At 45.2% G+C, this 118,493-nt stretch overlaps 13 protein-coding genes across 19 annotated transcripts; 9 read left to right on the top strand and 4 right to left on the bottom strand.

Moving 5' to 3' along the window:
• Positions 1 to 6,061: 6,061 nt before the first annotated feature.
• Positions 6,062 to 14,048, bottom strand: cstpp1 (centriolar satellite-associated tubulin polyglutamylase complex regulator 1). The gene is made up of 9 exons (XM_018765447.1): positions 13,828 to 14,048; positions 13,224 to 13,326; positions 11,699 to 11,829; positions 11,207 to 11,291; positions 10,117 to 10,202; positions 9,644 to 9,839; positions 8,340 to 8,449; positions 7,751 to 7,814; positions 6,062 to 7,661 (listed from the first exon to the last, which is right to left on the bottom strand). The coding sequence occupies exons 1-9, from the start codon at positions 13,868 to 13,870 to the stop codon at positions 7,502 to 7,504; spliced, it is 978 nt and encodes a 325-aa protein (XP_018620963.1). The 5' UTR covers positions 13,871 to 14,048; the 3' UTR covers positions 6,062 to 7,501.
• A 300-nt stretch (positions 14,049 to 14,348) lies between these two features.
• Positions 14,349 to 26,688, top strand: ift140 (intraflagellar transport 140 homolog (Chlamydomonas)). The gene is made up of 30 exons (XM_018765434.2): positions 14,349 to 14,452; positions 14,933 to 15,094; positions 15,469 to 15,690; positions 15,772 to 15,893; positions 16,615 to 16,751; positions 16,843 to 17,018; positions 17,117 to 17,208; positions 17,423 to 17,529; positions 17,996 to 18,141; positions 18,292 to 18,495; positions 18,579 to 18,651; positions 18,735 to 18,826; positions 19,717 to 19,844; positions 19,934 to 20,051; positions 20,858 to 20,982; positions 21,183 to 21,327; positions 21,465 to 21,596; positions 22,206 to 22,408; positions 22,706 to 22,883; positions 22,999 to 23,189; positions 23,361 to 23,456; positions 23,677 to 23,809; positions 23,950 to 24,093; positions 24,177 to 24,305; positions 24,922 to 25,104; positions 25,178 to 25,384; positions 25,495 to 25,707; positions 25,789 to 25,955; positions 26,069 to 26,210; positions 26,289 to 26,688. The coding sequence occupies exons 2-30, from the start codon at positions 14,948 to 14,950 to the stop codon at positions 26,490 to 26,492; spliced, it is 4,356 nt and encodes a 1,451-aa protein (XP_018620950.2). The 5' UTR covers positions 14,349 to 14,452; positions 14,933 to 14,947; the 3' UTR covers positions 26,493 to 26,688.
• A 583-nt stretch (positions 26,689 to 27,271) lies between these two features.
• On the bottom strand, positions 27,272 to 29,097 carry antkmt (adenine nucleotide translocase lysine methyltransferase). 3 transcript variants are annotated; one of them, XM_018765451.2, is made up of 7 exons: positions 29,086 to 29,097; positions 28,829 to 28,863; positions 28,503 to 28,666; positions 28,302 to 28,406; positions 27,987 to 28,127; positions 27,854 to 27,904; positions 27,272 to 27,758 (listed from the first exon to the last, which is right to left on the bottom strand). In XM_018765451.2, exons 3-7 carry the CDS (start codon positions 28,662 to 28,664, stop codon positions 27,564 to 27,566), a joined length of 654 nt encoding a protein of 217 aa, XP_018620967.1. In that variant the 5' UTR covers positions 28,665 to 28,666; positions 28,829 to 28,863; positions 29,086 to 29,097; the 3' UTR covers positions 27,272 to 27,563. The 3 variants fall into 3 exon arrangements, with proteins under 3 accessions (XP_018620967.1, XP_018620966.1, XP_018620968.1); XM_018765450.2 differs by having other exon boundaries at positions 29,000 to 29,096; XM_018765452.2 differs by lacking the exon at positions 29,086 to 29,097 and having other exon boundaries at positions 28,813 to 28,867.
• A 695-nt stretch (positions 29,098 to 29,792) lies between these two features.
• Positions 29,793 to 39,231, top strand: cdhr5b (cadherin-related family member 5b). 2 transcript variants are annotated; one of them, XM_018765437.2, is made up of 15 exons: positions 29,793 to 30,466; positions 31,397 to 31,499; positions 32,529 to 32,698; positions 33,966 to 34,028; positions 34,551 to 34,640; positions 34,730 to 34,816; positions 35,067 to 35,171; positions 35,343 to 35,519; positions 35,607 to 35,697; positions 35,829 to 35,926; positions 36,204 to 36,407; positions 36,514 to 36,627; positions 36,942 to 37,008; positions 38,015 to 38,190; positions 38,366 to 39,231. In XM_018765437.2, the coding sequence occupies exons 2-15, from the start codon at positions 31,487 to 31,489 to the stop codon at positions 38,897 to 38,899; spliced, it is 1,989 nt and encodes a 662-aa protein (XP_018620953.1). In that variant the 5' UTR covers positions 29,793 to 30,466; positions 31,397 to 31,486; the 3' UTR covers positions 38,900 to 39,231. The 2 variants fall into 2 exon arrangements, with proteins under 2 accessions (XP_018620953.1, XP_018620951.1); XM_018765435.2 differs by lacking the exons at positions 29,793 to 30,466; positions 31,397 to 31,499 and adding an exon at positions 31,794 to 32,144.
• A 458-nt stretch (positions 39,232 to 39,689) lies between these two features.
• On the bottom strand, positions 39,690 to 47,000 carry LOC108942262 (cathepsin D-like). Its single transcript, XM_018765446.2, has 9 exons — positions 46,749 to 47,000; positions 44,854 to 45,010; positions 43,473 to 43,596; positions 43,142 to 43,260; positions 42,855 to 43,054; positions 41,644 to 41,766; positions 40,877 to 41,021; positions 40,679 to 40,777; positions 39,690 to 40,243 (listed from the first exon to the last, which is right to left on the bottom strand). The coding sequence occupies exons 1-9, from the start codon at positions 46,808 to 46,810 to the stop codon at positions 40,082 to 40,084; spliced, it is 1,191 nt and encodes a 396-aa protein (XP_018620962.1). The 5' UTR covers positions 46,811 to 47,000; the 3' UTR covers positions 39,690 to 40,081.
• Positions 47,001 to 47,755: 755 nt separating this feature from the next.
• Positions 47,756 to 51,639, bottom strand: LOC108942264 (cytosolic 5'-nucleotidase 1A). The gene is made up of 6 exons (XM_018765449.2): positions 51,198 to 51,639; positions 50,457 to 50,591; positions 49,636 to 49,768; positions 49,403 to 49,525; positions 49,146 to 49,309; positions 47,756 to 49,063 (listed from the first exon to the last, which is right to left on the bottom strand). Exons 1-6 carry the CDS (start codon positions 51,222 to 51,224, stop codon positions 48,791 to 48,793), a joined length of 855 nt encoding a protein of 284 aa, XP_018620965.2. The 5' UTR covers positions 51,225 to 51,639; the 3' UTR covers positions 47,756 to 48,790.
• Positions 51,640 to 52,628: 989 nt separating this feature from the next.
• On the top strand, positions 52,629 to 60,274 carry syt8 (synaptotagmin VIII). Its single transcript, XM_018765444.2, has 9 exons — positions 52,629 to 52,840; positions 55,860 to 56,018; positions 56,294 to 56,463; positions 57,536 to 57,631; positions 57,926 to 58,093; positions 58,349 to 58,516; positions 58,654 to 58,771; positions 58,982 to 59,115; positions 59,450 to 60,274. The coding sequence occupies exons 2-9, from the start codon at positions 55,886 to 55,888 to the stop codon at positions 59,687 to 59,689; spliced, it is 1,227 nt and encodes a 408-aa protein (XP_018620960.1). The 5' UTR covers positions 52,629 to 52,840; positions 55,860 to 55,885; the 3' UTR covers positions 59,690 to 60,274.
• Positions 60,275 to 64,259: 3,985 nt separating this feature from the next.
• LOC108942221 (uncharacterized) lies at positions 64,260 to 71,120 on the top strand. Its single transcript, XM_018765375.2, has 4 exons — positions 64,260 to 64,577; positions 64,794 to 64,892; positions 68,035 to 68,219; positions 68,475 to 71,120. Exons 2-4 carry the CDS (start codon positions 64,805 to 64,807, stop codon positions 69,324 to 69,326), a joined length of 1,125 nt encoding a protein of 374 aa, XP_018620891.1. The 5' UTR covers positions 64,260 to 64,577; positions 64,794 to 64,804; the 3' UTR covers positions 69,327 to 71,120.
• Positions 71,121 to 73,004: 1,884 nt separating this feature from the next.
• Positions 73,005 to 76,522, top strand: LOC108942283 (troponin I, fast skeletal muscle-like). Its single transcript, XM_018765492.2, has 7 exons — positions 73,005 to 73,075; positions 74,851 to 74,882; positions 75,233 to 75,269; positions 75,455 to 75,583; positions 75,741 to 75,830; positions 75,920 to 76,096; positions 76,278 to 76,522. Exons 2-7 carry the CDS (start codon positions 74,875 to 74,877, stop codon positions 76,368 to 76,370), a joined length of 534 nt encoding a protein of 177 aa, XP_018621008.2. The 5' UTR covers positions 73,005 to 73,075; positions 74,851 to 74,874; the 3' UTR covers positions 76,371 to 76,522.
• Positions 76,523 to 81,938: 5,416 nt separating this feature from the next.
• On the top strand, positions 81,939 to 83,542 carry LOC108942286 (troponin I, fast skeletal muscle-like). The gene is made up of 6 exons (XM_018765494.1): positions 81,939 to 81,946; positions 82,134 to 82,170; positions 82,271 to 82,399; positions 82,615 to 82,704; positions 82,810 to 82,986; positions 83,305 to 83,542. The coding sequence occupies exons 1-6, from the start codon at positions 81,939 to 81,941 to the stop codon at positions 83,389 to 83,391; spliced, it is 528 nt and encodes a 175-aa protein (XP_018621010.1). The 3' UTR covers positions 83,392 to 83,542.
• An 8,295-nt stretch (positions 83,543 to 91,837) lies between these two features.
• On the top strand, positions 91,838 to 95,465 carry LOC108942284 (troponin I, fast skeletal muscle-like). Its single transcript, XM_018765493.2, has 7 exons — positions 91,838 to 91,918; positions 93,564 to 93,596; positions 93,870 to 93,906; positions 94,059 to 94,187; positions 94,525 to 94,614; positions 94,699 to 94,875; positions 95,040 to 95,465. Exons 2-7 carry the CDS (start codon positions 93,589 to 93,591, stop codon positions 95,127 to 95,129), a joined length of 531 nt encoding a protein of 176 aa, XP_018621009.2. The 5' UTR covers positions 91,838 to 91,918; positions 93,564 to 93,588; the 3' UTR covers positions 95,130 to 95,465.
• A 1,299-nt stretch (positions 95,466 to 96,764) lies between these two features.
• LOC108942282 (troponin I, fast skeletal muscle-like) lies at positions 96,765 to 101,158 on the top strand. 2 transcript variants are annotated; one of them, XM_018765487.2, is made up of 7 exons: positions 96,765 to 96,828; positions 98,849 to 98,881; positions 98,985 to 99,024; positions 99,764 to 99,892; positions 100,064 to 100,153; positions 100,247 to 100,423; positions 100,837 to 101,158. In XM_018765487.2, the coding sequence occupies exons 2-7, from the start codon at positions 98,874 to 98,876 to the stop codon at positions 100,924 to 100,926; spliced, it is 534 nt and encodes a 177-aa protein (XP_018621003.2). In that variant the 5' UTR covers positions 96,765 to 96,828; positions 98,849 to 98,873; the 3' UTR covers positions 100,927 to 101,158. The 2 variants fall into 2 exon arrangements, with proteins under 2 accessions (XP_018621003.2, XP_018621004.2); XM_018765488.2 differs by lacking the exon at positions 96,765 to 96,828 and adding an exon at positions 96,924 to 96,947.
• Positions 101,159 to 102,152: 994 nt separating this feature from the next.
• LOC114909044 (troponin I, fast skeletal muscle-like) lies at positions 102,153 to 105,410 on the top strand. 3 transcript variants are annotated; one of them, XM_018765491.2, is made up of 6 exons: positions 102,176 to 103,572; positions 103,874 to 103,910; positions 104,101 to 104,229; positions 104,366 to 104,455; positions 104,540 to 104,716; positions 105,089 to 105,410. In XM_018765491.2, exons 1-6 carry the CDS (start codon positions 103,565 to 103,567, stop codon positions 105,176 to 105,178), a joined length of 531 nt encoding a protein of 176 aa, XP_018621007.2. In that variant the 5' UTR covers positions 102,176 to 103,564; the 3' UTR covers positions 105,179 to 105,410. The 3 variants fall into 3 exon arrangements, with proteins under 3 accessions (XP_029108351.1, XP_018621007.2, XP_029108350.1); XM_029252518.1 differs by lacking the exon at positions 103,874 to 103,910 and having other exon boundaries at positions 102,153 to 102,229; XM_029252517.1 differs by having other exon boundaries at positions 102,176 to 103,910.
• The last annotated feature ends 13,083 nt before the right edge of the window (positions 105,411 to 118,493 follow it).

The raw sequence follows: 118,493 nt of genomic DNA, 5'->3' as shown, positions 1-118,493 counted from the left end.
TTGCTTCAAAGAGTTTGATCTTCCTGCCCATTCGGATTGAAAAAAAGGACAATATAAATGTAATAGTTTGCACATGCTGGGTTGGCATCCCCCTTGAGCCTAGGTCTGGCATGGATGGTATTTACTTGTGCACTTCATTATCAGCCCATGACTTCATGCAACTATACGGTACAAAGGGTAGTGAGAGCACTCAATTTATTTAGCTATTCATTTTTTTGTTGATGTGCAATTTTGCTCAAATGCTTTAAGGTGGACTCGCTGGTGCCCGGTCGAAAAATAAAGGCGGCTTTACATATTGGTGGTTGGATTGGAAGGAAAGGTCACAAGAAGGGTCGCGCGGTCTCCTTCACGGTCCCGGAGATGCTCCAGCGTGCCACACTGCACCTTCACGTGACCCTTCGGTACCGGGAAGTCAGTTTGGTTCCAAAGCCTACTCAGTGGACCATTATCATAAAAAAATACTGTCATCTTGGTTTTACAAGACACTTTGTTCCGGAATATTCTCCATGTGCGCCTTCGCCCTTCTGGAGAGCGCCACCGATGCACTTCTGCAGGGGACCCGCGCCTAGGCGGCCAATGAAATGTCTTCACTTCAGTAATGAGTGGAAAATGTGACTTGGGGGAACGCGGCCTCTTGGCTGGCGGACAGCAGCAGCCCTGCTCAGCGCTTCCAAAAGGGGGCTGCGAGAATTACTTTTTAATTCCGCCGTTTGCTACGTCGCCTTCCAGAAGAGCTGAAAATTGCTGCTTGAATTTGCTTCCAAATGTGTGTCAGCACCACGCAGTTTCTGGAAAGCAATGGTTTTGGCCATTACGATTTTCCATTATTTCTAAAGAATCTTAACAAAGGGAGGGCAGCGCCGTCGCCGCGGTTTCGATTTTACAATAAAATGTGTTTTGTACGTTTTCCGCACGACGCCGCAGCGACCGGAGGTGTTCTGTGGTGGCGCTGGAGCCACGTAAAAGTGTCATCGCAACAATACCGCAAATTACTCAGATTCTGTTCTTGATTAAAAACACTGTTCAGAAATACGATCGGCATCTTTCTGATGTCCGTGGGCATTTGTGTGGCTCAGTATGAATAAAAGACGTGCAAAAGGTTGGGTCTAAATGTCAACTGGTAGATGGGTTTGAGGTGACACTACTTACATTGACATTTGTTCATTTAGCAGACGCTTTTCTCCAAAGTGACGAACATCTCAGCGAAAATACAATTTGCGCATTACATTAGGAGAAAGAGAGACGTAGTTGCAGACGTGTGATTCTGAAGTAGACTTCGTTTTTTTCCCTTTTATGCACCGATGTTCATGACACGAGTAGGCGCATAAAACTCAGAATAGACGATTCCTGATCACCTTCCTACAAAATTTTTTAAAAATTTTATTTTAAAAGGTGCACAAACATTTACGTACAGTGCAGGAGTAGCGGCTGGGTAAAGGCTTATCTGGGCATGATCATTAAGTCACGGTGCACATTTACACCATACATGAGCTTGAGAGATCTTGGGTGAAGTGGGTCTGGAAGAGGTGAGTTTTCAGATCCCTCTTAAATGTGGACAGAGTTTCAGCAGTTCAACGGAGCCAGAACTGAGAACCTCCGTGCTTTTCCTTTCGTGCGCGGGACCACCAACCAAGTGGAAGTAGATGAGCGAAGGGGTCTGCCTGGGGTGTAGCGGTTGATCAAGTCTTGTAAATAGCTGGGCGCAGTTCTGGTGATGCATTTGTAGGCAATTACCAGGGTCTTAAATTTGATCCGGGCAGCTACGGGAAGCCACTGCAGAGAAACAAGTAGGGGAGATACATGCGAACCTTTCGGCAAGTCAAAAACAACTCGGGCAGCAGCGTTCTGTATCGGCTGTAGAGGTTTGATGGCAGTAGCGGGAAGGCCAGACGCGAGAGAGTTGCAGTAGTCCGGACGGGATGTCACCGTGGCCTGAGAAAGTAGTTGGGTAGAGTCTGTTGTGAGGTAAGGATGGATTCTGGGGATGTTATGCAGGATCTATCTGCAGGTCTGGGTTGTGGCTTCGATGTGCTGAGAGAAAGATAGACTTCGGTCAGTCATCACTCCCAGACTCTTAGCCGAGAAGGTAAGCAAAATGAGTGAGTTGTGCAGTTTGATCGAGAGATCATGACAGGAAGACGGGCCAGCTGGAAGGTGTACCATCTCTGTTTTGGAGAGGTTGAGTTGGAGGTAGTGATCACAGAGGGGGGTTGCGGTGGTGCAGCAGGTTTGGCCTGTGCCTGCTCTCTGGTTGATCTGGGGTTTGAATCCCGCTTGGGGTGCCTTGCGACGGACTGGCGTCCTGTCCCGGGTGTGTCCCCTCGCCCCTCCAGCCCTGTGCCCTGTGTTGCTGCGTTAGGCTCCAGCTCACTGCCACCATGCTCGGGACAAGTGGTTTCAGTCAGTGTGTGTGTGTGTGTGTGTGTGTGGTGATCAGACATCTATGCAGAGATGTCTGACAGGCAGGCAGCAACGCACACAGAAATGTCTGATGCTCCAGGTAGAACGTGTATACTTGTCAACTCGTGTTCAGTTACTACACACATGAGGTTGTGGGGCCCCATCCTGGACTTGAGCACTTGACCCACTTTTAACCCCAGTGACTTATGGTATTGAACCCATTTACATAGACGGATATTTTGAATGTAGAAAAGTGGGACTTGGAGCTGCAGCACTTATATTACATTAATTTATTTATTTATCTGACACTTTTCTCCAAAGCAACTTACAGTGTTGCAATATTTACACTGATTTACTCACTTATACAGCAGGATAACTTTTATTGCTCCAGTTCAGGGAAAGTGCCTTTCTTAAGGGAACAAGAGCAGGAGGTGGGATTTGAACCTGGGTCCTTCCAGCACATGGTGGCATCCTTAACCACTACACCGCCCAGGTTGACACTTTGATCCATTTTCAAACATGGTAACTGTGAGTCACAATACAGTGAGACGCATGGAAATAATCTGCAGACAGCTTGACGTCTGAATGCGAACCACGTGCTCAGCCTCCGAGCTGCTGTCAAACACATTTTGGAATTATGAACAGAAGCAAGACATTAATACCGTATTAATGACTCGGAGCTGAACTCTGAGGAATTGAGCTCAAGAGGATGGAAAACAAAAACATCTGAACGGAAAGATGATGCGTCGAGCCCCATCCGTAAGTGATTTCCACAAAGCGCCCGCTTGGCTGAGGCACATTGGCGGAATCTATATTCGTCACAGTACGTCGAAAAACTATCTGTGGCAAATGGTGATGTAGCATTTCAGAGTGCAAACTGTGAAATGTCCCGATGTTATTGCCAAACGGAACATTCAATTTTAACATGATGATGAAAATACATTTGTACCATGGTACACGACCCAGGTCTTGGTATATATCAGTGTCTTAATTCCGACGTATTCGGTTTAACTGACACTTTTCTCCCAAGCAACTTACCATGTGAGGTTTGTTCACCACGCTACGTAGAGTTCAGGGTAAATACCTTGTCAAGGGCACTACAGTAGGAAGGGGGATTCAAACCTGGGCCTTTTGAGTGCAAAGCAGTAGCACTAACTTTACACCAGTCTTCAATGGCTTCTTCTGCTTTAACTTAACAATGTGAATTGTTCTGGATGAAACCAGTGGAAAAAGAATAAATGCAAATACTGGTGTCTGCACTGTACAGTTCTAAATATCCTTCTCCGGAACCCCGATGTTGCAGTATATTGCTTGTTGCCATAGCAACCCAATACAAACCCCAACCTCCTCGTGTCCAAGCCAGTTCAGTTAAAGCACAGAGTTTGTACAAGGGCTGAATACAAACTGCATTCCCACCCTGGTGTCCATTCCGCTCCCTGCGAGCGATCCTCGTGACACGTTCAGACTTCACGAGAAGGAAACAGTCAGCGTGGGAGTTAGGTTCAGCTAATGCGCTAACCTGTCCTAGTGCTAAGAGGGAGAAGCTCAGAACAAGGCCTTTGGCGCAGTCCTCACCCATAGACTGCGGAGGGCTGTGCCGTGGGCTGCGAAGCTGCGGGGTCCTGGATTATGTACGTTTGTGGCCCGTCTCCTCTGAAGGGTGCCGACGCACCTCGAATATGCCTTTAAAAAGGTCACGTGAGCCAAACGTTGGGATTTCTGCAGATGCGCGTGAATTTTCAGCGAGCAGAAACACCGCGCTGTCGCTGGATCGACTGCTTTTCATAACACTAATGACCACGCGTTGCGGTCAGTGTAGATTCAGGGGTGTGAGAATCTACGCATTTGTCAAGTGAGAAGTCAAGTCGCCGTTTTTCCGCCGCATGCTCCAAAAAACCTGTTTAAATTTCGTATGAATAATTCCAGCGACCCAGTTTCCCAGCACTCTTCAAACTTCTCCATTCTAATTCAAAGCCTCCTTTCGACTTCCAGCTCCCCGCTGCTGCCCTTCCAGGCCGGGAAAAACCATGCGATGTCGTCACTAACACAACATTAAGGGTTCTGGACAAAGGTGCGAGCGCATAAAAGGGCCTTTTTTGAAGCGGCAGAAGAGAGGAAATGATGAATGTGCCGCGGCGAGGCTCATGGGTAGGGTGTGTTCTGACCCAAAGTGTGAAAGACAGAAGAAGAAAGGTTATAAACTGTTACTGAAGGACACTAAGTGCGTAATTTAAATTTGGCAGGAATTAGATCTCCCTCCTCCAGCCTTCGTTCTACTATCCAGCCCAGCTGTTCAGCAGCTGCAGCGACAAACTGAAAGCTCGCAAAGGAGCAAAATTAGCCTTTAACCTGATCTCTGTATCACTTTCTCTAATGCAGCCTTCATCTGGATCTGTTCAAAACACTCCAGCACTGTGCTTGCGTTCACATTTCTTCATTTGCACTTGAGTCGCTCCCCTGTGACTCCCAGGCTCTTGAGCGACGAAGCAGATGAGATGGGAAAAGTTGCCCAGTTTGGGTAGATGGAGCTGTTGAGAGATGAAGGACCTCAGTGCTGGAGAGACCGAGTCATAGATCGGTCAGTCAGTCCAAAGGGAGATGTCTGAGATGGCTGCAGGGCAGATCGGAACTGTGCAACCCTGAAAAACAAAGGACAAATGGAGGCACCACCAGAAGGTGTCTCCGCCGCATCCCTCAACCGCTGCCTGGTGTTTAGTCCTGCTACCCTGGCAAGATCTGGCAACACAAATATCGCTTCTAGAAACCGATCTTCAAACGCAAATGGAGCATCAATCCAGAGATGACCGAAAACACCTGCGATCCCACGACAGCAGCGAGAAAAGTTTGGAGCTTCGGGCCATGAAATCATTTTACAGCCTTTACTCTGTATTTAATCTTTTTTTTTCGTCCTACAATACAGCCCCTTTTAGAGGAATCGTCAACATTTCCACACTTGACTAAACTCTTAGATTGTTAGGGTTCGGTTACGGGCGCCGTTCATATTTCCGCTTGGACGAAACCAAACACAGGTCCTCCGTGTCTCCCACAACTTGTAGTAAATAACACAAACAAAATTAATTCAATTCCAGAGAACTTCTGGTTTCGTTCCAGCACACAACACAGTAAATATTTAGAATTCTCCTTTTACTCAAACATAAACCCGAAGCAAACAGGCACAGAAAAGAGCAGCAGTCCCTTCATCTGCATCTGAGCCGCAAAAACCTCATTTGAGCCGTGAGGCCAAGCTGCGGTGGAACGTTGTAAACAAAGACCCACTGCACCGAGCGTTAACCAAACAACCGCCTTCGGTCCCCTGCGTTCCATCACTCGACTCTCGCCGCGCTCTGCCGAAATCCCTTAAACACAAGAAATGTGCGTTACGGGAAATCGTCAATTAAACAAAGCTCGCATGGTGTCAAGTACATCAAACACATCATTTCCTGAAATTTTTTCACGCGAAACAATTAATAAATCAACCCTCTTACTGCTAACTTGGCTTTTTGAGCTGGAAAATATAACCAGTCTCTACGTCTCTTCTTTAACACATATCACTAACAGCTCATCTTCCCTGGATTTGAATGCAAATGGAAAAAAGAAAGTGCTGCTTGCTGTTAGTAAATTAGAAATATTATTATAAACAAATTGAGGTCCCCACAGTAAATATTGTTTACAGCTCACTTTGTTTATATGGATCACATTGTACACTAAATACGACGACACAAAAATGAAGGAAACAACGGAAAATACATTGGAAAGCAGCTGGATTCAATCCCTAGCAGCTGGAATATCGCTTCTAACCAACCCTACTACTGACCCTGCGTGACCCCAAATGATTTCATCATTATTAATTTCAAATATTTTTCCGAAGCTACTCACAATGTTAGATTTGTACACTAAGCGAGTTCCACTGGCTTACCCATTTACAAAGCAGGGTAATTTTTACCGCATCATTGCAGGGCAATTACCTTGACCAAGTGTACAAGAGCAGGAGGTGAGATTCAAAGGGGCAACCTTCAAGTGGAAAGTGACGCTCCGTGCTGACCATGATCGCCAACGAACATGATCTTATTTACAATTCTGCTCTTATGAACAGATCATTTTGGTCGACGGCGTCACTTCTCGTGATTTTAATTTCAATAAAATTGCCAGCTGCAGACCATTCTTCATTTTTCCGTCCTCATGTGCTTTGCTTGCTTCTGCAGTATTTAACTGTCTTTTACCACATCTTCCCCGCCTACTGTTTCCTGTCATTGCCTTGTCACAGTTGTCTGCGCATAAAATGTCATTTTGGAAATTAAGGCTCACAAGGGCAGTAGCTGGTATAAATAATCAATCAGTCAAATAATCAACCAATCAGGAACTGGTAAGCAATGGGGCTCAGAGTGACACCTGGTGGCCCTCAGCAGTACTACAGGGGTCCAAAGGTCCCAAATGCTGTGCAACCGAATGGTTTTAAAGATGAAAAGCTGCTTAAAGATACGAATAAGTACGAACTTCACGTTTATAAGTCATACAGTGTAAATATGTGGGATCTGTTACTGCTCGAAATGACTGGAACATATGGAAATCATATTTAATGATGACTGTCAGTGTTCTGTTAGGGGCACTAGCAGTAGTAGTGCTCTGCTCCTACAACAGGTTGGTAGGGTTGTTGTCCATGCAGGACGAGGCATGGCAGAGCTTGTGGAATGAGCCTGGAAGACCAGACTCCCCTAGTCCACACTGCTTGTTCAGAGCTTTTCCCAACTCCCTCTCCCTGCACTGCAATACAATATTGACCACAGGCTGTAACAACCGCATAAAAAATAAATATGCACTAGCTGGGCTCAGCTGAACCTACTGCACTCTGCACAAGAGGAATTTCAAACTCATGTTTCACCTGCACAACACCAAGACTTCAACCTGAAACTAACAAAAAAAGGAAGTTGATTTAAACTCTGAATATCTGCCGGTAGAGAGTCAACAGTCCACTTTTCATAAAACCCAAAGAACAAATCTGGAGTGGATATTAAGCTCTGATCGCATTCCACATCAGAGATAGAAAACATCCAGGAAGAAGCTTTGCGCTCAAATTTTAGAGGACGGTGTCTCTGTTGGAGTCCTAGTTCTCCGAGGAGTCCGTCTCCTCATTAGAGCCGTCGCTCTCCATCTCGATCCTCTTGCGGTGGTGCAGCGACTTGCGGGGCGACGCCTTCTTTGCGGGCTCCCTGTGGGCGGCGTTGCCACCGCTGGACGTGGGACTCAAGGAAACCTGAGCAACACTGCAGGAGAAAGCGTGGCATCAGCACTGTTGGCAGGACTGGCACAGGATGCAAACATCACTAAACACGCTTTAATGGAACATTCTTACAGTCTCTCCAGCTCCCGGTCCATTTCGGGATCTATCAGCACGGCTGCTTTGCTTGGCAAAGAACCTGGAAGGGACCGGTCAAGCAAAAAGTTCAGTTAACGGACTTCATGAGTCCCACAGTAATAATCGCAGTCTAATTTGCATATTTAAACACACAAGGTCATTTGCTAATTTACATAATGCATATATGCCTGAAAACAGGCTTCACATTTTGTCCAAAAATCAGGGCTGGTTACCCTAAATACCCTGATCCTGACCACACCTGTTCACGTGTCGCTTCCATTCTAGCACTAAAATAGCCGGTGGTGGAAATAGATATGAAGTTCAATTAAACCAGAGTAAGAAAGCCCATTACATATGTGTCAAAAAGAATTACAGTTCAGTTGACTGTCATTTTTCTTATTATTAATTTTATTTTCAAAGATTTTGAAGGTCATTTGATTTCAGATATCAATTTCAAGTGTCACTGCGTCAATGTATTGTGATTATTTTTATGATTTGTTTACCCTGTGGGTCCTCAATCAATACGACACGCTTTGTGCCGCATGCCGAGCTGCAGAGTGACAGCAGCTGGATGGCAGGAACTCACCGATGTCCTCGTTGACCCCCTCATGTCTCGCCAGGGCCGTGAGAAAGCTGTAGAGGGACACTCTCTCCACCTGTCCCAGGATCTCTTTAACGGCAGATGCGGGGGGGTGGCTGTTGGAGGCATGACAACACAGCTCAGTCCACAACCCAACAAGTCCCAGTGCTCCCACTGGAGGTTCAGGGAGCCCTTGAGAGCATTTGAGGATGGATGTGGGGGGGGCTCATGTCTGCCGTTCATTAGTGTTGGTGATCAATAATATGTATAATATGGTAATATTCTTATTTTTACTGTAATTTCAAGTGAAAAATGTTTTACAAAACTTTCACAGGATGTAATTTATAAATAAATTTGTCTTATTAACCTTTAGAATGCGCAGATAGTAAAGGAAGCTGAAAGCGGCGAGAGGCTGACAAACGCTGTGCGCCTTATGGGACGAAACGGTTAAGAGTCGAAAATGCTGCAGAAATGACACGTTTTTCAAAATTATTTTTCAATATTCAAAAATATTAGCTTTAATGTTATTTGAATTTTTTTAAAAATAAATGTCTTACACAGATTTTTAATGATTTATTACAGCAAATGATATATTTTTATAGCATCAGCCAAATACATTAATGCAAAGGTCAATGTAAATAATAAAGCAGCACAACGGCAGTTTGTAAGATAAGGAGCCGGTGTACATCTATCTTCAGCCGTTAAATATAATATCTAGGTGCTACAGATTAATCTGTGACTTTCAGATGTTTTCAGAGTTTAAACAGGGAATATGGACACAATGGAGAGTTTTCTGCTCTTTTAAATTACATTACATTTATTTATTTAGCAGATTCTTTTCTCCGAAGCGACTTCCAACGAACTCTATGTAGTGTTATCAGCCCACACACCTTATTCACCGCGGTGACTTACACTGCTAGGTACACTACTTACACTGGGTCACTCATCCATACATCAGTGGAACACACTCTCTCCGTCACTCACACACTATGGGGGAACCTGAACAGCAAGTCTTTGGACTGTGGGAGGAAAACAGAGCACCTGGAGGAAACCCACACAGACACAGGGAGAACATGCAAACTCCACACAGACTGAGCGGGGATTGAACCCATGTTGTCTCATACCACCTGTGAGAAAGGGCATCATTAGGATATCATTAATTATCAAAATTATCATACTGTACTTACCCAAAAGCATTCAGTGAATGAATAAATATGGGGTGTCTCTCTCTCTCTCTCTTACACACACACACATATATGCACAGAGCAGAGGTTTCTCCTCACACAGGTAATTTTTTTTTTGCTCCTTACTTGTGCCTGTATCTCTCGCAGAGCGCCTCCACGCAGTCGCCAAACGCCGATGTCTCGACCCCCTCCTGCAGCTCACCGTCACCGGTGGAATGCTGGGGGAGCTGCTCCACCGAGGTGGACGTCGGGACGATCACTGTGTTCGGACTCTTCCCAGAAAGCAGGTCCTGATAGATCGCTGCAACGTTCTCGATAAACTCTACACAGTAGAAACACATCGCGGTGCACCACATTTTGGCTTTACTGCCAAACTGCACCCCAGAGTGGACATACTCGTCCTTGTGCGCCGTGTGCCACAGGCCGCCCGTCCCACATGTGCTGCACGCTTAAAAACTAAATCTGCATATATGACTCACATCAGAATTTATTGTGCCTGTTTAAATTTACTTTTCCAAATAATACAAAATTTTCTAAAAATATTTCTTTATTTAAATAAATAAAATGAACAGTTCCATCTATGGACAGTGAGCACTTACCTTCATAATAGAACTGAATCTGAAAGGCGTAGAGGAAGTCAGCGAAGGACATGAGACAGTCCATGGCGTCATCCACAAGCACAATTCTGCATTCAGACAGACAGCTGTGAGCGCAGCACCGCAGCACCGTAACAAACGAATTAAGAATTTTCAAAAATACAAACATATTTTCGGTTATTTTAAATTGCATTTTTGTCACCTAACACAACCTGCGCTTCTGCATCCCACAGTTAGATGGCAGTAGATCCCACTCATGCAGAATAGGAGCATGAGGCCGAGTTCTTTCAACTCGCTTCCACAGTGTTTACACCTCGTGTCTCCTGTTCCTGAGTGCCGGCCATCGGTAATAAGACGTGGAACGCTGCACGTGTTTATGGGATGAATAAGTTTGCAATGAGCACTGAGCAAGACTTTGCGCAGAAAATGCATTTTTATTCTGAGACGTTTTTTTTTTCATTTTTAACGTGGTTCAGAGTTAACTGAAATGTTAAAACGGAAAGTCTTAAAAAATATTTTTGTGATATAGCTATATCCAAGACTTTTACATACCCCTACAAGGGACTTGGTTTTATAAACTTTTAGTGATTGCGCAGGAAGTTGAAAGTGGCCCGAAGCTGATGAACATGGGACACGCTGATGTGAGAAATCTATCGACGTCACTGAATGGGATTGTGGGAAAATTTACGCATTTTGATTTTCAGTTTTTTTCAATGAGCATTCATTTTTTGGCAGTTTGAAATTGGTTTAAAAAAATAAGAAAAGTGTTGCACTGCAACGGACAGGCATACTGCCCAGAGTGCATCCTGCCTATCACCGTAGGCTTCCAGGGTAGGCACCGGACCACGGCAACCCCAGACTGGATAAGCGGTAACTAATAATGAATGGATCAGAATGTTTCAATATTTTCATTGTTACAGCCATGTCTGACCGGCAAACAAATGGATGTGTGTATTATTTTGCTTTTAATGGACTCCAACGCAGAAGTAAAAGTGACTTTGAAGTTACAAACAAATCGAGTTACGAACAGACATCTCGTCACAATTGTGATACTAATCTGAGGACCCGGTGTACATATGTTTTTATTACTGACCTTGCGGCACCATGCGCCACATCTGCGGGAAAGTCCGGGCAAAGCAGCTGCAGCAGAGAGCTGTACTCCACTGCAGCTAAAAGATCTGTGGCACAAACGAGCACAAGAAATGAACGAGTCACCGTATGGCACCGTGTTTACCAATTAACCGTTACCAGATGGTTTGTCCAAAAGTGATGCTGAGTGTCGGCTATGAAAGTTAATGACTAAGGTGGCAAGTGTTTCTTAAGTTCTGCAGTATTAATGTTAATCTGTTTTTTACAGTCGTTTTAAAGGTGTATTTTGGATTTGCCGATTCAGTTTTAAAAAAAGGTGATGAGAGTATTTTGCAGATCAATGCAATGGGGGTAAATTGTAATACAGTTTGTAATGTGCAAATACTTTTATACGTATTAATGTGAGATTATTTTTTTGTATCTGTGATGAATAGGAAATTATAACAGAAACTGCACAACACACACACCCTTCAAGCTGCACATCGAAGATGTTTACCTCCATTCTTCCCAATCTGCCGGAAACACTTCCAGAAGAGGCGCGTGAAGGACCTGCGGTTGTGCGCCGTGGCCTTGACGTAGCTGAACTCTCTAAAAAGGATGTGGTTCCCGCGGCGCACGCTCTCAAAACTGCAAACGATCGGCAACTGTAAATACTATCATTTGGCACCGGTGTGAAAAATGTGCCGCTGATATTACAATGAATTGTGACACAACCTTTCTGACTCCAGGAATATTGTCATATTAGGAATATAACTTGATCTCAAAGTGCACCTGTAGAGATTCTCTCAATCAATCAACTCCAATAATAGCATCATTACTATATTCTTAGCAACTGGAACAAAATAAATTTGCCAAATATTACTAATAATTCTGTAGATCAGATTTTGATGTCTTGTTACAGTTAGAAATTGAAATGTAACAAAAAATATAAGAAACACAAACATCTGCAGGCAGACCTGTCGAACACTGGTTATGGGGATGGTCTTGTGACCAAAATTCTGCAGTTTGAACCCTTGGAGGATGAGGAGTGTAAGGATACTTCATTTCTTTCTCACTGCATCATTGAAATAGATGAATCTCCCAGCAAAATTAAAAACAGTAATAACAGTATATATATACTATATATATATATTATATATATATATATATATATATATATATATATATATATAAAATATATATTGTGTATAATATATATATATATATCATCCCAAATCACCATCAGTAGAAGAATAAACAAGTAAACAGATATCACTAGCTGCTCGTATTGGAGCATCTCAAGTCCATGGTAAAGCGTACACCTGATTCATATGGTACACCTGGGTCACACGGTCAAACCTTGCGTGTCAACAGGTGGCGCAGTGGTTACGGGTTTGAATCCCACCTCCTGCTCGAGTGCCCTTGATTAAGCTTATTACCCTGAACTAACACAGTAAAAGTGACTCAGCTTAATAAATGGGTAAGTATTTGCAGGTAAACAAGTTGCTTCGAAGGAAAGTGTCAGGTAAAGAGGGTAAATGTCCACCTGGCGCACAGCTACCAGCAGTCGAGGACACCTACACCGCACGCTGCCTCAGAAAGACGATGCGCATCATGAGAGACCATAGTCACCCCGCACGGGCACTTTTCTCTTCCCTGCCACAGGTCTATTCGAACCCGCACAGCTAGGTACGGGAACAGCTTTTACCCCACTGCTATAAGACTATACAACACTAACCAATGTGCTACCTTTAGTAACTAGAGTTGGACTGCTCCACCCAAGCGCATTGGTAAATTACACTGTCACTTCAAGCATTTTCATTCTCTCGTTCTGAGTTCTCTGACTGTTACCATTATTGTTACTACTGTTACCATTATTTATTGCTATTGCTGTTGCACTACTCACTGTCATTGTTTTGTTTGCGCAGTATTTCTATTGTCTTTGTCCATAGTCTGTGGAGAAGCGTTCAGGAAGATTTTCATGATACATGTACATGGCACTTGTATCTATGACAATAAACTTGAAACTTTTTGAAACTTACTACTCGGCGAAGTAGCGGGGAACCCCAAACTGGACGTACTCGTCCTTGTGCTCCAGGAGCTGATGAACGGCGTCCTCCAGGTAGAAAAGCACGTCCTTCTCCGCTTGTAGGGGAAAACAAAGACAGAGTGAGAAATCAATGAAGGCAGCAGGTGGCGTAGTGTTTAGAGCCTTCCGTCTCCTTCCCTTCACAGAGCCGGGATTCAACCTCATCATCACCTCCTGTATATTTCCTCTGAGAGCAAAGTACTGATACTAAAAATTACCCTGCTGTATACAAGTGGGTAAAACATTGCTGCAATGATTGCACAGTCAGTGACAGTGTCTGAAATGAATAAACACTCTGAATTTTTTATATAATGGAAACAAAGTGAAAATTCAAATATATTATACATTAATTAGCTTTCAATAAAAAATAAAGCCAGAAGAAAACCACCGACGACATCGATCGTCCAGAAATACACTCCTATACAAAAAAAAACAAAAAAAAAACGGCTCCATCGTTTTATTCTAACTGAGTATAACTGTTAGACTGATTATCAAAATAATCAGTGATTAAATTAGACCGACGACGTCGGTCGGTCCGTTTGTTCTGCTGCCGTTACCCAAATATTCGTCGATTGATAAGACGAAACGATCCGGGTTCATTCTGTGTACACAAGTGGACGCTTTATTGAGAGAATAATAATAATGATGATAATAATTATAAGGTATTGACTTGAAAAGTCACTGGAAACGACACTTCCGGGTCCGTTTCCATAACAACGGGAAGATGACAGCGGTATCCCGTATAAAGAGTCCCCTGCTGCAACAAGGAGCTCCAACTTCAGTTCCAAATACACCGTCGCAGTATTATAATCTGAAATGTTAATGCGAATGCGGCCTTGACTTCAAATTCCAAAATCAAAAGGTTCAGTTTGCTGAACGACTGATACTAGCAATGACTTAAAAGAACGTTGTTAGTTTTTGCAGGATATTAATCTGTAGATGCAGTTAAATATTCCAGGTGTTGTAGTCTCTCGGATGTTGTCGGCGTTTTCCGGAACTCCTCCCACTCGACCCCTCGCTATTAAAGTAACCGGAAGTACACTAACACGATTGGCCAATCGGCAACGTCGGTATTTTCCGGAACTCCTCCCACCCGACCCCTCCGTGTTGTTAAGGTAACGGGAGCGACGCCGCTCCTTCGAGCTGTGAGCTTATTACTATTCTGGCGTTCATCAGCTATCCGTAAGTACCTCATGGTCTAAATAATACTTAGACTAAATGTATAGAAGCCACTATGGCAAAGGCGTGCTGTCCGTGTGTCGCTGCTTTGCTCAGACGGAGCTCTTAGCAGTGTGTTGCTAACCCAGCCAGCCAGGGCCGCGCGCTCGGGACGGCCACTGTGGATTTTTTTTTAGTCAGTAAGTAATGATGCAGTGTAGTTGTGTTTAAAATACATAAAAGTGCCTAAACGGCATATGCACGGTTAACCAGCGCTGGTTCTTTCTGTCAACTGTTTTTTTTTTTTTTTACACATCTACGAACCTCACCTTGTCAGCTGTTCCACACCCTCTCATCCTGGCACTCCTTTACACAGCCTCACATCTTTTTTTCTCTCACTTTCTGTGTGTGTGTGTGTGTGTGTGTGTGTGTGTGTGTGTGTGTGTGTGTGTGGAGCATACCGGCTGCCTTGCTAAGACTAACGATTCCCCCTCCACCCCCCAGGCAGACCCCCCAACGATGGCGGTGTACTTCGACCACCGCATCGAGCCCCCAGAGTCCAACGGGGACCCGACTCACATGACCTGGCACTCCACACAGCCCGTGTTGGCGGTATCCTCCATGAGCCCTGAAACGGGGGGTGCCGTCGATCTCTACCTGCAGCAGGTGACCCGCACGCGCTCAGAGACACCACTTGGAGCTTGCATTCTGCGACACTGACCTCTGACCCCCGATCCCTCTGTACCACCGTCCGCAGTGGTACAGGTCAGGTGGTCCAAACTCTGTTGCTCACATGGGGGGGGGGTCTCCTTCCTGCCCGACCTCTCAAAAGTGTGGAACACCAGCTCTTCCAGGATCTGTCCTGCTGTTTTTCATGTTTCTGGTCTTGCTGAACTGTTTCTGGTTCCTCCTTGAACCCGTCGTTGTTTGTCCCCCGTTTAAAAGTGAAACGAGTGCCCCCGCCGGGGTGTGTTTCCTCGCTGGGGGGTTTCTGCTCTGGGTTCTCACTCGTCTGCCTTTTTGCCGTGTTTGTGCCGCAGGGGGAGCATGTGGCCAGCTGCCACGTGCAGCGCTCCTCCCCAGCCTCGGTGCTGCGCTGGCACCCCAGCAAGGCGGTGCTGGCGGTGGGCTGGCACGCTGGGGAGGTCCTGCTGCTGTCCCACCCGTCTGGAGAGCAGGGCAGCCTGCCTGCCGCTCACACCTCGGGCATCGCTGTACTGGAGTGGAACGGTGCAGGGAGTCGCCTCCTCACTGGCGATCAGGTCTGTGTTTTTGCGTTCGGGGCTGGTTCCTCCGTCACGTGTCCTTCCCACGAGAACTCGCTAAAACGGGTGTGTTTGCAGACGGGTGTGCTGGCGCTCTGGAAGGTGGATGCTCGAGGTCGGGTTCAGGGGCCGCCCCTGGCGAAGCACAGTTATGGGAAAGCGCTGACCTGCTGCGTCTTTCGACCCGTCGCTCCTGCGGAGTGAGTAACGCTGTCGCCACCTTTCCACTCCCGTTTCTGCTTTTCTAGAACAGGCCTGCGGACAGGTTTCGGGAGGGCACTGTGAGGTTCAGTGGCGGTTTTCAGAATAGCGCTGTCCAACAAATAGAAGTTGAAAACAGAATAAAAAAATATTTCTGTGCTGCAACATAATTCTGTGTGAAGGTGAATAATTATCAGTGCAATAAAGTGATTGTTGTATTTTTGCTGAATTAATATCTGTACATTTTTCGAGGAGGGGGTCCTCAGTTTTAATTAAGTTTCTAAAAGGGGTTCAGGGCCTAGAAACAGTCGAGGACCACTGCTGCAGCTCTCAGGTGTTGAAGTAATTAGTGAACTAGTGCGGGTTAACTAGTTTGTTACCACTGTTTTACCCCCTAAAACAAGGTGGACTCTACTACACTCTTCGGTCACAGTCATTTATTTATTTGACACTTTTCTCCGATCCACCATCAGTTACTGACCCTGATTTATTCTGGTTTACTTAGCTGGGTAATTTTTACTATATCAATTCAGAGTAAGCACCTTGATCAAGGGAATTACTTGGCATTCGAACCCACTTCCTTAGAGTGCAATGCAACTGTTGTAATCACTATGCCACCTGGTGGCCTTTACCACACCCAGATGGTCCCAAGAGTCCTTGTGCTGTAAAATCAGTGTAAACGGTTGCTTGATGGTGATGCTGCTGCCTTCGTTCTCTCAGGGACGTGGCTCAGTTGGCCCGGGCAGCTGTGAGCGGCGACGAGAGCGCCCTCGACATGTTTAACTGGAGAACTCCGGGGACAGGCCCATCACCGAAGACTCAGGAGGGAACGGTCTTCTTCGTGAGCACTGATGATGGTGAGGAGCAGCTTCCGCTCAGTCCCTGCGGGCGGACACATTCCAAGTCCCGCTGTCCGAACCGTGATAAATTCATGTGGACGCTCTGCAGGGTGTGTCCACTGCGGAGACGACAAAGGCAGGAGCAGCCCCGTGTTGACCGTGGACGGCCACGTACAGAGGCTCCTGTATTTGGAGAGGCGAGGAGTGCTGGCCGTCATCACCGAGAACCTCCTCCTGTCCCAGTACCGGCTGGGACCAGAAGGGGGCGCTCAAGAAATCATGAAGGTCCCTTTCATCATACACACACAAAATTAATGATGTTGCTTCGTTGTCTACAAGTGTTCACAGTGCCCCTCCGTGGTGGTGGGTGTGTCTGCCCGCAGGTGAAGCTGAGTGGGCGGAGCGGGCAGATAGCGGACATAGCATGGGCAGAACGGGGTCTCCTGGTCACGGCCACAGGGGAGCAGGTCATCAGGTGGGTCGAGGCTTTACTGCTTTTACCACTTAAAGGCAATTTGCTAATTTATTGGATAAGTACAAAGTGCACTGTATATTTAAATATTGCTTGAATAGACCTTTTGCCTGTTGCCTTAAACTCATTTAAGTTATTTCCAGCTCATTCTCGTGTGAAGCCAACAGCTTCAACAGAGTACAGGTCATTTACCCAATGAATGGTTTCTGGTTTTTAGGCTTTGGGACCTCGAGAGAGATGACAACAGTGTTCTTGCGCTTGATGAGAGTCTGGGCTTCGAAAAGGGCGAGACGCTGCACTGCGTGGCACACTGTGCTGCCAAAGGTGCCATCGCATTTTAAAATTGCACATCGAGCTGTGTATTGCGTCTGTCATTGAGATGAAAGCCAACACTTTTTTTCTATATTAACAAAAAGAAAATGTATAAAACACGACCATCCATGTTTAGCGCCTCAATATAAAATAGCTGTTGAGATCGGTGTTTTCCATTTAAGGTTCAGACACCATTAAACTGCGGAAACATATTATTTAGGTACAAAGTAGTACACCTTCAGTTCAAAGCACTTTGTATAAAATCTGTACAAACCATTAAGATGTTTAGTTATGGTTACAGTGAGTGCAGATCCATAGTTCTTCCATATAAAACAAAGCTATTGCAGTAAAAATTCTGATAGTCATTAACAACATCCATTAAAATAACAAAGAAAATAAAATGGTAAAATTGTGATTTACATCAAAGTATTTTGGGAACCCAGGTGACCACATTTCTCTGCTCTCTGGTTCGTTGCAGAGCTGCTGGCTGCAGGAACCAGCAGGGGGCGCATCGCCATGTGGCGTAGCGTGCCTTCGGCGTCCGGTCACGGCGAGGTGGAGTCCGGCTGTCAGTGGAAGCTGCAAACTCCCACTGAAGTGGAAGGAAACGTCTCACAGCTCCAGGTGAGGTGTCCTATGAAGGTCTGGGTCCTCTGGATGTGAGTGGAGTCTCTCTCTCTCTCTCTCACACACACACACACACACACACACACACACACACAGTATCTGTTTCTTTCACAATTCCACTGTGTCTCCTTCCCCCGGCTGCTGCAGTGGGGCTCGGGTTTGAACTTGCTGGCGGCCCGCAGCATCAGCACCGTCCTCATCCTCTCGGAGCATGTGATGTCCACCCACTTCAGCCAGCAGGTGGCAGCGGTGCAGCTGACCCCCAACCAGCTGAGCGTCACGTACTTCAGCGCCGGGAAGCAGCTGAGGCTGTGCTCGGACACGCACATAAAGGGCGTGTGCATCACCAAGGTACGGGAGGTACGATGTGTGAACCGCAGCTGGAGTGTGACCGCTGGCTCTCGTGATGACCGCTTGTGCCTCCCTTGCTGCAGGACACAGTGACCGTGTGGAACGGGCGACGAGTCGCAGTGTACGAGCCTTCGCAAGGTGTCCTGCGCAGCACAGGTACGAGCTCCGCGCGGTGCCCTCACCTGGAAAAGTCTGGTTGAACCGTTCCAGTTTCACTTCCTTCTGGTCCTGGTTTTCAGGCTCCTTCCTGTGCGAGTCGAGCGCCCTGGCTGTGCATGGCGGAGACATCTACACCGTGGAGCCCCAGCGGGTGCAGGTTCGCACCATGCAGGTGAGTGGGGCCTCGTGCCGCTCCCTTTCTATCCGTCCCAGGTGGACGGTGTGTCCAGGATCTTCGTCTCTTTGGGTTCTTTTATAGCTCTTTATTGCAAGGATTTATTAGATTTGATCAATTATTTGTCACAATGTTTCATCAGGTTTCCCGTTTTGTATTATATTTATCATTGCTTTTATTATGGTACGTTGTCGATTATTACACTGTTTATTGAAGTATTGAACCATTTAACTTTCTCCATGTTCTAATTGTATTTTTAACTTTATCATTATGTCTCTTGTGAACGTGTGTTATATGTGGAGGTTTGTCATTTGTTTAATCTGTAACGCAGTGAATTTTGGAGAGCTGGGCATTGCGTGTGAGGCTTCTGCTCCGCAGAAATGTGCACGAGCATTGAGTTTCTCAGAAAGGTCTGGAAGATATTGGTGCAGAATTATAATGTCATAATTTTTTACTCCTTTCAGTTACATTTTATGAATGATTTTATGGGTGTAAGTTTATGCCAGTTGCTGAGATTTCTATTGTCAGAAGAGGTACTTAAATCTTAGGGCACAGCTACAGCTCAGGAGACCGGATATTGGAATGACCAGAGTGCAAGATGGGAAACAATGAAAACGCAATTTATTCAACTCCTGTAAAAAAAAAAATGTCAAAATTATTTTAATTTTAACAGATTAACTAACATCGCTTATGTGATACATTATCTGACCCGTGTGAGTCATGTAAGGATGAACTGTACAGTGTTTCTTATTGATTTTTCTTTGAAAGGTGTCTTTTTACCTGTTTCACTTTAAATAAATGTCTGTGAGTTTCAGGGCTAACGACTGGTAAAAGGGTGTTTTCGCATGTTTAATAAACGCACTTATGGGACTGTGTCGCGTCTGAAGGGTACCGTGAAGCAGCTGCTGCCCTTCTCGGAGGCCGAGGGAAACCCTGTGCTGCTCAGTGTCTGCCAGTCCTTCCTGGCCGTGGGGACAGACTCGGCTCACGTCAAGGTCTACGACCTGTCACGCAGGTGTGCCTCCAGCCCCTACCCCACCTGTCTGTGTCGGATCACCTGCTCCGCGGTGTTACATGCCATTTTTCCATGTGTGTAACTGGCAGGGAGGCGAAGCCACACTGCGCCGCCAAGAACCTGAGGGACCAGATCCCCAACCTGGGGGCTCTCGTGTCAGTCAAGTGTAACTCCACTGGCAGCCAAATCAGCATCCTTGTGACTCAGGTGTGTCCGGCACACGGTACTCTGGCTCTTGGACGGCAGAAGGGTGCAAACTACTTGAAAAATAATTACCATGAGACCAAACGTTTAATACCAACCGATGATGGAGAGAATATGGAATATTCTGGTTCAAAGCCCAGATGCCTGCAATGTGTTGACACCGACTGTTCTCTATGAAGCGTTTAGCGAGGAGAGCAGGAGGCATAGTGGTTAAAGTGACTGCTTTTGGACTAGAAGGACTCGGGTTAGAATTCTGTCTCAGATTATCAAGAAATTAGGAAATGACTCAATTTTGCCGCTGGTCTTGAAGGGCAAGATAGAAGGAAAAAGGGGAAAGGCTAGGAGGCGAATACAACACATGGACAACATCTCACGGTGGACTGGCTGCAGGGAACGAGGGAAACTTCTTGGAGCATACACAAGATCAAAAGGCGTGGAAGAAAGTGATGGACAGCCTTGATATTGAAGAAGTTGGATGGATGTTTATGTGTGAGATCTGAGCCTTGTATTAGATGATGCAAAGCGATGGACTCTCAAACCCAAAGGGATTTCATTAGGGGCTGGCTCAGGACTGACTGCCTGTGTTCAGGTGACAGCTCAACTGTCTGCTACATGACCTGCTCCCTCATTTAAATAGTCAGTTTTCTAAATTTTACCTTGAAAAAGTTGGTTGACCTTTCAGCTGGAACAAGAGGTTGATGTTACGCACTTAAATGGACTTTGTGCGTTTAGCCAAATATGCAGTAAGATGAAGAATTTACCGAAACTGACTCTGCAGATGTTCCCTGATTGTTCTCTTCTCCTCCCAGGTCAACGGGAGACCGGACCACAGAGTGTACTTCTACGACGTTGAGATGGATACTCTGTCGTACTTTGACTTCTTCACTGGACGTCCAGCGACTGCGGGTTTGCAGCCAGACGACCCTGAGAGGAGGTACTTAAGTGAAACCAAAGGGGTATTATGGCTAAAATGTTTAAGGTGTAAACCTCTCCTGTAGGCGTGAAGCTACTGTATTGTAGATCTCTAGGAGCTGAGATGACTAGCGGTGACTGACCTAAAAGAATGAGTTGATCCTCAGTAGAGTGTTTTTTTTTTTTTTTTTTTTTCCCCTCCTCCTCCTCCCCCTGTTCCAGGAACCTGGACCGCATGGCAGAGCTCCACGGCCGTTTCCCCATCTCCCAGTTCTGGGACGAGAGCGAGCCACGCCTCTTTGTGTGCGAGACATTGCTGAAGGCCACGAGTTCACAGCAGCCAGCACCACCTGGCAGCCTGGAGGGGGTAAAATTGAAGCATCTGAGGCTCCACTTCAGTGCTTTCCAGTTGAATATCTAATAGAACGAACTTGATGCATCTGATCTTCCTCTGATGAGCAGATGTTTCAGTGTACTGGTTGTGATGCCATATTCCTCTTGTAGGCAGATGTGATTGTGGTCTCCTTCTTCTGCACCCAAGAGCATGGGCTGCTGCTGCAAGACTGCTATCCCAGACCAGCAGGTGTGGAGGCCTTGCTTGCAATGGATGTGCCATTCTACTACTTCACCTGCAAGGTTGGTGCAGGTTACTTACTGCAGTCACCCTCCCCAGGGGCTGAACTCAGATCCTTCACTCCTCTCGCTAACCTCGGCCTCTCTTGCATGAAGTTGGTTTTCATCTAAGTTGAGTTTCTTCTCCATTGTTGCTCACCTCCACATCTCTGTCCCTGGCCATGCTTTCGGGGTCTTCTTTTCTTACCAGCTGATGTTTCGAAGGGGTTCTGTCTTTCTCCCAGATGTAAGTACCAACACTTGGCTTCTCATCACCGTGTCTTCCTCCAGCCCTTTGAGATGGGTTATCTCCGTTTCCCCCTCCTTAGGACCATCAGCAGTGAAAGGAGAATGAGGAAGTCGGCTGATTTTCGTTTACAACCTTCAATTTGCTTTCTTCTCATCTTGTCCCCAAATCATATTCGCCAAACTTTTCAACCCTTATTAACCCAATCCTGTCTAAATAGTTCAAGCTAGTTGACCAGTAGCACCAGTGGAGAGCTCAGTTTCCATGTGAAATGCGGGAATTGTTGGGTTCCTGATAGAGATTCCAGTGAGTAAACTATCTAGGCATGATGACAACTCTGAACCTGAGATATGTGATAAAGATGCCTGTATTTTTTACTCCTCTAGCCTGGTGAAGCACTAGCTGAAGGTGAGCAGCCCTCAGCGCAGCCCAACTCTACTCCTCACATGGTTTCCAGAAGAGTTCTCAGGGACTTTACTGGCCTGGAGGATTGTGACAAGCCCACCCGTGATGCCATGCTGAACTTCAGCTTCTATCTGACCATTGGAGACATGGATGAAGCCTTCAAGTCCATCAGGCTCATAAAGAGGTGAAGATTACCGACCTTCTCATGTGCCACATCTTCAAAGCCACTTTGTTTAAATTTTACTAGGCATCATTGGGCTTTCACCCCATCAATGAACTTCTGGTGTTTCTACTGGGGACTTGATGTGACTGGACCATTTCTAGATGAAGGCAGGTCTGCTTTCAACTTCTCACCCAAGCTTTGGGTCAAAATGTAAGCCCATCAGCATAGGGAAACATTTTCTTCTAGCTATAAATTTTAAGAACCTGTTATCCTGCATACACTGTTGATTGTTTGGGTTTTCTTTTACCCCTGAAATAGCAAAACTGTGTGGGAGAACATGGCACGCATGTGTGTGAAGAGCCGGCGGCTGGATGTGGCGCGCGTTTGCCTGGGGAACATGGGTCATGCGCAGGGAGCCCGGGCACTCAGGGAGGCAGAGGTCCATCCCGAGCTGGAGGCACGTGTGGCTGTTCTGGCCATACAGCTTGGCATGCTGGTATGGGTGTTATATAATATCTGTGTTTCTAATTTGTAAGTGCAACCCTAAACATGCAGTATGACAATTGACAAGGTCCTTCAAAGTTGACCCCCTGGCCTCTCTCTTTCTGTAGGATGACGCTGAAAGGCTGTACAAGAGCTGCAAGCGTTACGACCTCTTAAACAAGTTTTACCAGGCAACGGGGCAGTGGCAGCAGGCACTGGAGACGGCAGAAACTAACGACCGTGTCCATCTTCGTACCACCTATTACAGCTACGCCAAACATCTGGAAGCCATGGGTGACCGCTCGCTGGCGCTTGTGCAGTAAGGAGCAGGGCCTTAAGGAGTGGTCGCCCCTTGGTGCTTAGTACAATGGAGTATGGTGGGGCAAGCTGGGCAGTTTGGCTTTTCCTATTCATAATAATTTACATACATTTGAATACAATTTATAATTCTAAGAAAAACTCTTCCTTTGTGTGTCTCTTCATTCTCCAGCTATGAGAAATCAGACACTTACAGATTTGAGGTTCCCAGGATGCTCCTGGAGGATGTGGTGTCTTTGGAACTTTACATCAACAAAACAAAGGAAAAGTGGGTGCTGGATGACACCAATTCACCTAGGAGACATGTTCTTGGAATATTAATGTTGAAATTAATGAACACGGTTTCACTTTAAGTAGTATGCAAAGGTTCAGCAATTTCCTTAAAATGCTTGTACATTTTTTTTTTTTTCCCCCAGGATTTTAAAAACCACTTGTGTCATTGTCTCCATCATCATGTACATGTGTTTATAACCATTGTCTGGTAACAGGAGCCTGTACAAGTGGTGGGGTCAGTACCTGGAGAGCCAGTCAGACCTGGAGTCAGCGCTGCGCTATTATGAGTATGCTCAGGACTACCTGTCTCTAGTACGTGTCTACTGCTACCTGGGCAACCTGCAGAAGGTAAGCAGGTCAGGTGGTGGTCTAGGTGAGCTGTTACTGTGAACAGGACTTGTCTGTGGTGCAGTTAGGGGGACTTATTTTCATAGTGAGCACCGTGAGGAACTCCAAATGCTTTTTGTCGGCTTGTGTTTTGGACGCAGGCAGCAGAGATCGCCAACGAAACAGGCAACCGCGCAGCCTCCTACCACCTGGCGAGGCAGTACGAGAGCCAAGAGGACATCAAGCAGTCGGTGCACTTCTACACGCGCGCCCAGGCGTACAACAACGCCATTCGCCTCTGCAAGGTGGGCAAACGTCTTTACTGAGACCCGCCCCCATTTCCCCCCTGACTGTGAAGGAGTATCCAAGTAACTTCCTGCTTCTACAGGAGAACGGGCTGGATGACCAGCTGATGAACCTGGCTTTGCTGAGTAACCCAGAGGACATGATGGAAGCAGCCTGTTATTATGAAGAGAAGGGGGATCACATGGACCGAGCTGTCATGCTCTATCACAAGGTACACCCAGTGCAGAGCTAAGTGCACTAATGAGTCTTAACAAATGGCTTAGAGTATGCACACTGATGACTTTTAATGAGTGTTTTAACAAGCATGCACACAAATGTGTCCAAACACATATGTTAATGAGTGGCTTAATAAGCATGCATGCTAATGAGTCTTAAACATGCGTTAACAAGTGGTTTGGAGTGTGTTTTTTGGGTATACACACTAACAAGTCTTAAGTGTGTGTGCTAACAAGAGGTTTGAGTATGGACATTGAGCCTTAACGACATGAACACTGATGAGTGTCAGCAAGTAGTTTAATAGGGATGCACATTATCGAGTCTTAACAAGCACATGGGTTAACAACTGGTTGAATGAGTGTTGAGTGTGAATGAGTATGCACACTAATGAGTGTTTAAAAAGTGGTTTAATAGGCATGCAGATTAACAAGTGGTTTAGCGTATGCACAATAATGAGTGTTAATGTTTTACTGGGTATAGAACTCATTAGTGTGTAATGGGTTTGTGTACTAATGAGTCCTAAAGAGGATGTGCACTGAGTGTTAATGATGGTTCAATAGGCATACACAGTAAGGAGTGTTTGACAGATGTGTGTCCATTTGCACATCCAGGCAGGCCACTTCTCCAAAGCGCTGGAACTGGCTTTCTCCACCCAGCAGTTTGGTGCTCTGCAGCTCATTGCCGAGGACCTCGATGAGAACTCGGACCCCACTCTGTTGTCACGTTGCTCTGACTTCTTCATCAAACACTCCCAGTACGAGAAAGCTGTGGAGCTGCTGGTTGTGGCCAAGAAGGTACGTGGAATCAGCTGCCTGTCTGGGGCTCTTAGTTCCTTGGTGTGTGTCTACAGCTCCTTTGTCTCCTCAGTACCATGAGGCGCTGCAGCTGTGTCTGGACCAAAACCTGACCATCAGCGAGGAGTTTGCTGAGAGCATGACCGTGTCGCGTGACTCCAAAGAAATATCCGAGGAAGCCCGTCGTGACCTCCTGGAGAGGATCGCTGACTGCTGCATGCGCCAGGGCAATTACCACCTGGCCACAAAGAAGTACACCCAGGCGGGGAGTAAAGTGAAGGTCGGTACTGCTGAGGTGGTGTGTTTTCTCAAAGAGCTGTGTTAAATGTCCTGTTTGATGTGAAGGTGATCATCTGATCAAGGTATGACCTGAGGTTCTTCATCTGACAGGCCATGAAGGCGCTACTCAAGTCTGGAGACACCGAGAAGATTGTCTTCTTTGCCGGCGTCTCCAGACAAAAAGAGATCTACATCATGGCTGCCAACTATCTGCAGTCCCTGGACTGGCGGAGTGATCCTGAGATCATGAAGAACATCATTGGATTCTATACGAAAGGCCGTGCCCCCGACCTTCTTGCAGGCTTCTATGAGGCATGTGCCCAGGTTTGTGACAGACTTTCTTTTCAGGACAAGGGCTGACAAGTGTTACTTGTCAACATTGCTAAGGCTGCTTTGGCTCGCCAGGTGGAGATCGACGAGTACCAGAACTACGAGAAGGCTCTGGGTGCCCTGAGCGAGGCCTACAAGTGCTTGTCCAAGGCCAAGGCGCTGAGTGCTGAGGAGCAGGACCGCCGTCTGGCCAGGATGCAGCACAGGATCTCCCTGGTGAAGCGCTTTGTCCAAGCGCGCAGGTAATCTCAAGCTCCTGGGTCTTGCTTCTCATCCGGGGCACTTCTTGTAGGGGTGGCCTGCTAACTGTATTCGCATCCCCGATACGGGGGTTTGTGGTGGCGGTCCCCCTCAGGCTGTTTGAAGAGGACCCTGCAGAGGCCGTGCTGCTCTGTAAGAGTCTGCTGGAGGAGGCTGAGCTGGACCCTGCAGTGCGCATTGGTGATGCCTATGGCTTCCTGGTGGAGCACTACTGCCGCCAGGGTAGCTTCCAGGAGGTGAGCATCTTGTAGAGTGCAGGCCCCTTCCTGACACCTCCTGCAGATCTGTGTTCCTCATGCTACTGTGATCCATAGGCCTACCACACCCTGGAAGAGATGACCAAGCGAGTGCCCTCCCTGAATGTGGCCTTCTATGTGAGCCAGCGGAGCCTGGAGGCCCTGCAGCGGGCAGTGGGGCTGCCCCCCATGGGTGTCATGCAAGACAGGGGCAACAAGCAAGACAGCGGGGATGAGGAGGATGAGGTGGAGGAAGTCATGGAGGATGTGCAGGGGGACTGAGTGAGGTGGGGTATCTGAGATGAGGAGGCTGGCAAATACTTTCAGAACCACGTTGTTCTTGGTGACTGGAGCTGTGTAGACTGTGAACTGGACCTGCCATACAGGGAGGTAATTTTATATATATCTTTTTTTATTACTGTTAACAGTTAATGATGACTTTTTGTCCAAGGTGACTTTATAGTGATTTACCCCTTTTATAGAGCAGGATCCTTGTTGTGCCAATCCTCAGGGGCTGTCAGTCACAATCTGTTAACTGAAAGAACTCCACTGCATCTCCTGTGTCATTCAATTAATTTTAAGGTTTTTGCTTTTCATGTATAGTTTAAAAAAAAAAAAAAAAAATGTACAAATTGTATACATACTAAATGGCTATTAATATTTTCCAGTAAACATTTCTACGTTCCTTCGTGAGCCTTGTTCCATTCATCATTAGTAACACAGCTGGGTGACCTGAGGCCAGTTGAAGCCCAAGCCCCAGAATAAATGTTGCTGTGTTTGTTACAAACATAGGACCTGTTCCTAGTGAAATGGTATTTAACTCACTATAAAGACTGGATGCAAAACCTATCCAGTGAAACTTATGGACATGGACTGCACATCTGTCTCCTGAAGGACCTAGTGTCCACTACTGTGGAACAAATCACCTCTATAGGATACTTGCATGATATCCTTAGTAAGACTTATATAAAAGACTGGAATGCTCTTTATGTAGTTGTGTAAATGACTTTTGTACATAAAGTTGAGTTGAAAGTCCATGTTGTACTGAAAAATACAACAGCAGAACTTGGATAAAAAAGGGATTGCACTCTGCTCATGTAAAATATTCTCAATTTTCCTTTAAACTGCTTAAGGTCAGATTGTTTAAAATAAACAGTTCTGATAACTGTCAAACTTCAAGTCTGTAAGTTGCCAACTAAAGGGCTGCAGCCTAAAGTTCAATTAATCTAATACTAATGATCAGTTAAATATTAAAACTATGTACCAAACATAAAAAGTGCCATGGGACAGATAATAAATGTAAGACAATTTTGTGGGAACACCAAGCTCTGCTGCGGGAGGGACTGATGCTGATCAGGAGATGCAGCTCTCTGTGGTGGGTTCCTTGGGGGGGGCCTGTCTCTGTGCCTGGATGAGGTAGGCCCAGGCCCTATCCACCCCCTCTCCCTCCACTCTGTATACGGTCCAATCGGGGAAGGGGTACCGTCCCGCCACAACCATGGCGTCCGTCGGCAACTCCAACAGCAGCTTCTTCTGCAGCAAGGGCAACTGTGAACATGGTACATCCACTGTGTTAGTGCTGCCAAACTGGAGCATGAGTGTACGGATGTAACTCGATGGCTCAGGTGAGACGGCGTACTTACCACGCTGGGGGCCAAGAACACGGAAATGTTCTTACACTGCTCCAGATTAACCTAGAACCCAGAAGCACACACAGCACAAGTTCAGACTTCACACTTTTAGGCACTTCACTGAAGAGACCGTTGAAGTTCATACCTTCCAGAGGTCCTCCCGCAGGTATGAAACCTTCCCATAGTGCCCTGCTCTCCAGGCATGAAAGCGAGCAAGGCGGACGAGCCAGGGGTTGAGCTCGTACCCGACAGCAGGGCGAAAACCCTGTCTGTATGCCTCCAGAACCTGAAACCCACCGGAGAAAGATGTGGGTGAGACCACAATAGCTGCTTCAAGGCCCTTCATCTGCTATTTATAGTTCGGTAGTAAATATCAATCAATTAAATCAGAAGTAACACTTGGATCCTTGATGCTTTGCGTTCAGCATGAACGGCAGCCTTGACGAAGCAGAACACTCACAATCCGACCATCTCCAGAACCCAGGTCCGTAAGGCCCCCTGGTCGGCCCTTGAGCAGTGACATCACATTGGCCACCTGAGCTCTGCTGGCAGGCAGGTAGGGCACCTGGAGGGGGGCGGGTGGTTGGTGGTGGTGAGCTCAGCTTGGGTGTGATACAGAGGAGCGGAAGGCACGGGCCAGCCCTGCGCCTCCTACGCTCACCTGTAACCGGAGAGGCACTCTGCGGAAGCCAGGCATTAGGATCCCGGCCCAAACGGCATAAACGGCCAGGCCGGAGCCAGCAGCCACCTGCAGGAGGCCCCATCCACCCAGCGGTCTGTCGCTGAGCCCAGGGAGGGCCTCCTCTGGGCTGTCTGGGTCCATGTCTGAGACATGGGTCACAACGTACAGTCAGTCAGGGGAAGTATTAGTATTATGCAGTTAAGTTGTCTTAAATATTAGTTATGACATCTTTCCCCAAACCACCCAATTCTTTTTTTTTTTCTTTAGTTTTTTTTTAACTGTACGGTACCAGTTGGGGTTAATACCTTGATCAAGGTGGGATTGGAACTTCTGCCACCTGCTGTACTGTGTACAAACAAAACATGCATGATGAGTTAGTGTGATATTGCCTTTTTTTTTTTTTAAACTTTACATGGAGATAGAATCCCTCCGACCATCACGCGCTCCCAGAACAAAGACAACAAAAAAGAACGAACCCGTTTTAAAGGAGTGTTTTCTTTATACTAAAAGTTTAAACGAACCTTAACTGCATACTACATCACATTCAACCGGCTCCACTAACCTGCACGACAGAGGCTGGTCCGTCCGCTAATCGTCCGTCGGTCAACACGACTGTTTCTCCAGAGTTCCGACCGTGAGATTCCGCTTCCGGTTCCGCTCTATCGTTTCATGCAAGGAGGAAATGCGCGTCATCTGTAGTGCTCCGTTATCAGTTAGCAGCGATGTTTCATTCCAAAATCCTTTGTTTCTCATACGAAGTTTAAAAAAAAAAATGCTTGAGCCTTTTATCATTTGTTACTTATAATTAGACTTGGCATCGTTTTGAAAGTCTCTTGCTGAGACTAAAATCAATTTTCGATGCCCTCCGCGGTATAATTCATATTCCTCTCTGACGTAGCTGAATATCAATATCATCAGTTCATAAAAGCATTAAGAAAACATTAATGAGAGCAGAGGACAAACACAGTTGAAATGTCCTATTTCTCCTCAGTCCTCCTAGAATGCAGTGAATGGATATTAATTTTAGCATCTGTATGGCTGAATTTTTTTTTTTCTTTTTTTCTTCAGAAAAGTATTTACCACACCTTAGACTTAGTAGTTTATACTATTATAACAGGCCTGTGCGTTTTAAAATCGTCTTAAACAGTCCTCTCTTTTGACATTAACAATGTTATAGTGAGTAATGAGCATAGTGGTTAGAGCTGCTGCCTGTAGATCCAACAGTGGCAGGTTCCAATCCCACCTCCAGTTGTAGTAATGTACCCTTGAGAAAGGTACTTATCCTAAATTACCCACCTGGCTCAGTCAGTGAATACTTGTAGGTAGTCATGTGGTAAGTTGCTTTGGAGAGAAGCGTCAGATTAATGCATTATGCTTTTTTTTTAAAAAATGTGTTTCTTTGACAAGCACAAAAGTGACTCTCTAGATCTACTATAGTATCTCTATTCTTGACTGTAATATAATATGGTAATGTAACAGGCAGAAATGCAGAACCCAAGTAGCGGTCATTGACACAACCACATTATCAATCTAACTTTTTTTTTCCTGAGTTTATGCAGTGTTGTAAGATTTGGAAGAAGAGAAAAGCGATGCAGTGTCAGGTTGTAAATCTGAGTGCTAGACGGACGGACAGGTTGACAAGGGTTATAAAGGTCGGAAAAGGATGACGGTAAGGTTGCTGCTGTGGTCAGTGAATTAAATCACGAGGTTGGTGACACAAATCTTTTTCTTTTTTTTTTTTTCTTCCCCTCTTTCTCTTTTGTGCAGTGAAATGAGCTCTGCAGCTTCTGCCAGAGGACCTTCTCTTGGGGGACAGACGAGAAGATGCTGACATCATTTGGCCTGGTTCCTCAGGGGCTCCGTGAAGCTGCGTTACCATGGTGCAGACGTCAGATGGGTCCTGGAGAGTCCTCTCAGGCGCCCTGCCCCCTCCTGCCCTGAGGGTGAGAGCCCTTCTTTGTCTCTGCGAAGTGGCACGTTTTGTTTGGAGTGGCTCGCCTTGGGCTCAGTGGAGCAGCTGAGAGACTCGGACACTGAGATGGCCCTTGTGCTCGGCCGCTTCGGCGCCAGCGTCCTGCATCTGGTGGACCTGCTGCACGGGAGGCGCCAAGGGCCACGCTCTGCCGCAAGGCTCAACAACACAGGCTCGACGATGGCTATGATGTCATTGTTGGTCTGAGTCATCGTACAGCATGGACACGTGCAAAATTCTCATCTTTGTCTAAAATTTGTTGCTCTTCATTTATCTGGCATCTATGTTCAAGGTGACTCACAATATCAAGGTCATTCCAGCACTTTAATGTGTTGAGGAGTACAGCATAGAAGTCCCATGGTATCATCTTCGATGACTTGGATTACTTCATTTTATATGGAGTAAAAAACTTTTATTCAGAGAAGGTCAGTGTATTAAATGCGAACAAAACAAGGGACATTTTAACACTTGAAATTCCACATTATTAATAAAAGAACAATTAGACAGGTACGAACATTTGCACTACATTTCTTAGCTAATAATTTCCTCCAAATAGACTTGCACTGATTTACCCATTTAAACAGCAGGGTAATTTTCACGGAACAATTTCAAAGTAAGTACTTTGCTCAAGAGTATGTTCCAAACAGGTCCTTTGAGTCCAAGTAGAGCAGCTATAACAGCTATGCTCCTGCTCCCTAGGTGATTTTTCGTAATTTACAGTTTTGTAGTTGTTCATAGTTTTATAGGCCTGAGTTTTTATAAAGGGCAGTTTGGGATGTATTGTGAGATACCCTTCAGCAAGGTGTAACATCCTGGAGATGTGAGGTAGGTTTTCAAGAGGTCACTGAACATCAGGGCACTGAGTTTGGTGCTGATGTTGACAGGAACATCTTTCTCACAGCAGAGAATTTAGTGCAAGACAAGCCATGAGGGGTGGCACAGAGAGGATGCTGCAAGAAGTGGAACGGAGGTCTCACGGTGGACGGTTAAGATGGACGAGAGAGGTAAGGCTGTACGCTAAAGCCATGCAGGGACCTGTAGGTCAGGGTGGGAGTCATGGGAGAACTGGATGTACCTACCTGGAGGGACTACAGGAGTAAGCACTCGGGGGGTGTGTGCGCGCGCACCCCCAGAAACAGTCAGCCACTCAGTTGAAACCTTGCTATCTGTCCACTTCCGGAACATCTGAGTTACCCTAAGAACCAGTTATATTCTGGTCACAGGTGCAACACTAGCACTCAGATTTACCCTGTTGGAAGGTCAGTCTGGTATGGATGACTAATGAAATAACAGGAATTCCAGTAAGCCCATCACAACTGCCTGTTTTGGCAATTTATAAAATGATGGCTATACGTATGTTTATTGGGGGTGAAAGTCCACAAGGAGCCACCTTCTCGAACCATAAAACCGATAAGCTGAGGCCACAAAGGCTGGGCCTGGAGTCAAGAGCCGCTCATCAGCCAACAGTCGGGGCTTTATGTGGACAAGTACCACTCTGTACCACGGGCTCCCGCTCTCCCCCATTTCATCTGTGTGCGCCCACAGCTGGGTGTAGACTATGGAGCTCAAGCGCAGCGGCGTTGCTGTCTACGCTCTCCTCAGCGTGTTGATTGTTTTTTCTGTGTATCAACATGCTGAAGCTCAAATGCGTAAGTATCTGCAAATTAACATCTCATTTGAAATGAGATTGTGTCTGGATTTTCGGTTGTTTCTATATGTCTAGTGCTGGACAGCCATACGGAGCGTTGAGTGGATTATATATAATGGTATTATTCTTCAATGTTGTATTTTATATGTATTTCCAACAATCTGATGAGCCTTGGATTTGTATGCCAGTATTTAGGATTTATTACGTGGAGGTGTCTCGGAATGTCTCTTCTACAAAATATCTAATGCATATTTATGATAAATGCTTTCTGTTAGCCTTGACTGAAGGTTTTCAGAATTTTGAGATCTCTTATAATGAGAACATATCTCCTGTTCCTTTCATGGGTCCTGTGCCGCTCTCATGGCAACTTCTCTTCCGTCTCCAGTTTGTCCTCCTGAAACAGACGTCACGGTGCAAGAGAACAACACTATTGGCTCCATCGTTACCACGTTCAACATTCTGGATGGAGTGACACTTACCGTAACCACAAACCCGATGGATGCTTTCGAAATGAAAGGTCAAAATCTAGTGACCACAAAAGTTCTAGATTATGAGGTATATTGACTTATTCATCATTCCATCTATTAGTTTACATTCATCCATTCAGCCCTTGAGGGGCGAGGGAGCCTCGGCTAGAGGGTTGGAGATGCTGCGTGTCCTGATGTTGTTTAGGCAAAATTTGAAATGTGTCCTAATAAACAGTGAGCTGCGAGAGGATGAGGTTCATGTTGCAGATGATTCCAAAGTTCGTGGCAGTTTCACATGACACCACTGTTGCCCATGGTGATGGTAAGCTCATAGTGAGGAAAGGCATAAATGGATCCAAGAAATGTCTTTGTTTTAGTTTGGAGATCATCCAGATGGTGAGTAAACCAGGTGGAGATATGCATTACGCAGGTGCTTATATGGATGGAGCAAAAGGAAAAGCAGCTTGTTGTTCATAACACTGATATGGAATCTGTGACTTACAGTGTTCAGTTCCCTACAATTAGTTACCCATGTATATAGTAGGGTATTTTTACTGGAACCATTTTAGGGTAAGTACTTTGCTTAAGGGTTCGACAGCTGAGATTCAATCCTCCACCCTTTAGGTATAAAGGCAGCAGCTTTAACCACTACCTCACCCACTGTCCGTGGTCATTAAATATCTTTAACAATTGCATCTTTATACTTGTAAACAAATGTGTAAAGACTTCAGTGACCACGCAGGGACTCAAACCCTCAATCTTCTGATCTAAAGTCAGACGCCTTATCCATTAGGCCATGCAGCCCATTCACAGTCTGTCCTATGCAAAAGCAGATCTGTCAGTGTCATTGATTATTAATCAAAGAAGACATTTTGACATCAGTCTATTTTATCACACTTTTCATTAAGAAAGTGTAATCCACCTTGCTGTGTTTTTTTTAATGATGTAAATGCACATTATTTACAGCTGCAGTTATTGAATATTACATATGAATGGCTAAGGAAAGAATGCTGATGTTCATGAAGTTTGCTGGATCATTGACTGAAGATGTACATTTATCTCACACTTTTCTCTAAAGCAGCTTAGAATATTAAGGTACTTACAGCTATTCGCCTATTTATATAGCTGAGTACTTTTTATTGGTGTAATTTGGGGTAAGTAGCTTGCTTAAGGTGGAATTTCAACCTGCAGCCTTGGGATCTCAAGGCAGCAGCTTCCCATGTAGCCTTGCATACTTAATGATCCAAATGTAACAATCCTGCACATCATAAGTTGAACATAAGAACCCTAATCTGTGCTACACATTTAAAATGTACAAATCTTTGTAAATGTGGTTTGGTCCTTTTGGTTTTCAGGATTTGCCACCATCCGGATCAGTTTTAATAGTTATTATTGCTTGTGAAAAATCTTCTTCTGTTGTAAGTACTTATCTTGCCATTTTCATTGCTTTGCATTAAATGTTTAATATAGCACAAGACCCAAATAACTGTTGATATTTGTGAGCGACAGATGAGCTGTCAGTTCTGAGTGAATGGAACAGTTTGGAGCCAAACATAACCTACTGTAAGGAAAAATATCCTCCTGTACATTTTGTGGTCATCTGGCAGATGAAGTTCGCCGATAATCCTGTGTATTAAAGCGTTTGGTAAAAACATCTGGAATGAGAATTCAGTCATGAGTTTCATCACCTGTTTTGGGTTGATGAAGCTGTGGAATTGGAAATTTTTCTTCCAAATTATTGTTTATTTACAGCATACAGTTTTTTTGACAGCTATGTAATGTTTCACAACATCTGTCCCCTGTAATAGCTTTTACCACATCCCAAGTGTAATGTTATGTGAAAGAGTAGTCGTGGCCAAAACTGTATAATGAATATTCGGATGTTTCACGAGAACTTGCCTTGAGTGAGCCTTTCGATGAAGCGCTGGCGTCTCTTGAAGGAAACGATGAGGGTTATCGTCATTGTTGAAAATGTGAACGACAACCCGCCCGTGTTTGAAAAGAGCCACTTCACCATCAGCGTCAACGAGGTGAGCTTCTGCACTTGAGTTCGCATATGGTGTGTTGTCAATCAGCACTCTCTTCATGGATGCATTCGTCCACTTCTCTCTCTGCACAGCTGACACCCAAAGGAACGAGTGTCGCCAGGATTGAAGCCGAAGACCTTGACAGTAGCACTCTTTACTACCACCTGGAGCCGGAAATGGTAAGTTACCCCCTGTGACGTGCTACTGAGAGCAGTGTGGCAAGAAAAGATTTTTGGACCGTATTCTACCTGTCCAAACTGTCCGAGCCCCACCCTCAAACGTGTGGTGCCTTCAAAAGCTTAGAATGTAACAGTTTGGGAGATGGGCTTAAAAATGTCCTCCAGAGTGGGGAAAAAAATGAATGTTTAGGTTTCAGTAGGTGACATTTTTGGGGAAATCTGTGGTGAACTTAAATTTCTTTTTTCTCAGGATGCTTATTTCAGTCTAGAGTCTTCAACCAACCCAAACATATTAGTGGCCAAGCACTTGGATTATGATATTATCCAGAGGGAGACCATGGTCATACATGTACAGGTGAGCATGCAGGATGACGTTAATACGTGCTCTAGGGCTGCATGAGAGCGGTACCTCTGCTTGGGTGAACGAGATTCTGCAGATCTTCAGTCCATCGTGACGTGTTTGTTCTCGGAAGGTCTGTGGCTTCTTTTCAGAATTGAGATCTTGTGAAATTCTTCCCTTCTCTAGGATTCTCCAGAGGGCGGTTTGGATGTTTTCTCCTCCTCAGCAACCATTACCATCAACATTGTAGACATAGACAACCGTCCGCCATGGTTCCAGCCCTGCACCGAAATGATGGTGGACTTGGCAAAAATCTGTATAAACTCCGGCTACAGGGGCACGGTCAACTTGACCGAGCAGGCGGTGGGTTTCTGAAGGGCTGGAATTAGTAACGGTTGTATTGCTGTGTGTCTTCCGTGTGGACCGAAAGTGACTCTTCTTGCTCTGCAGAGCGGTCCCCTTACACTCCTGCCAAGCCCCGTGTACGCTGTTGATGGCGATACGTCAAGGAATGAAGCCATTGGTTACAGTATAATTGGAGGCAAGTGCTCCTCTCCTCCTCCTTTCCTTGTTTCTACATAGAGATAAATGTTTCGCTCTGGGTTTGAGCGCTGAACGCATGCGCTCAACATCGGTCCTTTGGCCGCTTTCTATCATTTGTCCCTTCTGTAGGAAATGAAGATGGCATATTTGATATCAGTCCAAACAATGGGAACGTTACCATGCTGAAGGCTGCAGATGTACCGGGACCGATTATTTTGACTGTTCTGGTAAAGAAACCCCACTTTCTGACCACAAACATCATTCAAAGCTCCATAAAGTTTATTTTACTGAACTTTTGAAAGGGCAGCACGACCTCTGCCTGGTTCTTCTCCCGTGAGGACATGGACACAGGGCCTCTGAATGCAACCATACTTTACTCTCATTCTGTTTAAGCTGGACAAGGGTATTGGGGAGAAGGGGAGTCGAACCCTAGGGGAGAGTTGGTAGGTGGTGCTCAAGCTGGAACCATGTCACTGCTCCTTTCTTTGCTTGTCCGCATTGCAGGCAGTCCAGGTGGTGAACAGCAATCAGTTTGCCACCACGACCGTGGTCTTCACCGTGGTGAAGAGGAGCATTCATCCTCCGAAGTTTGTGAAGCAGCGCTACGACGGCTACATCTCCAGCGACTCGGAGCTGGGCAGCATGGTGCTGGAGAAGAACTCCCAGAGGCCCTTGCGAGTCCAGGCAACGGATGAAGACTTTGCCAGCGTAAGTGGAAGCACAGCGGAACCGCACGGTTCTGATCTTTGTGTCGATACACTTTTTGTTCGCGTTTTCAGTTAATCATTGATAAGGAAGTGCACCGGGATTGTAGGGCATAAATCCGGACATGGTGTACGAGATTCCGAACAGCAACGACTTCGCTGTGACTGCGGAAGGGTTTGTGCTTTCGAAGAAAGATGTGACGCCAGGCACAGTTGACTTCCAAGTAAGTGAATGCTTTATCACCTCCCCTCCCCCACTCTACAAAACAACACTGTTTGTTTCACCGTGGAAATGCGGTTCTGGAACCATTTCACAGCCTCTAAGAAATGTTGTGATTCACACCCTGTGATACGTATTACCATGAAGAGTGTGGTCTGCTGACCGTGAAGCACACTGTGGTGTGTGTTCCTTATACCATACAATTTGTATCCTGAAGACAGACTGAGACCAGATACAACAGTAGATGAACTGGTGGTTTTCAGTCAGAGGTCAAAAGACCCCACTTCCTGCTTATCGTGCCTCGTCGTTTCCCAACAGATCCGAGCTGTTGACTCTTCCAATGGCGAGGCGGATACTGCCGCAATATACGTGGAAGTTCTGCCAGGTGAGGCTGGTAACCTGTTGCCATGGATGCATGTGGAATAGTAATCATAATAAGAATCATAACAATACATTATGACATAACTCCATGGTTTCCTCTGATTTTGACATAGTCCTTCAAAATGTTGCCTTTTTTTGGTTGTATAAGTGGTAGCATGGAAAACAAAATCGGTTCATCAACAGCAAGTTTGGTAGCTCTTAAACGGCTGCACCGGTGGCCTCGTGCCCCCCGCAGACCTGAGGACTGAGTGCACTCCTGGACTTGGCAGGGACGGCGGGGGGTCTAGCTGGCGCAGTCTGCCGCACCAAGCCTATTTCACGGCTGTTCTTTCAGGGACGACCACAACCGAGCCCAACACAGACATGCCCACGACAGGCACGGGTGCCGAAAGCACGCCCACGACAGGCACGGGTGCCGAAAGCACGCCCACGACAGGCACGGGTGCCGAAAGCACACCCCCCACAGGCACGGGTGCCGAAAGCACGCCCCCCACAGGGACGACTGCAGCCGAGCTCAGCACTGACACGCCCCCCGCAGGCAGCTCCAGTAGTCCCTCAGTCAGCAGCCCGACCCCGTCGGGAGAGCCCACTTCGACCACTCCAGGCAACTATGCGACTGCATGATCCCAAAGCGCAAAATTCTCCACCTCCCGGTGCCTTTGTGTCTGTTTATAAAGACACTGGGTGACACGAGATAGACATCAAAATGAGCGAAATTTGGCTGAATCCCACTGTGCGGTTTGGGGGGTTTAATTGATTGAACGGCTTTTCTGCAATGGCTGCCTCTGCTGTTGCTTTTCCATCCTTGAAACGCCTACGATCACACAACCACATCTCTCAAATGAACAGCGATATTTTGTGAAGCTCTTACAGTGATACATCTTCCCAGATCATCTTCCTCCTTCTCAAAGCTACCCAGCTTGCTTTTGGTGGCGTTTGCTGTACCTTGTGGTTCCCTGTGTGATGTCAAGAGACGACAGGCTGCTCTTAACCTTTGACCTTTGCTGCAGAGGGATCCACCGTACCAACAGGACTGTACCACATGGAGGACATGGCGGCCCTGGGCGCCAGCCTTGCAGCTGTGGTACTGCTCTGCTTGGTTGTCATTGGCCTCCTCGCCTTCCGCATCAGGAAAGGCAAAGCCGACTGGCAGAAGCTAACAGAGGCCACCATTTTCCGCAGCGCTGTGAGTCAGCACTCGTGCCCCCCCCCCCTCCCCCATGTCCAACTCAGTCTGTGTGGAGTTTATAAGTTATCCCCTCATGTGTGGGTTTCCTCCCACAGCCTAAAGATATGTGTTTCAGTTGAACTGGTGACTCTGAATTGTCCTTTGTGTGTGTGTGCGTTTTGTCGGTGTTCAGTTTGCCCGGGGATCCACTGGCCCGAAGGAAGGCCTGGAGTACACCAATGACGGCTTCCAGAACGATGGTGACACTGGTAGCCTGTCCAAAGTCCCGCAGGAGATTGACCTCAGGCTGGACACCATGACGGGAGCAAAAGCCAAGGAGGCATCGTCCCCAGAGAAGACGACCCCAGTGACCTCCCAGTCGCAGTTCAATACCTTCCTGCATGACACCGGCAGCCTGGCCGGGTCCGAGAAGGCTGACAGCGAGAAGGAGGTGAAGCCCATCCTCACCAAGGAGCGGAGGAACGAGGACGGTTACAAGTCCGTGTGGTTCAAGGAGGACATCGACCCTGGTGCCAAAGAGGAGGTGGTGATCATCCCCGACAATGGGGAGCAGGAGGATGATGACGACGACGACGACTCGTTTGAGGGTGAGCACTCCCCTGTTACTGTGCCTAAGGTGATGTTCGCAGATGGGCAGAAGGATGAGAAAAAGGCAGATAAAAACAGGGCGTCGGCACTGGAGGAAGAAGATGGGATGGACCTTTAAGACTTTTCAGGGTTTGTTTTTCTGCACATTGGCTGATTAACAACTTTAGCTTTATTGCAGGTTGTAAAGTTGTTAGATGCTGACCCTTAGCCGCTTATCCTCAGAATTTCAGGACAGATACTTCAGGCAATACTTATTGTTCAACTTCCTTATGGCTTCATGGTATGTAAAACTTATTTAGACATTATCTCTAGTAATTCAGATATTTGCTTCATTGCCAAACTAACACTTAGATAGCATACACTTGAACGGGGCCAAATCTACTTTTATAGCACATCTAACAGGTGTTTATAAATAACTTTTAAAGTAGCTGCCCATATGACTTTTCGTGACAGCAGATTTTACTGCCTTTTTGTAGAAAAAATAAATTTGAATTTAACTTATGGTAATTGTTTTCTTTTATGGCAAAGAGACTTCCAGATTCAGAAAAGATGAAAGTAGGTTTCCATGGTAACAGCATGTTTGCCAGAACTGGCTGGCTGCATGTATAGAATGAGAACAGTCACCACATAAATTTAAACTATTTCTACCTCAGAGTGAAGTCTGACAAACTAGAAATGTCTTTTCAAAATTGTCCATTTATCAATCTTTAACAAAAAAATGCAGTTATGTAACCTGCTGTACTGCCACTCATCTAGGTACTCAAGTAAACTAGGGTCTAAATGGGGGGGGGGGACTAGGACAAGTATCAGGTAAAAACTTCTGTATTTTAAAACATTAAGTTAAATCAAAAATCCAGATAAAATGCATCAACACCGTAGTAGCACAGATTAATTCTAGACAGAAGAACTTGGTGGAAGGTGTTTTATTTCATTCAGTCATCTCAGCTCAGATAAAATGTGCAAGTAAATTTGATTGAAGTTGCAAATTAAACTTGCCAATTACAGATCTGTTAAAATAAATGATACTGAAAAACCACATGCAAACAAAGATTAAACTAGTGTTACTAAACTGCATAAAATTCATTCATCTGAACTCACTCAATTTGCTCACATTCATTTTGATCACCCTGCAAGTAGTAAAAACACTGAAATGACAGAAGCCCAGTGCATCAAACTCTACACAAACTGTATTGCTACCAGGTTTTTGAAGCAACGGATATCACGTGTGCAGCATCAGAAGTATTTTGTCTGTTGTCGTAGCAACACCTTGACCCAATGCGTAGTATTGCTGACACAGTGCTTATGTGGACTTGGCAAAGCCCACGCGGTTGTTCTCGCGGTCAAACACTGTGTAGTACTGCCCAATGAACACATCTCCCAGAATCCATAGGGGCCCAGCAGGTGGTGGGATGTCCAGACCCATGAATCCGCTCAGGCAGATAGTTGTTCCGCCCTGTTGCTCCTGCATGGGGAGAGTGTAAAAATTCAAATTTTTTTTTAAAAAAAAAAAAAAGGGGGCACAGGTACCCAATGGCTGATGGGAAACTAAGTACTGAAAAGCACAAGACACCCCAAGTACCATATCTTTTATGAAAACCACCAGCACATAGCATAATGGTTAAACCTGCTGTTCTGCACTAGAAGGACATGGGTTCAAATCCCAGCTCCTACCTAAGCCTTGAGCAAGGTACTTCTCTTGCATTGATAATCAATGTACCCAAATGGCTAAATCACCGAGTAGCTTGGTGCACAAGTGCTTGAATTTGCTGTATAGGAAAGCAACAGCTAAACAAATGAGCAGTTACCTCAGGGGCAAGGTAAACTGCCCTCTACACGACAAACATGCAAGAGCAGATGGCTAGATCCACTCTCAATTACACCATCAGCATCTACTCACCTTGAGAATATACTGCTCCCCTGTCAGAGTGAAAGTCTTGCCACCCAGAGTGAAGGACACGGGGGGCAGAGTGGGTACCTTGTTGCACTCCACCATGTACTACAACACATGCAGGAAAAGGAGAGCTGTTACATCACCTAGCTGCGGATAGATCCCTTGATGACGGGCAGGACTGTCCCTACGAGGTCAGCACCCTACCTGTCCCTGGATGAGGGGGAGTGCTCCGATGGCCTTCTGCAGGGCCCTGACCTCAGCAGCTGGTCCAGTGATGAGGGAGGTGCCCGTGTCCACGATGGCCTCACAACCTCCCTTGCACAGACTCAGCTGGCTCCCTACACTCAACCTGTGGGGACAGGGCTGACAGTGATCAGGAGGCAGTATCTCAACCACAGCAGTATAGGGCCACTGCGCTCACACACAGACACACACCTGTCTTTCAAATCATTGAAGGTGAGTCTCTATAGACTCACATTGATTAAATTCAAATTTCTGTGTTAACATCCAAATCCTCCCAGAATGAGTCGCCTATTAAATTAGATCAGTGAACCTCACAGGCTCTGATAGGAACTCCTTTACTCTGGACGTCTAGCACTGGACTGCTACTTGGCCTTTTGCGATTTGAAATGTCAGCCAAGAGCTCAATAACATCTGGAGGACATTTCTAACCCATCCGGGAACTGGTGCGTTCATTCCCTCATAACGCTTAGCAATCAAGGGTCCCACCAAGCCCAGCACCATTAATAAAAGATCCTTTTCCTTACAATCCCCCACTGTTAATGTGCACGTCACCAAGAGGGTTCACATTCCTCTAGTTTGAGGAAATCAATACAACATTTTTTCTACCCTTTTTAAGTGGAAACGTGAACAGAAAGCCCACATTCGGCAGCAAATCGTGCAACGAACAGAAGCCATCTGCAATACACTTTTTGAAGAGGTGGAAGCTGCAGCAGGAGCCCTTGACTTACCCATCCACATGGATCTGCCAGTAGGCCTGCCTGGTGATGTTCATGTAATGGAAGTCTCCGGTGTAGTACTTGGGGTCTGTACCTCCCAGCAGCAGCTCCCCTCCAGGTTGTGTGTTTGGGTTTCTGTCACAAAAAAGTTCCCTTCTTAGTCCTACAGTTACAGACATTATGCCTCAGACAGGGATCAGTGGTAGCGTAGTGGTTAGAGCTCCTGCCTTTGGATCTGAAGGTCACAAGTTTGATTCCCACCTTGAGCTGTAGTACCCTTGAGCAAGGTATTTACCGTAAAATTCAGCTCCAGTAAATCACTTAAAAGTGTCACCTAACAAAACAGCTTTTCCATTAATGCTAAATAGTATGGTGGGAGGGAGCTGGTAGCATAGTAACTAGAGCTGCTGTCCTTAGATCCAAAGACTGCAGGTTCGATCCCCACTTCTGGCTGCATTACCCAACCCCAAATTGCCCAAGTAAAATTACCCACCTGTATAAATAGGTAAATAATTGTAATAAAATTTGGTGGAGTGTGTGGAGTATCCCCTTTGAACTAAAGGGGATAGGTTTAATCCCCAGCTGTAGCAAATAATTGCAACCTTAACATTGTAAGTTGCTTTGGAGAAAAGTGTCAGCTAAATGAATAAATGTAAGTGTTCAGTGGGCTCTGATGCAATTGTTAAATTCCTATGAAACAGTCTGTGATGAGCTTCATTGGGGGAAAATGGGGTTAGCAGCACAGCACAAATACAAGAGTAATTATCACCAACAAAAACCTATAACCTCCCAGAATTAAATTAGAAGATGGTTTAGCATGAAAATAAAAAGAAAATGCAGCTTCTGACACTTCGGGCTTTCATTTCTTTCAAAGCCCTTTATAACATCCAAGTTCCAGCATGAAGTTTTTCTTTTACAGCCTACACTTGGACCTCAAGAACTTCTTTAGACTCATTTCACTTTGGCCAAAAGTGACTCACTAAATTAAAGTGCAGCACATTCAAATTAAACGCAAAATGCACAACTGTGTGGTATGACTGAATTTTTTGGAACGGGACCAAATCATTCCCAAATGGCACTCTGAAAATGTTTGCATTATCTAAACCGTGTTCCTCTATTTATTCATAGCATTGTATAAAAATCACATGATGAAAAATATGGATTATACCAGACAGAGTGAGAATGTACCCCTGAGTGCTTCAGCAGCCTTTGTGCCTTCTCACCTGTTCAGGTAAAATGAGAAGACTTTTTTTTCCACCTTTTTCTGGCTCATGATGTTGTCGAAAACGGGCGGCACCCCATCCACGGCGATGCGGGGGTAGGCCATTCCCAGGATGCCGTCGAATTTGGCGGCAATGAAGGCCACGCCGGGCTGCTTGATGGCCTCTCCAAACAGCTGCTTTGTCACAGCAATATCTCCAATCTGACAGGAAGGGAAAGGGCAGGTTGAGCTATGTGCAACACCAAGACCTGCCACTTGGAGGCGCTGTCCAGAACACAAGAAGCTTACTGTGCATGTGTCCTGGCTGAGGTACCCAGACAGGCTACCCGTGCCGTACTGAATGGCGAAGGCAGTCCCGTTCTTCACATACGTACTTGACTTGGCTGAATTATACTTGCGATGAAGCACTGCAAGAAAAAATAAAATAAATACATATGGCAGCATGAACTAAGCTGTTTGCAACATGAAATATGAACTCTGCAGTTTGCAAACATTTAGTGACTGACCAATGCTTTCGTTCCTCCAGCTGAGCAATGCTCAGAGGCAGCTACACCCTCGAACTGACCTTGTGTCACATGGCGTTACTAGGCGACAATCAGTGAGCCCAAGTGAGACTTACAGCAGGCGATGTCTGTGAGGGAACAGTGCACCGAGGGCACCCACAGGTTCGAAGAGCCGGTGTCAAATACCACGTTGAAGGGCTGGAGCGGAGTTCCCAGGCCAATCTGTCCGTAGTATTGAGCCTACAGACACACACCCAAGAAACATGTCAGCCTGTAGTACATAATCCCAGCACTGAATGGGGGCAACATCCTTTTCATTACAGATCACACATACACCCCAACACTAGGAGGTGCTATAATGTCAACACCTAAGGGGGGTGGGTGTAACATGAAGCATAGCTCCTTTTCACAAATGCAGATTGTGGCTTGGAATGCAGGTGCCACAGAGGAGCCAAACAACAAAACAGGTTTTGCAGCCATGTATGTAAACATTTTGGGGTCACACCAAACTGACCCATTAGCCTAAAATGGTAACTAGTCAAGATTAAATCCAAAACCCCCTCTAAGTACGATTTACAGCATTAACACCTAGTGGTGCAGTGCTCAGAACTGTTGTCTTGCAATCACCCAGACCTAGGTCTGAATCCCACCTCCTGCTGCAGTACCTTTGGTCAAACTGATACAGTAAAAAATAACCACTGGAATAAACAAATGGGTACAATCAGTGTAGGGAACTTTGTGTACAGATTTAACATTGTAAACCTCCTTGGGGATTCTATAGAAGAGGGATGTCTGGCAGCAGCGCCAAAGGCCTTTCTCACTTCACTTCATCGTGTGACCATTACACAACCCCAAGGAAACGGATACAAAACACTTTTGCAAAAAGATGACACAGCAAAATCTCCCAAAAGGGAACCAAGGAGAAACTGAAGTGCTCAAATCGCCCTGTAGGAGGACGAGGCAGGATGCTGCTCTACCCGCATCAGGCGCTTTGCGCAAAGGAGCTTACCAATCAGCTGCTTCGGGAGTCATCAGTCACATGAGGAATTGTGCTTCTGGGGTTTGTTTGCACAAACAAGGAACTCGTTGCTCGCAGGGATTCTTTATGCCCGAGAAACCAGGGCAAGAGGGGATATTCGCCTGGTGGCTGCTGGCGTTGCGTGTGCACCTTAGGCACAACCAGCTGACTGGCTTACGGGGGGGGGAACGCTGACATAATGCTTACTGGACCTGGGTTTGAATCCCCTCCTGCTGTCACAACCTCGATGGAGATACTCACCAGGAGTTGACAGAGTAAAATTTACCCAGATGTATAAATGGGTAAGTAACTAAGCTGCTTTATCACCAAACCTAACATTTTAAGTTGTTTGGAGAAACATGTAAAATATATCAGTTAATAATAATAATAATGAGCAGCACACCCTGGCTACACCCATTTTGTTTGTTTTGGACAGCCTCCTTGGCATCCTAGGGCAACATGGGAAGCAAGGTACTCACATCCAGGTAGTTCTTCAGAGTCTCTGGAGTTGGAGCTTTGCTAGATGGGAAACCCAGGTTGTACTTCAGGGCCCCCTCCCCAGCCATGAGCTCCTCGATGCTCCTACCCGAATCGGACAGTGTGTGCCGTATGGAGCGGAACTTCTGGAGGGGGATTCTGGGTAAAACAGAGGCATTTGTTCATTAAGCAAAACCTGAATAACGCGGCAGTCAGCAAGCGCAAACCTCTGGGCCCCTTTCTGCCGACTGCAAAAAGCAATGACACCCCCTCACCAAGCGTGCGGTTTTCACGAAAGCCAAATTACAGGCAATGTGCAACATTTGTGTGGTTAGCCACTTCCTGGGGAAGTGCAAAACTGGTCACGGTCTTAATAGTGCCCAACTCAAATGAGAAGCATTTGAACTTTCGTTTCACATTCAGATTAGCAGAACTGAAGCATAGAAATTTTATCATGAGTGTTAATCTATTCTGAGCAAAAGACGGAAAGTGCTCATTATGTAATTTCTCACCATATTTATTTCAATAATTGGCAGACATTTACCAAAATTATTTGGGGAATTAGGCTACTGGGTCAAAAGATTTGTGTGCCTTTTCCCACCGTGTACAGGACTGAATGGCAACAGAGAGAGAAGGAACTTTTTCAGTTGCAAAGATTTATTAAGGAGGATTTAGAGCTGCATGAATGAAGCCAATCAGATTAACAGCAACAAAATTATGAAAATATTTCAATGCTCTTATGCGCTTGGTATTTTAGCTCATTGAAGCAGACTAATTAGAGTGGTTTTCACATCCTCCTGAGACCCTGCAAAAAAAGATTTTGGATACATTTCCAGGCAGTTATCCAAGCCCCATCACCAAACAGGACAGCTAGTAGTGTAGTGGTTAGAGCTGCTGTCTTTGGACCCCAAGACTGCAGGTTCAATCCTTAAGCAAGGTGCTTAACATTGTGCAAGTGGATCTGAGGAAACAGGATCAGCTAGATGTTGATCTATTTAAATGCAAAGAACAGAGAGAACTCAGTGTAAACCAACATGTGAGCACTGTAGCATAGACAGTCAAAAACATACATGTCCTCTCGAATGGGGAAAAAAATAACTGGCTGGGTCTCAGGATGGAGCACATGTCTGCAGTAAAACCTCATCTTAAGTACGATATTTTATTTTCGTTGGGTTTTGCTTCAGCCTCGGCCCTTGGGAAACATGGAAGCTGTACAAAAGGCAAATGGTATTTGTGAGCAATGGTCACATACAAAGACATGAGATAGGAGGCAGTAGGTAAACATCTCCGCTGGGGTGGCGACCGTAAATACTGTGTGAGTCACCTCATTTCCAACAAGAAGCACAAAAGAGCTTCAGAACCAGCACAGGTAGTGGGGACCTGTGACTCCGAGCGACATACGAAAATATACTGTACGCAGCCGTTCTGGTTTATACAAAGCAGTGCATTTTCACAATAACCGTACGCGCAGCACGTGACCTGCGCACAAAATAAGTGCGCGTATATTCTATATTATACAGACGTAAAGCTTATAAAAAAACACCCAACACAAAATTGAGTGGCAACAGCGAAAAAACTGCGTATACTACATACATAGTGTACATAAAAATAAGATCCATTACAACTCAAAAATGTCTTAAATAATGTTTAATCATTGATGAAATTATCCGAGAACAGAGGTTTTTTTTTTTTTTTTTTAAACACAACACACGTTGCCGTTACAAAAAAATGCAGAGTCCTGTTAGTGCGGTGAATGAACGAATCGGCCGGACAAATATGATCCGCAAATACATGATGGTGAAAAACTATAGGCAGACAGCAGGTAACAACTACTAGTCAGTGTGAATAAGTCGTGTCTCAACAAGATGTCTGCGTTGCACGGTGGAAAAAAGCTCACCTGACGAGCGCGTCGACGGCGCACGCGAGTACGACGAGGGAGAACAGGCACGCGAGGCGCATTTTCGCCCGGTTAACGTGCTATTACTGTAGTACTGCTAACGCGGTGTTACCGTCGGCTAGGAACCCTGGACCCTACTTCTCTTCGTTCCGCGTCCTGCAAGTCGCACAATGACCCAGCAGCAGCCGGACGACTACAATAATAAAGGCTTCGGGACGCTCGTCAGCTGACCGGGGAGCGCGCACCACTCACGTGACCAACTAACGGGCGCAGGTGGGGTCACGTGACTTGGGGTCACATGGTGCGGCGGCGCGCTGCTGTCCGCATGGAATTCATACACACACATTTTCGGAACCGCTTGTCCCATACGGGGTCGCGGGGAACCAGAACCTACCCGGAAACAGAGGACGTAGGAGGAGGGGATACACCCAGAACGGGACGCCAGTCCGTTGCAAGACACCCCAGCGGGACTCGAACCCCAGACCCACTAGAGAGCAGGACCCGGTCTAACCTACTGCGCCACCACACCCCCCGCGAAATACTTAACAATTATTTACCCATTTATACAGGTGGGCAATTTTACTGACACCATTTAGGTAAGTACATTGCTCAAGGGGGGATTCAAACCTACAACCTTTGGGTTCAAAGGCAGCTGCAGTAACCAGTAGGCTACCAGCTAACATCTTGCTCATAATTGTTTATTTACCCATTTATATAGAAGGGTAATGTTTACTGTAAGCCTTCAGTATAAGTTCTTTGGTCAAGGGCACTACAGCAGCCCTGTGTACAGGGATTTGAACCAGCAAGCTCCGGGCCTCCCCTGCACTTGATATAGACAGACATCAAATGTGTGTAAATGACAGCCACCTTGAAGCACGGTATCTGTACGCCACAGTGTCACTGGTGTTTTTCGCTCTGCTCAGCACATTCAAGATCACAGGATATTAGGCAACATGAGCATGAAGTCGTAATCAGGAAATCTTTAAGCATCTTAGGTACAGATTGTCTGAGACAATCACAGTTTATTCTCAGCTTTTCATATATGGCAAATCTTAACACAAAATGCCAAAATATGTAACAATATTTCCCTTATACTGTATTTATAAACGAAGCACAAAGCCTGCGGCTGACATTCCTTTGTATACTGAAGTTATACAAAATCATGTGTAGTCATACTGTGTTTGTTTTTCCCACTTCACAGTGCAACCACACACACCATGCACAATCTAGAGTAACCCGTTCAGTGTGGGAGGAAACCAGTGCACCCAAAGAAAACCCCTGCAAATATGGGAAGAAGATCCAGTATTTGTATTCATTTCTTTAAAAAAAAAAAAAAAAAAAGAAACCTCACTCTGTGTGTTAATGTGTTGTTAGTGTAACTTGTTCCCCTGCATAGATATGAAACATCACCCTGCACCCGGTGACACACTAACAACTCGTAACAAACTGCTGAGCTTTGCAGCAGAAACTGTTTCTGGCACCTTTCTGAAACAAAGCGCTGTGCAGCAAAACCACCTCAGCAAGGTGACATTTACACCACCTCGTCACTCTTGTCATGCCAGCAAAACGCAAACATAGTAGACACAAATGGAAAACACGCGTCCTGAAGCTGCAATGCAACTTGTGGTGACATCTGAGCAAATTACGACCGTGTGTTTCCTTTCTTGGGGTCATTTTAGAAACAAGTCAGATTTTCAGCATTAGTCACATAAGAAAAAAAAAAAAAAATGCTAAGTGGAAGTCACGCGCGAGCTTTGACCAAACATGGCCGCTGTGAGATGTCAAATGACTCTGCGTGAACAAGTCAGCAGCTACTGTCTTCCAGCGATGGTGAAACCTGTGGGATTTCAACACCCGAAAAAAATCACGTGTCAATAACTATCGCTTTAGTTTAACTCTGGTTTCACTCCCGATTCTAACGTCATGCTTTGACACCACTTTTTATAAATGTGCAGAAGCTGGGAAAATAAACACTGATGACCAATGTGGACGGTCAGCGATGAAATCATGAGGAATTGTGACCCCGGTTGTTCGCTGCGTGATCAGGAAAGCGCCGGAACATCCAGCGTGTATTGCAGTCCGTGGTCATAGAGGATGTGAGGCTGTATGTGGGCCAGGAGGCGGCTCTGAGGAGCTCCGGCCAGGCAGAAGGCCTCATCCACCTCCAGGCCCCAGGCGCGGAGGCGCTTCAGAGCTCGGACGCAGACGTTCCTGGGACTGCACACCGTCATCAAGCAGGCGCACAGTGGACTGTTTTCCCGTCCGAATTTCCTCCTCATCTCTCCGATGAGCGCCACAAGGTCCTCCAAGGAACTCTAAAACACGGAAAGCATTGGAGGTCCCGGTCAGGAATGTGCGGAAACCTGAACCAACCACCTTCAAAGGGGCGTGACCCACCTGGGTGAGCTGGACGCTCTGCAGTTGGTCCTCACCGGTGTCCTCGTCTTTCGGCCTGTCCGTCGTGTCCTCGGAAAAGCCCAGACTGTCCCCTATGAACAGCACTCTCAGCTGATCCAGAGTCGCGGTGCCTCTTTGACCGTACAGCAGCGCAGCTGGCACCCCTGCGTGGCGACACATCAGTAAAACACACTGAAACAGAAATACACCATGAGCCTTTGTAACACGTGAGCATCGGCATCATTCGATAAAAGCACCTGTATCCTGGGCCTTGGTGATATAATCTGTGTTTGTTGACAGGAAGAGTTTGACCTTGTTTGACCTCAAGACACTGGTGAAATTCTCATTGTTGCAAAAGCAAAGCCTGGTGATCTCGAGACCTGAGTGAGAGCAATAGGAGGAGACCATCAGACACCAATCATAGCAACAGCGTTTCACAGATATCTCCTGGCTCAGCGCAAGGCTTCCTCAAGAAGCATGCACAGCTTACCGTAGTGCTTTATGCTGTTCGCTACTTCAGACTGGCTTTTTGGGCGGTCCTTACTGGATAAGAGAATCACATCGAACAGAAGCGTTTCATTGGGATTCTTCTCCACCAGCTTCTCATTTACCCGCTGAACTGCCTGTAGGTGCAGGCAGATACACAAACAATAACTCTCACACACACACACACATTTTCAGAACCGCTTGTCCCATACGGGGTCACGGGGAACCGGAGCCTACCCAGTAACACAGGGCGTAAGGCCGGAGGGGGAAGGGGACACACCCAGGACGGGACGCCAGTCCGCCGCAAGGCACCCCAAGCGGGACTCGAACCCCAGACCCACCGGAGAGCAGGACTGTGGTCCAACCCACTGCGCCACCGCACCCCCCCACAAACAATAACTCTTCCATCCATTATCGATAACCACCTGACTGATGCAGGGTCACGGTGCTCCAGAGTCTCCCAGGAGCTCAAGGTGAAGGTGAGGGTACACCCTAGATGGGACGCCAGTCCATCACACAGCAATCACACACACTCATTCGCACACTGTGGGGAATTTAGAATCACCAATTCACTTGGAAAACAGCTCTTTGGGCTGTGGGAGGAAACCAAAGCACCCGGAGGAAACCTGCCTGAGAAGAACACGCAAACTCGACAAAAACCGAGTCAGATTCAATCAAATCCAAAGAACAGGATCTGCGAGGCTGTGGCGCTACCAGCATGCCGCTCTAACATAACGTCCTCTCTGTTTAGCTGATCCAAGAATTAACCAGAGCGCATGACTCAGGCTATAGCCTTGATGGCACGCGGTGTGCTGTGGCGCTGACCTTGACAAATGGAAAGCCTGGGCCCGGATTCAACACTCCGCTGGCTGCGGCAGGAGCTTTGGGCTCCTGCTCTTCTTTCAGGTCAAAAACAGCGTCGTGGGAGATGGCGATCACCACTGCTCGACTCGGGTCCTTCTGCAAGGACACGACACCTGTGACAAACTTCCCTCATAAACAGAGAAAAATAAGAGAGTCACTCGCAAATTTTGCCCCATTGAGTGAAGAAACGCAATGATAAATACAAAGAGCCTAAAACTTGGTTTACAATAAAGGGCAACAGGGGGCGTAGTGGTTAGGGCAGTTGCCTTGCATTTAAAGGACCTGGATTGGAATCCTTTTGGTCAAGGTACTTACCCTAAACTGATACAGTCAAAATTACCCAGCTGTATGGTAAACCACTGTAAGTAGCTTCATGTACAAACTTAGCACGGTAATCCACCTTGCAGAAAAGTGACAAATAAAAGAATAACTTAACTAAGACAATGGGCAGCACTAGTGTAGTGACCAAGAAGACCTGTGACCTAGAGGTTGTTGGTTTGAGACCCACACCTCACTCCAACTGCAGTAACTGACCGAGGTACCCTGAATTACCATAGTAAAAGGCCCATCTATAAATGGAACAAATTCTTTACGCTTAGTTTGGACAAAAATATTAGCTGATAAACAAAATACTGATAAAAACAACAGCAAATTGTGACAGTTCATAAGATCTCTGCGCGCAGATCAGTGATTCAGTCCTACCTGCTTGACGTCATCATCGGTGTTCATGGTAAACAAAAAAATAAAAACAATGACGGCGAGTTATTTGAAAAGAAGGTTTAATCAAATGGAGTACCACGGCGAGGACTTCTACAAATAAAGATTAAAAAAACAACCTGTCTGCAAGCCGCAGTATTTTATTAAGCGCGAGACCAGAAGTAAATTTATGTATAAAAACGAGGTAATTCAATTTCCACCTGCATGATTCATTGCCAGATTGCATGCAGCATGATCCCGATTTTGTTGATAAAAACACCTTTAGTGCAAAACGACGACTACAGATCACGGTTTAACACACAGTATATGCGTTTTCCGTGGAGCTCCACTGAATCTAAACACGATTTATGTGAAAATAACGAAATAATTCCAGTTCCGAAACTATAAACCAGACTTCACATTCCCACTCTACGACTAACTGCCCCAGAACCAGTTCTCCTTCTTAGGTTTACGAAGCCGTACTGACGCCTCATAAATAGGTTACCGCCCCCTACTGGCTTGGAGGAGTGTTTTAAAAAATAAGCTACCGTAATACTCATAAAGTGCGGAATAATGGTTTCATGATTTACCGTAATATATTTAATATAGGTAAAACGTTTCAATCGTTCCCACAGTGCTGTCAGTTGCAGTATGGTATATTATTTGCTCTACTGCTCGTGTCTGCAATCCTGTGTTGTTTTTTATTAGCGGTCACTGTTTTGTATATTGTTGTCTTGTCCTTCACTCTGTTGTTATATTATGTTTCATGTCTGGCACTGAATCACAGCTAATTCCGGTATGCTATATTGGCAATAAGGGTTCTAAAGGGTTGTAAAGAACTTGCATTATTACAAACCTTTTTTAAACACCTTTGTCCATCCAACTTAAAATGTTCGGTAAGCTCTTTACGACGACGTACTGTCATACACGGCAGGGTACTTTTGCTGTGTCGAATCATGGTACGACAGCAAGAGTGCATATTTTGCAACAGAACTTATGGAGCATGGAAAACTTGAACCCGAGCTGTTCACCAGCAGAGCGAACGTGGACTCCGAGGTTTCTGGGAAATCCTTCGTGCCCTATTTGACGACTGCTCTACTCTGCAGCGTTCGACTGAACCAGTTCTCTTTGCGCTCCCTCTGCAAATGCTCATGTTTACACACTTCCAGTGGGAAACCAGTGGGCCGAGTCCAAACACACACCCGGTGTCAGGAATGACACGTGTCCGAAAGTTCACCGCTGGCACAGAATTTAAACATCTGTGACAGGGGTTGATAGTTTTTCTCAGACAGCGTCCCGAGTTTTGTCGCTTCTCGAAGGTTTTTCACAGAACCCCATGAAGCAGAGACTCTTTCTGCAGAGCAGCTCCGCACGGTGCGGTAGGGTTCGAACACCTTGCCGTGGGTGCCGCAAGCCTCCAGGCGGGTGTGTGTAAAGATCAGGGCGTGGCAGGGGTTGCCTTCGAAGCCGCTTGTTCCCATTCGGGTCGTACCCGGAGCCGTCTTGCCCACAGGCCCGGCTGCTTTCTCCCCGCGATGCTTCAGGTGCGAGGAACACCTGCCATGAAGTTGCCCAGTGAGTAGAACTCAAGTGCAGAGGAGCTCAGCGGTCCGGGACGCAGAGAAAAGGTCATTTTTCTAACCGTTAAGGTAAGATGTTGCTCCGTGCCATTCATAACTTGTTGTTTTGAATTCATACTATATTTCATCATATCACTTTCACCGATATGTGTAGAACAACATATCAACGAACATTTGAATATTTATTTCCAGCAGTAATTACCAAAACCGACACATTTCAGCCAGGCTGACTTGATATCTCGGTATTTATCTGTTACGTACATGGGAAACATCCAATACATTTTTCTAGTTAGATGAATTATAGGAATTAAAAAAAGGCTCATCAGTATGTTTTCCCAAACACTTTATCATCAACTCAGCATGCATCTGTATCTTGTTCATAATTCAGATACATAAAATATTTGTGCCACATTATTTTAAGATTCTCTTTGAGGGTCGCTAGAAGTTCCCTTGTGTTGTAAAAAATGGAATATTTTTGTAACGTGTGAAAAGAGTGAAAGCGAACGTCTGCACACAGCGCCAGGCTCCGCCAAGATACGTAAGACTAATGGCAAACACACACCGCACACATTCAGCGGAGATTCCTGGTAGGTGCAGATATTCCTGTAGAAAAGCTCCTATTATAGTTATATTGAGGGTTCATTGTAACACATACAGCTTAAGCTGGGAGATCTATTTGATCAAGTTCTAAGGTCAAATATATTTTCTTGATGATGATTTTAATGCAAGTTAAACTTGTTTGAACCAAAGGCGGAGTGCTGACAACAGGCACCGTTGAAAAGATTTTTTCATTCTGTTTTTACTTCCAATCCGTCTGATGTTTTCCTCCATAGAAATTTTGGCAGGTTTGTACACGGAGCCACCTAATGTGACATTTTGCATTTTCACTGCGGAGTGATTTATGCTGCCTGAATTCAGGGCAAATACCTTGATTTTGGATATTACAACAAGAGGGGGATTCAAAGCTGAGCCCTGTGAGCGCAAGGCAAGGCCTCCAACCGCTGCGCCACCTGCTGGCCCATTTATGGTTAATACATAGCTGAAGAATTGTGAAACGGGCTTCTCTTCCAAGCTATTTCTGGACAGGACTAAAGCGTAATGGGTGTTTTATGAGAAGGCGTGTTGGTGGTTTGATGGCTTTTTGAAAAGATGAAATGTCACAGGTTGGGGTTGAATATTTACTCAGTTTGTGTACCGAGTCCTTAAGGTGGAGAGCTTTTGCTACAGGCCCTGTGTACGTTCTCCAGCCTCTCACTGGGGTTTTATTCACACAGACACGCCTGGCACAGACCCATGCGTAGCCATGATTTCAGCTCACAGTAATGTGGTATGAGGGTGTGTCCGAAACCGCTCGTCACAAGCGGGGTCACGGCAAACCGGAGCCTAACCTGGCAACACAGGGCGCAAGGCTGGAGGGGGAGGGGACACACCCAGGAGGGGACACCAGTCTGTCATAAGGCACCCCAAGCAGGACTCGAACCCCAGACCCACCGGAGAGCAGGACCCGGCCAAGCCCGCTGCACCACCACGCCCCCACTAGGGTGTGTGTGAATGTGTAAAGGTGAATGGAGCAGGCAGAAGGGGACCTCGCATGCCACCATGTGGAGTTTGGATCTCGGGGAGGCTGTCGGGCCCTTGCAGTCAGCGTAGAGTGTAAGGCGTTCCGTCTGCGCGCCCTCGCCGTGTGTAAACAGTGCTCATTGCCACCGCTCTCATTAGAAACCGTTTCCTTCCTGCCCCCTTCCCTCATGGACATCCCACTTGACCAGGGACAGGGTGGGTGAGGAGTGCGGCGACATCAAGTCCTCTCACACACACAGACTCACAACCTCCCTGGAAAAGTAAGTGTTCCTGATCAGACTCTTTGCCTTCTGCAGTTATGGGAACTTTCATACAGATTAAAGGTGTGACCACTGACCTCTGACCGCTGCCTTCGCCCTCAACCGCCCATGGCTGCGTTCTTCCAGCCGCTTCCTCACCAGACGCTCTACGGCACAAACGAGTTGACCGTGTTTCTTTGTACTCATAAATGAACTTCCTTGTCCTTTGCGCGGCGTCCGAAGAGCGTACAAGTTTAATATTTTGTCATTTTTAGAATCAAACGTCGATTTAATTGAGTGCAGTGGATTTCTTGATGGGGTTGAGACAGAAAGCTTGTTAATAACATGTCAACGGGTGCCAGGACGAAGCTACGCAATGCTGCTGTCACGCAAACGGAGAGGTACATTTTTCGTCGTATATTTTTTTTGATGTCGGGAGATTGAGAAGGCGAAACACGACTGTGTTATATTCACTGTGCTTTACTGAGCGGGTCCTGTGATATCTCAGTTTCCTCAGTTATACACCCAACACCAGCTTGAAAGCACGGACACGTTTCCATGGCAACACCAGCTTTTCTTGACATGTGTTTTTTCTAACCTTGTCCCCCCCCCCCTTCAAACTATTTTTGCTGCTTTATGAGAAGAGTTGTGTTCTGCAGGTCTGTGAGAGTGGTTTGCTGGGTAGTTTTATCTCGGGAGAATGAAGCATGTCCTGCACTTGGCATCGCTGTCAGCACTCCTTGCAGCTGTTTGATCATGGTGGTTTCCTCTCTTTGTCAGTATGGGCCAATGCCTCAACTTGTAAAACTGGCCTTTGAAAGCTGTGTTTTACATGCATGCTTGTGCAAGCCTCTGTTTATTTAGTTTATACTGAGATTCTGGTGGCCCAATGGAGTATAAATGTATGATGTGACAGGTATGGTTGACAATTCCCTATTGCGCAATTGTCTAATATTCAGCTTTTTGTTTTCCTCATTCGGGAAATGTAATGATCCAGTTTGTTTTGAGGCATAACATAGTGGTTAAGATTCCTTTAAAACCTCTAGCATTATATAATAGTGTACATATATATGTATATATATATATATACTGTATATATAATATATTGCAGTCTCCCTGATTCCCCATGCGGAGAAGTTTAGCAATACCACCTCTTGGTCTGAAGAGGGTGCTATGTGAAGCACTTGTTTCCTATCCTTCGGGGGCCCAGATGGCACGGATGACATGATTCTTTCTTCACTTTCATTCTGCTGAAATTCTTGTTCCAGGTGTCGCTGGCCTCAGTTCATAGACCATGCCTACCAATTCCTCATGGAAATCCACTAACGCTAGCACCCCCACCACCATAACCCCCACTACCGCTTTCAACCAAACCACCACCACAGCCGCACCAGGGTTTATTGACCAACTGCTGAATAAGATCCCCTGTGAGTATGCGCTCTCCATCGCTCAGCCCCATCTCCCTACTTTGCAGAGGCATGGCCCCCTTGGCGCCGCACCTGTTCTATATGTCATATCTAATTCCACCCCAACGGCACATTTCCCGCCTCTCAATTTTCACGTGTTACCAGTTTATCTCCCTTTAATCCTCCTGGCCGTGCTCATACCTCATGCTTTAAATTTGTGCTATAGCAGCTGCTTCCACGTCGAGGTCCATCAGGACGACTGTGGCGGCCTGACGTCTCCTTTGCTTTCCTCGCAGTGCCAAGATGGGCCATCTACGCCATACTGGCGCTCATCCTCCTGGTGTTCCTCATCTGCATTCTGTGCATCTGTGTAAAATGCTGCTGTAAAAGGAAGAAAAACAAAAAGAAGAAGCCGGACCAACAGATTAATCTGAAAGATGTGAACGGCACCACAACCACTGCGCTGGTGAGTTGGGCCCCGTAGTGTGATACTGTACATCTGATCTAAATTTGATATCTGACATCTGATGTAACACCGCATATCCAATACGAATCTAGCGATCCACATCAAATATCCTGTCTGATACTTGTTTTTCTGTCTAGCCGCATTAGAAGTACAGCGTAGTTGTCTCATCTGGTGTGGGTTCCACATTTACTCTGTTGCATTATATTGATTTTTCCTCCCTTTGCTTCTGTACTGTATCCCTGCATACTGATTGAAATGCGAGCAGCATGGTAGCGCAGCAGGTAGCGCTGGTGCCTCCAACACTTGGACTGTAACATTTGGATGTGGGCTCACAACTCTGTCTGAACAAATTGCATATTCCCCCTGTGTTTGCATGGGTTACCTCCAGGTGCTCTGGTTTATTCACACAGATGGATTGAAAATTCTAAATTGCACATTATTTGTGTGTGCTAAATTGTTTTGTGATGGGTGAAAGACTGTGGGGAATTTAACGCAATGGATCTAGCCCTGCAAGTCATCCTAGATGAAGGTGTCCGCTACACACAAGTTAATACACACACACATTTTCAGAACCGCTTGTCCCATACGGGGTCGCAGGGAACCGGAGCCAACCCGGTAACACAGGGCGTAAGGCCAGAGGGGGAGGGGACATACCCAGGACGGGACACCAGTCCGTCGCAAGGCACCCCAAGCGGGACTCAAACCCCAGACCCACCGGAGAGCAAGACTGTGGTCCAACCCACTGCGCCACCGCACCCCCCACAAGTTAATAATTTCTGTTATGTCGCTTTGGAGAAATGTCTGCTATACAAACAAATGTAAATGTTTAGCTGTAAGGCAACAAGTGTTTCCATCCGATCTCATCATTTGCGTCTGGGATTGTTATTTTCCTCCTCTTGCAAAGTCTATGATTGGTGTTTAAAGCAGTTTCTATGTCTGCGATTGGTGTTTCTAGGGGATCATAGTGTCTGGAACTGGTGTTTCTGGGGGTCGTAATGCCTAGGATTGGTGTTCCTTGCTACTCACAGTGTCTTTGGTGTATCCAGCGGATCAATGTATATGTCACTTGCAGGTCCAGCCTGCGGTAGATGATGTGGATTACAGATCCGCTGACAAGCCCCGGGGAAGACTTCTTTATTCCCTTGAGCACAACGCACAGACCTCAGAGGTTTGCCTTTTTGTAGTACCTCAAATTTTGTAGTACCTGCCTTCTTTTCCAGTCTGATATATAGAATGACCAAATTTCCTTCGGTTTTCTCATTTGTTACTGTTCCTTTTCTTTGTGTTTTGCATGTTTGAGTGACATTTTCAACTATATTATTCTGTTCTGGATGATGATGAAGACAAAAGGTTACACCTGTCTTTATCATATGCAAAATTAATTTATAGTTTAATATAAGTGATGAGCTTGTAGTCCTGTCTGTTCTCTTCAATGGCATCAGTATGGCTTGCATCTTGGTAGCTCACAGTGGGAATCAAGGAAGCCGCAGCACTGAAAGCCATGGATCTCGGAGGAACATCTGATCCCTATGTTAAAGTGTACTGCCTTCCTAAGAAGTCAAAGACCTATGAGACCAAAGTGTTCCGGAAAACTCTCAATCCAGCGTTCAATGAGAATTTCAAATTCCAGGTGTGACACTTTGTTAACATTTTGTGTTAAACCAACACTTACAAAGGCAGTAAGGCTTAAAAGAGCAAACCAATTTCATGTGGTAAAAAACCGATATGTATACAATTCTGTTGTGTTCTCTGTGTGACTGAGGACCAGACATCTCAACGTGTAATTTTTACTGTATGATTCTTAAGAAGGATAAAATATGGAAGTATGACAGGTTCCAAACTAGCGAGCGACAATCAATTTTGCGTCTCCTTGCCTGATGGGTAGATACCACAAGCCGAGCTCGGTGAATCTACACTGGTGATGCAAGTGTTTGACTTCAACCGGTTCTCCAAACATGACATCATGGGCGAGCTGCGTCTGCAACTCAACACGGTGGACTGGAACCACGTAATCGAAGAGTGGAAGGACCTCACTGAGCCGTCCAAATTCGAGGTGGCATCCATTCCCTTACTGCTGCTCTCTTTGGAACTAGAACCATTGAAAAACAAACTGCCTATACTGCACTTAAGACTCATGTTTATTTATTTGCTTCATGTTTTTTTCTTGTGTGGCCTGTGGCTAAACGGCAGCAAGAGAACCTGGGAGAGATCTGCTTCTCCCTACGATACGTCCCAACAGCCAGCAAGCTCACCGTTGTGATCCTGGAAGCCAAAAACCTTAAGGGGATGGACTTGGATGGTTCTTCAGGTGGCTCCTGTTGGCGTATCAACTAGACAGGGATGCATGTTGGCACTCAATTTAGCGGCAAGAGAGGGTTATACATTTCATACGTCAATCAGTTTGACCTGTAATCCAAGACATCCAATGTAATATCTACCTTACAGGATTTCAGGGCAATACTGATGTCAGCAAGTAAGTATTGAATTTATAGGTTTTTGTTGCATCATCTGATCACAGATCCCTATGTGAAAGTGCAGCTGATCTTGGACAAGAGGAAGTGGAAGAAAAAGACAACATCTGTTAAGAAGAAAACTCTGAATCCCTACTTCAATGAGTCATTTACCTTCGACGTGACCTTTGAACAGATTCAGGTGAATGCAGATAACAGAAAATATTGTGCTTTATTGACTAATGATGAACTTTTTGACTTAAGGCTCCAAGAGGTTTACCTCTGTGTGCTGAAAAGTTCTGATGTCACCAATATAGTGTATTTTCATTATTACTGCATGTTACATTGGTGCAAAATTTTGTACTGGAAAGCATAACATTTACTAATTCACAAAATTCCACATATATTTTTGGCATTTAATTTTTAATACAAGTTGCAGAGAAAATGATTTGATGCCTTAAAAGGTTGTCGGAACCAGGTTTGGGTCAATTACCAAAACCCTAATGTGGCCATTCTGCACTTTTCCATGTACACAGAAACTGCAGTTGGTGATCTCGGTGTGGGACCATGACAACCTGAGCAGAAATGATGCCATGGGCAAGATCTTCTTGGGCTGCGATGCTTCGGGCAATCAGCTGCGGCACTGGGCGGATATGCTGTCGAACCCACGTCGGCCAGTGGCCCAGTGGCACACCCTGCTGTCAGCAGAGCAGGTTGACTCCACCCTGGCTCTCAAGCACAACTTCAGGATACCTTTCACCAACAAGACCTTCTGAAGACACTCCTAATGCCTCTTCATACCTCTATAGCACTGTTGTTTGTGTTTGTGTGTATGTTTGCCTTGTAATAGAATGGTATCCTGTCCAAGATGTACTCTTCCTCAAAACTCATGCTTCTGGGATAGGCTCCAGATCAGAAAAACCTTGTCCCTGGAAAAGTGGATATTTTTGATGAATGAATAACCCTAGCATACTTTGAACAAAAATGAAATGGACAAATGAGGAATGAACATCACAAAACAAAAATACGGTAAATCATCATATGTGGGCTTGGAGAGTGATTTCATTTTATTATGCAGATATGTAATTTGTATACCTCTTAATATAGATATTTGTGTATTTATGGCTGTCCTAATGTAATTCTTCCACTTATTACTATTACCCTTTGGAGCACCATGGAAATAGAGCCCAATTATCAAGATATTGTTCATCCTCAGTGTTGCACCAACTTGTCACCTTATAAAACTGACATAATGCTTCTAAATTTATACCAAGTGACCTTTTCAAATCGAACGTGAAATAACCTGGGAAATGTATGAGTACCAAATATACAGACTTGCTTACATTTAATCATACTAGCCTCTGCTGTCAATACATGGCTGTGTTTTGATGAAGAAACACTTTCATAAACAGAATGCACAGCAACCATCACTGGAGTATTACCTGTCAGAAACAGAGATTTTCTAAATATTGAACCAGACAGTGACCGTTAGCTCTCTGTGCTGTACTGCGGTATTATTTCATAGCGTAGCCTTTATTTGCAGTTTTGTTATTTTAATTGTGAGTTAACATTGTTACCAGATCCCCCCCCCCCCCCCAAAAAGGGCTGTTTCACTGTGACATGAAATCTTGCTCAGAGTGACTATTTGTCTTTGGCAAGAAAAAAAAAAACCTCAGCTGCGAAGGGCACCATTACGGGAAGCGAAGAAAGCTGCATTTGAGAAACAGCTCATCCACCGAGCACATCCATACGGGCTGTTTGCCGACAACCGTGTTCCCCGCCTGCAGCAACAGTTGATGCTGAGACCATCCATTGAATCATTGCGCAAGGATTGTAAACCACCATCTACTGAGAAGACCTGTGTTCCTTTACTTCCGTGAATTGATGGGCATAACGAGAAGAGCGCTGTGTCTCAAGCGGTTGTGACACATGGTGTCCTTGGGAGAGGAGGCAAGGTGCTTGTGCCTTCAAGTTCTGGCTATTGGATGTCCAAAGATCAGTAATCATCTCCACCCATCTGACTGATACACAGTTTATGCTCCTTGTAATAAGACCCATTTAGTTTCCATTAGCCTAGTAAAAGAGCGAGGACAGGGCTTCTGAGTCAGGTTCTGTACCCCCTCGGAGGTGACCTTTTGGCAGTGACTCATATTGTGGCTGCTGGCACCTCTGATCTACCAGTAGTGTCACCTGTGATCACCCAGTGACAAACACGACTTCATATGTTTTTCCTGCAGTGCAACACTTGTGCTTTGCACTCTATAAGGCCCTTCTTACACCGGAGGCCAAGAAATGGTCAATAAGACCATTTCCCTACCAGTGTTCCAGTTATTAATACTTCCCATTATTTTCATTCACCACATGTTAATAAGTCTTATTTTTAAAAATGCACACCGTGTCAATAATGAATACATTAGAGAGACACTTTTACATATTCTTGGGCAGATGCCCCTCCCTCCCAGTCACTTTCCCCCAGGCTCTGTTGCAGCACGTGTGTTGTGTGTTTCTTTTGAGATGAGGTATGGGGCAGAGCCTTTTAGGTGCAGGACAGTAAGATTTTCCAGTAGAAGAGTCTTTGGTCACATCTCAAGGCAACATCACGGCCCAGCTGCCCCACAGACTCCACGGGCTTTTTCAGATGCTAATTTGCACTCACCTGCATTGAGCTTTCTTGGCCTCTTTGAATGAGCAAGTGGCCAGAACAGCACAACCTCCATACTGGACCACTAGGCACCCATCTAAGAATTTAACCCCATTTAAGAATGTTGCTTGTTGTGGGAGCCAACTCCTTAGCATACCAATTATATTTATCTCACACATTTCTTCAAAGAGACAATATTAAGCTACTTAACTTGAACTGATGCAGTAAAAATTACCCACCTGCCATAAAGAGGAGCATTTTGAAAAGTAAATAATTGTAAAGCTGATCTAATGCTGTAAATCACCTTTGAAGAACGTGCAAAGCAAAGGTTAATAATATTTGACCCAGGTTTCACATGTCCAACTTGCAAACACAAAGAATGAAGATGTTCAAGTGGAATAAATGTGCAGGGAGTAACGAAAGAGTTAACAGAGGACCGACTGCACAAAAGCCGAGGCAATTTCCTTAGATATTAGATAACCGCAGCTTGACCTGCACACTCAGCTCCTTGTAGGACTTGTGTGACAGATGTGTTTGGCTTGCCTGCCCTCGCCAGTGACATCATCCCTGGTCCGTGTTACCAAGGATACCTGCAAAGGGGAGTGCTGGCCAGTTACAGGGGCCTATAGGTTCTGGCGATATAAGGGGCAGCGCCGAGTGGTGCCTCTACCTCCCTCAGCCGATGGTGTCCCACCTTGCTGGAAACACGTGAAACAGCTTCAGTTGATGGGTAGACTGATGTGTAGATGAATGCTTAGATAAATTTATAGCACGGGCCAACAGTAGCATAAAATAATACATCAAGCAGTGACCGAAGATGTTGGAAGAGCAGTGGAACAGGTGATCGTCACACCAAGACACGTACAAAAGTGTACAAAGTCACCGCAGGTGAGTGACTTTTTGCCATTATTTCTGGTTTTTACTTAAAAACATTCTCAAGTGTTCTTAAATATTTCAGACTCTCTGTAAATTCAGTCGGCGCTTCCCGTATAGTCAGGATGTTGACAACATTCATTTTTCAGAGCCTTACAGTAACTGTCAGCCCTTTATGGACATGCCTTTCATTTCTGTCTGCACCTTTAAAACAATTGATGTTATGCAGTATTAAATTCCTGTTAACTATATAGTCAAAATAACTTAGAAGGTGGATATTTGTAAGGATGCTTTTGTGGATGAATAAAGTGTAGCCCACCCACTCAGTTCTGATTTTTTTCCTCTTAGGATTGTCATGGCATACCTCTGTACTACTGAAAACCCTTTTGCATAGGAGGTGAATTGGTGGGGTCTACAAAAATATAAACTTGGGATGTGTCTACCGTAGCTTAGAAATTTGAGGCGTATGACCGACTAGGGTCCTGAGACCCAGCAGTTGTGCAGCTATACTGTTCCTGTGAGACTAGAACTCTCATGTATCACACTTACTAGCCCTTTTCCTTTCTTCCTTTCCCAGAGAACAATAATACAAACAACAATATTGCAAACAAACATGAAGAAGTGTTACACCACAGGAATTAAATTCAAAACATAAGAAATACTTAATACCAAATCAGGGGGTTCACAGTTTTACCATGCTCTGGTAACCTCAAAGAAAATAATCAACGTAATACTCGGGGGTTACAGTACCATACTTCGGCATGCTTGTTGGAGCTCATTTGTCCAGGTTTAGGAAAATACTGTCTGTACTCAGTGCTCTGTTGAAACTCTGGAAAACAGTCAGCGACCTGTATTCAAATCTGAGCGCGAGTGATGACTAACTAGCTACAGCACATGGTCACCAGCACATCCACCATGATGGTGGATATCGCTCACGCACTACTTCAAAAAAAAAAAAAAAAAAAAAAATTCCTAGTGAAGACACCAAACACGTATCACTTTCTTTTTTTCAGTTACACATTAATATGAACCCCCCTCCTAACTTCTTGATGATGATTTTTTTTTTAACAAATTACGTAAACTTTCTAACAGCGCTTCTACCTCTCTTTTTTTCTCCTTGCCGCTTTTTTTTTCCCTCTCCCGCCAGAAGTCCACACCGGGAAGTCCCACCCCCACGAAGATTACGCTTCCATTTCCAATTACCGCTGATTGGCTCATACCTAATTAACGCCTAACTACCCAATAAACAACAGGAAGAAATTAAGCTAAATGTTCGAGAACTACTCAAACACACACAAAACATCCCAACAGCTTAATTAATTAATACAAAACTTACACACCAATAATAATTAAACCAACCAAACACACAGCAGTACAACATGTAAACAAAGGTAGTAAGAGACTACATAAGAATAATAGTAATGATTGTTTTTCTTTGACCTGTTAAATAATCAAACATGAACAATGAGCAACACCGACTGATGAAGTGGAAGTTCTGCAGGAAATAAAACAACATGATGGAGATCCTTTAGTGTCCTTAGAGCTACTATCCAAATGTCGCAGGTTCGAGCCCCACCTTCCTTGCTTCGGCTGTCGTAGTACCTTGGCTAAGCAAAGTACTTTACCCTAGATTGCTCCAGTAAAATTACCCAGCTGTATAAATAGGTAAAAAATTCTAAGTTGATTTTGAAAAACGCATCAGCTAAATGAATAAACGTAAACATGCGAAGAGACAAATTGTGACGAGGAAATAAGCGGACTCCATTTCCCAGCGTCACTTTCTCGTCGCGTCATTGACGTCATCGCACCACTGTCCACGTGAGCCCCTTTCAGCTGAGCGTTGCGGAGAGCGATCGCGAACGGTGGCGGTTGCGTTTTTGTTGCGGTATTTAATATCGAAAGAGTTTAAAGAGCTGTTTCGCTGAGTATATGTTCACTGGAGCCACGAGGCTGTTTGCCGAGATGCTCGGCGCGCGGCGCCGGGCGCACTGACGGTGGCGCGGGCGCGCGGACACGGACGCGGACTTTGGCGCAGGGTCTCCTGCAGTGATTCAACGGCGTCGATGATGGATCGGTGATCGATCGCCGATCGGACCCGTGTTTGAGCAATGCACGTGCCGGGGCTCCCCACTCCTGCGCCTGCGCGACATGTAATATATCACACACACGTATTTATACCTCATAAATCCAAAGTCTGTACGTCTCCTGCATGCTATTCCATTCCTTTCTCGTTTGCAACATTTACAGACGGATTGCATGGGAGGCTTTATTATTATTATTATTATTATTATTATTATTATTATTCATGGTGCTACGGCCTGTCTTAGGTTTCATCTGTGGTCTTCATTACATACTTGTTTTTCCAGGGGGCCATAAAATGGAACCATTAGGAAAATGGAGCAAAGACTTTGTGGCCCTTAAGCTGTTGGATAAGAAGTCGAACCGCAAAAAGAATGGCAGCACAGGTAACTTTGTGTTGTTTAAGTTAAACATGCAAATGCTGATCATCACACTGTTGCATCGGAAGCGTGCGGTCCTTGTGCAAACACCAATGACACCATTATTATTATTTTCACTTGGAATTCATAGAATTCGTACTGGTGTTGCTGGGCTGATTTAAGAATTTTTTTCCAGTTGGGTTGGGACATCATTCATGTACAGTTACAGTTAAATTGTCAGATACTTTTCCTCAAATAGACAAAGAGCTTTAGGTACAGACACAAGATTATAAAAGTCTGTTTGTCTGATGCCACCATGTTGCTGGTTCACATCCCTTAAGCAGTGATCATAATCATAGCAGATGGTGATGGACTCATTTATGGTCCTGTCGAGCAATCAGGAGAGAAGTGTCTTTGAAAGAGATGTTTTTGGGACCATTCTTCAATATGGGAGGGATTCAGCAGCTCTGAGGGACTGGATTGGTTCACTGTAAACATTCCAGGTCTTTCTGTACCAGGATTTCACAGTTCTAGTTCTTAAAGGTCAGAGTTCAGGTGAGGTGCTGTGCCATCCAGGTGTCTGCTTCGATATGGAGATCACTGGAAGAGCAAAATCCAGAACATCCTGAAAATACACACACACACACACACACACACACACACACACACACACACACATTGACTGAAACCGCTTGTCCTGAGCGGGTTGTGGCGAGCCGGAGCCTAGCCTGACAGCACAGGGTGCAAGGCTTGAGGGGGAGGGGACACACCCAGGACAGGATGCCAGTCCGTTACAGGGCACCCTAAGCGGGACTCGAACCCCAGACCCACTAGAGAGCAGGCATAGGCCAAACCCGCTGCGCCACCGTGCCCCTCCCAAAAAAAAAATACAGACCCAAAAAAAAAATCAGCTCTGGCTTGGCATTTACAGCAGGCCCTGGTAACAAACGGAAAGGAGTATTCTTAGGGCACCTAATGAGCCATAATGAGACATGCAAACATAAACATTTCCCTGCCTGTTACTATGCTGGGTGTCTCGTGCCAATCAGCTTTTCCTGTGTTAATGTTCAGCCACACTGTGACCAGGCTCGTCTGTCATGGCACCTTCGTTTGCTCCCTACAGGGTTTTTACAGAAAAAAATGGGTTGGGTTGGGTGGTAAATGGGAAATAGTAGAAGGGGAAATTACTACAATGCTTTTTAAATATTTTTTTTGTTACGTTTACATTTTATTTTTACAGTCACCCACATTGTGTCATTGAGCCCCAGTCTGTTTGACTCAGCAGGAGATTTTAATAAACCATTTCCTTTAACGTCTGTGTTACAATCAAAATAGATTATTTATCTTACTTGATTAAACGAGTAGTGCAATGCTGAGTGGGGCTGTCTTACAATCAGAACGCCGAGGGTTCATATCCCCGCTCTTGCTGCGGCACCCTTGATCAAGGCACTTATTCTGAATCAATACAGTAAAAATGACCCTGCTGTAAAAATAATTGATTACTGATAAATGATTTTATGTCTTTTAGTGCACAAACAACATTGTAAGTGACCTTGGAAGAAGATGTCAGATAAATCATAATAATAGTAACAGCTGGTAGTGTAGTGGTTAGAGCTGTTACCTGTGGTCCTAAGGGTGCAGGTTCAAATCCCCTCTCCAGATGTAGTACCCTTGAGCAAGGTACTTACCCTAAATTTCTCCAGTTGAATTACCCAGCTGTTTAAATGGGTAAATAGTCATAAGTAGCTTAACGTTGTAAGTTGATTTGGGGGAAAAAAACACCATGTAAATAATAATCTCGTAAAGGAGGTTAAAGATATTTTGAAAATAGACTTATGAGCTACTGTAAATTATGTGGAAAAATCAGTTTACGGGTATGATGCTGGAACAGTCTGGTCTGCTGTGGAAATTTAGGTTGTTTCAAATAAACATGGTCAGGATCGATGGTCCAGTTTTAAACCCAAGTGCCTAATTATTGGTTGGAGGAACCTCTGTGACACGTGGGGAGATTGTCGCTTATTGAGCTGAGGCTCCTGGTGCGTAAGGGAGCAACGGGTAGAATGAGGGTGACGGCAGTGGCGGGGTCGCAGGAATCCCGGGGACGAAGGAGGGCGCTGCGGAAGCCCAGCTGCAATAAAACAGGACTTCTACAGGCCTCGTTCCCTCCTCCCACCCTCCATCACTTCAGCACAGCAAGCAGCCAAAGTCGGGTCTTCGTGGCTATGAGTCATGTACTCATCACCGCTCCGGCTTCTCTAACAGCACAGCGTTTCACTGGAGACCCCCCCCCCCCCCCCCCCCCCCTTCAGCGAAACATCCCCCCGCCTCTTTGCAGCGCAGACACAGTGCGCCCATTTGCATAGAAGGCCTCCTTCTGGGGTTCTTCACTTCCTGAAGATGGTGTAAGAGGCCTGGGAGGGTTGATTTAGTTGAAACTTGCTCACATTTAATATAAAATGACAGCAACAAAGCCCTAAAGTAACAACATATGAAGGAAATGCAATACAAATACTATACAAACAGTGCTATTCCATGGGTATGTGAATACCTAACTAATACGGGGACAGAAATGTAAATATATGTATAGGTATAATAGATCTCACCTTAAAGAATTTCTTACTTGAGGAAATACTGTATGAGGTTAAGTGTAAAAGTATCTGCAACATATTGTGTAGAGATGTTTAAAACATTATTGCCCATGCTTTTCGACTGCTGTAACACACCATGTTGCCAGTGCCACTGTTTGCAACCGTTTTCTCTTAGTTTAGGAGCTGGAAGCCAACAGTGGAATTTTAATGGACGATTATGTGCACTTGAGAGGCTGATAAGGGACAGTGGTTGAGGGGAAGAGCCGCTTTCGGGGTCTTTTCGTTTGAGTCCTCATTGCTCCTATCGCTTCCCAGAGGGGAGGGCTTGGAAGGCGTCGTGGCCGGGCTGGGAATGGTCTGCAGTTAATGCAGATGACTCACGTTTCGCACTCGAATGCCTCCTCGCGTTCTCTGGCCGAACTTGAGCGCGTGCGTACCGCGGTTGTTTTCCGAGTAGAAATGGCTGCTGTAACCAGGTATCGTCGTGGCAGGTGTTCACGACCATGGTTCTGGCTTCTAGAGGCTGTTCCCATCTTAACCCATGTTACACCACCCTGCATGGTGGGATTCTGTCCCTGTAGGCTCCTGCCCGGACCTGATCATGAGCAGTAAAGAGCAGTCTGAGCCTCAGCCGGGCCACATGGTCCTCACCCCGCAGCTCCCCCCACGTGTCCACCGGCCCCTCTGCCTCTCCGTCTCCTCTGACAGCAATGGCCGCTTCAAGGCTCTGGAGACGCAGGAGTGGAAGAACAACCTCAAAGCCCAGGTAACGCCTTCGCCGGACGCACGCTGTCCCGGTCTGGAGACAAGCGCCCACTTCCTATTCGGAACCGGCCTCCTAATCGCTTCCTTTCAACGCTTCCTCTTTTCCGAGCGCCTTTGCTTAATTGCTGCTTTTAATATTCAGTTTCTTTTCCAGAGGAGCTAAGAATGGCAGTGGGAAGACAGTTGGGAGCCGATGCGGGCCGTGCCGCACCGTTAAATTCCTTGTGTGTGTTTGCGTCTTTGTGCGTGTCTACAGATGGAGCAGGCCCACAGTGCCGGAGCAGCCAGCAGCACGGGCTCCCTGGAGCGTGCCTCCCTCTTCTGCGCCTCTGGTGCCTCCAATACGTCCTCCAGCTCAGGCCTCTCGAGTCCCGTGGAGCTGCTGGTGAAGAGCAAGTCCTCCAGCCGCTTCTCGCTCTTCTCCCCGCCCTGGAACAGCAGCTCTGAGTCGGATTCCAACCCCCCGTCCCGCTCCGGTTCCAAGAAGTTGCGCAACTACAGCCGCAAGGGCGCGGCCGCCGGGGCGGGAACACCGGGTGGCACGGATCCCAAGCCTACGGAGGGCGAGCACTTCCACTACTCCGAGCCGGTTATCTCCAAGGTGACGGACTACATCTATGTGGGCAATCTGAACGCGGCGTACAACGGGCGCACGTTGTGTCGCAACAACATCGACAGCATCATTGACATGAGCAGCCTGCCGGGGGAAGCGGGGCCCTGCCTCATCCCTTGCACGTGCAGCCGCGGCGCCCGTCACAGCTGGTCCCGCCTCAAAGTGGACATCGGCGAGGGCCCCACCCTCCCGCAGCGCTGTTTCGAGGACATCAATGGCTGCATCGACGCCTCCACGGAGAAGCGGAAGCGCGTGCTCGTGCACTGCCGCGATGGTTACTCCCTGGCACCCGTCTGCGTAATCCAGTACCTCATGGTGCGCCAGAACATGAGGCTGATCGCCGCTTATGAGCTCCTGAGGGCCAAATACCCGGTGAACATCAGGGAGTGCCACCAGAACGTGCTTGTGAGCCTGGAGAGAGCACTGCGCCCGGGAAGCAACGAGGACCCCGAGTGCTTCAAGCAAGCCATCTCCCGCAAAGTGGCTTGGACCTGATTCCTGGCAGTGCCATCCTGGGCAGACGTCCGCTCCGCGGGTTGGTTTTAAATATCTCACTGCAGACCGGCTTTGCGTAGCGCAGAAGTGAGCTCAACGTCGTGATGTCATTCATCACTTGGAAGTCATCTTCGGAAAGGAAACTGGCGACCGTTGTTATTGCTGTTAGCGGCCTTGTATTTCACACTAACCGAAAGGAGAACTTGGGAGCCATCGCGGCGTTGAGGCGTTCTTCTCGATGACCAAGACTGTGGCGATTCTACTTGTGGGTCGCCCTTTTTTCTTAGCACTCCTTTCGGAGGCTCCTCCCTGCTCTAAATTTCCGTTTCAACCTAGCTTCCCGCTATGCTGATCCCACACTTTTATTTCAGGGCATTTAATACGAGATCTCAGGTGACCCAATGATGTCAGATGGAGTTGCTGGGCGACCAAGGAAACGACACAGTCAGCCCCAGCCTCTGACTAGAGCAGAGCCCGCCCATATCCGTGCCTGGGGGCGGCATGATAATACTGACGTTACAAGGTCGTTGCTGCATTTTTCAGAAGAATATTGCACATGGATGTTTAGAAGTCAATAAATTCGTCCCCCCCGAAAGTCGTGTCATTACTGCTCCACCCAGGCAGATCTCTGGTACTCCAGCATGCCTGGTCTTGCTTTTCCATGGCGACGTACCAGCATACATGCATGAACTAATGTCCTCTGTGAGGACCCGCTTCTCAGTCCAGTGATAATCCAAGTGACTGTCACACTTTTTGAAGAAGACCGCTTTGGTGCTTTTGGACATGTGACAGTGTTGTGTTACCGTGTTGTACAAATTTGGGGGGGGGGGTGTGTGTGTTGGACAGTCTGTCTCCGTGAGTGTCGGAAGGCCGAAGGGCGTGCGCCGAATCGGCGCGTGGTACTGCAGAAAACATTGCACTATGTACTAGGCCCTCTTTACAACGCACGGGTCTGAAATATTTTAAGAACGGCATCTGCGGTTCCTGTGGAATTTTGTCGTGATTTCAAGTGGCGTGTTCGTGAACCGTAGACTTGTTTTAATCGATCATTTTAAAGTCCTCTACAGGTGCCTGTCTGTCGCCAAACTGACCTCAGTGATAAAGCGATATTTAAAAAAGAAAAAAAAAAGTAGACATAGTCATCTTTCCCTCCTATATAGCTACATATTGATCCCTGATGGAAGCTGCAAGTTTGGTGCCTTTGTTTGAAATGGTCGAGCGTGATTGCAAATCGACGCTCGCGGATTTTATATGCAGTCGTTTCGGTCGGGCACCCACGGACGTCTTTACGCTTCTACGCAACCCGTGTTGTTTGTGGAATACTTTAGTGAAGTGTTAGCAGAGTACAGTTCTCCTCTTTGATATCGAGTGTTGTAGGTGACCACGTGGTCATCAGTGCCAGTATTTTTCGATGCACACGTTGTTATGACCAATGCAAGACATGTGTGAAGTGTTATCGGACATAGTGCTGCATTCTCTTTTTGTGTCGTATTGAATGCCAAATCCATAAAATGTTTTTACCTTACAAAAAATATGGAAAAAAAAATGGCTTGTAGAATTCAATATATTGTTCTTGCTTCTTGAGATGATTTTTAATATAGGGACTGGTACTTTGTCAGTGCTAGATAGATTTAAAATCCTAAACACTCAGGCACATTTTTAGACTCATAATGTTTTGATTGAACTGAACAGGTAATTGCCGAACATGTGAAAGTACATTTCCTGTGTCATGGTTTTAAAGTCCCATGGATTTGTAAATTGAGTTATGAATATTAAAAGAAATATGTCAGACTTGAGTGCCATTGACTTTTTTTGTGGTTTTTTTTTTTTTTTTTGGCTTTATGAACATTCCACAAGGGGAAAGAGGACAAAGTCTGGCCAAAATGTCAAATTTGGACTTGGTACAAATTTTGTGAAAGCTGTTAATACGACTCCTCTCTGGCAAGATGAACTGTGTCGATTCATTGATTGATGTGGAGAGTCACATTCCAGCATGGTCTTCAATCGAGTAAATCTCTGACCTCTCACACGTTTGTTATTTTGGGTTCCTTTCTTGTATTACCCTCCCAACACTCCAGTGGCACGTATGAGTTTGGCCCAACATTTGATCTTGGATTCTCTTTCTGATGTAGTCCTCCTTAACTCTGGCTTCCCTTGTGACCTCAGACCCTGTTCTAGCTCTGCTCTGGGACTGGTGGCAGGGATTTCTAATCTTTTCGATCATTCTTGTTGGCTCTCTCTTTGTTGCCCTTGACAAGTGGTCTTTTTAGATGTCTTTAGGCCATATTTTGAACCCCCCAGTGTCCTACCACCATGTCCCCCAATGGAGACATGCCAGTGCCACTGCTATCCTCCTGTGATAAATTGAATCACGTTTGACTTCCACCTCCTGCTGTAATACAACTGAGCAAGGTGCTTACCCAGAATGAAGTAAATTCTACCCTGCTGTATCAATGAGGGAAAGTATTTTAACAATGAAAGATGCTGTGAGGAAGGACGTCAGCAAGATGGATAATGCAATGTTACAGCTGCCCTCAGCAGAAAGGGTCTGCTAAGGAAATAGGTACTAAATGTCTGCCAGCCATGTGAGCTTTTGGAGCTCTTGCTGGTTCCCTCTCCCCGGCTAAAGAAAGCTGCGTTATGTGGAAACAAAGTGGAGGGGATCCAAGCAAACTCTTCCCCCGCCTGGCTTAGACCGCTCCACTGCTAACTTAACCTATGGCCACCATGCTGACATAATGATACTCGAGTTGTATTTTTTTTTTCCATTCCATCGCCCTTCATGGTGACCATGTTTCCAAATGCATAACTAACCTGGATTAGCGCCATTACATGAAGCTCAGCCAGTCAAATGCCATTTGGTGTTCTCCTGAACTCTTCGAATCGCTCTCTCGCTGGGATCAAACCCGCAGCCCAACTCTGAGATTTAGAACCCCCTCTGACCTTGATCAACCTATTGGTGAACCTGGTTTTGGTCGATTGCGCTTTTCCGTTTCTTCAGGCCAAGACCAGAAGAAGTGGAGACGCTGCTGCTCAGTGAACTCAGCGAATGGAAACGTTGAAGGCGCTCCACATGGTAGCTGATCTGGCCCTGATTAGGAAGAAAAACTCGCCTTGTGTTGTCCCACCGGGATTATGGCAGCTGTCCCCTGCCTGGCTTCGAGATCTACACTATCCATACCACAGGATGCCTGCCGTTCTCTCCTCCCTGCAGTTTCATTTCCTTGCAGCTACAGCCTGCGAATTCAACACTTCTGAGCTTGCTGTATCTCACCCTTGTCTTCCTGCCAAAGCCACCAAACTGCGCCATACACCCCTTTGTTCATATTTCATTGTTCACTCTGTTCCTCAGCACAGGCACTCCATAGCTAAGACATGGAGGCACCCTTCGTTTTTCATCGCTGACCCTACCGCATGCAATGCACTGACCGTTGACATCAGAGAAGTAGGTCCCTCACTGGCCTCCCCTAAATAAGGCCGTTATCCAATAAATAAATGAGAGAATAATCACAACAATCCTGAAGGAAGGGTTATTTATAAGGAGCAGGGAGGAGGGCAGATTGGGTTTCATCTGCTTGCCTGCCCATTGGTCTGAGGAGGAATCTGCTTCCATAAAGAGAAAGATGGGGTTTATCTCAGCCATCAGAGAAAGCAATATATACCATGTGAATATTTGGACTGCCAGTCTTTCTGTCAGTCTTCCCCACCTCTGGACCTGTCCAGCTCCCCTCCTTCAGCTTCTCTCTTAGGTGAGAACTTCCACCCTCTAGTCCACCTGTCTTGTGCTTCTCCCGTGTCTTGCTGAACTTGGTTCTGCTCTCATGGGGCTCCCATGTTTTACCTGCGTATGCAACCTGGATATGTATTTGTGTGCAGCTGGAGGTTGTTGGATTTGGGGTATTAAACTGAGCCGAAAATTGACATTGATCTTGGGACAGGTTTATCTTTTTTTTTTTTGAGTGCTGTAACACAGCAGGGTACCGTTTCAGGCAGAATTGCACACCTGAACAACTGTTTTAATGGCAAATATAAGGATGCAGTATATTTATATGTTGATGCTTTAGGGCTTGCAATTATTTTGCTGTGAAATAAATCAAGAATATTCGGCATCCTTGATTTTCGCTTGTTTCGCTGTGCGCTTTAGCAGCCTTTAGTCGCACCTTGGCATCGCTAAAATCGGGCAGAGAAAGCTTATGAAATGATGACGGATCTGAATATATTTGTCAAATTGTGCGACGGGGTGATTTAAGTACCTTTTTTTGATATATGGTGTGATGAAAGGAGACGCTGAAACGCTGCTGCTGTGTGTAATAAATCCTGCAGGCGATGCTTTGGCTCATGCAGGTGTTAACATGGTCTTTTGGGCACAAGTTTTATTTTGTGGTTTGCAGCTTTTAAACTCACGAGTGCCAGCTTGGCAAGAGGTGCGAGAAGGAAAGTGCGGATGCGATCGGCCAACGTCCACTCACGTGTCACGATACGAGTGTGAAGATTCATATGTAATGAATATTTATTTCATTTTCATTTCCCATATGAAGACTGTGGAAAGAAACTAAGTTTACTTAAGAATCACATGTCTGCAACTGTGTCTCTCTTTCTCCTGATGTAATGCACAAATTGTATTTTCTATGAGATGTTCGTCGCTTTGGAGAAAGCGTCTGCTCAATGAATAAATGTAAATGTAAGATTCTCCTGTATTTTCCCATTGCTTCATAAAATTCTCTTTTGGATAGGAAAACATAACAATAAATTAAACTGTCAGATGTTGATCTAACATGTGGACTAATCTGAAATTACCACTTAACTGGTGCTTTTTTTATGGATACAATCAAATAATGGTAAATTTTTAAAGGTCTTAAATTTAAACAAGGGCTGGGAAATGAAGCATCAGTTATTAAAAGCTGCTGATCATTTAATTGTAATTGGTGAGGACTTTGGGTCTGGCTTTCATTGTTGGATTCTGGTCATCGCTGGGAAGGGTTCAAATGGGTGATGACTGTTTGACTGGACACAGGTAGTCGCACTCGTAGGGTGTGCTAGCACCGTACTGTCAGTGCTGAACTTATCAAACAGGGTTCAGCTGTTATTTATTAAATACGCCGTAATGTGCTGGCAATCCCAAGGATGTCTTGAAGGGCCAAGCTGGCACCGTGATGAGAGTGTCCAGTTTTAATCCTTCCCCGGTGGCAACACCTATCATAGCACACCAGTCCAAGATGACAGCTGGCCCCTTGCACCCTGTTCAAATTTAGAAACCTTTACTTTAGCCTAAATCATCCACTTCCCAGCGAATAATGATTTCCCTCTCAGTGCCAATCATCTCTGAAATTCTTATAATGAATTAATATTTTCAGATGTGCTACTGTTCATATGGGCATCTCCCAGACCAGTGCTCATTCTTAACATTCCTGGATTTTGTTACAAAGCAATAAGATTTTAACTGTATTTAGATGGGTGAATATGGTTATAAAATGGAGTAAAGCAGTTTCACGGCCTTTGTTAAATTTTCCTGTTTTTTCCACAGGTGGGAAACAAATAATCAGCCAAGATGTCTGAGTAAGTGTTGTGTTTGCGTTGTTTAATATGCTAAGTAGTGAATGTGATGAGACTGCATTCATGGTTCTCATTGTGTTTCCTTCGATCAGTATGGGATGGAATCAATAGACCTATGAGAAATTTTTATATGGATGTCATGTTGGTCAAGTAATGTCTTGAGTGCATTGTGTGCAGCCTCGATATTTTAGTTATGTTAATTATGTATTATTTTGGCCTCAATATTTAGATGACATATTTTTTGTATAACAATGTATGCTGTGCCAGAGTTGGTGCATTTCAGCCAGTGCAGTGACCCTTGCAGCAAACCCTTCCGATGAACTTTTAACTCACGTTTATCTGAAACCCAACAGGAAAAAGATGTCTTCGAGTCGTAAGCACAATCTGAAGGTAAAGTGGCCCTCCCTGATTCCCCATAGCTGTTCTAGAACATTCCTCCGAAATCAGATATGAGCGAGACAAAAGCTATCAAAAATGTTATGATTTAGGAATTTTAAGATATTAGTTCAATGGTTAATGTAAATGCATGTTTCTGGAGGCTGAACACCCTTATCACTTTATGTGTCTTTTTTCAGAGCTTAATGCTCTCGGTTGCTAAGGGCTTGCTCGAGCAAGAGGCCAAGGATAGAGAGGAGGAGAGGAATAGGTACATGGCAGAGAGCTGCCCCCCACTCAGCTTGTCTGGAGGCTTGCAGGAGCTGCAGGTGGGACATCGAGACGTCACCCTACCCCTAACACCTCTACTTTACTCTGTCCAACAGACGCTTACCTGACATCATTCTCTACGTGAAGTAATAACACTTCAAGGCGACTCCTTTTTACTGATTTGTCATACTGATCCCGTTTTTTGCTGCAATCCAGGAATTGTGCAAACAGCTGCACCAAAAGATCGACAAGATCGACGAGGAGCGCTATGATTTGGAAAGCAAAGTTAATAAGAATGCCAACGAGGTACCGTCTTCACACACCTCACCATTTACCACGTTCCCCACCGTGTGCTTCCCACGGATTGTCACTGCTCGTCTTCTGTTCTCTTCAAGATCGAGGACATGAAGTTCAAGGTGATCGACCTGAAGGGCAAGTTCAAGAAGCCGGCTCTGAGGAAGGTGCGCATGTCTGCTGATGCCATGCTCCAGGCTCTGCTGGGCTCCAAGCACAAGGTGTCCTTGGATTTGAGGGCCAACCTGAAACAAGTGAAGAAGGAGGTCAAGGAGGAGGTGGGTGCTATTAATGCACATCTTGTCTATCAATTTTCTAAATTTGTGTGATCGCAACCCAACACATCTTGTATGTAATTAACCCTTCACTGAAACAGAAGAACGTTGTATTCCCGATACAATCATCTAATGTACAGGGCTCTTTATATTGCCCATGAATTCTCCAAATGTGTCCTTGCAGCCACTGGAAGCTGTTGGTGACTGGCGCAAGAACATCGAGGACAAGGCCGGCATGGATGGCAGGAAGAAGATGTTCGAGACCGCCGAGGCCTAAATTATTGCAGTTGCATGCTTTCCACACCCCTTTTCCCCCAGTCTGTTTCCAGAAAGGCACCATATTCTTCTTCTTTTCATTGTGCAGTTAAAACCACCGTGATCCTTGTTTGCTGATGGTCATGTAGCGGGAACGGTGTAGGGTGTAGTGTGTAGTGTGTAGTGTAGTGGGAAGCTGGAAGCAAAGGGCCATAACCACTGTGACTCACAAGTTGCTTTGGCTCTGTACCACCTTGGAAACTCACTCGCGGTTGTTGCATAACAGAAACAGCTCAGTGCATCTCAACATCAAAGACGTTTCGGAGGATATTTGCCCATTATTTTATTGCAACTATGAGCAGCCTTGTGTAAATAAATGATCTGAAGGCAATTTGTTTTTTCGCTTCCTGTTCCTTTGAGCCGTGCATGCTGGGAGATGGGGGGGGAGTGGTTGAGGTTCAGGTATTTATCATTTGTCAGGTATGGATGTGATTATTTTCTGCTGCCTTGAATTTGTGTGGCTGAACGAAAAACACAGTTATACTCTGTGTGTATAATAGCAAATGCGTCGTTTTGTAGTTGTTGAGTCAAAACAAAAGGTCTCAAAACATCTGTTACATCTGCAGCATCAGTTAGCAGCTAAGTGTGTGAAAGGTATGTTATTATATTATACAAAAAGAAATATTTAGAATTGTAATTATAAATGTAACCAGCACTGTTCTATCTTATTAGCTGTTTTCGTTACTGAGTGATATTAATATTAATGGTTTTTTAAAACAAATTTGTCTTTACTAGTGGTATTTGAGTGGGATCTGAAAGGGCATAAATGTGTCAATCATACAAAAACATGACATAATAACATTCATATTAATACTGTTTTCTTGAAAAATTTTGGAAGTTATCAAAGAGAAAAATATGAAATTCAAGAAAACTTGCTTCTCTAAGTTCAGTGTTCAACTATCCTTACCATGTTACAACGTTATATTTGGAGTTAATGATATTTAACATCAATCTGTTATAATTTTAGTTGTTATACAGATTATTGTCAAGGTTAAAGACCATATTCATGTTAGATGATAATTTTTTTCTTTATATGAATATGCTTGACAAAATCAGAAGGTGCCGAGTAGGCACAGGTTCTCTGTGCAGCGTGTCATTAGGTATGTCCCCGGGAGGCGTCTTTGTTTCGTTCTCTTCTCCCTGTCTGTCCTTTTCCACAACACTGGATTCCACAGACCTCCCCTGATGTCTCAGGCTCTCCCTGAGGGTCATCGTCTTCCCACCTGCTGCCGGAATGGAGAAGAGGTGCTGAGTTATTCCTTCCTCTGGAGACCAGTGTGAGTCAAACTGGAAGTGTGTAGATACAGTTTGGATGAAGGTGAGCGTTAGGGTTATGGGTGGGGTTTGCTTTAAGGTTAGGATAAGATGGTCTTAGGGTTTGTTTTTTAGGGGATAGGAGTTAGCTTTAAGGTTAGAGTATTATGAGTTAGGGTTACATCAACTTAGTGTTAAGGTTTTAGGGTTAGAATTTCTGCTTTATTTACACTAAACTCATTTAGGCCTCAACTGGGTTAGAGTTAGAATTTTTACTTTTTCAGCTGATGTTTTTCTCCAAAGTGACTTACGAGGTTAAACTGCTCTCAAAGATTAACCCATTTATAGACACACACACACACTTTCTGAACCGCTTGTCCCATACGGGGTCGCGGGGAGCCGGAGCCTAACCCGGCAACACAGGGCATAAGGCAGGAGGGGGAGGGGACACACCCAGGACGGGACGCCACTCCGTCGCAAGGCATCCCAAGCGGGACTTGAACCCCAGACCTACCGGAGAGCAGGACCCGCTTTAAACCACTGCGCCACCATGCCTCCCCCATTTATACAGCAGGGTAATTAATTTATGGAAGTGCATCTGTTGTTGTCACCCATGACAAGCATGACATGTACAGGATCAAGGTCAAGGAAGCCTAATATGACCTTTATACATCCTTCTTAGAATAAGTAAGAACATATAACAGAATACAGAGGCAGATATATTAAATGTAGATATTAAACGTCACATCTGTCATTCATCACCCCTCATAACTGACAGTCGCTGATCTTCTTTTAACAGAATCATCCACAGAAACAAGAACTCCAGAAGAATGCTCCAGCTGTTTAGTGCCTCATATGTAAGTGGCTCTTTTTAACCCCATTTCATTAACAAAACGTGTTCAGAATCCAATGAGCAAACACAACGGCTTTGAACGATCGACCCGAGCGTTTCGCACGGACCGGAGCAAATGCCGTCGCGTCGGAGTCCGATGATGAAGGAAAGCATGTGAAATGAGTCAGCAGGACATCGACGGTGGATATTTATATGGAAGGAACGGTGTGGCGTGGGAAGGATGTCACACTGTGTTTCGTGACATTGCTCGCCCTTGTTAGCCCATTGGTTTGAACAGTAATCCACTGCCTTACAGAGAGTCACAGGGCTTTCGGCACATTGAGAATACAATAAATACCTCCTTCCTCTGAGCTGTCCATCATTCACAGGTCTCCTCCGTCCCTCCGTCTCGGCTCAGCTGCTGTCCTCCTGCGGCAGGTGAGCGCCTCTCCTCTCTCTTTCGGACATCTCTCTGCGGCTGGGTGCAGCTTCACTGGTCCAGCAGTCCCGTCGGGAATTTCTTTTAAAATACCGTTACATTTCTTCGCGCATTGTACTGGGCAAAAAACGCTGATTATTCAAATCCCTCCTTTTAAAACTCTAGGACTGGACTTGAATGAAATTTTTAACACTCCTTAAAATTCTTATGTTACTACTGTAATGCTACATTGATGAGTTTTAATATAACCTTTATATAGCTAAATATAGTTTATATAGTTGCGTGAATATATATAGTTATATATTTAGTTTTATAAAAATAATTATAGCTATGTTATATATGGTTGTATAGTTATATGCAGTTTACATACCTATATATAGTTTATATACTAGTGTGTATATATACATTATATAGTTATATATGTTTATATAGTTATATGCAGTTTATATACCTATAGTTTATATACACATGTATACATATATTATAGTAGTGTGTATGTATATATATATATATATATATAGTTATACATATGTAGTTTTATATATAGTTATATATGTTTATATAGTTATATCGTAGTGCAGTCCTTATTTATGGTAAATCTGAGTAACTTTTGCTCCAGTCCTAAAGATCCAAGAAGAATTTTCATCCATATTCACTTTTAAGCTTTGATTTGTAAGTCATTTTTATTCTTTTTCTATAATTTGTGCTAACGGTACTCAACTAACCTCACGTTTTATTGGTGTTATTTCATTAAAGTCATTGTTACATCACCTTCTGCCTTTAGAAAAGTAGGCTGAAATATAGCAGCTACGTTACAAATTCAGATAATGAACATTATAAATATCAATATGCATTTGTAATTGAAATTCCATGTCGGTGCAGTTTAAAATGGGAGTTTTCACGTCACTCGCCAGTTATTTCAGTTTTTATTTTGCAGTGTAATGGGAATTTAAGTGTTTTCTTCCACGGCTATACTGAGTTTAATGATAAAAGATGAGCTTTAGGAGCATCTGGGCCAAAAGCGAAAACAGGTAGTGCTGCCAAAAAGTTTGCACTTGATATACAGCCTGCTGATGTGCTATGTGGTAATGGAGAGGGCAGCATGCGCTCAATCTGAAAATGATCTTTAAATGTTTCTCTTCCTGTCATCACAACATTTGCATGTCGATAATTATTACTTAGGTGGCAATATTAACCGTACATGTTCATAATCTACTTATAACCGAAAAAAGGTTTTTTGCTGAAATAGCTTTCGCATTTTTTTCTTGTACAAATAATAGAGAATCTGCCCAAAACTGGCGCAGATTCTGTTTTGTAAAAGGAAAAATCTGACGTCACAATATATTTAACTGCTGTCACACTTCTGAGTCAGCAGCTAAATTTTTATGCCGATATATTAAAATACACCGTTACGCAGCTGGAAGACTTTTGCTTATTATAACTATGGGATAAATATACCATATGAACGCAGCTGGACATCATGATTGCAATCACGAATCACTCATTACGTGTCCTTTTGGATATTTTTGTAAAGATATTATTGTAGCCTAGAATCACACGTAAAGTGGACACCTACAGTTGTCTTATAGCCATCATCATGCAACTATAATGAAAAAACATACAATTTCATAGAGAGAACAAGTAAAAATTATAGGCACAACACTGCTTAAATAGTATTTTATATTTTATTATACAAAAATATTATAAAAATAGCTGCTACAGTATGAGCTGCTTGGTAAAAAATAAATGTAAATAATTTAAAGTGAAACACACACACACACATTTTCGGAACCGCTTGTCCCATACGGGGTCGTGGGGAACTGGAGCCTAACCCGGCAACTCAGGGCATAAGGCTGGAGGGGGAGGGGACACACCCAGGACGGGACGCCAGTCCGTTGCAAGGTACCCCAAGTGGGACTCGAACCCCAGACCCACTCGAGAGCAGGACCCAGTCCAACCCGGTCCAACCCACTGCACCACCGCGCCCCCGCGCCCCCCAATGGGTCTTAAATAATCCTGAATTTTCCATTGGACAGCAGGCTAGTTGTTCACGTTTTGGTGTCCCCTTGATGTGTCTTGCTCATCAAGATCATCATGTATCTCGATTGCCCTTTATGAAACATATTTATAGAGGTGAGACATGTCCTTTAATCCTTCCGCATCCTTCATTTGGAGGGCGAGCGAAAGTGAACAGTGAGAAAGGTGTGGTCCACATGTACGGACCGATAGATATCCTGTGAGTTTATATTTGATTTGGCCTTGGAGACCCGGCTTCAAAGACGGCACGGCCGTTTATTTCTGGAACGAACGGTAATGTCTTAGCCCTCCAAATGATGGCCTTCTTAAGGGAGCGCCTGGAAGCGGGCAAACAGTGTCAGGTTCTGACGGCCTTTCGAGAGCGGTCCTGTTGTAACAGAGGGACCGGGGGGGGGGGTATGGGGGGGAGTGCCCCTCCCCCAAATTTAGAAACAATTTGCTGCCCTCAAGACATTCCCCAGCCAAGAGGAAATGTTACACAAACACAAATACACTGAGTCTGTGCCGGAGCTCCTTTTTTTACTTTAATGACGCCACCGTTAGTTACTGTCAGTTATAGTAATTTACACCACGCTCTGTCGTTATGAGAAGGCTGTTTCTCTGCTCGAATGCTTCAGTTTCATTGTATCTCAATAGGGCGTACAGACGTGTGCTGAAAAAAGTACTAACAATGAAATGTAATTCTTCACGGAGTGAAAATCCACACTTTTTCATCCAAAAGATGAAACGTGAAGTAAGCATGAAAAGATGAACACATTTTAAGATTTATTAAATCATTAAAAGATATTTTTTTGTCTGGGAGCCAATATTTTTTCCGCGAAAAATTGTTGGGGGGGGGGGGGGGGGAGTTTTATGGAACAAATTATCCCTCAGAGTGAGTGTACTTTATTTATATTGAAGCTTTTGGGTAAAATATTGACCATTCCAATTTTATATTCCACAGGGTGTGATCCATTTTTACTGCAAAAATGTCAGAGTAAGTTTTTTTTTTTCTTCTTTGTTTCTGAAGCCAGTTTATGTGCAGTATATATTTAAATACATATGTAACAGTATATAAACACTTTGTATATTTATATCTGGACCATTATATACATACTGTACTTCCTGTTAAGCATCATTGTGAGGCAAAGGTTATTAATAATTTTTTTGTCCTGATGTTGTAGCAAAAAAATGTCATCAAGCCGCAAACACACTCTGAAGGTAAAAAGCTTTTCCGATTTTTCCAATAAGAAATGTCAGATTTTTAAAAACTGAACTGGGAAAAGACACTTGAAGCCTTTTCTTCCCGGGTGTCCACCAGAACGTGATGCTGCAGCTTGCGAGAGAGCTGTTGGATCGGGAAGCGACTGACAGAGTGGAGGAGAAAAAGCAATACATGGAAGAGCGCTGTCCTCCGCTTGTCCTTCCAAACTCTCTAGAGGAGCTCCAGGTTTGACACCTACCTTCAGTCCATAATGAGTTGAGCTGCAGAAGGTCTGCTGCTCACTGGGCTTTCATCCAAAAGTTGCTCATCATTATGTAGTTCCTGGTTTCTCAGCCACTATATAACCATGGTTAACAGAGTACAGATTAATAATCTGATGATCTGCATGGGAGCAGTCACACAGTTCTGGTCTTGTGTTCACCGATTCTTGTTTCTTCAAGAACCTGTGCAGGGAGCTTCATGAAAAAATCGAGATGGTCAATGAGGATAAATATGACTTGGAGCGGAAAATAGAAATGTTCTGCAATGAGGTAACACTGTGGTACCACTACTGATTTAAGCATCTGTTTAGGGTGATAGTCGTCTGGCTTGGATCGCTTCCGTCCCTCCCAAATGCCCCTATCGCCTCTCACCAGGTCAAGGAACTCAACTTTAAGGTGATCGACCTGCAAGGCAAGTTCAAGAAGCCACCGCTGAAGAAGGTGCGCATGTCCGCTGACGCCATGCTCCAGGCTCTGCTGGGCTCCAAGCACAAGGTGTCCATGGATCTGAGAGCCAACCTGAAACAAGTGAAGAAGGAGACCAAGGAGGAGGTGGGTGGTCTTCTGGAGAACCACAGTACTGAAGCTCACTGCAGTGCATCAAAACGTAACTTGACAAACAGGTTCAAAGAACAGCGGGGGGCGTAGTGCTTAGAGCCGCCACCTTGCACTGGAAAGACGCGGGTTTCAATCCCATCTCCTGCTGTTGTACCTTTGATGACGATATTTACCTTGAAATGATACGGTAAAAATTACTCAGTGTAGCTTAACATTATAAGATTGCAAGAAACATGTTGGATGAATGAATGAAAAAATAAAGCCTTTCAGTGTCTCTCCCATGTATTAAAATTCCACCTGTTTCCATCATAGGATAAAGATGTTGGTGACTGGCGCAAGAACATCGAGGACAAGGCCGGCATGGGCGGCAGGAAGAAGATTTTTGAGTCCGAGGCTTGAATGGGTCACTGAAGCCCGTCTTGCTCAAGATGCTCCTCAATACTCCTTCACTCTTGGCTTTAATAGACTTCATTGTCTTTGTCGGTCAACCTTTCAGAACATTGAGGTCATCAGTATGGCAAATTGCTGTGAAAAACCAAACCATGAGGGCAGGAACAACGAACGTTGACCGTAAAATCGTATCTCCTGCAGTCACCATTCTTAACGAATCTCCTTCTGTGGAAAAACCACTTTTTAAATAAACGATCCGAAGTAAAGTTTCACATTTGAAAATCTTTGAACCTTTGCCGAAACAATGACATTTATCTACGTGGACATGGCCAAATCCTGGGGTGCAGCCCATAAATTTCATTCAGTCTACATAACAATTAAAATAAGCACAAAAAATATTTAATAATTAGTAGCTGGCCGTACAGTGAAATTAATACTGAGGCCAAACAGTTGATATTCATGGTATTTATTAATTTTTCATCTATGATTGTTAGAAGTTGTAGGTATGAATTATTTCCCAGGTACTCAATAATTCTGATATCAAATTTCCAAATTACTAGTATTTCAGAGCTGGTAAAAGTGTAAAGTGAGCACACGCTGTACCTGGTAAGGTTTAGTTAATATTACCATCTGAAGCCTGAGATCTGGACAACATATTCATACGGAGGATGCAGAATGAGCTGTTTTTCAGTTTCTTTGAGATGCAATGATGTCGATGAAAAAACAACATACCACAGTCTGCTCACTTGATACCATTTGTAAAATCTCAGTAAAATCTCCTTCAGGATTATTATTATGAACTAATGAAATAATAATAATAATCAGGGCCTGCAGTAAGACACTAACAGGGATGGAAAACCATGCGATTCCCACTCAGACTAAACAGAGGCAACTTACTGCAGTTTTTAAATGTCTTACTATATAAAGTACTGCATTATTATACATGAGGTGCATGCGAAGGAACTTTCTAGATGTGGTTCTTCTCTGCGGCTGCATTTCAACACTGCGGTGGAAGTGGATCCTCGTTGTTCCCACTTTTACCCATCTGGATTCCGCAACGGTAATTCACATTCAAACTGGTTCTTGTAAATTTGTACTTTGGTGCATGTAAGGCAGTAAAAAGCAAATTTGTGGTGATTCCCACAGTAAATTGTTCAGTTCCTTTCTGATTTTCCTTTTAAAATCAAATGTACATTTCTTTGCTGAAGTGAAGCCTGATGCCGTTATTTTTCTTTTCAAACAGAAATTCCTCCTTCAGTGTTTGGACATGATCAATGTGATGTGAGTAAATGTTTTTAACTCCATTACCCAAACAGGCTTAAATAAATTTAAATACATTTTAAAGAGATTGAAACGCATTTTCTTGACGTGTGGCTGTTAGGTCAAACTGCTGTAACTTGTTGCTGAATCGTATTTTTGCTGCAATTCGCTATTTTCAGTGTTTGTATCTTCCGGCTGGATGTAATTGTAACTCAGAAGTACTTTCTGGACCTTTTTCCCTCTGTAACCTCTGTTCATTGGCGATAGAAATTTTCATGTAAAGTTACTGCAGCTCACATAGAACCAAACATTAAAATTTTTGCAGAACATTTAAAAAAAAAAAAAAAAAAAAAAAGCCTGAAAACGTGTTAAAATGTTGATCTTTGGTTATATCCCCCCGCTAGTTTAAATGATTATGTTTCTTGTCACAATAATGTCAGAAAAGTCTCCCCTCAGTCACATGAGTTATGAGGAGTTATTCGAGGGCTATTTGCGTTTCCGACGTGCCCGAACTCTCGTTCTCAACGTAGCCAAAATCACGTCTCACAAGCTCCGCTTTCGGCCAAATGCACAACCTATAAATCAAACTGGACCCGGATGGTAACTGTGCTGAGAACTGGGCGCTGGCCAGTATACCAGTAAACACCTGATATACAGAGTGACGACGGGGCGAGCCGGTAACTTTACCCTGTTCATTTTGAGCATGATCCACGAGAACTTCCTCGGCCCCTGGAACAACATTTGAACCATCATCTTTTTCTAACACCGAGCACTTATTTTCTGCCGGTCCGGTAGCTGCTGAATGAAAAGCTAATATATTTATAAAACCCAGGACAAGGTGTGAAGGTGGTGCTTCTTTCCAAAGTGACTGGCAGTTATTTAACCCTTTATATAGCCGGGTAATTTTACTGGAGTGATTTAGGGTAAGTACTACAGCTGGAGGTGGGATTTGAATCTGTAACCTTTAGGTGCACAGGTAGTAATGCTAACCACTGTGCCAGTAGACGGTTAACCCCACACATGGGCGCTGTATACATGTCATTGTTCACTGAGGCTTCTGGGCAATCACTTCTGATCTGATGTGAGCAGCGAGGGCCTGTTTACTGATTCCGTTCTTTCTCCTTGGTGGCCTTAGGGTGGCTCTTCTGACCCCCTTGGAATGTGCTCAAGTCACCCCGTGGTGTTTCGGACTCCACACCCGGCAGAAATCGAGCCGGACGGCCCGGGTGGCCTCCACCCTTTAAAGGGGCCCTGGGGTTCAGGTGTCTCCGCTCGCTCGCATCGGCAGCTCATGTCCACGCGGCAAAAATTACCTTAGACGTGGGTTCTATCCCCACTCAGTCTGTGTGGAGCGTGCATGTTCTCCCGTGTCTGCATGGGTTTCCTCCGGGTGCTCTGGTTTCCTCCCACAGTCCAGAGACATAGTGTTTAGATTCCCCCATAGTGTGTGAGTGACAGAGAGAGTGTGTTCCGCTGATGTATGGATGAGTGACCCATTGTAAGTAGTGTATCTAGCAGTGTAAGTCACCTTGGTGAATAAGGTGTGTGGGCTTGTAACACTACATAGAGTTCATTGGAAGTCGCTTTGGAGAAAAGCGTCTACTAAATGAATAAATGTAAATGAACCTTTTGAACCAATTTCTGCTCCGGGGGGGGGCGCTATTACACCAGATTATGACTGGTGCCTGTGCTCTTTACATGCAATGAAGGAAAAAAAGAAAAAAATTACTTGTCATTTTTTTTCTTTCTGGTTACTCTGTAAATGCATTTTTTTTTTCCAAATTATGGCACATATGATGCATTTTTAAAAGAATTCGGTGAAACTGCCACATCACCAGTGCAAGGCTCCATAGAATGTAATATGGGATAAATTCTTTCACTTTTAACTGTGGATGTGTCTGAAATACTAAGTTTAAAAGTAATAGTTAAACAAGTGGAACAGCAGGGGACGTAGTGGCTAGAGCGGTCAACTTGGAATTAAAGGTCCTGGCTTTGAGTTGCTCCTCCGTGAACCGCCACCTTACCGTGGTGGAGGGGTTTGAGTGCCTGAATGAGTCCAGGAGCTATGTTGTCTGGGGCTATATGCCCCTGGTAGGGTCTCCCATGGCAGACAGGTCCTGGATGACAGACGAGACAAAGCGCGGTTCAAAAACCCCTTATGACGGAAAAATCAAGGCTTTCGTTTACCCCGCCCGGTATGGGGTCACCGGGGCCCCACCCTGGAGCCAGGCCTGGGGGGGGGGCTCGCATGCGAGCGCCTGGTGGCCAGGTCTATGCCCACGGGGCCTGGCCGGGCTCAGCCCGAAGCCATGACGTGGAGCCGCTCTTCGGTGGGCTCACCACCTGCCGGAGAAACCGTAAGGGGCCGGTGCATTGTGATTTGGGCGGTGGTCGGGGCCGAGTGCCCGGCCGACCCAAACCTCGGGCGCCAACTCTGGTTTTTGGGACTTGGAATGTCACCTCACTGGCGGGGAAGGAGCCTGAGCTGGTGCGGGAAGTTGAGAGATACCGTCTAGATATAGTCGGGCTCACTTCCACTCACAGCTTGGGTTCTGGAACCACTCTACTCGATCGAGGGTGGACTCTCCACTATTCTGGCGTTGCCCAAGGTGAGAGGCGGCGGGCTGGTGTGGGCTTATTAATAGCCCCCCAGTTCAGCCGCCATGTGTTGGAGTCTACCCCGGTGAATGAGAGGGTCATCTCCCTACGCCTTCGGGTCAGGGAACGGTCTCTCACTGTCGTTTGTGCTTATGCGCCTAGCGGCAGTGTAGAGTACCCGGCCTTTTTAGAGTCCCTGGGGGGCGTGCTGGAAAGCGCTCCCACTGGGGACTCTGTCGTTCTACTGGGGGACTTTAATGGCCACGTGGGCAGCGACAGTGACACCTGGAGGGGCGTGATTGGGAGGAACGGCCTCCCTGATCTGAACCCGAGCGGTGAGTTGTTATTGGATTTCTGTGCTAGTCACGGTTTGTCCATAACGAACACCATGTTCATGCATAAGGGTGTCCATCAGTGCACTTGGCACCAGGACACCCTAGGTCGGAGGTCGATGATCGACTTTGTAGTCGTTTCTTCTGACCTTCGGCCATATGTCTTGGACACTCGGGTGAAGAGAGGGGCTGAGCTGTCAACTGATCACCACCTGGTGGTGAGTTGGATTCGATGGCGGGGGAAAAAGCTGGACAGACCTGGCAGGCCCAAACGCATAGTGAGGGTCTGTTGGGAACGTTTGGCGGAGGCCCCTGTCAGAGAGGTCTTCAACTCCCACCTCCGACAGAGCTTCAACCAGGTCCCGAGGGAGGTGGGGGACATTGAGTCTGAATGGACTATGTTCCGCGCCTCCATTGTCGGGGCGGCGGTTCGGAGCTGCGGCCATAAGGTCTCCGGCGCCTGTCGCGGCGGCAATCCCCGAACACGGTGGTGGACACCGGAAGTAAGGGATGCCGTCAAGCTGAAGAAGGAGTTCTATCGGGCCTGGCTGGCTCATGGGACTCCTGAAGCAGCTGACAGGTACCGACGGGCCAAACGGAGCGCGGCTCTGGCAGTCACCGCGGCAAAAACTCGGGCTTGGGAGGAGTTCGGCGAGGCCATGGAGGAAGACTTTCGGTCGGCCTCAAAGAGATTCTGGCAAACCGTCCGGCGACTCAGAGGGGGGAAGCGGTGTTCCACGAACACTGTTTACAGTGGAAGTGGTGCGCTGCTGACCTCAGCTGAGGATGTTCTCGGGCGGTGGAAGGAGTACTTTGAGGATCTCCTCAATCCCTCCGACACGCCTTCCGTAGAGGAAGCTGAGGCTGGGGACTCGGAGGGGGACTCGTCCATTACCCTGGCTGAAGTTGCTGAGGTAGTCAAAAAACTCCTCGGTGGCAAGGCTCCGGGGGTGGATGAGATCCACCCCGAGTTTCTCAAGTCTCTGGATGTTGTGGGGCTGTCTTGGCTGACACGCCTCTGCAGCATCGCGTGGAGTTCGGGAACGGTGCCTCTGGACTGGCAGACCGGGGTGGTGGTCCCTCTTTTTAAGAAGGGGGACCGGAGATTGTGTTCCAACTACAGGGGGATCACACTCCTTAGCCTCCCTGGGAAAGTCTATGCCAGGGTACTGGAAAGGAGAATCCGACCGATAGTCGAACCTCGGATTCAGGAGGAGCAATGCGGTTTTCGCCCTGGCCGTGGAACACTGGACCAGCTCTATACCCTCACTAGGGTGCTGGAGGGTTCGTGGGAGTTTGCCCAACCAGTCCATATGTGTTTTGTGGACCTGGAGAAGGCATTCGACCGTGTCCCTCGTGGCATCCTGTGGGGGGTACTTCGGGATTATGGGGTTCGGGGCTCGTTGCTACGGGCTGTTCGTTCCCTGTATGACCGGAGCAGGAGCTTGGTTCGCATTGCCGGCAGTAAGTCAGACCTGTTCCCGGTGCATGTTGGACTCTGCCAGGGCTGCCCTTTGTCACCGATTCTGTTCATTATCTTTATGGACAGAATTTCTAGGCGCAGTCAGGGAACGGAGGGTGTCTGTTTTGGTGGCCGCGAGATCTCGTCTCTGCTTTTTGCGGACGATGTGGTCCTGTTGGCTTCATCAAGTCAAGACTTGCAGCGTGCACTGGGGAGGTTTGCAGCCGAGTGCGAAGCGGCGGGGATGAGAATCAGCACCTCCAAATCCGAGGCCATGGTTCTCAGTCGGAAAAAGGTGGATTGCCCCCTCCGGGTTAGGGGGGAGTTGCTCCCTCAAGTGGAGGAGTTTAAGTATCTCGGGGTCTTGCTCACGAGTGAGGGGAAAAATGGAGCGGCAGGTCGACAGACGGAACGGTGTGGCGTCCGCAGTAATGCGGTCATTGTACCGGTCTGTTGTGGTGAAGAGGGAGCTGAGTCGTAAGGCGAAGCTCTCAATTTACCGGTCGATCTACGTTCCTACCCTCACCTATGGTCATGAACTCTGGATCATGACCGAAAGAATGAGATCGCGGATACAAGCGGCAGAAATGAGTTTCCTCCGCAGAGTGGCTGGGCGCACCCTTAGGGATAGGGTGAGGAGCTCAGTCACCCGGGAGGAGCTCGGAGTAGAGCCGCTGCTCCTCCGCATCGAGAGGAGCCAGTTGAGGTGGCTCGGGCATCTGTTCCGGATGCCTCCTGGACGCCTCCCTGGAGAGGTGTTCCGGGCTTGTCCCACTGGGAGGAGGCCTCGGGGCAGACCCAGGACACGTTGGAGAGACTATGTCTCCCGGCTGGCCTGGGAACGCCTTGGGGTTCCCCCAGAGGAACTGGAGGAGGTGTGCGGGGAGAGGGAAGTCTGGAGGACTCTGCTCGGACTGCTGCCCCCGCGACCCGGCCCCGGATAAAGCGGAGGAAGATGGATGGATGGATGGATGGATGGCTTTGAGTTGCTGCTCAAATACCCTTGATCATGGTACTTATCCTCCATGACTACAGTAAAAATTACCCAGCTGTATCAATGGGAAAGCCATTGTTAGTAACTTGACACTGTCAATTACTTTGGTGAAAAAGATCAAATAAATAACTAAAAAAAATTTACCATAGTACAATCAGGTAGAGCGGCTCTGTTGCATTACCACAAGTCGCCACAAGAGGCCGCAATTACCCTGAACGCTATAACACTTTGTCCTGGTCCACAGAGCACAGATAGACATCTGGGGGCTGTCTCATCTTCACGAATTTTTTCTCGAGACTGAAAAGTCCTTCTTGTGCATCGCAGGACCATCAGGAACAGGGATTTTAATTCAGGTATGATTCCTTTTTCCTCTGCTTGGCTTTTTCTTCTGTCATCACATTGGCTGTAAAAGGCCTTTATGATGGTCATATTGTCTAGTCTAGGATCATTGGGATAAAATGAATGAATTAATTTTAATTACATATAATTTCACGATGCACATAATTTCTGATGCGTAAATCTATGCACTGTACCTGATTTTTACAGAAATATTTTTAGTGAATGATCTGCCTCAAATAGATGTAGAGGCTTGAAAAAAACTCACAGTTGTGTAATAACAGCAAAAAAGAGGCAAATATTCATGTTTTCAGATGTGAACAGTATGTACAATTTGCATACAATCTACTGAACTTGCAAAAATAATTGTACCTTGTTGTTGGTGATGCAAATATAGTAAATATATATATGAATGTAGTGTCTGGTAATATTCCTCAGTTCTCTTGTGCGTGATGTAGTAGAAAGTGACACAAACCTGTGGTATCAGAAGCTTCTCTCACCATCATCTCTGTGCTTATCTCTTATGTTTTGTGGTTATAGAATTATTGATTTAATTTTATTTCATAGCTCATATAAAGGTATTTAAAAGAGATGAGCCAAAAATGGAAATTAATATCATGTATAGCACTTAAGTAGTAACACACCCATCATAATAGTAAAAGAAACAACCAAATGGTAACAAATGACAAAAGAAAAATTTTTTGCAGGTTCTCTGTAATTATTTTCTTTACTAATTTTTTAGAAAATGTTGCCATTTTTCACTGATGTTTAGATGGGGGGGGGGGGGGGGGGGGGGGGGGGGGGGGGGACTTGAGCAGAAACTATGGAAAGAAACGCTTGGCTGGTGAAACCCTGTAGCACATGAATCATAAATAAATCCCCTTAAGCCCACATGGGTCACAATCCCCTCCTTTTCATATATCGTATGTCCTCGCCTGAGCTCCATATGCTCGTGTGTGCGTGTGCGTGTGTGTGTGTGTGTGTGTGTGTGTGTGTGTGTGTGTGTTTGTGTGAAAGCACAAAACAGCCCTGGTGTAAAAAAGATAAAGATAAAGCACCAACCAGTTTGCATGACTTGGGAAACACTAAGTGGCTGAAAAATGTCTTTGTGCGGAACATGGCAGCGGGAAGATGGACTAGCGCCTGCTGATGAGTGCCTGCTGCTCCCTGGACGCTGCCCTTGGGTTTGGAATCGGATCCCAAATCCAGCAGAAAACGAGTGTGTAGGTTCTGCACTCGAAATGGCCAAAACGCCCGGATGATTTATGCCCGTTTTCGCAACAAACCAGCAAACCGCAATTCTGAAGTGGGGCCATGAGATGTATTGAAGGGTTATATTTATCTTTCGTGGGTTATTTATATTTAAGAAGCAGGGAGGGAACCGATATGCGGCAACTGTAGTGGCTTCTGATTCACTTCCATAAAGAGAAGTGCTGTGTGGGATATGACACACCATCAGACATATATACCCACTCTTCGGGGTAGCTGCCTGTGGCTGACCAGTTTCTCCCACCAGGACGTCCACCAGGCCCGTCCTGCTCTTCTTCTTTATAGGTGAGAATTTTGCCTCTGCTCCTTAACCGCATCACCATGGCAGGGCCACTTCTGGGTTATGACCCCAATGTCTCACAGCATGTTGGGTCACCTCCTAGATGGTCCCGTCTGATGAACCAGACCCCTTCACTTACCTTTTTTGAAGAATCTCTGACTGGAACTAAGATGTCTGGTTTTGGGGTGAAGAATAGAGAGAAGGAAAGGCAAAGAAAAAGAGAACATTTAAATCTCCGGTACATCATGGTCTCAGGCAGTTGGGGGTGTAGTGATGAGAGCTGCTGTTTTTGGATCCAAAATTTATAGGTTCAAATCCCACCTCCAGTTGTAGTACCCTTGAGCAAGGTTATTTACCCCAATTGCTCCTGTAAAATTGCCCAGCCGTGTAAATGGGTAAATTATTGTAAGTCACTTTGGAGAAAAGTGTCAGCTGAATGTCAGTGGATTTTTAATGCATTTATTAGCACAATAATATTCGCAGTCTTTGGTTCCAGTTCAGAGTTTTAACACTGTATTAAATTTACCAAAGTAACACAGGCAGCTGTAATGAAAGGCTGGTGAAATTAGATGTAATTAAGTAAAAATAAAGTAAAAAAAAGAAGCAGAATATTCAGTGCACAGATAAAAATTATACATGGCATTATTTTAATAGTAGTTTACACGTGTGAAAAGTAAGAATTTTGATTATGTAAAATAAATGCTGTGTTTCATGTTGTTTGTGTTAACTAACAGCACTGGCCCTGTTTTTGCATGGATGAAATTGTAATATTAATAAATATATTGTATTAGCATAAAGTTGCCGCGAGGGGGAGACAGAAGCCGCTTTTTAATTCTCAATGAATTCAATGAAATATTGTGATTAAGTGTCTCTGCCTATGATGTTCCCAGTGTGCTAAACACTGTAATGGTTCACCAGCAAGGTGAATTTTTGTATAAAGCACAAAAGTGTAATTTTTTTTATGTGTCTTTTAATTATTTAGTGAAGGTCTCTTTTGGTTGCATGGCAGAGCTCTTGTAATTTCACCTAGATTTAACTGTACCTAAAATGTACAACAGATAAATTTTAATGTTAAATAATGCCATTGTGTGGGCTGCAGTAAAGGATTAGGATTTTTTTATGTTTGTAATTTTATCTATTCATAGAGCCACTGAGCTTTTGTTGCTGGTCTAAATGGGACATTAATATTTGTAAGAATAGAAATTTTCTCAAAATAAAAAGCAAGGGGGCTGAGATAAGGTAGCAAAAAAAGGCAGCAAATGGGGCATCTTATAATAACTGGATCATATTTCAGTAATATGCTGAACTCACACACTGTAGGGAATCCTAGTCACTGCGGGTCCCGATTTGGAAAGGCTTCTGGTGATCATTGCAAAGCTGATACCACAAATATTGCACTGATTTGTTTGGCAAAGCTTCAAATTTAATGCACAAGTATAACACATTTTCACTATATATTTACTATGAAATATAAAATACGCAGTGTACGTGATGGATCAAAGTCTGCAAATGGTCTGCCTTCAAATTCTGCTCAGAACTTTAAATATTTCACTTTCTCACGTGATATGTTCTGTTCCATATTTTTTTAGGCTGAGATGAAAAATTCAGATGAAATAGCATTCAGTTTTGACATTTCTGATCTTTTCATAGAGTGTGAGACAAAAAAGAAGCCAAGATGTCTGAGTGAGTACCAACACTTCTGTTTTAAAATATTAATGAAATAATATTAATAAATATTTTGTATTAGCACAAAGTGGCCGCTCCTGTTTACCGTGTTTCCAGTTATTGTCTAAAAAACGACCGACAGACACAACCTGTTGCAGCAAAACGATTGTCTCAATAATTCTTGATACATAAGTTGATTGTTATTTTTTGTCGTTTTTCATGCGTTGGGGCTGGGCAACATTTATTAAGCCAGTTAATAATGTGAATTTACAAACATCATTTTATCCCCAGGAAAAAGATGTCATCGAGTCGCAAGCATAATCTCAAGGTAATCGGGCCTCTTATTTTTAATTTTAGAAAATAATACTGCTGTCAGTTAATATTTTACCTTTCTGGGAGCGATCAAGGAAAGGTATTTCAACGAGAAAGTCTCGGAATGATTATTGAAAATGGCTGATGGGCATCTGTCCTTCCCTGCAGAGCTTGATGCTCTCAATTGCCAAGGGCCTGCTGGAGGCTGAGAAGACCGAGGCCGAAGCAGAGAGGAAGAGGTACATGGAGGAGAACTGCCCTGCTCTCTCGCTGCCCGGATCTGTGCAGGACCTTCAGGTGTGACGCTGACTGTCCAGGTCGTTCTTATTGCGCATATCCACCGAGACCCAGGAAAAAAGGGATTTTTACATATATTTCCAAGATTTCTTGGAAGTTGTCCAAGCCCCACCCCCAAACATGCAGTATCATTTGAAAGGATTGGATGTCCTTGATGTGACACATTAGGACTTAGCATTGGAGCTTGTAACAGTGTGCAAGATGCACTTAAGAAACCAATGTCCTCTGGAGTGGACATCGGTGATTCGGTCTCATATCGGCGATGATAAGCAAATTTGTTCTTGAAGTTTCCTTCGCAAAGTAAAGTTTTTTTTTTTTTTTTTTTTTAATCCTTCAGGAACTGTGCAAGAAACTCCATCAGCAGATTGATAAGGTGGATGAGGAGAGATACGACTTGCAGGCCAAGGCTGAGAAGGCTGACAAGGAGGTGGGGTGCCCACCGCGACTTGCTTTCTGTAGTGCCGTGAAATACATCTTAATGGATCATTGATGGTCTTCTGCCTCCGACCAGATCGAAGACCTGAAGATCAAGGTGATCGACCTGAAGGGCAAGTTCAAGAAGCCAGCTCTGAGGAAGGTGCGCATGTCCGCTGACGCCATGCTCCAGGCTCTGCTGGGCTCCAAGCACAAGGTGTCTATGGATCTGAGGGCCAACCTGAAACAAGTGAAGAAGGAGGTCAAGGAGGAGGTGGGTACCTGGAAAATACCATGGTCTTGGAATTGTTATGTCATGGAAGAAAGGTCTTCCATGACATAACAATCCCAAGACCACGCCATATATGTCTACATTCACATCTTGAATGACCCTTTAAATCTGTGTGTCCCATTCCTTCTCCAAATGTGTCCCTGCAGTCACTGGAAGCCGTTGGCGACTGGCGCAAGAATATTGAGGACAAGGCTGGCATGGACGGCAGGAAGAAGATGTTTGAGTCCGAGGCCTAAATAGTTTTACTGCTGCTGAGCTTCTGTTCATTTCTCTTAGGATCTCGGTTAGGCTGCAGGATGCTCTTCTTTTGGACTCCTTCTCTTTCTCAACCACATCCTGGCTCCTCGGCGCCAAGTTCTTTCCCTTTCTGCTCGGGTAGAGTAGTGGGAGGGCTGGAGGTGGAGATCAACCGCTGCTGTGGGTTTCCACCTGCTTTGCCCTGTATCGTCCTCGAACCTCGGATCCAACAAATGGACCTCATCAAAAAAAAAAAATTGTGCAACCCATTGTAGATGAGTGTGTTTGGCTGAGGTGCTTTATCTCCATACCGAATAAAGGATTTGATGACAACATCTGGTTGGCGAGACTTTGTGTTCTCTCTCACTTTGCACCAGCAGCACCACTGCTCCCAGTTTCCAGCTCTTCTGGTAAGTGTTCGACTCCCTTTTCCAACAGGAGCATCAAAATGGAAGCGTGAAAACTAGAACTTGGGAGCTCCACACGTTTGTAGTATCCAGTCCAAACTTTGTGACAAAGCAGTGATTCATTATTTGCCTTATTTAATTTATTCATGAGTTGTTAATTATTCTTATTCTATATGTATTCTAACCCTCACCCTTCTTTTCGTCTCAGATTAATAGACTTCAGGAAGCGGGGAGGCATCACGAATGCACACGCTCAGTGACCACAAGGGGACGCCGAAGAGTGTGTTTCTCAACCGCTCTGTGACCCCAGAAGTCCTTCTGTTACGGAGATGCGTCAAAGAGACCGTTGAAATTCACAGCCTTTCCATCAATGGATCCTGTGTGGCATGTCGCCATGGAAACGTGATGCAGTCGCCATCCGTGAGCCAAACACGCTCGCGGCGCCGACGTCCCACATGTTCATTCGTACTATTAATCAAGACAAACTTTTATGTTGCTCTTTGGGGTACATATTTATTGGTGGTCTTTGTTTTAGCCCAAGCTGTCTATTTAATAAATGCACCGAAAATTAAATAATAAGAAAATGAATAATCACACTACATAACTGAATGTCTAGAGCTACAGCAGATGGCAGTTTGACAGTTTTGCGTTGGGAAATGGGATTATTGCACAGCCAGTGAGACTTCCCACTTGTGAAATGAGACACTATTTCAAAAAAAATTCTACATTTAGAATTAAATGAGGTAGACTGCAGTAAAGAGTAAATGAAGTATCCTTGTGTTTCCAGCAACCGCAGTACACATGTATAAATAGGTAAAATGCATATAATTCTTGCGGAAGCTGCAAAAATTAAAAGCAAATACAATGCATGTGCTCTTCCAAGAAGGTGACTGATAAAATTAACTGTATTTGCTCGGAAAGTACAAATGATTTTGGTGATAAATAGCTATGACAGGTGGGTCCGAATTCATACGTATAAATAAATAAAAAAAAAAAAAGACAATAGGGAATAACACTGTTTGGCAGTTTATCCAGAAATAAATGTTGGTTGGAGTGTTTTGGAGACATCTGGAAAGATTATTCAATATCAACATGGTTTATTTATAAAAAAGCAGCTGTGCTGGTGCCGATATCTGAGTAACCTGGCAGAGGCTCCGCTGCAGCACCATTTCCATAAAGAGAAGGCAACCAGGGCCCATCAGAGGGTGCCGGCCTTATATACCTTGTCTTAATTTGTGGTGCTAACCAGACCGTCCCATCCCACCACCCCGTCCTGCTCTTCTTCTCATAGGTGAGACCCCGAGCTCTGGCCTTCTCGCACCCCGCCGGACCGGACCGGACCGGACGCTGCTTTGCCGGACCTCTGCTTCCCTTCGCTTTCTCTGCCTCTGAGGTTCACACTCATCAAGGGTGACGTCCTGCAAGCCGTGGCTATAAATCCGCCTTCGTTTTGAGACTCACATGCACTTTCTTGAAGATGTGGACTCATTTATCGAAAGAGCGCAGTTTAGAAATTTGTGCTATAAAATGCCCAGCAAATCGGTTCAAGAAGCTGCAATTTAAATGCAAGGATAAAAATATCATTAAATATTAATTCGTTTTTAAAGTAATTTCGTCATAGAATGTAATTAGTGTCGGTGCTGAAGATGCCACGATGTTTAAGCCGTTAACTTCCCTGCCAAGCGGTGTGTATTGCAGAGCTTCTAGTGCACTGGCAGTGTTTCATGCATGGACCGAATGTACACCCACACCGCACGCTTTCACGTAACATAGTTGATTTTCTGTACTTTATTCATCTGTTTCATGTTTAGGAAGGATGCAATGTAAAAAAAAAAAAAAATTCCTTTCTTGGGAAATAATGTTATTAATATTAGAGGGCTGCTAGTATTTTCCTGCACAGAAATTACTGTAATATGTGCAGACCACCCTGGTAAAGAGAAGAAGAACCGAGGAGCTGATTCATAAATCTATAAATCTATAAAAATAAGTTGAATTGATTGATTGACTGAACAGAGTATCATGGAGCCTCCATCAATAAATGAATCAGTAAAAAAATTCTGCATTCGTATTAATTTTTTTGCATATCTGTGCTGTCAGTTTCATAAATTAAAATTACTTGTAAGAAAAAAAAAATTAAATCGTATCGAAGCCCTGCTCAGCTGCACATCGTACTAACACATGTAAAATGCATTTAAAGACACGTTTTATTTCGCTCTATTTGGAGATGCAACATAACCCAAGTAACTTGTGGGAAGTGATATCAAATAAATGAGTAACTCTCCTCCAGACAGACCTATTTGTCATTTGTTTCAGTTTGTCATAATAATTTTATTTTGGTCGTAATAATTTAAATTTGATATAAAATCAGCAAAACTGTAGCCTAGTGCACAAAAGTGAACTGTTTCTGTAATTAGTTGTTAGTCAGTGATTTCTGTTTAGTTGTTCAGATATATTTATTTCCCTTTAGAATTTTTTTAGATGTGTGTTTTTAAAAATGTTTTGGCAGAAGACCTTTTGTCTGATGAATGTTGACTGTCCCAAAAGTGCACGTCTTATGTTTTGATACTATTTACGCACCATAATGCCGCAGTTTGCACTTAGTGGTTTTGCTGCGAAATGAACCACAGTTTGAGGTTCTGCAGGGAATGGAAAACACATTTGAATAACTGATCCCGTTTCAAACGAATGATCAATTTGCAAAAAGTCCTGGAGCGCTCATCGATATGCCTAAATACGAGGAGTGCTGCCGCCCTGGGAGTAATATCAGGTTGCAGTGTAACGCAGTACAACAGTTTTTTAATTGCAAGCCATAAATTTATTTGAGGTTTGTGGGAAGACTCCTGTCTGCCTCTGCCAGCGTCCATCTCCAAGAGGGTCTTCTAGAAGGCCGCACTGGTATCGCATGTCCTCCTTTTGGGATTTCATGATCTCGCAGACGCAAGCGAACCCCCGCGACCCATCTTGATGGCTGTGACACGGCATTCCTCCCGATTTCTGGAACATTTTTCTTTGTGTCGACCCACGTCTCTGCTTGAAAACGGGTTCCTTTACCCTTGAGGGCTGCCAAGGAGGGCAATCATTGCCGTTTACTTAAAAACATAGTAACAGTCCAGTTTAAAAGTGTCAAAGTCCATTTTAAGAAGCAAAAATGTCCCTGAATGCCTTGGAATCAAGGCTGTGACTCAACAGAATTAGCTTATCTATCTATCTATCTATCTATCTGTTTGTTTGTTTGGTCATTTATTTATTTATTTAAATGAACAAAGACAATAAGTGCCTCAATAACATCACATTTTTCTTTGATTCTACAGGTGGTGAGACAAACAAAAAGCCAAGATGTCTGAGTGAGTGTCCTTTACTTGGTGGTTTCTCATAATCCACATCATGTTCTTTATGCCATGTGATTGCTCTAATATTGGGGATAAATGGTGTCCTTTCACCCCACAGACATAAAAAGATGAGCTCCAGTCGGAAGCACAACCTGAAGGTAAAGCACACGGTGCAACACTTCCATTATTCCTTTAGCAGCAAAAGCAGTTTGTATACTGATGGTACTCGGTTTACGACACAAGCGAGTTACGATGAGCCGTAGTTACGATGGGCGTCCCGTCAACCTCATACTATTTTCGAGTCTCAACATTTGGGCGTAACGTCTAATGCCAAAACCACCATCTGCTGTACGAGACCATCGCCAAAACACCAGATTTCTTAACTCAGTCAGTATGTGTCAGTGATTGTGTTTTAGTCACAAAATGGCTTGTGATTCCTTCCAAGGTACTTCTTATTTAAAACACCTAGCAGACAAAAAAAAGTGAAAAATAATAGATTTAGAGCTGAAAGCAAAAATGATGCAGCATGAAAATCTAATGCCGTATTGTATTTATACTATTGCTTGAAAAAGTGTTACTTTAACATAAATGATGTGTGAAATTAATGAAAAACGTAACAAAGCTTTGTTATGTAAATATAGTACTATACTATCATATCTAAGTATAATATTACTATAAAAAAACATTATAAGCACGTTTTCAAGTTGCAATGACGCTGATTTTTAACAAGGTCGTCGGAATGGGACCCAGTCATAAGTCGAGGAGCAGCTGTAAAAGTTCTCAAATTATGCAATATAATTTACGGTTCAAAGAATCTTTATCCTGCTCGAGCGACATGCTTATGGGCTCCTTCGTCAGTCTCGGACTTCCTCCATAACCACAGTTCTTGTTCTGCAGAGCTTGATGCTCTCGGTTGCTAAGAAGCTCCTGGAGACTGAGAAAAGCCAGTATGAAGCAAACAAAGCAAAGCACTTGGCAGACAACTGCCCTCCTCTCTCGCTGCCTTCCTCCCTGCAAGAGCTTCAGGTGGGAAAACCTAGCTGTCATTGGATCTATCTATCTATCTATCTATCTATCTATGTAGATGAGTAAAAACAGCTCTGAGAAACAATTGTATAACCAAGTGTAATGATAATGTAATGTAAATGTTATGTTTTAGATGTTTCTTTTAACTTAATTGCTGGTCGCCCTTTTCAGGAAGTTTGCAAAAAGCTGCATCAGCAGATCGATAAGGTTGATGAGGAGAGATATGATTTGGAATCCAAAGTCAGCAAGGGTGTCAAGGAGGTAAAGTTGCTAAGTCTTACTTTGTAAGGTATATTTTGGAAGCTGTTTTTCTTGGTTCTTTGCTTCATTGTATTCTTTGATGCCTCCGACCAGATCGAAGACCTGAAGATCAAGGTGATTGACCTGAAGGGCAAGTTCAAGAAGCCGGCTCTGAGGAGAGTGCGCATGTCCGCTGATGCTATGCTCCAGGCTCTGTTGGGCTCCAAGCACAAGGTGTCTATGGATCTGAGGGCCAACCTGAAACAAGTGAAGAAGGAGGTCAAGGAGGAGGTGGGTACCTGGAAAAATACTTCAGATCCCACTCATAACTCATGGCAAATCATAACTCTCCCATAACTCATCCCATAACCCTTCACCTAACACAACCATTCAGTGTCATTTCATTACCCAACCAACCCAGTACAACTCAAGACCATCCCTTATCTACAGATAATTTCTGATAGGCCAAATCTAATTTCACCATTTCGTATTATGTGAGTACAGAACTGCATGACTGCAGTAAATCCAAACTTTTGCAAATTGACAACGCTATCGAGGTCCACCAGGAAAGCAGCAGTAGAGCATACCTTCTCCACGTGGACTTCCTGGTCCACCAAACCCTTTGAGTTATGATCTACTCTCCAGGAGAATGAAGCAGACGTTGTCAGATGATAATAATTCCATGCCCATCTGTGCTCTCACAGCCACTGGAAGCCGTCGGCGACTGGCGCAAGAACATCGAGGACAAGGCTGGCATGGATGGCAGGAAGAAGATGTTTGAGACTGAGGGTTAAGCGGACTGTCTTTGCTGGGCTTCCCTTTGGGTTCGAGCTGCTTGCTTTCAAACAGACTCTCTGAGTAAATGATATCTTGTTTGCATACTGGCATCTCTTGGAGCCCCTCAAGGTAGTCAGTATCTTTTAGATTTGCTTGTCTCGTCTCAGATTTGTAACAGCTGTACTGGTGAGAAACATGTAACAGTGCCAAGCTGACTTTACTAAATAAATTATTTAAAAGAAAGTCCCATTTTTATGTAACTTTTAATTTGAGCGTTGCTGATCCCTCGAGCTGCTTCGTCAACACTCGGGTATTTCTCTTTCTTTTACAAGAATTTGTTTTAAGAGAAGAACACAAAGTCCGTCTATCCAGGATATGCAATGAACACAAATATTTTTCTGTGGATTTGTAAGCACTGTTAAGTGCTGTTTGTTGAGGAGCACCGACCATCTTTACATCATGATGCAGTCCACCGCAGTGGGTCCAAGACCACGGCACTGGAGCGGGAGCCGTTGCCTTTCTGCACAAACAACATGGGTCTGGACTCAACAAGTGCGAATCCAGATGTGACTGGACAGCGTCCTGCCATCCGCTCTCACCCCACCGACTGCCCTTTCCGTGGAGACGACTGGCGTTGCAGTTCCACTCGATAGAGGGCAAGCTGTATAGCAATGGAAAAACATGGTACTGAATAATCAATCACCCTGAAGACCACTCATTTAGGGCTCGTTCCTTATGTCTAGGGTAGCTGGTAATGTAGTAGTTTGAGCTGCTGCCTTTGGACCCACAGGTTGTAGGTTTGAATCCTACCTTTTGTTGTTGTACCCTTGAGCAAGGTACTTACCTTAAATTGCTCCTGTAAAAATACCCATCTGTATAAATGAGTAAGTAATTGGAGACTCTCAAATATGATACCAGTTACATCAGAGATACCATAGGAAGTCAGTGGCCAGTACCAGAATTAAAATGCCAAATGGTCAGCTGCAGTACCTATAAAATATAAAACGGACTATATATTACTGCACAATTGCCTTAAGGACTAGTCCAAAATATAAAACATGCAAAATGCACTTTGGAAGGGCTTCCAGGACTCCATCATGAGGGGAAGGTTATTTCTAAAGGCCCTGGCCAGAAGATAGTATTTTGGGAGCTTGACAGTCCATTGGCTTGGAGGGAAACCCAACTTCCATAAAGAGAATGGCACCCTTCTGCTGCGCCATCGCCGTGCGCCATATATACCCCCTAGGAATGTGGCGTTCGCTCGGCCGCAGCTCCTCCCCATCCCTCCACCAAACCCGTGCTGCGCTCCTCCACGTCTAGGTGAGCTTTTCTCCATTCATTTTAGTGTCTCCTGCCTCTCAATCTGAGCATAATAAACAGAGACACCGCTCATCCTTACATTATTGGACTAACTGGGGGATGATGGGTCTGGACATGGATTTACCATACATTTGATTTTTCAAAAATTACTTTCACATGATAGTAATCTTGTTGCGGTAGATAAAATGCTTTATTTTACCAAAATGCAGCATATTACATGAAATTAACACAATAAATTCGGCATGCCGCGTTGGATGATTTCCTCACCAAGTTTGCATTTATAATAAAATACTTTTATGTTTTTATTAAAGATTTTACACAAGTAAATAGTTTCAGATATTGAAATAAAGTAATTTCTTAACAGTTTCTTTTCCACTTTGTTGGTTTTTTCTACTTCTGGTAAATATATTATAAAATAATACTGTGACGTATTGGACTGTCCCGTCATTCTAATACCAGGTCACCTGAGGTTGAGTCACCTGCGGAAGAACAGTACAGGTTTACATTTCAAAGTACCCCTAGGGGCAGAATCTGTCTTTTTCTTTTCGCAAAACGTTGTTGGCACATTCATAGGCTGAGTGTACATTTGTGTAAATGTAACAATAACTGTTATTGAGTTTAATTCACACTGATTGAGCTGCTGTCCATTCCGTTGGAGATGGGATGGTGTGAAAGTGTCACACTTGGATGAAAAGTTTAACTGTCTGGTGTCACCCCCCTCACCTTGAGGACATTATCACTGCATATAACATGAAGGGCTCATTAACTCTGACACTGGACAATGCTGATAAATGTTTAACACTAGGTGGTGGTATGAAATGTAAAATGTGTCTCTTGTATTTCAAAAGCACATTACAAACACACTGCACAGACATGTGGAGGTTGCTGGAACATGACAGTACCCTGGTTCTTTTTTGGATACTAAAAACCATCAGCTCCGGATGCTTTTGTCCATTCCAAAGATTTCTTTTTCAAAGGACTGCTTGTTCCACCTGTTGAGGGTTCGACTGCTGCCAGCTGCTCGGAGACACTCACACTTTTGCTGGGCGACCCCATAGGACAGCTGGTACCCCACAAATGTCTCAAATTTAGAACTAGCACTTCCAGTTCCAAAGGAACGCCGGATGTGTTCCACATTTTCGCCTATGTTTTCAACAAAACCAGAATATATATTCGCTTGATAAACATTTAAGATGCAAATCATGATTTTATATTAACTGGAAAAGCGACTCGTGTCCAACTGTACAGGATCCAGGTACATTCAGCTGTATTTCACACATTTTTCAACTGAAAATTCACATTTTGTTGCAGGTCTGGGTCTTATAAAGGGCCACGATGTCAGAGTAAGTACAGCATCCATTTATTTATGTGTGAGATGTGTAAGACTCTTCAGGAAAAGACACCTCACCTAATGCTTTTTGTGACTTTAAGAGTCATTCAGTCTGAAACGGTATTATGGTCTTAAAATGATATTTATAATATTTGTAAAGATACACGTTATTATCTAATTCTTGAAACAGAAATAACTACAGAAGCATTTTCTGTACATTCATCATGAATGTGCTGCTGTCCAGCTTCAGATGCTGATTTACATATATTTTATTCAACACGGAATAATAATCTCGTTCCGTGTTTTAACTTAAGGAAAAAGATGACATCGAGCCGTAGGCATCATCTGAAGGTAAAGAACTGCACTCAATACCTGTATTAATTCCTCAGGTGGATAAGACTATGAGAACTTTTACATTTACTTCAGGGTGACTGTGAAATTTTTATTCATTTATTATTTTTTCAATTTAATTTTTTTTCCTGCGATCGAGTCTTTGTGGAGGACTTGTTGTAATGTGCACTGAACACACCCTGCATTGCAGAGCCTGATGCTTCAGGTTGCCAAAGGCTTGCTGGAGGCCAAGGCAGCCGAAGCAAAAGTGGAAAAAAAGAAGTACATGGAGGAGAACTGCCCCGCGCTCTCGGTGCCCGGATCTGTGCAGGAATTGCAGGTGTGACGGCGGTCAGTCACCGACAGGCCACAAACCCTCATGTAATGGGATCTAGGCGAGCAGAAGAAGTGGAAATGTTGATGGCTACAATAAGCAGAGTAGAAAAGGGTGATGTTCTGAGCCTCTCCTTCTTCAGGAACTGTGCAGGAAGCTCCATCAGCGGATCGATAAGGTCGATGAGGAGAGATACGACTTGCAGCTCAAAGCTGAGAAGGCTGCCAAGGAGGTGGGGTCCGCACTGCGACTCGCTTTCTGTAGTGCCGTGGAATATGTTTTAGTGGATCATTGATGGTCTTCTGCCTCCGACCAGATCGAAGACCTGAAGATCAAGGTGATTGACCTGAAGGGCAAGTTCAAGAAGCCGGCTCTGAGGAAGGTGCGCATGTCCGCCGACGCCATGCTTCAGGCTCTGCTGGGCTCCAGGCACAAGGTGTCCTTGGATCTGAGAGCCAACCTGAAACAAGTGAAGAAGGAGGCCAAGGAGGAGGTGGGTGGTCTTCTGGAGACCCTGTCGGATTCTCTATGGTGGGATGTTGGATGTGGTGGTTAGAGCTGCTGCACTAAAATGAAAGGACCAGGATTTGAATCCCTCCTCCTGCTGTAATACCCTTGATCGCGGTTCACCGTGAACTGAAACAGTGAAAATTGCCCCATTGGGTGAAACGCTGTACGTAGTTGAATATTGTAAGTTGCTTTGGAGGAAAACATGAGTTAGATGAATGAATGCATGTATTTAATGTACAGTGTAGATTGTAAAGCAAAACTAGGAAAAGAAACAAAAGATGCCTATCCTGCCTTTCTTGTTTGGCCCATTTCTCTTCATATGGTAATAATTTTCTACATAAATGTGTCTCCACAGCAGCTGGAAGCCGTCGGCGACTGGCGCAAGAGCATCGAGGACAAGGCCGGCATGGACGGCAGGAAGAAGATGTTTGAGTCCGAGGCCTAGATAGTTTTACTGCTGCTGGGTTCTGCTCTCTGTCTTAATCGTGATCCTGTTCAGTTGTTCTGACACATTAAGAAATAAAATTAAAACTTCTGAATAATTCTGACATATTACGCTTTAGGAAACGCATATGTGGACCTCTGTTTCTGTTACCAATTTACCTTGTTCACCCACTCCTACCTACCTCTAATTTCTCAGGTGTCGAAATCCAATAAAGTGTATTTTGCTGGCAAACATTTCATTGCTAAACTTATTGCTGTTTTCAAGTCTTTTTGGTCCTGTTTCATGCGAGGAATACTTATTATAGTTTATTTACTTATTATTATTTAGTTATTATATTATAATACACCACGGCAAGATCATTTATTGTTACTATGTCTAACCGCATGTTTATGTAATACCCTGTATGACTTTCATAGTACGTGAAAATTAGGCTACCTCAAGGTATTATACAGTTTTTATATTATTGAGATTTTTCATACTAAGCTCACACTGCATCACACACACACACACTGTCGGAAACCGCTTGTCCCAAGAGGGGTTGCGGTGAGCCAGAGCCTAACCCGGAAAGATAGGGCACAAGGCTGGATGGGGAGGGGACACACCCAGGACGTGATGCCAGTCTGTCGCAAGGCACCCCAGGCAGGACTCGAACCCCAGACCCACTGGAGTGCAGGACCCGGCCAAACCCGCTGCAACACTGAGCCCCCCTTATTGCATCATACTGTAGCCATTAAATGTCTCAATTTTCAGAACATATGGATTCATAGTTTTCAATTATGAAAATACAATTTAAATAATTGTATTTAAATAAAATACCTTATTATTTTGAGGGATTAATGAGTTAGTCTGCATGTACACGTAGAGTGAACAGCCACGCCACCAAAATTTAATTTGTTGCCGATGACATATATGATTATTACTGATTAAATTAAAAACAGCAATAACACCAACACAGCTGCCAGTGGTAATTCTGCAAATACAATGAGTGGACATCTGATTACCTTTTGGTTCTGGTGGAAGGACAAAGATTTAGAGAAAGTGAAAATATTTTTCAAAGTTTTCTCAGATACATTGAACTGTAACACTGTTCTTTTTGCATCCTGAGTTGTACTACAGCTAAAACGAAGCTCTATTACTTGGTAAGTGTGAAATCACACATCAACAGACCTTGTTAAGCAAATGCAAGAAAACCTTTTGTTAATGTTAACTGTTGCACAGTGACATTTACTAATGTATTTTCATTTTAATGTACTTTTTGAGACAGTAGATCTTCTATCTCACGATGGGGCCTTCACCATAGCTTTATGAAAGCTCTTGTCTCCGTTGGTCTGAAAGTGACATCATGATTCAAAAGCAAATGTTCGGCTGAAGAATCAATAAGTTCCAGTGAGTGGAACCCATGAGATAAATGTTTGGGTTTCACAGATAACGCCAGAAATTGTTGCAATCAAACCTTTGGACGATGGCAACTTGATGTTTTGTGCTCTGCTCATGTTTAAAAGACCACCAGCTTCCTATGTTACTTTTTCTAAAGAGGGCGAAATCTATATTTATGCTTATAACTGTCTCTCCTCCAATCCTTAGGAACATCTGGGCCACCTGGGAAGCCAGCGGTTGAACCTGCATATCAGTGTCTTCCAGATGTCGCCTGAAGCCAGGAATGAAGGACCACTCAGTATTGCCACAGAATCGACCACCTGGGTCTGGACGATTTCCAGACTTTTATTTTTCTCCCCTTTGTTGTGAATGGGAGCTTTTTGTTTTCCTCTCCTCAACTGCCACCTGGCAAACTCATCCAACCGTGCCACAAATTATCACTGCTCCTCCCCTGCTTATATCTATTGTTCAGTTCTCCGTTGCTCAGCTGACAAGAGCAATCTCTGAAAATAAACTGAACTGAACTGATAACAAGCAAAGAGAATAGTATGAACCCAGCCTTGGGGAGTGGGGTCTTTGGCACTGACTGCACATCAAGGCAAGTGTGTTAGCTTTAGCCTACAGAGACTCTAATGAGTCTTTGGACCAGTTGGGCCTTCTCTGAACCCCTGTGATCTGTGGAATGTCCCTGACAAGCCATCTATGGTCAAAGAGGGTCTCCATTTCCAACACCCTTCCTCATCCTTCTGTCAGTCAAGCACTGCCTGCTGGTCTCCAGTTACTTGAAGAAGCTCAGATGTGAGCAGCAAGGAAATAACTTACTAAGTATATCTGCCACCCCAGGCCCTCAGCACGCAAGGAGGATTCCTAGCTGCTATCTATGGGCCACATGACCCTGGGTGTCTGCCATTTATAACAGCACCACAACCCAGAACGTTCTACCTTGAATGCATTTTGACCGCTCTTGTTTTTTCTGGCATTCTTGTCTCTGGGGTCCTATATCCACGTAATGAATCATTATGGCTGAAGCTGGGCCTGTTTGGCTCCGGGGCCTGATTTTATCGCTCCAGCAGAGTTCCTTAACAACACAATTTGGCTAATTCTATGCACAATTTAGACCAATTTGATGTTTCTTCCTGCCCCCCCAAGTAGGGATTTTTAGAGGTTCTGGAAAGGAGCTGCTGAGAAATAATTTTAAAATATTTATTAAAGTAATAACACAGCAGACTGTCCAACATTCGTAATGAGTAAACATTGAAACTGCGGCGATGAGAATGTGCTGCTTCTACTAAGGGTTGAAACATAGCAGTGTGTTCATCATATGCTGGCAAAAACCACAATGCCTTTGCACAATAACACATTTCATTGTCAAAGCAGTGACCTCATCGTTTAATGCTATTTTGGCTTGTCTCACCGGGGCAGTGGTGGAACGAGTCTTCACTTATAACAGCTGGCGAGAGGACAGCGGAGAACAGAGGCAGCATTCACAAGGTGTCGTTCACTGGGCGCAATGAAAACCATTTAAATCTGAGCTCCGGTGCAGGGCTGTGAGAGATTTCCCTCTGAGAATAGACTCTGGCAGCGCTGACACGTGTTTAGGGTTAGCAGCCACGTCAAAACAACCCATGTCAATGGGCCTCTGAGCATTAAGTCTGGGCTTGTTTTATAGATAGATAGATAGATAGATAGATAGATAGATAGATAGATAGATAGATAGATAGATGTGGGTGGCACAGTGAGTCGTGCTGCTCTCTCACAACACCAGGGTGGTGTGAGAGGATGTGGGTTTGATCCCTGCTCAAGCTATGTGTGCAGTTTGCATGTTTCCTTTGGGTGCTCTGGTTTCCTCCCACAGTCCAAAGGCATGCTGTTCAGGTTCATCCATAGTGTGTGTGTGACACAGAGAGAGTGTGTTCCACTGATGTATGGATGAGTGACCCATTGTAAGTAGTGTATCTAGCAGTGTAAGTCACCTTGGTGAATAAGGTGTGGGCTGATAACACTACATAGAGTTCATTGAGAGTCACTTTGGAGAAGAGTGTCTGCAAAATAAATACAGAGATGCTTTGCTGACCCCAGAATAACCCAGGAAAAGACAAATAAATAAGAGCCATTACACTCTAAATAGGGAAATGTGATAAAAATGATAAATAAGAGACATAGAAACTTATATGTGGTGTCATTCTATGAGCCTGGGGACTCACTATAGATTCAGTATTAAGCCATTGGTGAATTATTATTATTACTGCTCATTCCTTTAGTTGACCCTCTTTTTAATGCAGCTTAGATTGTTAAGATACTTACACTACACAGATTTAGCAATTTATACAGCTGGGTAATTTTTATCATGTCAGTTCACGGTAAGTAGCTTCCTGGAAGGTACTACAGCAAGAGGTAAGGTTCAAACCCGAGTCCTTTGGGTACAAGGTGGAAACAGCTGCTGACAATAAGTAAATCTGCTGGAATTGAGGAGGTGGACCGGGACACATTCCACCCGGCGCTGTCCACCCCCCTGGGCTTCGTAGGAGCCGAGCCTGTGAGATCACCCCGTTTTTAATGGCCTTTGGAGCTGCGAAGGCCCGTTCGGGGAGCCGAGGAATGCCGAGCCCCGGGGTCCGGCCTGTGTAATCGTCGGGGTCCTGAGAAGGTCAGATTGAGTGAGAGACTTGGATTCTGAGGGGAGTCGCGTTTCCCACAGCTGGGTCGGGCGCTGCGGCCGCTCTCCCCCTTCTATCCCCTCGGCCCTCTCCTGTGTAGGCGACGTGTGATGCCCTGGCCCCGTGTTTCAGAAGTGATGTCAGAACTACTGTGTGACACCATGCATCCCAGTCAGCGCACAAAGCCAGTAAATTCACAGCAAAATTTTTCTATTTATCCGCTTCCAAAATAATGACTTAAAATGTTAAACTGCTTACAAACTACTTACTACTTAGAACCTTTTATACAGCCTGGTAACTTCTACTCTGTTAATTAAGATAAGTACCTTGATTGAGGTTATTACAGCAAGAGGTGGGATTAAAGACTGGAGTCCTTCAAGTGCAAGGCGTCTCCTCTTACTACCGCGCCACCTGCTGGCCCATTTGTTCATTACAGTTTTCCTTTAGTGTTGTGTGACAAATGCAGTATTTCCTTTCAGCCACTGTAGACATTGCATCTGCCACAAATGTACTTTTTTTTTACTATGTAATTCTACATTTCTAGGTTACATGTGGCTGCTGTGACTGCATATTACACAACATTTGTGAGAAGCAAACAAAATGGTAACAGGCAGGTAAAGGCTAACATTTTCAGGTGAAATATACAGCCTAAAATGGACCAAAATGATGCGTTTGTATGAACAGGGTACAGAGTTGCCATTGTACGGCTCTGCGGTTTATCTTGGTGCCCTGCGGTCACTCCAACCCCCCCCGGCCTGCTCCTCAAAGAGCCAGTAGGGGGCATAATTATGCAGTTTGCCCTCCGGATGAGTTCACAGGGAAAGAAGGCAGCTGCCCGGAGCCACTGTATAAGACTGGACTCAATGTCCCGGACTATTCTTACGTGTGTCAGAGCGACCGGGGTGAATAATTACGCATTCAATTATTTTCTGTTTTTTTTAATTTTTTTTCATACATTTGTTTGGATGTTTTTTCTTTCGCTTTGACATTATAGGGTACATTGTGGTTATGACTGGCAAAAAAAAAATTCTCAGTTAAATATGTCAAGGTTCTATGCTGTGACACAATTAAATGTGAAAAAGTCCAGGGGGGTGAATACTTTTTAGAGCTCTATATATATCTATGTATGTCATAATATCACCACAAGGCTTGTCTGAAACCTCTGCCTTTAGGTGTCAGTCTTGTAAGAATGTTGCTGCCGCACCAGGCAGCTGAAGCACAGTGCATGATTTACATGATTTACTGTGATTTACTGTCAGCCAATGTGAGCCTTTCAAGTAAAAAGGCTGTAAAAGACACCTGCATGCTTTACAGATTTACCTCAAGTGTCCAGAACTAAACCCAGCGAGGTGTTTTTAGCAAAGGGCTCAGTTTTGCTTCTGTCAAAAATCTCATAATTTGGATTTTTGGGGGTTTTCTCCAGCCAAAAGATTCCTTTCAGTTGGGACACCTGATGGGTGTTTTTTTCCACTTGAAATTTTTGCAGGATTTTTACCTCTATTCCTGCTGTGTTCTTTCACACAGTGAGGGCTGTAAAGTGCAGCCCGGTGTAGTGAAGTAGTTTTTTTCAAGATTTTTTTTTGACTTGCAATTTTGATACAAACTAAAAAATTTAGATGAAATATGTCTATTTATCTCACTCTTTTGTCCAAGGCGACCCACATTATAATTTATACTGTATCAGCTCAGGGTAAATACCTTCATCACGGAGACCACAGCAGTGGTAGGGACTTGAAGCTGGGATGTTTGATTTGCAGGACTCCGACCACTACGCCCCCTGCTGCCCCATGTAATAACTGCTTGAGTGTAGCAACCTCACACAAATAGTCAAAAGAGATTGTCATGTTGGTAACAGATGGGAACTTTGATTTGGCGGTTTAACGTGTACTTTAATGCCATGCACTTTGTGACTTTCAGTTTGGTTTTGTGGAATTATTGTGGAATTGTGTTCATAACTACAACTTAACAAGAGCTGGATTTTAATACCAAGCAACCAAGGGCTTTTCTTACATTTATAATTACATTTATTCATGCAGCAGATGCTTTTCTCCAGAGTGATGCAACTTAGGGTAAACAAAAGTGCATCAGTAACAGATGAAGCGCTTTAGAAAGAGACACGTGATTGTCAAAGCAGAGCCAATGTCCAGTACCACATTACAAAGTACGACCAGAACTGAGAGGAAATACAGAGGTCATGGAGACAGGTGGTGAGATGCAAATGTAAGGAACAGTTTGGAGACTAGAGAAATGTGTTTGAAAGATATGGGTTTGACACTCTTCATAAATGCCAGGAAGGATTCAGCAGCTCTGAGGGACAAAGGGAGCTCATTCCATTAGAGGCAAAACCGAAACCAAGATTTATGGCATTTTAGCGTTTGTACACAAAATGACTGAAAAATATGACAGCACAAAGCACTGAGAACTGTAAATCATCAGTCTAGGGTTCCACAGGCTCAAATGGAACACAGAAGAAGGAGGGAGGAAGGGAGGGGGGTTTGATTCCGGCCATGTGGGTATGATCCTTTCCTCCCCAGCCTCCAGGGTACATGCTATGCTGGGAACCAGTGCGATCGTCCTGCTCTCTGCCCTCTGACCCAGGACCCCTGCTTGTGACCCCTCCGCAGGGGACAGTGGGACACACCCGGGAAGGAGAGGGGAGGCGAGGCTGTCGGAGCTCCGCCCGGCAGCAATCGCTCGTCACGGCTGTTTGCCCGCCTGCCTGCTGGGGCTCTTCTACTTTCCTGCCCCGCGTTTCCAAGCCCTTGGGCATTTCGTTTCGGGAGGTTGTTGGTTTTGGACCTGGCCGTATTGATTCACGTCCTGGAGGACGGTGTAAAAACGAGGGCGGTCGAAAGACAGGGTTGTCTGCCACCGCACCCATCCTGAGCCATGTGCTCAAATTGAGCATCCCCTTCCTGTAGGAGCGTTTGCCGTGTTCAGCGCTGATATGTGTGTGCGAAAGGAAGGGGAGGTGGCCGACGGCCCCGAGCACATCAAATTAATGGCGCTCTAATGACCGCGAACACACTCAGAATAACATTTGTGGGCTTATGTAAACACCGGTGCACCGATTTGCCAGTGCAGCGTAACACTCGGGCCGCAGAATGTTTTATGGCGCCGTTTGTCTTTGTGATAAACTTGCTGAAAGTCTTAAACATGTACATTAACTTGTAGAGAGATAATGAAAAGCACAGAAAGGCCTGTTCTCGCTCTCACGCACACACGTGGTTGATTTGTTTTTTTTTAATTTGATAAAAAGAACACCAGTAACCTTTTTGTGTAAATGTTGCCGCGGAAACTGGTGGTATTTTAATTAAAATACCGTAAAGTACCGGTAAACGGACACGCGGCGCTGAAATGCCCCTGCTGACAGTTGGACCCTGAAGCCAAACACAGCACAAACACATGTGGGGTAGTTTGCATGCTTACGGCACCTGGTGGTCCTGGGGCGTCTAACGGTCTGGCCTTCAGGGGGCTCTGTGGATGGGGGTGATCTGTGCCTTTTCGGGGTAAATAAAACACTGTTTTAATGAATTCGGAAACGATGTGCTGTGAGACTGGAGTGAGGAGTGAAATGAGTGAGCAGTGGGGGCTTTACTGGTATTGTGTTGGAATCTGATTATTATGAAGCATATATATATATATTTTCAGAACCGCCTGTCCCATACGGGGTCACGGGGAACCGGAGCCTACCCGGTAACACAGGGCGTAAGGCTGGAGGGGGAGGGGACACACCCAGGACGGGACGCCAGTCCGTCGCAAGGCACCCCAAGCAGGACTCGAACCACAGACCCCCAGAAGAGCAGGACCCGGTCCAACCCACTGCGCCACCGCGCCTCCCTCTATTATGAAGCATTAATTACATTTTTTTTTTGGCTGACACTTTTCTCCAGAGCGACTTACAATGATATAATTTTACTGGGGCAGTTTAGGGTAAATACCTCTATCAAAGGTACTGCAGTAGAGTGGGATAGCAAAGTGGCACTTTTTAACCGCTGTGCCACCTGCTGGCCCAAGTCCCATTTGTGTTCCAGTCACAGAACTGGTTTTTGAGATTTTTGTCACCCCAGTTATAAGTCTAATTATTATAGGCTCAGGAGGAATAAGGAAACTGCGCACGCACCGTGTCACTGGAGTCGGGTTCGACGCTTTATGGCGTAAGAAACGATGAACGGGATGTACCGAGATGGATTAGCAGTTCTTGCTTTCTTTCTCACGATATGATTTCGGACAAACTGTTCTGGAGAACTTTTCGTAATTATTACTGATTTCATCATCTGATACATGTCTCCCAAGCTTTTTTAAAATTATTAGCATATTTACAGGGTAAGTTTTACCGTATCAGTACAGCAGGAGGCTGGATTCCATTCTGCGAGCATCAGATTGCAAGGTGATGCTCTAACCACTACGCCACCTGCTGGCACAGCATGTTCCCATTAAGTGATTTTAAGTCTCGGTTCCCGAATTTCATATTTTTTAAACAGTTTTGCACGTTGCCTGACGTGAGTTTACCGTCACCGTGGTTTTTCTTGACATCTCTTTTTGCTATTGAACAGGTGACAGACAGAGGCAAAGTGCCAAAAGGGAGGTCGCAGGCAGGTGACCCGCGGGGGTCTGCAAGTATGTCCCCCACCCCCAGGTCCCCCCCAAGCCATGGATTCCGGAACATTCGCAGGTCGGTGTCATCCGTCACATGATCGCCTGCTCCTCCCCCGACCTCCTAACGTATTCCATACGGCCCCTCCGGCAAGCTGGCGATCTGCGGTAACACCACCTCCGTCTTCGGGGCGCTTAACGAGTACACGCACACCACCCCCTATTCAAAAACACACCTAGGGTTGCTTGCTGCTGCTTTGGGCCCAACTGAAACTAAGGGGGCCAGAGGCAGGAGAGACGGAGTGTGTGCAGGGTTTTACCATCTGTTTCGAGTGCTTCGCTGTGGTGTGACTCACCATGGCGACGGTGCATCATCAGATGGGGTTCAGGGTGAGTAACGTCTGTGCCAAAGATGATACGTCTGCGCCTTGCATAAGGCCACACGCGAACCTGTGACCTCACTACACGTCAGCGACAAGTCTGGGACGGTGACTAACGGCTCCTGCGTGACGTAGCACCCTCGCTCGCTCTCGCTCTCTCTCTTTATCGATCTCTAAACATTTTAAATGTCCTCCTGTACTTTTTTACACTTATTCATTGTGTGCACTGCACCATAACAATGTAACACACACATACGCACACACATACACACATTAAAAGCAGTTTAGGGTCAACAATCCACCTGAAACACACACGGGGGGACCATGGAGACTCCACAGAGAATGAGTGGGCATCGAACCCGCATCCAGTCACTCGGCTTGGGCTCTGTGTGGCTCCCGCACCGCCAGCTGCGTCTTCATTCCTGAACAGGAAGCGATCTGGTTTCCATGGAGACCGTTGCTTGCCAAGCCATAAACAGGTCTCTGGCTGCCATCAGTCTGAGTGCTCGGGGTCCTTAGATGCCCTTTACCCCAACAAATTCCTAAAACGTCCTGGATTAAATGTCAATTTTCAATTCATAAAGTTTCGATGGCTTAGGGTTCTCTTAATGACTCTGCGTAGTTCGCACTACAGCTGTCCCTCACTATGAGGAGAGTAAAAACACAGCTTGCATGGGGAGAAATATGTCCTTTCGTAGTTAACATCACTCACTTTTTACATCCACTGTCTGTAAAAGCTTCCAAAACTTTTTGCTGCAGTCCTCCAGCCTCGGACGGGCTAATGGCATTCTGGGCGCTGACCTCCCGTTACCACGGCGTTCTTACTAAGCCATGAATCAGGCTTTGCTTTGTGGTGGTCTTCATACAGTAACACTCCGTAGGGGGAGGGTGTAGGGGGTACCGCTGTAAATACTTCAACCAGCCAATGAAACAAGAGGGCCTTTGAAACGTATATAGGGCAGTAGTTGGCGTGCTGTCATTTACTTTGTTTGCTTATTTATTACTCAAGAGAAGATGGCGACGTGAAGAGGAGCTGGATGTGGAGACTGCTGGACTCCCGCGCTCCTCTGTTGGTGGCCACACTGTCAGCCAGAGATGAAGGTGACTCAGCTTCAGACTCATCTTCAGAGATGGTGATCAGATAGTGGAGCGCTGTGCCCTCTGGGCAGGTGATACAACCTTTCCGAGCAGCAGACATCGCGTCAAGGACGGTTTTGTCATTTCTTCCCTTGCTGCGCTCTGTGGGATCACGTCCCGACACTGGATCTCTAGACTTTCTTCCTGCCAAGCTTGGCAGCCAACAACCAACCTGTGAGAGAACCTGTGTCGCAACACAGAGACCATGAGAAAGAGACATTGACCATATCGCTTGTACACACACACACACACACACACACACACACACACACACACACACACACACACACATGCACACACAATACCTGAAACCGCTTGTTCTGAGTGGGGTCGCAGCAAGCCAGAGCCTAACCCGGCAGCACGGGGTGCAAGGCTGGAGGGGGAGGGAAACACCCAGGATGGGACACCAGTCCGTCACAAGGCACCCCAACCAGAGCTTGAACCCCCAGACCCGCCGGAGAGCAGGACCCGGCCAAATCAGCTGCGCCACTGAACCCCCCCATATTGCTTGTACTGAATGATTATTTTCTGGAGCTCTGTCTCCACCAGGTTGGGTTCCCCCTTCCATTGACATTTCCTTTATGCAAGAATGAGATGTTTTTCTCTGCAACGCATCTCAGAGTAAACAAAGGTGCTGGTCCAATACTAATACAAGTAGCTACACATAGAATGGACAAGAAATGCAAAGGTGATACTGGCAAATGGTATGATGCAAATTTATGGAGCTGTCAAGAGATCAGGAGAGACATGGGTCGGAAAGTGATGCGTTTTGAGTAGGATTCAGCAGCTCTGAGGGACAGTGGGAGCTCATTCTTGTGTGTCATGCAGGAGGTCCAAAATTTCTGTGGGGTCTATTGCGCATGGCCTGGTTGTTCCCAGCTCCAGGAGAGCTCCAGAGAGCACCGATGGTGGTCCAGTCAGATGATGTGTCGGACGTGGCTGCCGTGTTGGTCCTCCAGGACTCGTAAAGCAAAATCAGCAGGGGCTTCACAAGCAGGTTTAATGAGGTGAAGACAGCTCTGAACAGAGAGACACGCTCATGCAGCTCAGGACAATGAGTGGTCCAGTGCAGAAACGGCATGTGTGGGCCACCACTGGACTAAGTGCTGGCAGGAGGTACAAGTCCCATATGGGCATACAGCCCATTTTCACCCAAATTGTGTCCAATCAAATTGAAGGAGTTCTTGTAAACTGAAAAAGTGACATTTTGCACTTTCTGCTGAACGATTTGCTGAAAGTTTGCATGGGGGATTCAGTCTGGTCAAGGGAGGTGGCAACAACGCAGCTGCAACCATCTGTTAAACCAAAACCTGTGTGGAAGGGAGATCTGAGGGCCTTTTAGAGGAGGAACACTTTTTATGAGACGCGTGAGAGACAGACACCACGGACCACATTTGTTCTGGAAATATTCAGAGACAAATCCCTCTATAATTCTGCTCTGTACAATAAAATAATGATGTCAGATTTTGATCTTTCTTTCAGTTCCTGGAGCTCAGAGATTTGGTGGTGGATCCCACGGAGGATGGATCAACATTCATCATATCGTGTCTCCAGGCTGTGGGGCTGCAAGGTGCTGAGAACTTCAACGCTCATGGCACAGAATCAGCCAGTCCGCTTGTCGGCGTGTGTGTATGTGTGTGTGAGAAAATACAGGGTGAAAACAGTCTACGGTCATAACATATTCCTGTCGGCACCTTCCGAATACCGGTTAAAAGCACGTTCGTACTCCGCAACTCACACCAAGCGAAAAATCTGCAGAATCCATGAAACGTGGAAAGATTGTGAGACTTTTTCCATGTCGCTCCAGTATCCAGCTGGCCTTGCACTTCAGACATCATTACACTCTTCCCGATTTCTGCAAAGAAGACAGGAACGTCGAGTGCGGAGTCGTAACCACGAGGACTGCACCACAAGTTAGGATAGTGCCATTACCACCCAATGCTCAGCAAAGTTAAAATGTGCCGCGGTGAAAAAGCTCGTTCTTGAAAGAGTATGTCCTGCACGCCATTTTTTGCACTTAAATACGAAGACACGACTGAAGCACTTGACATTCTTTACTCAGGTGTGAGACAACAGCGCTACTAGTTATTGTAGCCCATATTTCAGTATTAGGCATTTCTTGGTATCATATTTCCTTTGTTGTAAAATGCACATTTCTCAGACTTTAATAACTCGAAAATTGGGATGTGACTTAAAGTCGATGACATCTTAGAATCAAGTTCATACAGCAGTTCCAAAATGGTCATTACTTCCACTGCAACCTTTGTGCAGGACTCTTGGCCAGGAGGTATAAGATGAGTGGTGCTGGTCTACCTTGTGATTCCTCAGCTGGGCTCTAGTTCTGGAATTTTTGGAAGCTCTGTAAACAGCATTGCCTGCTAGTGCCCAGCTCCCACTCCTGTGCAACAAAGACCCCTCTAATAGAAGCCTGGTGACATCACTGTCAATGTCACATTCTTCACCTGGCAACCTAAGTGAACGTATCACCCACCACCTCCCAATGGCATAAGGCTTGACTGGAGGACAGGAAGAGCACACCTGTATCCTAGATTGGTATTTGAGCACTGTAAATCTTTAACATTTTACCAGCGAGGAAGCAAAATGGGCTCAAAGATAAAAGTGGTGTGACACTTCGGTGAAGAACCTGATGAAATGTGTTTCCACTAAAACTGCGCAAAAACAGCCATCGCAAAGCTTTTGTGTAAAGAAACATGTGTAGTTATTTCAGCTTTAAAACACAAGATGTTTACAATGTGTCAGAAGCTGGAAGTTCTCTGGAACCAGGAACTCAGTCTCTGTGAGCCCTAAGGATTGTTGTTGACTGGATGTGTTAACATGAGTATAAGTTCCACTATATTTTAGTTTGCAAAAGTCTCAGTGGTGATGAACATTTTGATCAAAGTTCTGTTGACTTGGCTTTAACTTTCAAGGCATTTTTCAAATTGTTCTCTCAAATGAAGCGACACAATGCATGTTTGGGAGTAAAATCAGCAATGTGTCTTTCTGTCCTACTCAGCCTGTGGTTCTCTCCGTGTCTGTAAGGCTATGACCTCAAGCCTACGACAGGGTTGAGGACAAACGGGTCTGGTCAGCCTTCACTGGTTCTTTACCAGTAGTCTGTGACAGATCTGGTTTCTCTGGAAGCTCTTCAAGCTTTTAAGAAAAGAG

Source organism: Scleropages formosus, chromosome 5 (assembly GCF_900964775.1).
Source record: "Scleropages formosus chromosome 5, fSclFor1.1, whole genome shotgun sequence".
In the NCBI taxonomy this organism is placed as follows: Eukaryota; Metazoa; Chordata; class Actinopteri; order Osteoglossiformes; family Osteoglossidae; genus Scleropages; species Scleropages formosus.
Note: the sequence above shows the minus strand (reverse complement) of the source record. Positions and strands in the feature narration are given on the sequence as shown.

What these genes read in the sequence shown, in the direction of transcription:
- syt8 (XM_018765444.2), top strand. Translation starts at nt 55,886, where the DNA reads ATGCCTACCAATTCCTCATGGAAATCCACTAACGCTAGCACCCCCACC. An exon ending in ACTGCTGAATAAGATCCCCT is followed by an intron (nt 56,019 to 56,293) that starts GTGAGTATGCGC and finishes CTTTCCTCGCAG; the next exon opens with TGCCAAGATGGGCCATCTAC. An exon ending in ACAACGCACAGACCTCAGAG is followed by an intron (nt 57,632 to 57,925) that starts GTTTGCCTTTTT and finishes GCATCTTGGTAG; the next exon opens with CTCACAGTGGGAATCAAGGA.
- LOC108942283 (XM_018765492.2), top strand. An exon ending in GTCGTAAGCACAATCTGAAG is followed by an intron (nt 75,270 to 75,454) that starts GTAAAGTGGCCC and finishes GTCTTTTTTCAG; the next exon opens with AGCTTAATGCTCTCGGTTGC. An exon ending in GAGGCTTGCAGGAGCTGCAG is followed by an intron (nt 75,584 to 75,740) that starts GTGGGACATCGA and finishes GCTGCAATCCAG; the next exon opens with GAATTGTGCAAACAGCTGCA.
- LOC108942286 (XM_018765494.1), top strand. An exon ending in TAGAAATGTTCTGCAATGAG is followed by an intron (nt 82,705 to 82,809) that starts GTAACACTGTGG and finishes GCCTCTCACCAG; the next exon opens with GTCAAGGAACTCAACTTTAA. An exon ending in AGAAGGAGACCAAGGAGGAG is followed by an intron (nt 82,987 to 83,304) that starts GTGGGTGGTCTT and finishes TTTCCATCATAG; the next exon opens with GATAAAGATGTTGGTGACTG.
- cdhr5b (XM_018765435.2), top strand. Translation starts at nt 32,054, where the DNA reads ATGGAGCTCAAGCGCAGCGGCGTTGCTGTCTACGCTCTCCTCAGCGTG. An exon ending in ACATGCTGAAGCTCAAATGC is followed by an intron (nt 32,145 to 32,528) that starts GTAAGTATCTGC and finishes TTCCGTCTCCAG; the next exon opens with TTTGTCCTCCTGAAACAGAC. An exon ending in CGATTATTTTGACTGTTCTG is followed by an intron (nt 35,927 to 36,203) that starts GTAAAGAAACCC and finishes TCCGCATTGCAG; the next exon opens with GCAGTCCAGGTGGTGAACAG.
- ift140 (XM_018765434.2), top strand. Translation starts at nt 14,948, where the DNA reads ATGGCGGTGTACTTCGACCACCGCATCGAGCCCCCAGAGTCCAACGGG. An exon ending in ACAGGGGAGCAGGTCATCAG is followed by an intron (nt 17,209 to 17,422) that starts GTGGGTCGAGGC and finishes TCTGGTTTTTAG; the next exon opens with GCTTTGGGACCTCGAGAGAG. An exon ending in TCTACTACTTCACCTGCAAG is followed by an intron (nt 21,597 to 22,205) that starts GTTGGTGCAGGT and finishes TTACTCCTCTAG; the next exon opens with CCTGGTGAAGCACTAGCTGA.
- LOC108942282 (XM_018765487.2), top strand. An exon ending in CCTCCCTGCAAGAGCTTCAG is followed by an intron (nt 99,893 to 100,063) that starts GTGGGAAAACCT and finishes CGCCCTTTTCAG; the next exon opens with GAAGTTTGCAAAAAGCTGCA. An exon ending in AGAAGGAGGTCAAGGAGGAG is followed by an intron (nt 100,424 to 100,836) that starts GTGGGTACCTGG and finishes GTGCTCTCACAG; the next exon opens with CCACTGGAAGCCGTCGGCGA.
- LOC108942221 (XM_018765375.2), top strand. Translation starts at nt 64,805, where the DNA reads ATGGAACCATTAGGAAAATGGAGCAAAGACTTTGTGGCCCTTAAGCTG. An exon ending in CAAAAAGAATGGCAGCACAG is followed by an intron (nt 64,893 to 68,034) that starts GTAACTTTGTGT and finishes CTGTCCCTGTAG; the next exon opens with GCTCCTGCCCGGACCTGATC. An exon ending in AGAACAACCTCAAAGCCCAG is followed by an intron (nt 68,220 to 68,474) that starts GTAACGCCTTCG and finishes GCGTGTCTACAG; the next exon opens with ATGGAGCAGGCCCACAGTGC.
- cstpp1 (XM_018765447.1), bottom strand. Translation starts at nt 13,870, where the DNA reads ATGAACCCGGATCGTTTCGTCTTATCAATCGACGAATATTTGG. An exon ending in ATCAATCGACGAATATTTGG is followed by an intron (nt 13,327 to 13,827) that starts GTAACGGCAGCA and finishes TTCCCCTACAAG; the next exon opens with CGGAGAAGGACGTGCTTTTC. An exon ending in CCCCGCTACTTCGCCGAGTA is followed by an intron (nt 11,830 to 13,223) that starts GTAAGTTTCAAA and finishes GATCGTTTGCAG; the next exon opens with TTTTGAGAGCGTGCGCCGCG.
- antkmt (XM_018765451.2), bottom strand. Translation starts at nt 28,664, where the DNA reads ATGGACCCAGACAGCCCAGAGGAGGCCCTCCCTGGGCTCAGCGACAGA. An exon ending in GAGTGCCTCTCCGGTTACAG is followed by an intron (nt 28,407 to 28,502) that starts GTGAGCGTAGGA and finishes GCCCCCCTCCAG; the next exon opens with GTGCCCTACCTGCCTGCCAG. An exon ending in GTTCTGGAGATGGTCGGATT is followed by an intron (nt 28,128 to 28,301) that starts GTGAGTGTTCTG and finishes GGTGGGTTTCAG; the next exon opens with GTTCTGGAGGCATACAGACA.
- LOC114909044 (XM_029252517.1), top strand. Translation starts at nt 103,788, where the DNA reads ATGTGCTGCTGTCCAGCTTCAGATGCTGATTTACATATATTTTATTCA. An exon ending in GATCTGTGCAGGAATTGCAG is followed by an intron (nt 104,230 to 104,365) that starts GTGTGACGGCGG and finishes CTCCTTCTTCAG; the next exon opens with GAACTGTGCAGGAAGCTCCA. An exon ending in AGAAGGAGGCCAAGGAGGAG is followed by an intron (nt 104,717 to 105,088) that starts GTGGGTGGTCTT and finishes GTGTCTCCACAG; the next exon opens with CAGCTGGAAGCCGTCGGCGA.
- LOC108942284 (XM_018765493.2), top strand. An exon ending in CTGAGAAGGCTGACAAGGAG is followed by an intron (nt 94,615 to 94,698) that starts GTGGGGTGCCCA and finishes GCCTCCGACCAG; the next exon opens with ATCGAAGACCTGAAGATCAA. An exon ending in AGAAGGAGGTCAAGGAGGAG is followed by an intron (nt 94,876 to 95,039) that starts GTGGGTACCTGG and finishes GTGTCCCTGCAG; the next exon opens with TCACTGGAAGCCGTTGGCGA.
- LOC108942262 (XM_018765446.2), bottom strand. Translation starts at nt 46,810, where the DNA reads ATGCGCCTCGCGTGCCTGTTCTCCCTCGTCGTACTCGCGTGCGCCGTC. An exon ending in TTCTCATTTTACCTGAACAG is followed by an intron (nt 41,767 to 42,854) that starts GTGAGAAGGCAC and finishes TTTTTGTGACAG; the next exon opens with AAACCCAAACACACAACCTG. An exon ending in TCCCCCTCATCCAGGGACAG is followed by an intron (nt 40,778 to 40,876) that starts GTAGGGTGCTGA and finishes CATGTGTTGTAG; the next exon opens with TACATGGTGGAGTGCAACAA.
- LOC108942264 (XM_018765449.2), bottom strand. Translation starts at nt 51,224, where the DNA reads ATGAACACCGATGATGACGTCAAGCAG. An exon ending in GAACAGCATAAAGCACTACG is followed by an intron (nt 49,526 to 49,635) that starts GTAAGCTGTGCA and finishes GCTCTCACTCAG; the next exon opens with GTCTCGAGATCACCAGGCTT. An exon ending in CACCAAGGCCCAGGATACAG is followed by an intron (nt 49,310 to 49,402) that starts GTGCTTTTATCG and finishes GTCGCCACGCAG; the next exon opens with GGGTGCCAGCTGCGCTGCTG.